At 45.2% G+C, this 120,671-nt stretch overlaps 1 protein-coding gene and 1 pseudogene across 2 annotated transcripts; both read left to right on the top strand.

Annotated features, from left to right (window-relative positions):
* Nucleotides 1-3,466: 3,466 nt before the first annotated feature.
* Nucleotides 3,467-4,284, top strand: LOC112635272 (annotated as a pseudogene).
* Nucleotides 4,285-31,170: 26,886 nt separating this feature from the next.
* ATP2A2 (ATPase sarcoplasmic/endoplasmic reticulum Ca2+ transporting 2) lies at nt 31,171-101,928 on the top strand. 2 transcript variants are annotated; one of them, XM_025400814.1, is made up of 21 exons: nt 31,171-31,846; nt 32,553-32,570; nt 32,653-32,735; nt 42,592-42,696; nt 47,215-47,353; nt 72,769-72,849; nt 76,161-76,246; nt 77,346-77,810; nt 82,139-82,227; nt 82,718-82,820; nt 83,861-83,992; nt 89,178-89,300; nt 89,400-89,618; nt 91,519-91,854; nt 93,103-93,323; nt 94,113-94,315; nt 95,764-95,849; nt 96,123-96,256; nt 96,871-96,988; nt 97,074-97,194; nt 101,138-101,928. In XM_025400814.1, the coding sequence occupies exons 1-21, from the start codon at nt 31,729-31,731 to the stop codon at nt 101,149-101,151; spliced, it is 2,994 nt and encodes a 997-aa protein (XP_025256599.1). In that variant the 5' UTR covers nt 31,171-31,728; the 3' UTR covers nt 101,152-101,928. The 2 variants fall into 2 exon arrangements, with proteins under 2 accessions (XP_025256599.1, XP_025256598.1); XM_025400813.1 differs by having other exon boundaries at nt 97,074-101,928.
* The last annotated feature ends 18,743 nt before the right edge of the window (nt 101,929-120,671 follow it).

Raw genomic sequence — 120,671 nt, forward strand, 5'->3', positions numbered from 1 at the left:
AGAGGAGACTCAGAATCCAGTGCCCCCACTAGGAAGTGGCCCCCAAGTTAGTCCCAGAAGGTGGACCCTCCCTGATTCGGTCTTCATTCTCCCAGAGAAGTGTGTTCGTGATCAACTGTGTCCCCTCCCTCTGTCCTTTGTGCCTCTGTACTAAGTACCAGGAGGCCCTCGTCCTGTCCACACTCAGCCATCGCTCTGCCGGAGATACACATGCAGCTCCTCTAATCTTTCCCCGCAGCTCAGCCACCCCACTCCCCTCACCCCCATTCCATCTCTTGTTCCCCTTGCTCCTTAATCAAATTAAGGGAAAGAAGAGGATTTAGATAGGGTTGCTAAATATATTTCTGTTCAGGGGAGGGAGAAAAAGAGAAGAGTTTGGAGGAGGAGATAGAGTGTGAAATTCCTTAATGGAATGTACTCTGAGAGCCTACTTTCTCCAGAATAAGCCATGCAATCACCTATCTGGATAGAGTTTTCTCTTTGGCAAAGTGCTTTCACATACATTATCTCATTAAGATATGGGCTGGGGTGGCAGAGTGCCCACTCCCCGGAAAGGTCTGCCGAGGCCATTGGGCCTCGTGAGTTGGCCTGACCCTGGTCTATATATTTCACAGGACACCCTGGCCCCAAAGGGGTGACTCGGCTTTCTGTGGAGCTTGACACCAGCAGCCGGGCTGCTCACGTCTGGAGGTCACGGTTTCCCTCTGTGTGTTCTCCTGCCAGCAGATTCTAGATCTTTTTTAAAGTTTTACTTTTGAAAAACCAGAAGAGTGCTTATTTTAGAAATCTTTGAAAATACATTAAAGAATAAAGGACAAGAATCATTCATAATCTACAATTTAACTACTGGTAGTATTTGGGGCAAAACAATCTCTTTGTTTTTGAAATATACCCATATATTCATGCATATGTATGTAGGTTGGAAGATGGGGTTATAGGCACACACATTGTATCTTACTTTTCTATTTAATTCATTATTTTTGTGTTCCAGTTCATAAAAAATTCTTCTGAAATGTTATTTTAAAATAGCATGAATTACAAGGGCCGGGCACAGTAGCTCATCTCCATAATCCCAGCACTTTGGGAGGCCAAGGCGGGCAGATCACCTGAGGTCAGGAGTTCAAGACCAGCCTGGACAACATGGTGAAACCCCGTCTCTACTAAAAATATAAAAATTAGCCAGGCGTGGTGGCATGTGCCTGTAGTTCCACCTACTTGGTAGGCTGAAGCAGGAGAATCGCTTATACCCGAGAGGCAGAGTTGCAGTGAGCCAAGATTGTGGCACTGCACTCCAGCCTGGGCAACAGAATGAGACTCTGTCTCAAAAAAAAAAAAAAAATTACCTGGGCATGGTGGCACACGCCTGTAATTCCACCTACTTGGGATGCTGAGGCACAAGAATCACTTGAACTAGGGAGGTAGAGGTTGTAGTGAGCCGAGATCATGCCACTGCACTCCAGCCTGGGTGACTGAGTGAGACTCTGTCTCAAAAAAAAAAAAAAAAAAGCACGAACTAGAATATTTGTCATTATCAAAAATTATACATGTCCATTGCTTGCTTGCTTGCTTTTTTTTTTTTTTTGAGACGGAGTTTTGCTCTTGTCGCCCAACTGGAGTGCAATGGCGCGATCTCAGCTCACTGCAACCTCCACCTCTCAGGTTCAAGTGATTCTCCTGCCTCAGACTCCCAAGTAGCATTGAGCACCTGGCCCAATGACTTTTTTTTTTGGAAACAATGTCTTGCTCTAATCCTCATTAGAATCATTCCTAGAAGTGAAATTACTGAGTCATTCTTTTTAAAGTATCAGTCCAGGTTATCACGTGACTTTCCAGAGAGCCACACCTGCCACCATGCCCAGCTAATTTTTATATTTTTTAGTAGAGACACGGTTTCATCATGTTGGCCAGACTGGTCTCAAACTCCTGACCTCAGGTGATCCACCTGCCTCGGCCTCCCAAAGTGCTGGGATTACAGGTGCAAGCCACCGTGCCTGGTCACATGTCCATTATTAAATAATCATTGCTCATATTTATCTACTCTTTTTTGTTGTTGTTGTTTTGAGACAGGGTCAAGTGTAGTGGCATGGTCACAGCTCATTGGAGCCTCAACCTCCTGGGTTCAAGTGATTCTCCTGCCTCAGCCTCCCGAGTAGCTGGGACCACAGACATACACCACCACACCCAGATAATTTTTGTATTTTTTTGCAGAGACAGGGTTTTGCCATGTTGCCCAGGCTGGTATTGAACTCCTGGCCTCAAGCAATTTGCCCACCTCAGCCGCCCAAAGTGCTAGGATTACAGGCATGAACCACCATGCCCAGCCTTACCTAGTTGTATAATAAACCAGGAACTCTCTGCTAAGCAGTTTACATAGATTATCACGTGTGATTCTCACAGCAACCCTCCAAGGTAGATCTCCTGGCTTCAAGTGACCTCCCCCCTCAGCCTCTCAAGTGCTGAGATTACAGGCATGAGCCAGCACACCTGGCCCAATTTTTTTTTTTTTTGGAAACAATGTCTTGCTCTGCCCAGGCTAAAGTGCAGTGGTGCAGTCACGGCTCACTGCAGCCTCAAGCTCCTGGGCTCAAACAGTCCTCTCACCCTTAGCCTCCTGAGTGGCTGGGACTACAGATGTGTGCTAACATGCTCGGAAGTCTAATTTTTTGTACAGACAGAGTCCCACCATGTTGCCTAGACTAGTCTCAAACTCGTGGGTTCAAGCAATCCTCCTGCCTTAGCCTCCCAAAATGCTGGGGTTACAGCCCCAATGACCATTTTTAATGACTCCATAGTAGTCTCCAGTATGGACTTAGTGTGATGAACAGTTAAAGTTGTTGGACATTTAAGGTTTTTTCTTTTGCTATGATCATGAAGTAATGAGCATTTTTGCATAAAACATCTTTGTTCTTATCTCTTGTCATTTCTTTCTTTCTTTTTTTTTTTTTTGAGACTGAGTTTCATTCTTGTTGCCCAGGCTGGAGTGCAATGGCATGATCTCAGCTCACCACAACCTCTGCCTCCCGAGTTCAAGCGATTATCCTGCCTCAGCCTCCCGAGTAGCTGGGATTACAGGCATGTGCCACCATGCCGGGCTAATTTTGTATCTTTAGTAGAGACGGGGTTTCTCCATGTTGGTCAGGCTGGTCTCGAACTCCTGACCTCAGGTGATCTGCCCGCCTCAGCCTCCCAAAGTGCTGGGATTACAGGCATGAACCACTGCGCCCGGCTTGTCATTTCATTAGAATCATTCCTATAAGTGAAATTACTGAGTCATTCTTTTTAAAGTATCATTACGGGTTATCAAGTGACTTTCCAGAAAGCCAGCACACAATCCCACCAGCACGTGGAAGAGAAGGCCCTGTTTAAAAACAATTCCGAGAGGAGCGCATGCATAGTATGTGTGGTTGGGGAAGTCACGTGGTCGTCAGAGTGGAAGCAGGAGTGAGAGGGTCCAGCAGAAGAAAACATGGCTGCCAAAGTGTTTGAGTCCATTGGCAAGTTTGGTCTGGCCTTAGCTGTTACAGGAGGCGTGGTGAACTCTGCCTCATATAATGTGGATGCTTGGCACAGAGCTGTCATCTTGGACCGGTTCCATGGAGTACAGGACATTGTGGTAGGGAAAGGGACTCACTTTCTCATCCCATGGATACAGAAACCAATTATCTTTGACTGCTGTTCTCGACCACGTCATGTGCCAGTCATCACTGGTAGCAAAGATTTACAGAATGTCAACTTCACACTGCGCATCCTCTTCCCGCCAGTCACTAGCCAGCTTCCTCGCATCTTCACCAGCATCGGAGAGGACTATGATGAGCGTGTGCTGCCGTCCATCACGACCGAGATCTTCAAGTCAGTGGTGGCTCGCTTTGATGCTGGAGAACTCATCACCCAGAGAGAGCTGGTCTCCAGGCAGGTGAGCGACGATCTTACAGAGTGAGCAGCCACCTTTGGGCTCATCCTGGATGACATGTCCTTGACACATCTTCCTTCAGGAAGGAGTTCACAGAAGCGGTGGAAGCCAAACAGGTGGCTCAGCAGGAAGCAGAGAGGGCCAGATTTGTGGTGGAAAAGGCTGAGCAGCAGAAAAAGGTGGCCATCATCCCTGCTGAGGGCGACTTCAAGGCAGCTGAGCTGATTGCCAACTCACTGGCTATCACAGGGGATGGCCTGATCGAGCTGCACAAGCTGGAAGCCGCGGAGGACATTGCATACCAGCTCTCACGTTCTCGGAACATCACCTACCTGCCGGCGGGGCAGTCCGTGCTCCTCCAGCTGCCCCAGTGAGGGCCCACCCTGCCTGCACCTCCGTGGGTTGACTGGGCCATAGCCCCGATGATTCTTAACACCGCCTTCCTTCTGCCCCCACCCCAGAAATCACTGTGAAATTTCATGATTGGCTTAAAGTGAAGGAAATAACGGTAAAATCACTTCAGAAAAAAAAAAAAATTCCATTTGATAGGTGGGAATCCTATCTCTTTGAGTTGATTTACATTTTCTTGATTACTAGTGGGGTTGAATTTTTTTTTTTTTTTTTTTTTTTTTTTTTTTTTTTTTTGGGGATGTTGTCTCTCTCTCTCGCCCCCGGGTGGAGTGGCCGGATCTCAGCTCACTGCAAGCTCCGCCTCCCGGGTTTACGCCATTCTCCTGCCTCAGCCTCCGAAGTAGCTGGGACTACAGGCGCCCGCCACCTCGCCCGGCTAGCTTTTTGTATTTTTTTTTTTAGTAGAGACAGGGTTTCACCGTGTTAGCCAGGATGGTCTCGATCTCCTGACCTCGTGATCCGCCCGTCTCGGCCTCCCAAAGTGCTGGGATTACAGGCTTGAGCCACCGCGTCCGGCCGGGGTTGAATTTTTATTTCATGCATGTATTAGGCAGTTGTAGATCCATCACAGAGAGCAATGTCATCATTCCTGTTAGCACTTGTGTGTGTGTGTGTGTGTGTGTATGTGTGTGTGTGTGCGTGTGTTGATTTTTAGTTTCTCTGTTTTTATTTTCTTTTGAGATGGAGTCTTGCTCTGTCACCCAAATTGAAATGCAGTGGCATAATCTTGGCTCACTGCAGCCTCCACCTTCCAGGTTCAAGCAATTCTCCTGCCTCAGCCTCCTAAGTAGCTGGGATTACAGGGATACGCCACCACACCCAGCTAATTTTTGTATTTTTAGTAGAGATGGTGTTTTGCCACATTGGCCGGGCTGGTCTTGAACTCCTGACCTCAGGTGGTCCGCCCACCTCGGCCTCCCAAAGTGCTGGGATTACAGGGATGAGTCACCACACCCAGTCCTAAGTTTCAGTCTGGATGAGGCTACTTTAGGGGTGCATCATGGAGGGGAAGAATGTTTTCAGATTCAGCATTTCCCACAGAACCTTAGTCTTAATGAGGACTGTGTCCCTGTGGCACCTCCTTCCTCCCTCTCACCCGCAACCACACTGTGTGGCTCTTGCAGAATTGCCCCACCTCAGAGGAAAGGTCAGAGATTGAGATTTTCCTTAAACGGAAGCTCAAATGTGCACTGTCAGGCTGTCCTGGAGATAGTACAGTTTTATTCAGGAAGTACCAAGCCAAGCCAGCCGGCCCATGCCCTCTGCTTTCTCTTCTCAGGACACTTACATTCCTTTTTTCTCAGGGGAAGTGAGAGTGGGACGGGGGCCAGAAGAAGAAACTCGCTTCCCCATGAGGCCTGTGGCGGAGGCAGCATGGACTTCCCTGCTGAGCTTCTGACTGGGCTCCCCTGACTGAGGAGCCCTGGGGTCCTTGGAGCCAGCGAGGAATGCACTTTCATCTCCAGGAGGTTACACAATCACCTTCGTGTGCCTGGAGCATCGGGAGGGCAGAAGGTGCAGCCCTCGAGCTGAGGAGAAGCAGGTGCTGGCTGGTTAGTCACTGCACCCTCACTGCTGGCCCCAGCTGCCATCCGGATGGACGGTGCCTACTCCTTTGGGGTGGGGCTCCTGCCCCACTGCACTGCAGTTACCCCGTCCTGCCAGCTGCTCCAGGAACACTGAATGCATCCTTCCCAGGCTTCCCATCAGCTTGCACCTCTCCCTGTCACTGAAGAACTTGGTACTCTCCCTTCTAGGGACTCTCTCCCAGGCCAAACTCACTCCCATTTCCCTGCTTCCTCCACTTAAGATCTTTCTTTCTCTTGGATCTTTGGCCCATATACTGGACATTCAGTTCTGTTGCCCAGGATGGAGTACAGTGGTGTGATCTCAGCTCACTGCAGCCTCCATCTCGTGGGTTCAAGCTATTCTCATGCCTCAGCCTCCCAAGTAGCTGGGATGACAGGCATGCACCACACCTGTCTAATTTTTGTATTTTTAGTAGACACAGGGTTTCCCATTGTTTGCGAAGTGGGTCTTGAACTCCTGGCCCCAGGTGATCCACCCACTTCAGCCTTCTAAAGTGCTAGGATTACAGGCGTGAGCCACCGCGCCCGGCCTGGACATTCAGTTCTATCAGATCTTCCCTGAGTGGAAGCGGAGGGCACTTCAAATCCCTGCAGGTTGGGAAAATGGAGAAGGTGGAAGCCGGCCTCAGGAATGGACAGGAGAACATTTCCTCAGCCCTTGGACTCCTGAGTGTCTTACAGCAGGATCGTGTTTTCAACTCTGTCCTCTACTGAGTCCCCTTTCAGAAGGCCCCCTTCTGTTCTTGTGGGGTGTCCCAGCCCAAGATGGGGTGGGGTGGGGTGGGTATTCCACTCCATGAAAAGGTTGGCCATTTGAAGGAACGGGAATGATGAGGTGTGGCAGGAAGCTAAAGGTGGCCCTCCACTTTTGCTGACAGAGCTTCAGTGGCCTCAAAGACAAGCATCAGCCGGGCATGGTGACTCATGCCTGTAATCCCAGCACTTTGGGAGGCCAAGGCGGGTGGATCACCAGGTCAGGAGTTCCAGACCAACCTGATCAACTTGGTGAAACCCTGTCTCTACTAAAAATACAAAAATTAGATGGGCGTGGTGGCACATGCCTGTAATCCTAGCTACTCAGGAGGCTGAGGCAGGAGAATCACTTGAACCTGGGAGGAGGAGGTTGCACTGAGCCGAGATCACGTGACTGCACTGCAGCCTGGGCAACATGAGTGAAATTCCATCTCAAAAAAAAAAAACAAAAAACAAAAATAAACAAGCATCCAAGGACATTTGCCAGGTAGAGAAGCAGCTAGGGTTAGAGAAACAGATGTAAAAGCCCTTTTAGGGTCAGAACGAGATAAAGGTGGCCTGCAGGCCCACGTGAGTGAGCACCCACGCAATTCAGCGGCAGGGCTACAACAGACCCGAGACCCCAGTAAGGCTTCACAGAGACAGCTACTCGAGGTGGGCCTTGAAGGCAAGATGTAAGACATGAACGGTGGCCTCGCAGAAACAGACATTCCCTCAAGGGGGTGAGAAGCAGGCAACACCACAGAGGTGAGAAGGCAGCTGGCGCATTTGGGAATAGCCAGATTGTTCTAGCTGCTATGGAACACATGTATAGGGTATGCACCAAGCAGGGCTTCACCAGAGAAACAGAACCAGTAGGAGATGGAGCTATGTGGCAAGAGATTTACTGCAAAGAATTGGCTTATTCGTGATTGTAGGGGCTGGCTAGGAAAATTCTCAATTCTTGAAGCAGGCCGTTAGGAAGGGCAGACTCAAAACTCAGCCAGGACCTGAAGCTGCCATTTCTTCTTTGGGGATTTCTTCTTTGGGGAAGCCTCAGCCTTGTTCTTAAAGTCATTCAACTAATTGGATCAGGCCCACCCAGGACATCTCAAATCATTAACTTGAAGTCAACTTTTCATTATTATTTTTTTAGACAAAGTCTTGCCCTGTCACCTAGGCTGGAGTGCAGTGGCACAATCATGTCTCACTGCAACCTCAATCTCCTGGCCTCAAATGATCCTTCCACCTCAGCCTCCTGGGTAGCTGGATTACAGGTGCACACCACCACACCTGGCTAATTCTTGTATTTTTTGTAGAAATGGGGTTTCACCATGTTGCTCAGGTTGATCTCCAACTCCTGGGCTCAAGTGATCTTCCTGCCTCGGCCTCCCAAAGTGCTGGGATTACAGGTGTGAGCCACTGTGCTCAGCCTAACATCAACTGATTATGAACATTAATCACATCTACAAAATACCTACACAGCAACAACTAAAGTAGCATTTGATTGAATAACCGGAGACTATAGCCTAGCCAAGTTGACAAAAAACTGACCATCACAAGTACCAATCAGAAAGGACAGAGGAAAGAGAGAATGGGATCAACAGTGTTTTCCAAAACATGAAATCCTGCTTCTAGAGGTCTGTGAGAAGATGGCACACTGGGTGACTGTTGGAGATACAGGAGCTTGGTGTTAAGATAACACTGAGTTGAGAAAGGAAAAGCTAACTCCTGTTTAAACCCTCTCTCAGCCCTTCTGATTAACTGAGAGAATGTCCCAGTTTGGTGCTGGCCTGATTTTTTTAACATCTCTAAACTTGTTGATAACCTCCCTTTTTTAGCAAAATGAGCGGAATCTGGTAGTCACCAGTGTTGGACAGTATTTATTTTATTATTATTATTATTATTATTATTATTATTTGTTTGAGACAGAGTCTCACTCTGTCGCCCAGGCTGAAGTGCAGTGGCGTGATCTCGGCTCACTGCAAGCTCTTCCTCCCAGATTCACTCCATTCTCCTGCCTCAGCCTCCCGAGTAGCTGGGACTACAGGCGTCCGCCACCACACCCGGCTAATTTTTATTGTATTTTTTAGTAGAGACTGGGTTTCACTGTGTTAGCCAGGATGGTCTCAATCTCCTGACCTCATGATCCGCCCACCTCAGCCTCCCAAAGTGCTGGGATTACAGGCGACAGTATTTATTAATAAGAACATTTTCATTGTATTTATGTATTTATTTACTTTCACAATTATTTTCTACATATGGCAAGTAATCTTGGTTTTCTTTTTTTCATAATTAAATATTTCCTTTTAAAATATATTTATGGAGGCCGGGTACGGTGGCTCAAGCCTGTAATCCCAGCACTTTGGGAGGCCGAGACGGGTGGATCGCGAGGTCAGGAAATCAAGACCATCCTGGCTAACACGGTGAAACCCCGTCTCTACTAAAAAATACAAAAAACTAGCCGGGCGTGGTGGCGGCGCCTGTAGTCCCAGCTACTCGGGAGGCTGTGGCAGGAGAACGGCGGGAACCCGGGAGGCAGAGCTTGCAGTGAGCTGAGATCCGGCCACTGCACTCCAGCCTGGGTGACAGAGTGAGACTCCGTCTCAAAAAAAAAAAAAATATATATATATATATATATATATATGCTCATACCTATAGTCCCATTACTTTGGGAGTCCGAGCCTGGTGGATCACCTGAGGTCATAAATTCGAGACCAGCCTGGTCAACATACCGAAACCCCGTCTCTACAAAAATACAAAAATTAGACAGGCATGGTGGTGCTCACCTGTAATCCCAGCTACTCAGAAGGCTGAGGCAGGAGAATTGCTTGAACCTAGGAGGTGGAGTTTGCAGTGAGCCAAGATCATGCCATTGCATTCCAGGCTGGGGACAGAGCAAGACTCTGTTTCAAAAAATATATATAAATAAATAAAATATACTTACTTAGATCAGGGCAAGATGGCTCATGCCTGTAATCCCAGCACTTTGGGAGGCCAAGGCAGGAGGATCACTTGAGGCCAGGAGTTCAAGACCAGCCTGAACAACTTGGCAAGACCCTGTCCCTATGAAAAATTAGCAAAAATTAGCCAGGTGTGGTGGTGCACGTCTGTAGTCCCAGCTACTGGGGAGGCTAAGGTGGGAGGATTGCTTGAGCCTGGGAGGTGGAGGCTACAGTGAGCCGAGATCGCACCACTGCACTCCAGCCTGAGCAACACAGCAAGATTCAGTCTCAAAAAAAAAATATATATATATATATATATAAAATATAGCTGTGTGTATATGTATGTATATATTTATATATATTTAGTTAAATTTAAAATAGGTACTAATGGAAAGAAAACTCCTATGTAAATAACAGAAAGATAACACTTGGATACAGCCAAAATCATGTGGCAAGGACACACAGGGAAACTGAAGCTTAGAGAGCCCACTTACAGCCATAAGGGATGACGTGGGATGACTGCAGAAATGCTCATAACTGCGGATGCCAGATCATAGTAAATCAGGGTTTATTATACTATTTTCTCCACTTTTGTTATGTTTGAGGATTTCTATAATAAAAGCTATTTTAAAAAATTAAGACCAGGCGCGGTGGCTCACGCCTGTAATCCCAGCACTTTGGGAGGCCGAGGCAGGTGGATCACGAGGTCAGGAGATCGAGACCATCCTGGCTAACACGGTGAAATCCCGTCTCTACTAAAATACAAAAAAAAAAAAAAATTAGCCGGGCGTGGTGGCGGGCGCCTGTAGTCCCAGCAACTCAGGAGGCTGAGGCAGGAAACTGGTGTGAACCTGGGAGGCGGAGCTTGCAGTGAGCCGAGAACGCGCCACTGCACTCCAGCCTGGAAGACAGAGCGAGACTCCGTCTCCAAAAAAAATTAAGTTGGCAGGATGTGTACAGGATGGACCAAAATGGGGGAAAATTAAGGGCAAAAAAGACCTAATAAATTTTCATCACGTTCCTGTGGAGTCAGATCCTATTATCTTTCCCTATTCCCAAATTATCCAACTGGGTGTCTTTTTGGTAGAGCCTTAGGCTCCAAAGAGGGAAATTAGGTTCATCATGAACCCCCTTTAGGGATGACACCTCATTTTTCCAAGGCTAATTCAAGATAGGTCAGTTAATTGATACAATTGATATAGGTTCCAGCCTGACCATGTTTCTTTGTTTCTTTTTTTGAAACAGGGTCTCACTCTGTCGCCCAAGGTAGAGTGCATGGCTCACTGCAGCCTTGACCTCCTGGGTTCAAGCCATCTTCTCACCTCAACCTCCCAAGTAGCTGGGACCACAGGTGTCCACTACCACACCTGGCTATGTTCTCATATTTTTTGTATACTTGGGAGGCTGAGGTGGGAGTATTTCTTGAGCCTGGGAGGTGGAGGTTGCAATGAGCGAGATCGTACCACGGCACTCCAGCCTGAGTGACAGAGCGAGGCCCTGTCTCAAAAAAGAAGAAAAGAGAAAAGACTGAAACTTTCTGGTCTTATATGGGGCATAGAGGGAAGATCTGAGCAAGCACCCATCCTTCTGTGACTTGGAAATTGAATGCTGCGTGACTCGGGGTCTTTCCCTTTTAAAGTTCAGTGATATTAAACACTTAGAGCAGGTAACCCTGAGGAGCAGGAGCACTGAGAAGTTTCCAGCAACGGTTTAGATTCCATGCCCTTGGGCCTCTAAGAGCAGGTTTTATCCCCTTCAGTGGCCTCAAGAACAGAATGACAGAATGAGGTCGATAGACTCCTTCTGACAGTTACATCTGCCTCCTTGGAAGAAAGAGGACGAAAATAGCAAGTAACAATGCTTCCCAATTTTAGGAAGTGAAAAATAATGGCCAGGCACAGGTGGCTCACATCTGTAATCCCAGCACTTTGGGAAGCTGAGGCAGGAGGATCGCTTGAGCCCAGGAATTCGAGACCTGCCTGGGTAACATAGTGAGACCCTGCCCCTACACAAAATTTTTAAAAATTAGCTGGGCATGATTGTGCATGCCTTTAGTCCTAGCTACCTGAGAGGCTTCGATAGGAAGATCGCTTGAGACCAGGAGGTCAAGGCAGCAGTGAGCTATAATTGCACCACTGCGCGCCAGCCTGGGCGACAGAGTGAGACTCGGTCTCACAATAAAAAAAAAAAAAAATTACTATTCAGCCTTAAAGAAAGAAATCCTGTCATCTGCTAAAACATGGATAAACCTTAAGGACATTTGGCTAAGTGAAATAAGATAATCACAAAAGGACAAATACAGATACTGAGTGATTCCACTTGTGTAAGGTATGTAAAGTAGACTCTTAGAAACAAAGTAGTATGGTGGTTGCCAGGGACCCGAGGGAGGGGGCAATGGGGAGTTGTTCAATGGATATACAGTTTCAGTTTTGGAAGATGGAAAGCTTCCAGAGATCAGTTGTGCAAGGTGCTTATATAGTTAACACTACTGTACTACTGTACCTTTAAACATGGTTAAGATAGTAAATTTTATGCTATGTTTTTGACCGCAAAAGAAAAAAGGAGGTAAATTGAATTACACATGTGCCAGAGGCTGGCTTGGCAATGAATCTTGGGATGGAAGCCTGTTTGTTGTGCCGGTGTACCCCACATGCATGGCTTGGCAGGCTCCCCTGCCAAACCTCACCAGGCCGCCTGGTCCACCCGGAACAGATTATCTGGAAATCTCGAAGCACCATCTTCACACATATTGGCCATTTTCTATGATACCCCAAACCGATTTTGTTCTTCAGTACTTTTGCAAATCAGTTATGCACTTCAGCTCTCCAATAAGAGTGACAAAATTAATAACTAGCATTTACTGAAAACTTACTCCAAAGGAATTACATCATATATAAGTAAGGTGAAAATTAGCTGTAGTCAAACAACCTTTGAAATTACCTTAAATTGCTAACAAAATACAACATACATGATATAGTGCAAACAGCAGCCCTATACAGTAATTTCCAAGCAAACTTAAAGTTTTAGAATGATTGAGGTAGCTCAGAGCAAAAATCAAAAGGAAAGGTAATGTATAGATAGATGTCTGGGCATTCACACCATTCTATCTTTAAGATAAGGGAAATATTTTAGGCCGGGCGCGGTGGCTCAAGCCTGTAATCCCAGCACTTTGGGAGGCCGAGGCGAGTGGATCACAAGGTCAGGAGATCGAGACTATCCTGGCTAACATGGTGAAACCCCGTCTCTACTAAAAAAATACAAAAACCTAGCCGGGCGCGGTAGCGGGCGCCTGTAGTCCCAGCTACTTGGGAGGCTGAGGCGGGAGAATGGCGTGAACCCGGGGGGCGGAGCTTGCAGTGAGCCGAGATCGCGCCACTGCACTCCAGCCTGGGAGACACAGTGAGACTCCGTCTCAAAAAAAATAAAATAAAATAAGATAAGGGAAATATTTTAAATGGGGAATCTGGGAGGGGGTGACTGAGTGAAAAATTTCTGCTGACCTGCAGGTTTTACTCAATTCTCTTTTAATATTAAAGTTCTATCAAAAGTCTGACAATTGACAGGGCGCAGTGGCTCACGCCTGTAATCCCAGCACTTTGGGAGGCTGAGGTGTGCGAATCACTTGAGGTCAGGAGTTCGAGACCAGCCTAGCCAACATGGTGAAACCTCGTCTCTACTAAAATTACAAAAATTAGGCGAGTGCCTGTAATCCCAGCTACTTGGGAGGCTGAGGCAGGGGAATTGCTTGAACCTAGGAGGTGGAGGTTGCAGTGAGCCAAGATCGCACCACAGCACTCCAGTCTGGTCGTCAGAGTAAGACTCCGTCTCAAAAAAAAAAAAAAAAAAGGAAAGGTGATATGAATGTCTGGACATTCACACCATTCTCTCTTTAAGGTAACGGAAATACTCCAAATGGGGTATCGGGAAGAGGAGTGGCTGAGTGAAAAATTTCTGCTGACCTGCAGGTTTTACTCAATTCTCTTTTAATATTAAAGCTCTATCAAAAGTCTGACAATTGGCCGGGTGCTGTGGCTCATGCCTGTAATCTCAGTGCTTTGGGAAGCGAAGGTGGGCAGATCACCTGAGGTCAGGAGTTCAAGACCAGCCTGGCCAACATGAAACCCCGTCTCTACTAAAAACACAAAAATTAGCCGGATGTGGTGTTGCATGCCTGTAATCCCAGCTATTCGGGAGGCTGAGGCAGGAGACTCGCTTGAACCCAGGAGGTGGAGGTTGCAGTGAGCCAAGATCACGCCACCGCACTCCAGCCTGGGTGACACAGTGAGACTCCATGTCAAAAAAAAAAAAAAGAAAAGTCTGACAGTTGAGGCCAGGCATGATGACTCACACCTGTAATTCCAGCACCTTGAGAGGCCAAGGTGGGAGGATCACTTGAGTGCAAGAGTTCAAGACCAGCCTGGGCAACATAGAGAGACACCTCTCCCCCCAACCCCGCCATTCTACAAAATATTTTAAAAATTTAGCTGGGCATGGTGGTGTGCACCTGTGGTCCCACCTACTCCAGAGGCTGAGGTGAGACAATTGCTTGAGCCCCGGAGGTCGAGGCTGCAGTGAGCCATGATCACGCCACTGCACTCCAGACTGGGCAACAGAGCAAGACATTGTTTGAAAACAAAACAAAAAAACTGACAATTGATAAATGGTCATCAGCCAGTATCCCCACAGTGCCAGACCCCATGGCAATGCCAGCCTTCACTGTCTTCAACACGGGAACAGCCTTCACGGTAGGAAAGAGGGCCTGGGACCTGATTATCACGCAATGATAAATCCTCCACAGTGCAGAGCAGACAGGTACCTATAGGATAAAATTTAACAGCCATAAAAGAAGCCTTATCCATTTTGGAAACAGGAGAAAAACAGAGATGAGTCTTTTGGAGAAGAAAGATAAAGTGAAATTTCATCTTTGATTTTCTCTGGGAAACATTGTAAACTAGTTAAAAGAGAGACTGCAGAGGGAAGGAAACAATGAGAATTTCAGCTTTTTCTCTGTTCTTTTACTTGTTTATTTTAAATATATATGTAACTATAAAGCAAAAAAACGGAAGTCAGTAGAGTTACATGTATCTACACTTGTATTTTTAGCTTTATATGAATAAACCTAAAAAAAAAAAAAAAAAAAAAAAAAAAAAGCCGGCCAGGCGCCATGGCTCATGCCTGTAATCCCAGTAATTTGGGAGGTCGAAGCAGGTGGATCACTTGAGCTCAGGAGTTCGAGACCAGCCTGAGCAACATGAAGAAACCCCATCTCTACAAAAAATACAAAAATTAGCCGGACATGGTGGCACATGCCTGTAATCCCAGCTACTCGGGAGGCTGAGGCAATTGCTTGAGCCTGAGGGGCAGAGGTTGCAGTGAGCAGAGATCATTCATGGGTGATAGAGCAAGACTCCGTCTCAAAAAATAAATAAAATAAATAAATTTTTTTTTTTTTTTTTTTTGAGACGGAGTCTTGCTCTGTTGCCCAGGCTGGAGTGCAGTGGCGCAATCTCGGCTCACTGCAAGCTCCGCCTCCCGGGTTCACGCCATTCTCCTGCGTCAGCCTCCCGAGTAGCTGGGACTACAGGCGCCCGCCGCTGCGCCCAGCTAATTTTTTCTATTTTTAGTAGAGACGGGGTTTCACCATGGTCTCGATCTCCTGACCTTGTGATCCACCCGCCTCGGCCTCCCAAAGTGCTGGGATTACAGGCGTGAGCCACTGCGCCCGGCAATAAATAAAATTTTTTAAAAAACCATAGTAGTGAGTAAAACAAAACAAGATGCCAAATATGTACAAAATTGGTAAGGTTTGTGTAAGCTATGAAAAATACCAAATAATACAGTTTGCAATTTTTGTTTTGTTTTGTTTTTGTTTGTTTTGAGACAGACTCTTGCTCTGTCGCCCAGGCTGGAATGCAGTGGCACCATCTCGGCTCACTGCAACCTCTGCCTCCCAGGTTCAAGCAATTTTCCTGTCTCAGCCTCCCGAGTAGCTGAGATTACATGCACACGCCACCACACCCAGCTAATTTTTTATTTTTTTTGGTAGAGATGGTGTCTCACCATGTTGGCCAGGCTGGTCTCCAACTGCTGACCACATGTGATCCACCCACCTTGGCCTCCCAAAGTGCTGGAATTACAGGTGTGAGTCACCATGCCTAGCCCATTACTATTATATTGTTTATGGATATACATATCTACAGTAAAAATACAAGAATATGCATGAGAATGATAAACCCCAAGTTCAGGATAGAGATTACCACTGGGAAAGAAAGGTTGCGAATGAGTTTTAAGGAACATACAAGGAACTTCAGTTCTACCAATAATGTTTTATTTCTAAATGGTGCATAGATGGGGTATGTTTGTTGTTACAAGATTAAACCAAATGGTTTGTGTTTTAGGAGGGTTGGGCCTTAAGATCAGCTTAAGACAAAGGCGTGTGCAATGTCTCTCTACTAGTGCTGCCAGGCATGTGCGAGGCACATCACATGCACAGTCTCTCATGTACCTCACACGAAAACTACATGAGGTAGATTCAATTATCCACTCTTTATAATTGAGGAAATAGGGACACAGATTAAGTAGCTTACCTAAGAGCATACAGTATTACCTGGTGCCTTCAATTCTCTGAATTTGTCTCTCCATGTTTTCCAAAAGGTGATGTTTTGAAGACTGCGATAATATTGAATCATGTGACTGGAAAAACAGGGGAAATCACAAGTTAAAACACACCCCCTGTCTAACATGTGCAAAGCCCTCTCTGAGGGGTCTCATCAGCCTGGAGCCTGGTTCTAGTGCACTAAGCCCTTTCCTTTCCCTCCCCACTGGACTCCCTTTTAAATTGACATTTAATTGCCTGTAGTCAGATTTCCTCCAATCCCCGTGCCTCTGGGCCCCTGATCTTAGGGGACTCAGGGAGCTAGACCTACATTTTCTTGGATTTCCACTTCTTCCCATTAAATTATTATCCCTGGGTACAGTGAACTCCGTGTGCATGTGTTGCTTTATTTTGCCTTTAAAGCATACAGCTTTAATTGGGCAATCATAATGCCTTTCTCCCATTATCGTCAGCAGGGAAGTAAGTAATCAAGCTCCGCATCTTAAAACTTCGGTAAAATGAGGTCAGCAAGATGTGTGGTATTGACATGGCACCCAGCAAAGGAAAATGACTCTTGGTGGCTCACATTGTTGTGGGGCTTGTTTGCGTTGCTGTGCAGTTGTAATGGAAAATGAATAAAAATAAAAATCCCGGGGCCCTTTTTGGCCAGCACTTGGGAAGTTAATCCCACTGTCCTGGCAGAATTCCAGCTCAGGTCACTGCATTCTGCTGGTGGAAGACTCCTTGTGCAGCTTTCAGTGGAAGGGGAACTCTGCTTTGCCTCTTTTCTCAGCAACATGTGCTGCAAATTAAGCAGCTGTCCCTTCCCCACCCTGGACAGAGATGCATTTCAGTGACTCAGAATGATCCTCTCTCCCCTTGCCATGGCGGGAAGTAGGGACAGATCTGGGATCAGGAAATTAAACTGGTCCAAGAACCAGCTGAGGAGATATTTACTGTAATGAAAATCTTTGTGTGTCTCTGAGTGCTTCTGCGCAGTCAGAGAATCACAGATTCCTAGCATTAAAAGGTTTTTCAGGAGTCATCTAGTTTCTTTCTAAAACCCCATGCATACATTCCCTCCATTTGTTTTATAACATTTTATCGGCCGGGCGCGGTGGCTCAAGCCTGTAATCCCAGCACTTTGGGAGGCCGAGACGGGCGGATCACGAGGTCAGGAGATCGAGACCATCCTGGCTGACACGGTGAAACCCCGTCTCTACTAAAAAATACAAAAAACTAGCCGGGCTCGGTGGCGGGCGCCTGTAGTCCCAGCTACTCGGGAGGCTGAGGCAGGAGAATGGCGTGAACCCGGGAGGCGGAGCTTGCAGTGAGCTGAGATCCGGCCACTGCACTCCAGCCTGGGCGACAGAGGAAGCCCCCGTCTCCAAAAAAAAAAAAAAAAAAAAAAACATTTTATCATGCAAATTTAAAATGTTTCTATACCTGAAGTACTTAGAAGTTTTCTCTCCCCTCCTCAACTATATGGTTTTTTGTTTGTTTGTTTTTGTTTTTGTTTTTTTCCAAAATGGAGTCTTGCTCTGTCACCCAGGCTGGAGTATAGTGCTGCAATCTCAGCTCACTGCAACCCTCACCTCTGGGGTTCAAATGATTCTCCTGCCTCAGCCTCCCGAGTAGCTGGGATTACAGGCATGTGCTACCATGCCCCGCTAATTTTTATATTTTTAGTAGAGACAGGGTTTCGCCAAGTTGGCCAGGCTGGTCTCGAACTCCTGACCTCAAGTGATCCACCCTCTTTGACCTCCACACCTATATACTTTTGTTGCTTCTTTTCATTGTTTTACATACTTTTTAAAAAATGTTTAACACTCTTTCCAATATGAAATGTATTGCATTTCTTTTCTTTACTTTTTTCTTTTCTTTTTTTTTTTTTTGAGACAGAGTTTCACTCTTGTTGCCCAAGCTGTAGTGCAATGGTGCGATCTCAGCTCACTGCAACCTCTGCCTCCCGGGTTCAAGTGATTCTCCTGCCTCTGCAGGCACCTGCCACCATGCCTGCCCGGCTAGTTTTTTGTATTTTTAGTACAGACGGGGTTTCACCATGTTGGCCAGGCTGGTCTCAAATTCCTGACCTCAGGTGATCCACCCACCTTGGCCTCCCAAAGTTCTGGGATTACAGGTGTGAGCCACCGCGCCCGGCCAGATTGCATTTCATTGTGTTAGAAATAGATCCAAGCTAATTCTTCTCCATACAAATAATCTTCTATTCCCAAAGATGTTTATTGAATAGTGATTTCTAATTTGTGTCACTTAACCTCTCTGAGAATCAACTTTCAGTACCTGGAAAAATAGGAATGATAATGATACCCACCAGACAAACACTAAGACAACATGTGAAAAGGTCCCAGCACATTGCATGCACAGCACATGCATGTCTACTAAATGATATCTTCCTTTTTGTCCCTTCCTTCTTTTTCTTTATTTATTTATTTTTATTTTTTGAGACAGTCTTGCTCTGTCACCCAGGCAGTGCAGTGCAGCGATCTCAGCTCATTGCCACCTCCACCTCCTGGGCTCAAGCAATTCTCCTGCCTCAGCCCCCCAAGTAGCTGGGACTACAGGCGAGCGCCACCACGCTGGCTAATTTTTGTATTTTTAGTAGAGACAGGGTTTCACCATGTTGGCCACTCTCATCTCAAAATCTTGACCTCAAGTGATCCGCCCGCCTCAGCCTCCCAAAGTGCTGGGATTACAGGTGTAATTCACCGGATCCTGCCTCCTTCCTTCCTTTTTATCTGCATCAGCCTTTTTTTTTTTCTAGAATCCTTTTATGTACCAATGAAATCAAGCCTTGCTGGAATGGTCCAACGGTCGTCTACCCCTAATTTTATATAGGGAGGTAACTAAGAAGAACGGTGTGGGGAGGAGAGGAGGGTGAAGGCGCTTTCTGGAAAAGACCCATCCTAATGACACATGTACTGTGACTGCAGCCCCCTCTCCCCTCAGGTCAGAGAATCCTCTTAGAGGCTGTTCTGTGGTCTCAAAATGCTCCCCACCCCCAAGCTGGCATGTCAGATGTTTGAGGGAAATCTGATTTCTGAGGACAGAGCTCTAGGTGTGGGTTGTTTTATTTTGGGGATGGGATGGGGGTAGGAGTTGGCCAAGGGTTTGCTGCATTCCAGGAAGAGGGAGGACTGCTCTCCTCCGATGAGTCATGAAAGAGAAACGTCTAATGTTTGCAAACGTCTCCAGCCAAGCCTCTGCTTTCTTGGACTCCACCCATCCCCCATCCATGCAGATTGAGCCCCCCATGAGAAGATTTAAATGTTAAGGTTGAAGGCCAAAGAGGCCATGGCTCTACCGGTTGAGATGGGAAGCAGCTAAGAGAATGGGAACGATTGTCCAGTACCTCTAGACTCCAGCTTGCAAGACACGGAACAGGACCTTACAATGGGTGTATATGTCTCCCAAATCAGGACATACTCTGGGTGGTGCAGGAGGATCAGGTGAAAGAACTGGATTTTCACAGGGGCCCTGCCATCTGCAGAGGGCTTCCAATCAACACGGCATCTGCAGAGGGCTGGGAGATCAGAGAAGCCATAGTTGGAGAAGGAGCAGAGGGGATTGCAGAAAAGAAGGCCAGAGCATAGGGAGTCAGGGGAGGTCTTGCAAATGACAGAAGCTGTGATCTGTTTCTTTCAGGGGAAGATGAAGGATGAGCGGACTTGAGAGGGATGGAGCTGGTGGGGGTGTGCTGGGAGCCCACGGCCGCCTCAGCCTCAGCCTTAGCCAGACTGCTGGAGCCAGATGGGGTTCATGATGCATCTTCCCAGATGGAACGGATCAGGCATGTCAGACAAGCTTCTCTTAGGATACATGGTGTCCTCCTCCCTCCCCCTATTCGAAATCAGGAGAGAATCACAAGGTAACTTGGGAGGGCAGCCAACCTCCTGGGATCTTTCGTGAACTATCAGGTAACTACAGCAGGATCACAATAGGAGACCTAAACATGCCTCCACCACCATCCCCCCCCGCCTTTTTTTTTCTATTGTGGGACATCAAGGGAGCAAGCTGGTCAGCTTGGGAACAAAGATCCTATTCTAGGAATTTGTCCACAGCAACCCTATCTGCTGCGTGCACTGTCCTTGGATTTCTGCCAGACTGAAACTCAACCTGCTTGGGGCTGCTACCACTACTGTGAGAGCAACACCCTGGCACCCGGCAGGGAAGGGAGAATCAGAGAACTCATCCTTTAAAATTAAAATTGCATTTAATCACTCTTCATTTTTCTACCAGGCTCAGGAGGCCAGGCCAACTCTGCATTTCAAGTGTTTCACTGTTCAAAATCTAAGCACCTTGGGGGGTGAGGAAGGAGGGCAGTGGAGGAGAACTTTTGAAATCTTTCCACAAAAATCAAAGAACAAACCAACTAGAGGGAAAAATAGCTGCTATATTTAAACTACATTATCCCATCAGGGAGCTATGGTTTTGAGAACCATTCCACAGTACTTTGTTTGGCAGTGCTATATGGGTTTCTTTTCTTCCTTTTTTTTAAGATGGCAACATTTTTTTTCTTCAGAGTAGTAATTGCAAAGGAAGCAAAGGGCTTCACTAATTAATTTAGTAGATACTCACTAAGCATCTGCTATGTGCCTGGCACTACACTGGTCACTGGGGGCACAAAATAAATAAGGAAGGACTCAAGGTCCTCATTGCAAATAATTATCATGCATTTATTCAAGAAGTTTTGATTGCATGCCTTCTAAGTGCGTAGGATTCTGTTACAGGAAAGGGTCCCGATCCAGACCCCAAAAGAGTGTTCTTGGATCTTGCGCAAGAAAGAATTCAGGTCGAGTCCACAGAGTAAAGTGAAAGCAACTTTATTAGGAAAGTAAAGGAATAAAAGAATGGCTGCTCCATAGACAGAGCAGCCCCGAGGGCTGCTGGTTGCCCATTTTTATGGTTATTTCTTGATGATATGCTAAACAAGGGGTGGATTATTCGTGCCTCCCCTTTTTAGATCATATAGGGTAACTTCCTGATGCTGTCATGGCATTTGTAAACTGTCGTGGCGCTGGTGGGAGTGTAGCAGTGAAGACAACCAGAGGTCACTCTGATTGCCATCCTAGATTTGGTGGGTTTTGGCCACTTCTTTACTGCAACCTGTTTTATCAGCACGGTCTTTATGACCTGTACCTTGTGCCAATCTCCTATCTCATCCTGTGACCTAGAATGTCTTAGCCATCTGGGAATGCAGCCCAGTAGGTCTCAGCCTCATTTTACCCAGCTCCTATTCTAGATGGAATTGCACTGGTTCACACACCTCTGACAATTTCTATTCTCCTGGAGTTTATAATCTGGTGGAAGAGGAGAGACAATAAACAAGGGACTCAGGGTGATTAAGTGCCATGAAGGAAGGAGTATTACTCATATGTGCATTTGCCCATTTGCTATTCCTTCTGCCCAAAATGCTGTTCTTCTTGGCTCTAAATTTGCAAGGGGCTCTGTATTATTCCTGGCTCACTTCTCAGAGGGAAGTGACCACCCTACTGGCCCTCCTCCTGTCACTCTCAAATGTGAGTCCATGACCCAGTCAAGTGGAGATGTCAGATCAGCAGCTGAGCATATGCATCCAGACATACAAATGTGTAGTCAACAATATGTAGGTGGGCCAGGCGCGGTGGCTCATGCTTGTAATCCCAGAACTTTGGGAGGCCGAGGCAGGCGGATCATTTGAGTTCATGCGTTCAAGACCAGACTGGCCAACACATTGAAACCCCGTCTCTACCAAAAAATACAAAAATTAAACAGGCGTAGTGGTGCATGCCTGTAATCCCAGCTACTTGGGAGGCTAAGGCAGGAGAATAGCTTGCACATAGGAGGTGAGGTTGCAGTGAGCCAAGATCGCGCCCCTGCACTCTAGCCTGGGTGACAGAGTGAGACCCTGTCTCAAACAAACAAACCCATTATGTAGGTGAAGTTTAAAGCAGTGGGACTAAGGAAAGATTATAGGTAGGAAGACTGCCATGTCCTAAGCCCTGGGACACTCCAGGTTTAAAGTTGAGTAGAAGAGTCTGGACACAGTGGCTCACATCTATAATCCCAGCACTTTGGGAGGCGGAGGTGGGAAGATTGCTTAAGCCCAAGAGCTCAAGACCAGTCTGGGCAATATGGCAAGACTCCCCATCTCTACAAAAAATAAAAAAATTTGGCAGGGTATGGCGGCACATGCCTGTAGTCCCAGGTACTCAGGAGGCTGAGGTGGGAGGATTGCTTGAGCCCGAATGGTTGAGGTTGCAGTGAGCCATGATGGTGCCACTGTACTCTAGCCTGGGCAACAGAGCGAAACCCCATCTCAAAAGGAAAAATAATAAAGTTAAGTAGAAGAGGAGGCGGCACATGAAAAGGAGGTTGAAAACAACCAACCAGAGAAGGGGAAGGAAAACCCAGGTTACTATACTCAAGTTGAGTGATATAAAATGCTATTTGAGGCCAGGCACAGATAGCTCATGCCTGTAATCCCAGCACTTTGGGAGGCTGAGGTGGGCAAATCACTTGAGGTCAGAAGTTCAAGACCAGCCAGGCCAACATGGTGAAACTCAGTCTCTACTAAAAATACAAAAATTAGCCAGGCATGGTGGTATACGCCCGTAATCCCAGCTACTCAGGAGGCTGAGACAGGAGAATCACTTGAACTTGGGAGGTAGAGGTTGCAGTGAGCTGAGATTGTGCCACTGCACTCCAGCCTGGGCAACAGAGCGAGACCTTGTCTAAAACAAATAAACAAAGTGCTGTTTGAGACTTCTGGGCTACTGATGATGGAAGTGTTGGAGAAGGCCGCTATCATGCAAGACTTCCAAGATGAGGTGGAATCTCAGCCTTCATCTTGAAGGGTGACAGATGTTCACCAGGCAGGTCCAAGCAGAAGGCACAGCCTGAGGAGAGGTCCCAAGGAAGGGATAATGAGTCATTGAGTCAAGAGCTTGGAATTGGAGGAGAGGTCTTGGTGGATGTATAGCAGATGACACTGCAAACTGCAATGGAAGAATGTAGGTCATCTCCAAACAGGGTTTTCAGTGCTGTGCTAGTTACTCCCTTTTTTTTTTTTTTTTTTTTAGGGCAGAGTCCCACTCTCTCGCCCAGGCTGGAGTACAGTGGTGCAATCTCGGCTCACTGCAACCTCTGCCTTCCTGGTTCAAGCGATTCTCCTGACTCAGCCTCCCAAGAAGCTGTGATTATAGGCGCGCACCACCACACTCAACTAATTTTTGTATTTTTAGTAGGGTTGGGATTTTGCCATGTTGACCAAGCTGGTTCTCAGCTCCTGGCCTCAAATGATCCGCCCACCTCAGCCTCCCAAAGTGCTGGGATTATATGAGTGAGCCACCACACCCAGCCCTGTGCTCGTCACCTCTGCTTCCTTCAGACCAGTGAGGTCTTTGACTTTCCTCAGTGAACACTTGTTGTTTGGCAGATCTAACATTTGCAGCCCTTTCTTCTGATAACAGCACCCAGATTTTCCTTTGAGGCTTCGTTTTCCAGCATGTGTGTCCTGAACTAGCAGCATCAACATCACCGGGGAACTCAGAAATGCAAATTCTGGGGTCCACCCCAGACCTACTGAATGAGCATTCTGGAGGCAGGTCCCAGCAAAAGGTGTTTTCAGAAGCCCTCCCGGTGATTCTGAGGCATGCGTGTGAAAACCACCCCTGTAGGGAACTACTTCTTCCCCCGTCTCAGTTCGTGCAATTCATATGGCACTGACCATAGTCTTTGCTTCCAGGGGTGTGCACAAATCCTAAAGAAAATCTTAGGCCTTTCTCTCCAGTTTAGTGCTCCGAAAGCACTAAACCAGAGAATTGGAAAACGGAGATGCTGGAACCATGTCTACCACCACCCGGAGAGAGGCTGCCTGAGAGTAAAAAGCAAAGGAAGAGCTGGGTGCGGTGGCTCATGCCTGTAATCCCAGCACTTTGGGAGGCTGAAATGGGCGGATCACCTGAGGTCAGGAGTTTGAGACCAGCCTGGCCAACATGATGAAACCCTGTCTCTACTAAAAATACAAAAATTAGCCAGGCATGGTGATGCGTGCCTGTAATCCCAGCTGCTCAGGAGGCTGAAGCAGGAAAATCAGATGAACCTGGGAGGTGGAGGTTGCAGTAAGCCGAGATCATGCCACTGCACTCCAACCTGGGCGACAGAGCAAGACTCTGTCTCAAAAAAAAAAAAAAAAAAAAAAAAAAAAAAAGCAGGCTGGGTGCAGTGGCTCATACCTGTAACACCAGCACTTTCGGAGGCCGAGGTGCGTGGATCACTTGAGGTCAGGAGTTCAAGACCAACCTGGCTAACATGGTGAAACCCCATTTCTACTAAAAATAAAAAAAATTAGCTGGGCGTAGGGGCGCACGCCTGTAATCCCAGCTACGTGGGACGCTGAGGCAGGAGAATCACTTGAACCCCGGAGGCGGAGGTTGCAGTGAGTTGAGATTGCGCCATTGCACTCCAGCTTGGGCAACAAGAGGGAAACCCAAATAAATAAATAAATAGGAAAGAGGCAAAGCTAAGAGGTGGAGAGAGATTCTCAGTGACTTTTTTTGAGCACTTGGATCAAGCTGTTCTAAATTTGGAGTCTATTCTCTATAAGTCCCTTTTTTTATAAGCATAAGATAGTGAGTTGGATTTTTAACACTCGGCCGTCTAAATAATGCTTATAATCGTGCACTGTACAGGGAAGGCAGATTCCAGAAACGACATGCTGTTAAGTTTGACAAATTCTCAGATATTGAAGTTATAGTTCATGGGCATGTAGAAAAAGTGGTGGTCACTAGGAGCTGGTGTATGTTCAGTAACATAAGCCACGTCAAAGTGGATGCATTTCTGCACTTCTGTGAAAAGAACACTAGAGTGTGGATTTGGAGCCTGTTATGGACAATGTCTCTGAATCTTCCTCTCTTTTTTTTTTTTTTTTTTGAGACAGAATCTCGCCCCGTCACCCAGGCTGGAGTGTAGTTGTGCAATCTCAGCTCACTACAACCTCTGCCTCCCGGATTCAAGCGATTCTCCTGCCCTAGCCTCCTGAGTAGCTGGGATTACAGGCGTGTGCCACCACGCCTGGCTAACTTTTGTATTTTTAGTAGAGATGGGGTTTCACGTATTGGTCAGGCTGGTCTCGAACTCTTGACCTCATGATCTGCCCACCTTGGCCTCCCAAAGTGCTAGGATTATTGGCGTAAGCCACTGCACCCAGTTTTGTTTGTTTGTTTGTTTGTTTGTTTGTTTTGAGACGGAGTCTTGCTCTGTTGCTCAGGTTGGAGTGCAGTGTCGCAATCTTGGCTCACTGCAACCTCCGCCTCCTGGGTTCAAGCCATTCTCCCTGCCTCAGCTTCTTGAGTAGCTGGGATTACAGGCACCTGCCACCATGCCTGCCTAATTTTTGTATTTTTAGTAAAGATGGGGTTTCACCATGTTGGCCAGGCTGGTTTTTGAACTCCTGACCTCAGGTGATCCACCTGCCTTGGCCTCCCAAAGTGCTGGGATTACAGGCATGAGCCATCACGCCCGGCCAGTCCTCTCATTAACTTATTATGGACAAAGTAGAGAAAGGTGGGTGGTAGACTAATGTCTGCCTAATCATCTTAAGTGACAATTTAAATACTGCAGGCAATTCTCATCATTCTACTCAACAAGTATGTGCCCCATAAGAGATGACAGATGTAACTTGGTTGAACAGCCTTAGTTCTCATCGGTGCCTCAGTGTAAGCATCTGACTGTGTCAGTTCTGATTTTGGTACATAAATGGGTGTTTTCATATAACATGACCCTTAGGTCAAGCTGACTACATCAGGCACTCAACCAAAAGAAAAATTATCTGTTCCAACACTGTGTAATAAAGTATTATAGAAGATAAGGAGACAGGGAGTGCCTTATAAGATTTTCGCTTTACTGATTTTGGACACTGTAGTCAAGTTGATTTTTTATAATAGTTGAACAATTAAACACATTTAATTGGATATTTTCAATCTGGAATGAGTGTCTAGAAGTTCTACTGGATAGAGACATAGAAGACATGCTTATCAAATTTGTATGTAACCCAAAGCTGGGACATAGAGCTAAAGTACTTGAAAATGAAGAACTCAAAAGACCAGAACAGATGCTAAACATGGGTCTAGAGCATGAGAACATTCAAGTACACGCAGAGTTCAGTGCCTGGGTTAAAAACAATCAATAGTGCAAGTGCACAATGAGATTTACCGACTGTAGTTTATATAGAAAGGACTCTGTTTTGAGTTGACTGTCAGCACAAATCTACAGTGTGCAGGGGAAAAGATCCAGTGTAAAGGTGGGCATGACAACTCCTCTGCAAGACCATGCCCAGACTCTTTTTTTTTTTTTTGATACAGAGTCTTGCTCTGTCGCCCAGGCTGGAGTGCAGTTGCTATCACAGGGGCATGCCACCACACCCAACTAATTTCTGTATTTTTAGCAGAGACAGGGCTTCACCATGTTGGCCAGGCTGGCCTCAAACTCCTGACCTCATGTGATCCACCCGCCTTGGCCCCCCAAAGTGTTGGGATTATAGGCGTGAGCCACCTCACCCGGCCCCATGCCCAGACTTTTGTACTCAGTACTGGGTACCTCTAGAACTGGATGACAAAGTTGCTGAGGGATTACAAACTCATGATCTAGGAAGAAGCTGGGAAGAGACTTTATTTTTTTTTTCCCTAGACAGAGTCTTGCTTTGTCACCCAGGCTGGAGTGCAGTGGCACGATCTTGGCTCACTGCAACCTCTGCCTCCCAGGTTCAAGTAATTCTTCCGCCTCAGCCTCCGGAGTAGCTGGGATTACAGGCGCATGCCATCATGCCTGGCTAATTTCTGTATTTTTTTTTTTTTTTTCAGTAGAGATGGGGTTTCACCATGTTGGCCAGGCTGGTCTCGAGCTCCTGACCTTGTGATCCGCCCACCTTGGCCTCCCAAAGTGCTGGGATTATAGGTGTGAGCTACCACGCCCAGCTGGGAAGAGACTTCTTAACACAGTAGATAGCTTTAAATACTCAAAGGGATCTCACACCAAAGAGGGATTAAACTCATTTGGAATGGTTCCAGAGAGCGAAACAAGATCCAATGTATAGATGAAGTTAGCCAATGGGAGGTGGATTCAGCCTAGAATGAGACTGCTTTAATGATTAGAGCTGTCCAAATACAGAACGGACTGCCTTTTGCAATCTCCACTGCTTTACAGCACTGGGAAGCTGGCTGGGGCCTCTTTTACAAGTCACTCATTTCCACTGTCCATTTCTGTCTAACTTGCTTTTTAAACCAGCTTGCCTTTTAGCAGCTAATGTCCTCCTTTATTAATGCCTTTGAAGTTATTTGATCAAATCATCCATCTTTCTGAATCAGTTTCTGTTTTCTCTCCGTCCTCAATTGATTGAATGTGCCTGCAATTCTTGCTGAAAAATAGAGTATTTCTTTTTTTTTTTTTGAGACGGAGTCTCGCTCTGTCACCCAGGCTGGAGTGCAGTGGCCGGATCTCAGCTCACTGCAAGCTCCGCCTCCCGGGTTTACGCCATTCTCCTGCCTCAGCCTCCCGAGTAGCTGGGACTAACAGGCGCCCGCCACCTCGCCCGGCTAGTTTTTTGTATTTCTTAATAGAGACGGGGTTTCACCGTGTTAGCCAGGATGGTCTCGATCTCCTGACCTCGTGATCCGCCCGTCTCGGCCTCCCAAAGTGCTGGGATTACAGGCTTGAGCCACCGCGCCCGGTCCTGAAAAATAGAGTATTTCTAAAACCTATTCTTACTTTTGAAAACCCTTGTTAACAAGAAGCAAGTATAACACGATGCATAAAATAAATTAAGCACAAGTTTATTTCTACATGAAAGAAACTAGATATTTCTGCCTTTGGGAGACTGCGTTTCTGATAAATTTTGGCAACCCATCAACAACAGCTTTCAGAGACACCAGCAGGTTGAGGAACCAAGAGCATAATTGTTATGATGATGTATAAGGGGGCCAATTCTGGGCTTAAAATCACAGTTTCAGCTTAAGGGAGTATTCCAGCCTCCAGTAAATAGAAAGCTTGCGGAGAACAGTCTAGGAGGGCAATGGCAGTGTGGTAACAGTACCAATGTGAACTTGAACCTTCCTCCTTTCTGAGAAACCTGTAATGCTGTTTAGCTGTTTTTGTCTGTTTGTTTTAAACTGACTACACTTCACAGCCATTCTCATGAGGCAAGTAGTTCAGAGAGGCCCTCTAATTTATTTCACAAATTGGAAATCAATGAACTTGAGTTCACTGAAAATTTGCTGAGGCCCTCCTATGGGGGAGGCCCTTTGCAAGTCGCTTATGGGCTAGGGATGGTGGGACTCATTCATTCATTCAAACAGCAGGCATTTAATAAATAAGGAGCATAGACTGTTCTTTGTACTGAGGATGGACAAGATGGACAAGGCCCTGTTCTTATGGAGCTTCTGTCCTAGAGCTCCATGAGACACTAGGAGACAGGCAGTTAACAGCTAAACCAAAATACAACATCACAAGTAAGCACTCTGAAGAAAACTGACTGGGCACGGTGGCTCATGCCTGTAATCCCAGCACTTTGAGAGGCCGAGGCAGGTGGATTACCTGAGGTCGGGAGTTCGAGGCCAGCCTGGCCAACATAGTGAAACCCAGTCTCTACTAAAAATACAAAAATTAGGCAGGCATGGTGGTGTGCACCTGTATTCCCAGCTACTTAGGAGGTGGAGGCAGAAGAACTGCTTGAACCCAGGAGGCCGAGGTTGCAGTGAGCTGGGATTGCGCTGCTGTCCTCCGGCCTGGGTGACAGTCTCTGTCTCAAAGAAGAAAAAAAAGAAGAAAACTGAAGAATGTGATGGAAGGTGAATTGCCGAGAGTAGCCACTTTTTTTAAATTTTTTTTTTTTTTTTTTTTGAGACAGGGTCTCACTCTGTTGTTGCTCAGGCTGGAGTGCGGTGGTGTGATCACAGATCACTGGTCTTGACCTCCTGGGTTCAAGCGATCCTCCCTCTTTAGCCTCCTGAGTAACTGGGACTAAAGGCGCAGGCTACCACGCCCATCTAATTTTTGTTTTATTTTTTATTTTTTTTAGTAGAGATGGAGTCTCCATATATTGCCCAGGCTGGTGTCAAACTCCTGAGCTCAAGGGATTCTCCTGCCTCAGCCTCCCAAAATGCTGGGATTACAGACGTGAGCCACTGTGCCTAGGTAGCCACTTTAGACAGCAAAGACATCTCTGAGGAGGGGACATGTAAGCTGCGATTTGAAAAGAAAGAGAATGACACAAGTGAAGATCTGTGGGAAGAGCATTCCATACAAAGGCTGGGGTCAGGAACTCCTCCAGAAGCTCATAATTGCACCAGAGGTGCTTACAACCCCAAGCAGTGACAGTGGCACAGAATATTCAACATCAAATGCCTAAGCTAATTTCCAGACTGAGTAAGGTAAACCATCCTTCTCTTGCCTGCAGTCTTCTATCGGTCCTGAAAGAGAGAGAGGTAAGGGAGAAGAATTGGTAGGAAATGGTGCAGAGCTGGTCTCAGAGGGCAACAACAACCAGCCCTCCATGACCACACCCCCACCGTGCAGTCATGTGCCCCTCTTGAAGCGGCTTTGATCCTGTGACCTAACCAGTTTCCACCTGGCTTCTCTCAGTGCGTTGCCATACAGGAGAATTTTTGTTTGTTTCATGTAGGGTTTTGTTGCTTCTTTTCCAAGTATCAATCAAAACTACATGCCAACCTCCACTCCTTGGAAATAATTAAATGACATGACGTGCCTCATTTTTTTCAGCTGCTGATGCACTGTAATTTGCACCTGTTGAAGGAATTTATCTTAAGTCCTGAAGCCTAGCCACTTGAGACAAGTGAGGTGATTTTTCTGCTCTGCTTTTGCTCATGTGAATGGTGTATTATTGCTAAACACAAAAGTGGACTAAATGCTTCATTCTGCAACCTACTCCCTGAAGAAAGTTGCTCTTCTTTGTGAAGCGAATATATTAATGTTTTGGTTCATGAATTCCATGCAATTTCCCATCCCCTTGTTAAGTAATGTAGCTAATTTATATTGGCAAAATTCCCTTTATCTCCCTGTGACCTGCGTTTCGTCCTTCCGAGCAGAGCAAATCATCTGTGGCTTAACAGCAGGCTTTGGATTCAAGTCCCCTTTTCTCCTGTCGAGGGAAGTGAGTCTATGAACCGGCCTTCATCTGAAAGCCACAGCGAAAAACCTCCTAGCCCAAGTCTAGCTGCTGTGTGGCAGCTCCAGCGGTGTGACCTGTGACTGCCCTGCAGACACCTATCAAGCGCTGCGTGAGCTATTAATAATAAAATCAACTCTTCTCCCTCCCCCCCCCGCGAGGGGGGTTCCCTCGTCAGGGCCCAGAACCCGCTGGGGTAGAATCGGGGCTGGCGTGCGAAGGAGCTGGCGGCAGGGGGTGTGGGATGCGGTGTTCCCGAGGAGACAGATGAAGGATTTGGGTTGTGTGGGAAGGGAACTGCGGAATTCCTCCCCTTGGTTCCTGAGGGGGGCTCCGAAGGAGACAGATTAGGATGCAGAGCACAGCCCGGGCGACCGAGGGCGAGGAGGCGAGCCAAGGACACCAGCCCGAGCGCGCCTCGAGGACGCCCCGCGTGGACCGCGCTCCAAGCTCCTCGGCCTCGCCTTCCAACCATCCGCCCACCGGCCCCAGAGCAGCGAGCGCACTGTGAGCGCCCCACCCTGCGTCCGCAGGTGGGTGGGCCAGAGAACCGCACGCAGCTAGGAGGGACCCCGGTTTCCCCTCCGCCAACCCCGGGACCGCGGCGCGCGCGGCCTCGATCCGGGTTCCTAGGGGCGGTGCGCGGGAGGGGGCGGGGCCTGCGCGGCAGCGTGGGCGCCAAGCGCGCGGGAGGAGGGAGCCGGGGGGAGGGAGCCGGGGGGAGGGGGCGGGGCCGCGCCGCCCGCGCCGCGCTGGGCGCTCTCGGCCAATGAGCGGCGTCCACATGCCGCGGCGGCGGCGAGAGGGGAGGCAGCGGCCGATAAATGCTATTAGAGCAGCCGCCGCGGAGCCGTCCCCGACGCCACCTCCTTCTCCTTCGCCGCAGTTTCCTCCGCCGCTGTCGTGCGTGCGGAGCTGAGGGACCCGGTCGAGCGCGGCGCGCACCGCCCCGCCGGCTCGCCTCCCTTGCCGCGTTCCGCCCTCGGAGGTCGGCCGGGCGCCCCCTCCTCCGGCCCGGGCGGGGCCTCTGATCGCCTCAAGAGAACGGGGAGGGGGCTCAGGGGCCGCGGCCTGCGCTCCCCGCGGGCGGCTGAGGGCGAGGGAGGCCCTCCCTTCTGCGAGGGGAGGGAGGGTCAGAAGCCCCCCACCCGCCCTGCGGAGCTCGGGGCCGCGCGAGGGGCGGTTGTCTGGGGGAGGGGGCGCGGGGTGATTCAGCGCCCGGCTAGGCGGAAGCGGCCGCAGGAGGAGGAGGGGAGCGCCCGTCCGCGCCTGGGCTCCCGGGGTGGCACGAGCCCGCGGCCGGAGTGCGAGGCGGAGGCGAGGAGGCCGCGGGGACGGGAGGCGAGGCCGGCCGGGCCTCCGAAGCCATGGAGAACGCGCACACAAAGACGGTGGAGGAGGTGCTGGGCCACTTCGGCGTCAACGAGAGTACGGGGCTGAGCCTGGAGCAGGTCAAGAAGCTCAAGGAGAGATGGGGCTCCAACGGTAGGTGCCGGGCGTTCGGCTACAGGGGCCCGGCGCGGCCCGGAGAGCCAGGGAAGATGGCTGACCGGGCTCCACCTCGTGGGCTTCGGCTCCGCGCCCGCCGACGGCTGCGGGCGGAGGGTCGGGCCGGCGCGGCGGCCCCGCAGGGGAGAAAGGGGCTGCGGGTCTCGCCTCGCCTCGCCTCGCCTCCCTTGGACCTCCTCGCGTCTCGGGCCCTGGATCTTCTCGGCGCGCAAGGCTCGGAGGCTTCTCTCCAGCAGCAGCCGGCCCCGGTGGAGGGAGGGACGAGGCTCCTGCAGCTGGGTTGAGCCCGGCAAGACGTTTTCTCGTCCCCTGCCGATTTATGAGGCGTCGAGGTCGTTGGAAAGCCTCTGACCGTTCTTGTCCTACCCAGAGTTACACATCTGGCAGAAGTGATGACATCGCTGAAACCACTCCTCGGTTCAGGAGCCCTAAGTGATTTCACGCTTAGGGCTAGACCTCAGGCCATTGATTACAAAGAGTGCATGCTTTCTTGAGATATCTTTGTAGTATACCTTCTGCTAAAAAAAAATTGGATATTCCTATAGCTAGGTCTGTGTTTTGAAGATACTGATGCTTAGAATTGTAGCAGTTCTTTTTAGAAAGACGGAGTGCTAAAATGTCTCTCTCTTTTTTTTTAACCTCCCTCTTGACACATTGCCTGGCGAATTTCTACATTCTACAGAGTTACCGGCTGAAGAAGGTAATCTTAACATTTTTTTTTCCCTCTCTTGGTGTGCTGATGGTAAGATGACAGCTACAACACATGTGTTTGTTTCTTACAGGAAAAACCTTGCTGGAACTTGTGATTGAGCAGTTTGAAGACTTGCTAGTTAGGATTTTATTACTGGCAGCATGTATATCTTTTGTAAGTATGAAAAAATTTATTTTCTTTCCCCCAGAAAGATGAAAGTATTCCATAGATAAATCAGAAAACAAATGGTGTCCATTGGGTGAAAACATATTGGGAGTTACAAGCTGTGTCTCCATGTTTAAAAACAATCTGGGCATTTTAAAATTACGAACAAAACACTTGAAGCCATTGATATTCAGAAAATAGATGCCTGACATTTATAATGCAATTAGGAGTTGTCCCAGAGTGTGGCATGGTCTTACAAATTCTTGTGGTTTATCAGCTTTTAATATCAAAAAGTTCTTCACTGGGAAGCCTTTAATGTTTTGGGTTCTTCCATTGTTACCGTGTTGTAAGATCATACTAAGATGATGATGGACTCTTTGTAGTCTGTAAATAGAACTTACAAAAGGAATATTCCAGTTGCTTTCCCTTCCTGGTAATGGCAAGGTGACAGTTGTTCCTGACGGTGACAAGAATGATGACGGCTGTGATGGCACCCTTGTTGACCAAATTTGGTCACTGACCTTTAGGGTGGTATATTTATCTAAATTGGACCCCTGTCTTAAGTGATTCTTAGGTTGGAAGAACAAGGTTTAGTACAGTTGGTTTTAGATCTTAAAGGAAAAAAACCAGCATGGTGTTTTTTCTTGTTCTGTGTGTGCTTACCCACTTGAGTGCTATACGGTTGCTAAGAAACTAGTGAAATGCAAAGAACTACAGCAGAAAAAAGGTGTTGGGGTGGCAAGTATATTTCTAGGTTTTTAACTTTTTTTTAAATGTTCGGTATTAATTTTTTGTTGCATTTTTTTTCCTTGGGCAGTAGACTGCTTGGTAGTTTTCCTAAAAATAATCATGAATAGGACACAGATGTTCCTAATCCTAGTAGCATGAGATGCCTTTTATTCTTGAATTACAGTATTACAAAAACCACAATAAGTGAAATTCACCCAGTGTAGTACTTCTTTCTAGTTAAAACAAAATTGACAAAACTTCACGGTTTCGGTTTTGTACATACTTGTATATGCAGGTCCCAGGGATCAGCCTCAGTCTTTGTGACAACCATACCATAGAGGGCTATTTTGAGAACAAAATAAAGCAGTGGGCATTTATCTAGTTCAGATGAGGAAAAGATTAAATTTATACCCATCTTTTAAGTAGATAGTGGCAGCAGGAAATAAATTTTTGGAATAATTTTTATGTAAATCCTGCTGTGAGACTGTATTATGCCATATTAGCCAAGTGGTGTGTAGCCATTAATAATTCAGTCCCCAAGAACCTTTTCTGTGGTTTTCATTGATTAAAATGGGGACTTACATAGCAAACCATTCAGCATTGTGAGTCAATCACAGTGTACCTCTGACATAATCTGTTTCTCCTTGATTAAAAAATGTTCCCCCAGAAAATGGCTGCTGTTTTACCAATTAAGGGAAATGAGTAGAGCTGTTTGATTAACTGTAGTTTATCAATACATTGTCATGGGGCAAAATAAATGATACATTTGGAGGTAGTGTAAGATTTGTATTTAACTGGGTACATAATTCTGAAATAGCGTTGGCAGTTAAATAATGGGATCCGATAAGGTCATTGGGAACTTCTTAGAAGTTAATCAGCTGACATATACGAGCCAGAAGCAAAATACAGTTTTATTGAATTCTGTGTGTTACAAGTTGAAGCAGTATAGGAAACCACGCTACTGGTGTTACTATTGAGGTTGCATTGGGTCTCTCTCTTGAGTGGCCAGTTTGATTTTATATTAGCATTTTAAATTAATGATGTGTGTGGGTTTTGTTTGTTTTTTACTTTGAAGTAATTAGAGGCTTTTAGTTTGTAGGCATTTCAAGCAGGTTTTTAAATAAATGCTTTAATTTTTTTAATAAGGTAGGACCTTGGCTTTTTGGAGCATTATAGAGCTATGTTTTGGAGTTGAAATTTGAGTTCCTTTTTGGTAACTGTGGAGTTACTGCTCAGGAAATGAACTATGTTACATTTTTATTTTATGAGTTGGTAAATAGCAAAAGAATAAGTGTTTCGGGAGTACTTCTATAGAATTAATTTGCTTTGGTTTGTTTGATCAAGGAATTGCAGATATAAGACCTGTTGTGTTGATTTTCTTCATGTGGGGTTGGGTAGTGCCGCTACATTGTCTTTAGTGTTTCATTCCTCCAGTCTATCTTTTAAAAGAAAGAGCCCTGACTCTTTTTTATATCAGTTTGTTTATTCCTATTGATGTAACAGAAAAAACATGGTAGACTATTCAGGTTTTTTTGGAGAAGTGACTAGGGATTCTTATATACATCATGCATCATCAAGTCATGCTCATATTAAAAAGAATATTGGTGATTTATTTCAAATATCTAAGTAGTAAATTGTTAACTATAGTAATATTTTGCTGTGGCATAAAATAGGAAGCTGCATTAATGTTTTATGCTTGTGACCTGTAGGGATCTAGTTTAATTTGTAATATTGGCCAAAGTGTTTTTTTGAAACGGTCACTTGGATTGAAAGAAGTAAGCTTCATCTCCCAGTGCATAGGAACATTAGAAATTGCTTAATTTGACATTCAAGACCCCCCGCCATCATTTACTTTATCTTTTCATTCTCTTCTTGATTACCAACTTTGCTCTAAATGTAACACATCATATGGTTGCTTGACTGGAAAGCCTGCCCTTTTCTCTCTTCCTGCTTTGTTAAGATATTTATTGAGCACCTGTCACAGACACTGGGGGTACAGTAGTGAATAAAACGGAGAGGGAGCCCTAGCTGGAGGATAATACTGTTGAGAAAAATAAAACAAGGGGGTTCGGATTATCAGAGCATGTGAAAGGGGGTACAGTTTTCAAATTGGGTGGTCAGGGAAGTCCTTGAAGGCGACATTAGCGAAAAGACCTGAAGGAGGTAGGCATTAAGGCCATGTTGGTCTCACTCCCATCTGTTTAAATCATAAAGTCTTAATTAATATGGTAATAACTTGCATAGGTTTCTCTACCTTCCACCCTCATTTCCCATGTCAGCTACTTAGATTGACCCTAAAATGCTAATAAAACTTTCTAGGCTATGGCACTTCTCAGCCTTTACGTTACATTTGACCATTTGCATGTGTGTGTCTTTTTTCTTCCTACTAGACCCCCTTGAAAAGTACCTTATTTTTTAGAGTTAGTGCTCTTTTTTTTTTTTTTTTTTTTTTTTTTAAATACGTAGACAGAGTCTCACTCTTGTTGCTCGGGCTGGAGCACAGTGGCGCAATCTCAGCTCACTGCAACCTCCACCTCCTGGGTTGAAGTGAATCTCTTGCCTCAGCCTCCTGAGTAGCTGGGATTACAGGTGTCCACCACCATGCCCAGGTAATTTTTGTATTTTTAGTAGAGACAGGGATTCCCCTTTGTTGGCCAGGCTGGTCTCGAACTCCTGACCTCAGGTGATCTGCCCCCCTCAGCCTTCCAAAGTGCTGGGATGACAGGCATGAGCCACTGCGCCCAGCCTAAGTTAGTGCTTTTGATGTCACAAATATTTGGGTGAGTTTGTTTCAGTAGAATTTTCTGAAAATATATGAGACCTTTTTACTGTGATTTCTCAGAAGAAAATACTCAAAGTATTTGATATTGGATTTGTAGTGATATTAATTTTCTTCTCTCTCTTTTAATTTTTGATTTTAAAAATGGGATAAGAAGGGCAAATTACTGATTGGTTTAACTAGTTTATTTAGAGCTTTTCTTAAATGGTTTGAAAGGTGGATTTAATAGAGTAGTTTTTTAAAAGAAGATTGTTTTCTCATGCCTGCAAACATTGAATGTTTTTACATAGCTTTATATCTGGATCAGAAGAGAATGAGTTCTAATTCATACTTTTTATTTTTTCGCATTTTATTAATGACTGAAAGAATTGTTTCCCCCCCAGAAATTATCGTAACATTTATTGGTAATTCTTTGTATCTTTTTTGAAATGTTTAATTTCCATTTCCTCTTTTTAAAAAAAAAAAAAACTTGATGTAAATTTCTTCATTTATTGAGCAATTGTTTGAGGGCCCAAAGGCACAGTACAAGTTTCTGAGAATACTAGGAGCAAAATGTGCTTATGATTTTTTTAAGCACTTTTTTCTTTCATTTTCTTTTTATGATACTAAGAGCTCTTCCTGTTATCACAGTGTATAGATATCTGAGTCACAACATCATGACTGTCTTCCAGTTTACAGCAGAACGTGCTTTTTACCTTGGATTAAAATTTGCTTTATTTGGCCGGGTGCAGTGGCTCATGCCTGTAATCCCAGCGCTTTGGGAGGCCGAGGTGGGTGGATCATTTGAGGTCAGGAGTTCGAGACCAGCCTGGCCAACATGGTGAAACCCTGCCTGTACTAAAAATACAAAAATTAGCCAGGCATGGTGGCGGGTGCCTGTAGTCCCAGCTACTCAGGAGGCTGAGGCAGGAAAATCACTTGAACCCGGAGGCGGAGGTTGCAGTGAGCCGAGATTGCGCCACTGCACTCCAACCTGAGCAACAAAGTGAGACTCCATCTCAAAAAAAAATTGCTTTATTATAGTTACCAGAAGTATAATGCAGTACAGAGTGTTGTACAGTATTTCAGTGCTGTACAGAGATTAATCTTGTGGATAATAATTGGAGGATACTCTATCCCTACTCTATTTTAAGCAGTTTAAAGTAGTTGAGTGTTCATTAGCAAGTGGTTACCTTGAATAATACTGGCATATTTGAAGCACTGAACTTGTTTGATGTAAGTCCCAGAAGACAGGTATTATTGTATTTAGCACAAAGCAAAGGGAAGAAGGAACACTGTTTATGTCTAAAACTATGGGGCAGTGGTCTTCTGTTTCACTTTTCTTTGCTGCTGTTCATGAAGCTTGTTACCTTTCTGCTGTCTTTTTTTTGAGACGGAGTCCCGCTCTGTCACCCAGACTGGAGTGCAGTGGTGCAATCTCAGCTCACTGCAACCTCTACCTCTCAGGTTCAAGTGATTCTCCTGCCTCAGCCTCCCGAGTAGCTGGGATTACACACATGCGCCACCATGTAGAGACGGAGTTTCTCCATGTTGACCAGGCTGGTCTCCAACTCTTGGCCTTAGATGATCCGCCTGCCTCAGCTTCTCAAAGTGCTGGGATTACAGACATGAGCCACCTCACCCAGCCCAGATAATCCTTTTTACACATTGCTTAAAATTTTCTATTTTCCTGGAAATAGGGTCTTCTGTCACCCAGCGGAGGAATGCAGTGGTGTGATTATAGCTCACTGCAGCCTCAGACACATGGGCTGAAGCCTGATTCTTGAGCCTCCCAAATAGGTGGGACTATAGGTGTAAGCCATCATGCTTTGTTTGTCTCCTTTTTTTTTTTTTTTTTTTTTTTTTTTTGAGACGAAGTCTTACTCTGTCACCTAGGCTGGAATGTAGTAGTGGCACGATCATCGCCCATTATAACTGCAAACTCCTGGTTTCAAGCAATCTTCCTGAGTAGTGAGGACTTACAGGTATGCCCTGCCATGCCCAACTAATTAAAAAATTTTTTTTTTTTTTTTTTTTTTGAGACGGAGTCTCACTGTGTCACCCAGGCTGGAGTGCAGTGGCGCGATCTCGGCTCACTGCAAGCTCCGCCTCCCGGGTTTACGCCATTCTCCTGCCTCGGCCTCCGAGTAGCTGGGACTACAGGCGCCCGCCACCATGCCCGGCTGATTTTTTTGTATTTTTAGTAGAGACAGGGTTTCACGGTGTTAGCCAGGATGGTCTCGATCTCCTGACCTCGTCATCCACCTGCCTCGGCCTCCCAAAGTGCTGGGATTACAGGCTTGAGCCACCGCGCCCGGCCAAAAAAATTTTTTTTTATAGAGATAGGGTCTCGCTATGTTACTCAAGCTAGTCTCCAATTCCTGGCCTCTAAAGATTTTCCCAAAACATTGGGATTATAGGCATGAGGCACCTCACCCAAATGAAACAGATAATTCTTTTTTTTCCCCCTTTGAGATGGAGTTTTGCTCTTGTCAGCCAGGCTGGAGAGAAATGGCGTGATCTCGGCTCTCAGTAACCTCTGCCTCCCGAGTTCAAGCGATTCTCCTGTCTCAGCTTCCCCAGTAGCTGGGATTACAGGCGTCCGCCACAACACCTCGCTAATTTTTTGTATTTTAGTAGAGATGGGGTTTTGCCTTGAACTCCTGACCTCAGGTAATCTATCCACCTCAGCCTCCCAAAGTGCTGTGATTACAGGTGTGAGCCACCGCGCCTGGCTTGAAACAGATAATTCTTTATATTCAACCTATTGTCAAGATTTTTAGAAACATTTTCCCAGTTCCTTGTATAAATATACTTTGTATAACTTCTGGCAAACCATAATTATGAACTCACCTTACTCCAGTGCTATAATACTGCAGTAAGGGATCTTGCATTTCAGTAATGTCACTCTTCCAGTTTTCCTCCCCTTTCTCTTACCCCATCTCCCTCCCAGTCTTGTGGATTCTTTTGTCAGCAGTCCTCTTTCTCCTTATATAAGGCAAGAGGTTTTCTTACCAATAGAACAGAACTGTGAAGGACTGCCCAACATAATCTGATACGCTTGTTCTTCATTTTGGCCTGTAATATTTTAAAGCAGAGATTTGCTCTGACAGTCCCATCACTGCTTGCTATTGTCTTTCCCTTTGCTCTAGCTGACAGGGGATATTGCTTTAAGTTTGTTCCCCAGGCTTTACTGCCAAGAGGGAAATTCATACCCACTTTAACAAGGTGTGAAGCTTATCTTACAGTTGCTAATGCCTCACTGACCTTTTGGAAAGGTCATAGTTACTCTTCAAGTTGAGTGATTTTTCTCCCCCAAGAGCGAATTAAAGTTTCTTATTTCTGATATGCTCTCCTTGACAAATGTTTGAAAGTCTAGTATCAGAGCAGCTGTGATCCTGCATCTATCAAAATTTATAACTTCCTAGAGAAGTTTTCATTCTGGCATTATTCCTGGCCTTAACACTAGAACGCCCTGTTGAGAGCATACAGTAACATTTATCATACTCATTCTGTTTTTCTGCTTGCCCTAGCTTACTGGACGTCGGTGGTGATTGGCATCTGTCAGGACTTGGTTGGTCCTGGTGCCTCCTGTTTTTGTTTTTGTTTTTTTGTCCTGCTCAGATATTTCTTATTCATGGTTACCTTCTTCTAATGAGTCATTTGGATTCATTATTGCCATAAATCATTTGGAGGAGTGCTTTCATGATTTACTGAGTAGATCTTTTTTTTTTTTTTTTTTTTTTTTTGAGACGGAGTCTCGCTCTGTCACCCAGGCTGGAGTGCTGTGGCCGGATCTCAGCTCACTGCAAGCTCCACCTCCCGGGTTCACGCCATTCTCCTGCCTCAGCCTCCCAAGTAGCTGGGACTACAGGCGCCTGCCACCTCGCCCGGCTAGTTTTTTGTATTTTTTAGTAGAGACGGGGTTTCACCGTGTTAGCCAGGATGGTCTTGATCTCCTGACCTTGTGATCCACCCGTCTCGGCCTCCCAAAGTGCTGGGATTACAGGCTTGAGCCACCGCGCCCGGCCAAGTAGATCTTTTAAAGAAGATGTTATTGTGAAATATGCAAACATTTTAAGCAATTTTTTTTAATTAAAAAAAAAATTCGACCTCCAAGATTAAATCATTAGATATGGTTAACATTGTTTCTGGATTGGTAAGTTTCCACAAAAAGAGGTTTTAAAATTTTTAACCACATAGACCACTCTTTACCATATTCTTTATTCTTAGTATTCATTGTGGTGGGTTCTCTCTTTTTACCACGTTTATAGTTGTTGGATTGAGAAGTGCAATGTGACTCTTACTCTGTGGTTTTTAAATCTTAACAAGGTTATAGTTGTGTGAGCTAAAAGTTTAATCGTCTGCCCCTTTTTCTTGGGGCAGTGCTCTGTGACCAGTTACATTTTTGGACTTAAGTTATCTCTGAAGTGCTGTGTTGCTGTATAGATGTCTTATGGAAGATAATCTACAAAATACTGTTCGGATCTCCCAACAGCTTTGTGGTTCTGAAACAGCCTTCAGTAGTACCACTAAAAATAAATAGGGAATTAACTGGTTTTTTGTTTCTTTTATAGAGATGAGGGTCTCATATGTTGCCCAGGCTGGTCTCAAGCTCCTGGCATGAAACGATCCTCCTGCCTTGACTTCCCAAAGTGCTGGGATTACAGACATGAGCCACTGTTCCTGGCCTAGAATTAACAGTTTATATATGCTCTAAAATTTAAGTCAATGATCAAGTTGTTTATACTGTGAATTTATGTCACATGGATATTACTTAATATGAATAATAACCAAATGAACATGACTTAGATGATCACCTTTTGCTTTAATCAAGAATTGAAGTTTTATTTTTTCTAAATAGATACATATAAAATGAATGGAATTTATTCCCTCTCCCCAGATTTTATTTGGATTCTAAAATGGAATTATTACATCAGAAGATAAGGTATTTTTAAGAAATGTAGTTGTTTTTTTGAGACTGAGTCTTGATCTGACACCCAGGCTGGTGTGCAGTGGTGCGATCTCAGCTCATTGCAACCTTTGCCTCCCAGGTTCAAGGGATTCTCCTGCCTCAACTTCCCAACTAGATAGGTCTACAGGTGTGCACCACCACACCTGGCTAATTTTTTGTGTTTCTAGTAGAGGTGGTTTCACCTTGTTGGCCAGGCTGGTCTTGAACTCCTGACCTCAGGTGATCTACTTGCCTCGGCCTCCCAAAGTGTTGGGATTACAGACTTGAGCCACCACGCCCAGCTAAGAAGTATAGTTTTGTTTGTTTGTTTTTTGAGTTTTGCTCTTGTTGCCCAGGCTGGAGTGCAATGGTGCGATCTTGGCTCACCGCAACCTCTGCCTCCTGGATTCAAGTGATTCTCCTGCCTCAGCCTCCTGAGTAACTGGGATTATAGGCATGCACCACCATACCCCGCTAATTTTGTAATTTTAGTATTGATAGGGTTTCTTCATGTTGATCAGGCTGGTCTCCAGCTCCTGACCCCAGGTGGATCCCCCTTTGGCCTCCCAAAGTGCTGGGATTACAGGGGTGAACCACCGCACCCAGCTTTTTTCTGTTGTTTTTTGAGACCGAGTCTTGCTTTGTCGCCCAGGCTGGAGTGCAATGGCACGATCTTGGCTCACTGCCAACTCTGCCTCCTGGGTACAAGTGATTCTCTTGCCTCAGCCTCCCCAGTAGCTGGGATTACTGACACGCACCACCATGCCCAGGTAATTTTTTTGTGTTTTTAGTAGAGAAGGGGTTTTGCCATGTTGGCCAGGCTGGAACTCCTGACCTTAGGTGATTGCCCGCCTCAGCCTCCCAGAGTGTTGGGATTACAGGTGTGAGCCACTGTGTCCAGCTGAAGTATAGTCTTGACTTCCAATAATTGTTATGAACAAGATATAGCCGGTTGTTTATATAATTGCATTTTGCTACCATTTGTTTCTAGAGAAAGAAAATATTTTGTCTATCATAATCCCTTTAGTGCTAGCCACTTTTTTTTTTTTTTTTTTTTTTTTTTTTTTTTGCGTTTTCACTCTTGTTGCCCAGGCTGGAGTGCAATGGCATGACCTTGGCTCACTGCAACCACCGCCTCCCCAGGTTCAAGTGATTCTCTTGCCTCAGCCTCCTCAGTAGGTGGGATTACAGGCACCCACCACCATGCCCGGCTAATTTTTTGTATTTTTAGTAGAGATGGGGTTTCGCCATGTTGGGCAGGTTGGTCTGAAACTCTTGACCTCAGGTGATCTGCCTGCCTCGGCCTCCCAATGTTCTGGGATTACAGGCCTGAGCCACCATGCTCGGCCAGTGCTAGCCACTTTTTAAAAAAGTGACATTAAGCCTAAAAAGACACAAATTCTAATGTGCCATTTCTCTTCTAGGTTTTGGCTTGGTTTGAAGAAGGTGAAGAAACAATTACAGCCTTTGTAGAACCTTTTGTAATTTTACTCATATTAGTAGCCAATGCAATTGTGGGTGTATGGCAGGTAAGCAAAAATTCCTGTACTGCAAAATTTCAATAAGTTATAGAAGTGATTAGGGCTGTATTAATCTTTGTTTTTCCTGATGTATTGAGTAAAAATATGTCTGCGGGAAGTTTACATGTATTTTCCCTTTATTCCATTAATTAATTAATATTTTCTGACACAGTCTCACCCTGTTGCCCAGGCTGGAATGCAGTGGTGTGGTCTCGGCTCACTGCAATCTCTGCTTCCCGGGTTCAAGTGGTTCTTGTGCCTCAGCCTCCCAAGTAGCTGGGACTACAGGCATGCACCACCACGCCCAGCTCATTCTTGTATTTTTTGGTAGAGACAGGGTTTCACCATGTTGGCCAGGCTGGTCTTGAGCTCCTGACCTCAAGTGATCCGCCCTCCTCAGCCTCCCAAAGTGGTGGGATTGCAGGCGTGAGCCACCATGCCCGGCCCATTAATTTAATTAATTGCAAATGTTTGACCTTATGCATATAAACTTTGCAGTTAAGATTGCTCATTCTTCGCCAAGTGTGGTGGCACCGGCCTGTAGTCTCTGCTACTCAGGAGGCTGAGATGGGAGGGTTTGCTTGAACCCAGGAGGTCAAGGCTACAGTGAGCTGTGATCATACCACTGCACTCCAGTCTGGGCAACAGAGCAGCACCGTGTCTCATAAAAAAAATTGTTCATTCTTTTTGGTAGCAAGGAATTAAAGTGGGTGAGAGAAGCTGCTTAAGGAAATGAGAATGTGAGAACCAGTATCTATCTTTATGTCTCCTAGTTGCTTCCTGTGACAAACTTTAAAAGCTCCATGTCATTTTTATTCTCCTTGGGTTTTTTGGTAGGTTTAGCTATAAAAATTGTTTCCCTTTCAGTGCTTACTACAGACTCTGAGACTGAAGATTCATGTTAATTGTTGATCTTTTAGGTATTTGATGGATATAATCACCCCTTTGAGGACTGAAGTAGACACTTTTTTTGTTTTGTTTTGAGACGGAGTCTGTCGCCCAGGCAGGAGTGCAATGGCACGATCTCGGCTCACTGCAACCTCCGCCTCCCAGGCTCAAGCAGTTCTGCCTCAGCCTCCTGAATAGCTGGAATTACAGGCGCCCGACACCACGCCAGCTAATTTTTGTATTTTAAGTAGTTTCACCATGTTGGTTAGGCTAGTCTCGAACTCCTGACCAGATGATCCACCCACCTCGGCCTCCCAAAGTGTTAGGATTACAGGCGTGAGCCACCACGCCCGGCCTTTTTTTTTTTGACCGACTTTCACTCTTGTTGCCCAGGCTGTAGTGCAGTGGTGCAGTCTCACTGCAACCTCCACCTCCCGGATTCAAGTGATCCTCCTGTCTCACCCTCCCGAGTAGCTGGGATTATAGGCGTGTGCCACCATGCCCAGCTAATTTTTGTATTTTTAATAGAGACGGGGTTTCATTGTATTGGTCAGACTGGTCTCAAACTCCTGACCTCAGTTGATTATTCCTCCCGCCTTGGCCTCCCAGAGTGCTGGGATTACATGCGTGAGCCACCATGCCCGACACATCTTATAAACATACTTAGTCCTGTTGAAATTGTAAACTTCTAATCTTTACTAATAAATGTTAACGATCTTTATGTGGTAGACTCATAGAAAGATGGCCTACTTAGAAATTTATAATTGTGCTATATTCTTCTCTCTCTTTTTTTTTGTTTTTTTTGTTTGTTTGTTTTTGAGATGGAGTCTCCCTCTATTGCCCAGGCTGGAGTGCAGTGGTGTGATACTGGCTCACTGCAACCTCCGTCTCCTGGGTTTGAGCAATTCTGCTGCCTCAGCTTCCCGAGTAACTGGGATTATAGGTGCCTGCCACCACGCCTGGCTTTTTTTTTTTTTTTTTTTTTTTTTTGAGACATAGTCTCTCTCTGTCACCCAGGCTGGAGTGCAGTGGTGTGATCTTGGCTCACTGCAAGCTCTACCTCCCGGGTTCACGCCATTCTCCTGCCTCAGCCTCCCAAGTAGCTGGGATTACAGGCACCCGCCACCAGACCCAGCTAATTTTTTGTATTTTTAATAGAGACGGGGTTTCACTGTGTTAGCCAGGATGGTCTGGATCTCCCGACCTCGTGATCCGCCTGCCTCGGCCTCCCAAAGTGCTGAGATTACAGGCGTGAGCCACCACGCCTGCCTTTTTTTTATTTTTAGTAGAGACGGGTTTCACCATGTTAGCCAGGATGGTCTCGATCTCTTGACCTTGTGATCCACCCGCCTCGGCCTCCCAAAGTGCCGGAATTTCAGGTGTGAGTCACCGCGCCCTGCCTTCTCATGTTTTTCTGAAAAAAAATTATATTTGGTCAGGGCCTGGTGGCTCATGCCTGTAGTATCAGCAGTTTGGGAAGCTGAGGGGTGGATCACTTGAGGTCAGGAGGTCGAGACCAGCCTGGCCAACATGGCGAATCCCATCTCTACTAAAAATACAGAAAGTTAGCTGGGTGTGGTAGCATGAGCCCCCAGCTACTTGGGAGGCTGAGGCAGGGCTTGAACCTAGGGGACGGAGTTTGCTGTGAGCCGAGATCGTGCCACTGCACTCCAGCCTGGGCGACAGAGCTAGACTCTGTCTCAGAAAAAAAAGATTTGAGTTTTTAGAAAAAGAACATTCTTAAGTCTTTAATATACTGAATGGTATGAGCAGCAATAGAGGGTTCTGGCCTTCTGAAAGTAAGGAAAATTATGACAGTATAAGGTAGTATGGGGGGCATGTTATTTTTTTTCTGACCAGTGTCATCAAGGAAGGCTTTCTTTCTTTTTTTTTAAGACGGAGTCTCGCTCTGTCATCCAGGCTGGAGTGCAGTGGCACAATCTCAGCTCACTGCAGCTTCCGCCTCCCAGACTAAAGAGATTCTCCCACGTAGCTGGGATTACAGGCGCGTACCACCACGCCTGGTTAATTTTTTGTATTTTTAGTAGAGACAGGGTTTCACCATGTTGGCCAGGCTGGTCTCGCACTTCCAACCTCAGGCGATCCTCCCACCTCAGCCTCCCAAAGTGCTAGGATTATAGGCGTGAGTCACCGTGCCCGGCCTTTTCATTGATTGTAATTGTCATCTTTGTCCTCAGAGTCAGAGATAATTTATCTTTTTTTCCCCCCCAAGACAGCTTCACTCTTGCCAAGGCTGGAGTGCAGTGTCATGATCGCAGCTCACTGAAATCTCTGTCTCAGGCTTAGAGATCCTCCTCCCACCTCAGCCTCCTGAGCAGCTGGGACTACAGGTGCATGGCACCACACCAGGATAATTTTTGCATTTTTCGTAGAGGCACTGTCTCGTTACGTTCAGCCCAGGCTGGTCTGGAACTCTTGGGCTCAAGCGATCCTCTTACCTCTGCCTTTCAAAAGTGCTGGGATTACAGGCATGAGCTACTGTGCTCAGCTCATAATTTAAGCATATGCAAAATACAGTGCTCATGGGATATTTGTTTAACCTTGAGCAGTCCAGTTAAATTCTGCCCAACATGATCTTGAAGAGTAAGAATGTCTGATTTGAGATTGATTGAATTTCCCAAATTTAAGGTTTTTTAATACTTTTTCAGGGGTATATACATCAAAACCGAGGTACACGTGTTACCAGCTTTCATCTTTGTGTCGTTTGATTTTCTTTAGGCTGGTTTGATTCTACAACTTCCATTTTGAAATCGGGAAGAAAATTACGGTGACTACTAATGGTTGATAGTTCATATATGATGTCATGAGAAATATATAACTTGTGACTGGCAGTGCTCTGATGAGAGTTCAGCCATTCATTGGTGTTTACAACTGGAGGGATAGTTCTTAGAATTTGTGAGAGAGATTCATCACTCATAGCATTTACTGTGTGCCCAAACACAATCTAAGCATGTTACATATGACTTCTTATCCTCACAAACCTTGAGGTAGGAGCTGTTAGTGTTGTCATTTTATAGAAAGTAAACTTGTGTGTTGTGTAACCTCTATACAGTAATGTAACTGCTAAGAGCCTGTATTGAACCCAGGCAGCTTATCCCAGAGTTGGGTGGTTTTTTGTTTTTTTGTTTTTTGTTTTTGACAGAGTCTTGCTCTGTTGCCCAGGCTGGAGTGCAGTGGTAGGATCTCGTCTCACTGCAGCCTCTGCCTCTCGGATTCAAGCGATTCTTCTGCCTCAGCCTCCCGAGCCCAGACTGTTAGGCTGTACTGCTTCTCATGAGACAGAATTCATTTTAAATGGCAGGGGGATTTGGCTAAAGGTGAAAGCTGTGTTTTACAGTCTTAGGGACAGCAGAGTCTATAATTGCTTTTCTTCGTTGTTTTATCCCCTTACCTTAATTGAGTGTACTTACGTTTCGTTTTTAATACAAAATAATAAGTGTCCTTGTGTCTGTTGCCGTAGATGTGAATTGTTTAGTGCAAATGTTACTAGTGGGCTTCTTTTTTTTTCACTTTTTTTTTTTTTTTTAAAGATGAGACCTCTAAAATTTTATTCCTTGGGTTAGAAATAATTGCAGTGTCAGGCAGGTCTTTACTACTATTCTGTTTTCTTTTATACAGGAAAGAAATGCTGAAAATGCCATTGAAGCCCTTAAGGAATATGAGCCCGAAATGGGCAAAGTGTATCGACAGGACAGAAAGAGTGTACAGCGGATTAAAGCTAAAGACATAGTTCCTGGTGATATTGTAGAAATTGCTGGTGAGTTGAGTTGGTCATTTTTCTTTTATTCTAGATTGTATTTCCGAATGTAGTCTTTTTCTCAAGGCTCATAATTATATTTAAAATAATTGTTTTCATGTATCAATTAACACATTTTAGTGCCATTCATACAAATCCTGCATTCTCTAAAATTATTTTGAAGTGTTTTAGCACCTCCCTTCCTGTCATTGGTAAGGCTTTTGGTTTTTATTTTTAAACAAGGTATTTTGAATTCTACTTGTTTAAATACATGGTAGAACATAAGTGCTAGAGAGGTAAAACCTAATGTTGATTTGACAATTAATTATAGTGAGCAATTTGTTAGAATACTGGCTAATGACGACACTGTTTTTCCTATTTTGGTTCTTGGCACAAATGTTAAGTCATACCTACAACTATCTAATTGAGTTCATGGTCAAGGGTAATTTCTAGACTCTAAAAGCTATGCTTGGCCCAGCGTGGTAGCTCACGTCTGTAATCCCAGCACTTTGGGTTGCCGAGGCAGGCAGATCACGAGGTCAATAGATTGAGACACCCTGGTCAACGTGAAACCCCGTCTGTACTAAAAATGCAAAAATTAGTCGGGCATGGTGGCGCATGCTTGTAGTCCCAACCACTTGTGAGGCTGCGGCAGGAAGAATCGCTTGAACCCGACAGGCAGAGGTTGCAGTGAGCCGAGATTGCGTCACTGCACTTCAGCTTGATGACAGAGTGAGACTCCATCTCAAAAAAAAAAAAAAGATATGCTTAAAAATACTTATGTGTTACCCTGAACCAGGAGTCTCTGCCTGAATTCCAGAGATCAGCTTCAAAGAGTCCATGAATTCACTGTGAGTCCAGAACTCTCCACAGACCTCTAAGGGGTCAGTATCCTCACTGCTCTAGATTAGTGCTGTTGTTTTTTTATTTTTTTATTTTTTGAGATGGGAGTCTCTCTGTGTTACCCAGGCTGGAGTGCAGTGGCATGATCTCAACTCAACTGCAACCTCTACCTCCCAAGCTCAAGCAATCCTCCCACTTTGCCCCCCAAATAGCTGGGACCACAGGTGCATGCCACCACACTCAGCTAATTTTTATATTTTTTGTAGAGGGGGGGTTTTGCCATGTTGCTCAGGCTAGTCTCAAACTCCTGAGCTCAAGTGATCCTGCCTTGGTGTCCCAAAGTGCTGGGATTACAGGTGTGCCCAGCAGTCATATTTCTGACAGTCCAAAATCACAGCACCCCTGGGACCAACCAGAGTAGTCTAGGTGGGTTGCTCGTTTTGGCTGTTTCACTTAGAGAGTCATTACTTACTATTATTCAGATTATCTGGCTTTTCATACCTTTCTGAGTTAAGTATACTATTTACTTTGTTGCTATTTGTGAATTATCTCATAGTAATGCTTTTATACTGACTTGGGAAGGGTGTGCTTTGTCTTTTATCGTCTTACTCATTTTAATGAAAAGAATTCAAAGAGCTGCATCCCTTAACCCATGCTCTACAACTTTGGCCTCTGAAAGGAAATTGCCTTGTCATATTCTCTCATCCAGAAATTTTTGTTGTTCTTCCAGAATAAAAGGATACTGTTACATATATGCCAGTAAATAGATTATTTGGGACTGTGTAGTATTTGTGTGTAAATGGTGTGTGTAAATGATTTAACACCTTCCTTAAGTATAGTGTTAAGAAAAGTACAACTCAGAATGAAGTGTCTTGGCTATTGGATTTTTTAAAACTTCCTGTTTTGACTGGGCACGGTGGCTCACACCTGTAATCCCAGCACTTTGGGAGGCTGAGGCAGGTGGATCATGAGGTCAGGAGATCAAAACCATCCTGGCCAAAGTGGTGAAACCCCATCTCTACTAAAAATACAGAAATCAGCTGGGCGTGGTGGCTCCCGCCTATAGTCCCAGCTACTCGGGAGGCTGAGGAGGAGAATTGCTTAAACCCAGGAGGCAGAGGTTGCAGTGAGCTGAGATCGCACCATTTCATTTCAACCTGGGCGACAGAGCCAGACTCCATCTCAAAGCACAAAATTTTCTGTTTTGACACAAATGTTAACATTTTATCACAGGTGTATTATTCTTTCACTCTGTGTACACACATTTTCGTATGAACTGTTGGAGGGTATATTGCAGACATGATGCCCCTTTACTCCTAAATAACATTTGTTTTATAACATCAAGGATGTTCTCTTATATAACCTCAGTATGATTATCAGAATTAGGAAGTTGATACAATAGTACGTAAGATCTTGTTCAGAATTTACCAGTTGTCACTTTTTTTTGATGAGGGGAAGACAGGGTCTCACTCTGTCACCCAGGCTGGAGTGCAATGGCACCATCACAGCTCACTGCAGCGTTGACCTCCTCGGCTCAAGTGATTCTCCCACCTCATCCTCCTGAATAACGGATCACAGGCATGAGCCACCACGCACCTGGCTAAGATTTGTATTTTTTTGTAGAGACGGGTCTTGCCATGTTGCCCAGGCTGGTATCTCAAACTCCTGGGCTCAGGCAGTCCTGCCTCAGCCTCCCAAAGTGCTGGGATTACAGGCGTGAGCCCACTGCGCCTGGCCCACATTTTTTTTAATAACAAAAAATATTTGAGTTAGGGAATTCTGATAGTGATGAAGAAAATAGGTCAGAATGGGGAAGGCTGGAGATACAGGGAGGCTATTTTAGTAGTCTAGGCAAGAGATAATGAGGACAGTAACATTAAGAATAATGAAAGATTTTTGAGTTCACGAATAGTGGCTCTTAAGCAGGAGTGCACATCAGAATCATCTGGGGGCACTCTTTTTAAAAAAGTTTTTGTTAGGTCTCAACCTAGAATATTAACTCTGAATCTCCACTGGGTACAGAATTCTGGTCATGAGTAGTTCAAAAAGTAAGCCTCTGACTTAGTTACAAAGCAGCAGATTTTTTTGTTTTGTTTTGAGATGGAGTTTTGCTCTCGTTGCCCAGGCTGGAGTGCAGTGGCACCATCACGGCTCTTTGCAGCATTGACCTCCTGGGCTCAAGTGATTCTCCCACCTCAGTCTCCTGAATAACTGGGATCACAGGCATGAGCCACCACACACCTGGCTAAGTTTTGTATTTTTTTGTAGAGATGGGTCTTGCCATGTTACTCATGCTGGTCTCTCAAACTCCTGGGCTCAGGCAGTCCTGCCTCAGCCTCCCAAGTAGCTGGGATTACAGGCATGCGCCACTATGCCCAGCTAATTTTGTATTTTTAGTAAATACGGGGTTTCTCCATGTTGATCAGGCTAGTCTCTAACTCCTGACCTCAGGTGGTCTGCCCGCCTCAGCCTCCCAAAGTGCTGGGATTACAGGAGTGAGCCACCACGCCCTGCCTAAAGCAGTTCCTTCCTCCCTCCCTCCTTCCCTTCCTTCCCTCCACTTCTTCCCCTCCTTTCCCTCCTCTCCCTCCCCTCCCTCTTTCTGTCCTCCCTGTTTTCTTTCTTTCTGTCTCTCTCTCTCTCTTTTTTTTTTTTTTAACTTGGAAACAGGGGCTTGCTCTCTTGTCCAGGCTAGAGTGGAGTAGTGTGATCACGGCAACCTCAAACTCCTTGGTTTCAGGGGTCCTCCTGCCTCAGCCTCCTGAGTGGCTGGTAATACAGACACATGACACCATGCCCAGCGTTTTTTTTTGAGACGGAGTCTCGCACTATTGCCCAGGCTGGAGTACAGTGGCACCATCTTGGCTCACTGCAAGCTCTGCCTCCCAGATTTATGCCATTCTCCTACCTCAGCCTCTCAAGTAGCTGGAACTACAGGTGCCCACCACCACGCCCAGCTATTTTTTTGTATTTTTAGTAGAGACGGGGTTTCACCGTGTCAGCCAGGATGGTCTCGATCTCCTGACCTTGTGATCCTCCTGTCTCGGCCTCCCAAAGTGCTGGGATTACAGGTGTGAGCCACTGCGCCTGGCCTTTTTTTTTTTTTTTTTTTTTTTTTTAAGTAAAGATGGGGTCTTGCTTTGTTGCCCAGGCTGGGCTTGAACTTCTGGGCTCAAGCAATCCTCCTGCCTTGGCCTTCCAAAGTGTTGTAATTACAGGTGTGAGCCACTGTGCCTGGCTCAAAACAACAAATTTTGGTAACTGAATAGATAGGAGAGTATGTAAATCAAAGATACTGACAAGATTTCTAGTTTACGTGACTGGGTGTGATGGTACTCTACTACCTGTAGAAGGAAACATTGGAAAGGAGATTGTTTTTCCACAAATATATGTGGTGGGGGAGGTTGTAGATGACATCACCTAAATATGTGTATGAGATTCTGTTTGATTTTATGCTTACCATTTCTTCAGCTGCTTCTTGTTTAATTTTTTTTTAAAAATAGAGACAGGGTCTATCTATGATGCTTAGACTGTTCTCAAACTCCTGGCCTCAAGTGATCCTCCTGCCTTGGCCTCCAAGAGTTCTGGGATTTATAGGTGTGAGCCACTACGCTTTGCCTTGTTGGGCTATTTTAGTGTGTTGAGTCTACTTGAAGACTTAGAGAAATTACCCCCAAAGCCATTATCCTCAGTTAGCATCAGTAGATGGCAATGGTAGACAGCTTCAGAGGAAACCATAACCGTGATACCTCAAAGCACCATCCTTTTTGAAGAAACAAACAAAAGCCAACTTCTCTTCAATTGGTGACTTTGATTTCTCTGTATCTCTGAATCCTGGTTCTTGCCAGTCCTTCCCGTCTCTTGTAAGACACTCTAACCTAGTTAACTGAGAAACTTGGAAGTCATCTTGATATTTTTTCCCCCTCTCTTATCCTCTGATTTGTCCGTAAGACCACTGATTCTGTCTCCAGAACACACCCAAGTTCGTGAACTGTTTCCTTAGTCAGCACACTAGTCTAGCCATCATCTCACACCGCAGCTGTCATCATCTCCTAACTAGGCTCTGGCTTCCTTTGTTGTCTTCCTCCAGTCCATTCTCCACACAAGTGCCAGAGTGGTTTCTTAAAGGTTGTGTTATTTATTCATCTGCTGAAAAACCCTTAAGGGACTTTCCCATTGCACTTAAAATACAAAATTCTCTGACCTGATAAACTTTCATTGTGTGTGTGTACCTCCTGCTTTCTTCTATGATTTCATCTTACGTTGCTCCTTCATGCTGCAGACATCCAGGCCTTTTTTGCAGTTTTCAGTACCACCAAAGCCACATTTTTTTTGGAAGGTTAGGCAGATTTTTTAGAATTTATTAATAAATTTGCTATGTGCACAGATCTCATAGTGGTGAAGCTTTGGTTATTACCCTGACCTATCTCGCTTTTCACACTGAAATGTCATTCTGTATATTGTAGTATAGTTTTGTTGTTGCATTTGATAGTTTAGAAAGGTCAAATAATGTTTGATCTGTAGTGTATGTGACTTAAGATTTTCAGTCTAATGGGATTTTTCCTTATTTATATTGTGGTAAAATATACATATTATAAAATTAGCTATTTTAACCATTTTTAAGCATGTAGTTCTGTGGCATTAAGTACATTCACGTTGTTTTGGGACTGTCACCATCCAGAACTTTTATCTTCCCTAACTGAAATGTACCTCTTAAACGCTAACTTCCTGTTCCCCTCTTCCCTGGCCCCTGGCAACCATTCCCTGTATTTGAATATTCAAAAGACAATGAATTTAATATTCAAAAAAACCCTGAGTTTAAATCCCTTAGGTGAATATACTACTACTACCAAGCGGAGTACAAATTTAAATCCATTTTCCTTTCACCTGTTTCTGAATCCTTCAGGGATAGTGCTGATTCTGGTAGTTATTTACCACTTTTTTTGCCCCAGCTCTTCCCCCACAGTATGGTAATTGTTTAAAAGCATATACATTGCTTGGATGTTGGGCTCTTTCTTTAATTTTTATTATTATTATTATTATTATTATTATTATTATTTTTGAGACAGGGTCTCACTCTGCTGTGCAGGCTGGAATGCAGTGGCATGATCTCAGCTCACTGCAACCTCTGCCTCCCTGTTCAAGTGATTCTTGTGCCTCAGCCTCCCAAGTAGCTGGGCTCACAGGTGTGCACCACCACACCCAGCTAATTTTTGTAGTTGTAGTAGAGATGGGATTTTGCTATATTGGCTAGGCTGGTCTCAAACTCATGGCCTCAAGTGACCCACCCATCTCGGCCTCCCAAAGTGCTGGGGTTACAGGCGTGAGCCACCACGCCTGACCTACTATTATTTTAGTTAAGCCCAGCTATGTGAGACATTGGGCTCTTAAGTGCTGCTTGCTTGCTTCTTAAATTGTGACCTTTCTAACAGGAATGCAAAACAGACATCTAGGTTTAGAATACATGTGGACATTTTATTAAATACTGTCATTATACTAGTAGGCAGTGAGCACCTTAAGGACAGAACTGTCATATTAACAGTTGTAATGTTATCGTAAGTTCTCTATGAATGAAATTTGAAATCAGAAGTATATGATAGGTTCACCTAATGGAAACATAGTTGCTGTGCAGAAGAAACAGTTGAAGTGTATGTGTGTGTTCAATACGATTATTATATTATTATTATTGAGACAGAATCTTGTTATGTCACCCAGACTGGAGTGCAGTGGTGTGATCTCGGCTCACTGCAATCTGTGTACCTCCCAGGTTCAAGTGATTCTCCTGACTCTGTCTCCCAAGTAGCTGGGATTACAGGCATGGGCCATTACGCCTGGCTGGCTTGCTTGCTTGTTTTGTTTGTTTGTTTGTTTGTTTGAGACGAGTCTTGCTCTGTCACCAGGCTGGAGTGCAGTGGCATGATCTTGGCTCACTGCAACCTCCGACTCCTGATTCAAGCGATTCTCCTGCCTCAGCCTCCTGAGTAGCTGGGATTACAGGCATGCACCACCTCACCCAGCTAATTTTTGTATTTTTTAGTAGAGACAGGGTTTCAGCATGTTGGGCAGGATGGTCTCAAACTCCTGACCTCGTGATCCATCCTGCTCGGCCTCCCAAAGTGTTGGGATTACAGGCGTGAGCCACCGCTTCCGGCCATGCCTGGCTAATTTTTTTGTAATTTTAGTAGAGGCAGAGTTTCGCCATGTTGACCAGGCAAGTCTTGAATTCCTGGCCTCAAGTGATCCACCTGCCTCAGCCTCCCAAAGTGCTGGCGTGAGCCACTGCACCTGGCCTTCAATGCAATTATTGAATGCCAGATTATTAGTATATTCAAGGTCTGTGTGATCTTCATTATCATCTTAATTCCAGAACATTTTCATCACCCTCAAAAAAACTCATACCCATCAGCAGTTGTTGCCCTGTTTTCCTCCCACCAGTTCCTGACAACCGCAGTTTATTATCTGTTTGGTGGATTACTATCTGTTTTTCTGGATATTGCATATAAATGGAATCAGTCTTTGTGACTGGCTTTCTCTTAGCATAGTGTTATATTTCGTTCATGAATATAGCATGTATTTCATTCCTTATTGCTGAATAATGTTTATTAGTTGATGGAACTAATTTACAAATGCAAGAATTTATTTCTAGACTGTCTGTTCTTACTCCATTGGTCTCTGTCTTTAGGTCGGTACCGTGTGTCTTGATAGCAAGTCTTTGGATCCATGAGCATAGGGATGTCTTTCCTTTTTTTTTTTTTTTTTTTTTTTAAGGTCTGTCATTTCTTTCAACACTAGTTGTCAGTGTACAAGTCTTGTGCTTCTTTTGTTAAGTTTATTAAGTATTGCATTGGTTTTTTGGGGGAAAATATTTGTAATTGGAATAATTTTTTGTAACTTGAAATTGGCCTATTGGTGGTATTTATTTTTAATTAAAATTTTTAGATTCAAGGTACATGTGCAGGTTTGTTACGTGTATATAAAGTGTGATGCTGAGGTTTGGACTTCTGCTGATTCTGTCATCCAGATGATAAATATAGTATTTCACAGATAGTTTTTCAGCCCTTGCCCCTCTTTTCCTCCTACTTTTTGGAGTGCCCGGTGTTTATTGTTACCATCTTAATGACCATGTGTACCCAGTGTTTAGCTCCCACTTACAAGTGAGAACATACAGTATTTGGTTTTCTGTTTCTGGGTTAACTCACTTAAGATAATGGCCTCTGACTGCATCCATTTCACTGGAAAGGACATGATTTCATTCTTTTGCATGACTGTGTAGCATCCCATGGTGTATATATACCACATTTATTTTTGAGATAGGGTCTCACTCTGTCGCCCAGGCTGGAGTGCAGTGGTGCGACCTCGGCTCAGTGCAACCTCCCACCTCAGCCTCCTTGTAGGTGGAACTACAGGTGCCCACCACACCCTACTAATTTTTGTGTTTTTCATAGAGACAAGATCTCACCATGTTGCCCAGGCTGGTCTCGAATTCCTGGGGCTCAAGTGATTTACCCGCCTCGGCCTCCGAAAGTGCTGAAATTATGGGTGTGAGCCACCACACCTGGCCACAATTTCTTTTTCTTGGGATATATACCCAGTAATGGGATTGCTGGGTTGAATGGTCATTCTGTTTTTAGTTTATTGAGAAATCTCCAAACTCCTTTCCACGGGGGCTGAGCTAGTTTACATTCTTGCCAGCAGTGTATAAGTATTCTCCCCCCCTTGTTTTTTCTTCTTTTTTTCTTTTCCTTTGTTTTTTTTTTTTTTTGAGGTAGGGTCTCAGTCTGTTGACCAGGCTGGAATGCAGTGGCATGATTATAGCTCATTGCAGCCATGGCTTTCCAGGCTCTAGTGACCCTCCCACCTGAGCCTTCCAAGTTAACTGGGACTGTAGGCACACACCACTATGATGGGCTAATTTTTAATTTTTTTCGTAGAGATGAGGTCTTACTATGTTGCCCTGGCTAGTCTTGAATTCCTGGGCTCCAGTGATCCTCCCACCTCAGCTTCCCAAAGTGCTGGGATTACAAGCGTGAGCCACCGTGCCTAGCAGTAATAGTCACTCTGACTGGTGTGAGATGCTATCTCATTGTGGTTTTGATTTGCATCTCTCTACTAGTGATGTTGAGCGTTTTTTCGTATGTTTGTTGACTACTCGATTGTTGTCTTTTGAGAAGTGTCTTTTCATACCCTTTGCCCAGTTTTCAACAGTGATATTTGGGTTTTTTTGTGTGGATTTAAGTTCCTTATAGATTCTGGATATTAGTCCTTTGTTGAGTGCATAGTTTGCAATTATTTACTCCCATTCTGTAGATTGTCAGTTTAATCTGTTGATAGATTTCTTCTGCTGTGCAGAAACTCTTTGGTTTAGGTCCCAGTTGTCAAGTTATTTGTTGCATTTGCTTTTGAGGCTTAGTCATAAATTCTTTGCTTAGGGCAGTGTTGAGAAGAGTATTTCCTAAGTTTTCTTCTAGAATATTTACAGTTTGCGGCCTTACATTTAAGTCTTTAATCTTCCTTGAGTTAGGAATTCTTTTTTCAGTTTTTCAATTTCATTTTCAGGTTGTTCTTTGCTAGCATGTAGCAATACAGTTGTTTTTTATGTACTGATCTTGTACTTTGCAATCTTGCTGAACTCATTAGTTTTAATAGTTTTTATGGGTTCCTTAAGATTTTCTGAATACAAGATCATGCATTTGCAAATGAAAATGTTTTTACTTCTTTCCAGTCTGGATGCCCTTTATTTCTTGCCTAATTGCCCTGCTTAGAATCTCCAATACAACGTTGAAGTACCAAGAGCAGACATCCTTGTCTTACTGATCGTAGGGGGAAAGCGTCCAGTCCTTCACCATGAAGTATGACATAGGTGTGGGTCTCATACATGGGTGCCCTTTATCATGTTGAGGAAGCCTTGTTACAGTTGTAATATTTATTTATTTATTTTTTGAGACGGAGGTTCACTCTTGTTGCCCAGGCTGGAGTGCAATGGCACGATCTCGGCTCACCGCAACCTCCGCCTCCCAGGTTCAAGTGATTCTCCTGCCTCAGCCTCCCTAGTAGCTGGGATTATAGGCATGTGCCACCATGCCTGGCCAATTTTGTATTTTTAGTAAAGACAGGGTTTCTCCATATTGGTCAGGCTGGTCTCGAACCCCTGACCTCAGGTGATCCACCCACCTCGGCCTCCGAAAGTGCTAGGATTACAGGTGTGAGTCACTGCGCCCGGCCCAGTTGTAATATTTAGGTTGTCAGTATGCTCTGGTGACCTTTCGTGGTGTTTGTAAACTTATATCCAAGTTAGACATGACAGTTGGCTGGGTTACTAGGACCAGCCAGGTCATTGAATTGGCTAAGATGTAATTCTAAGGCATTTACAACTAGTGTGTGGAACATTTTGGAAAAGCATACTGTGATTATGTAACCTGGGCCAGATAAATAGGTATTTATTTTATGAAGACTATACATGTTGAGCCTTTTAAACTTCTATCTCTTTTAGAATTAGTAATCAAATTGACCATGCAATCTAGCATTTAGCCTGATAATTCAGTTCTGTGAAAACTATAGAGTGAACTTCAATTCTGAATTTTTTCTTGTCAGTCGAAGTATTATTTGCGTAGCCTGAAAGATTAAATGGCATAAATTGTACTTTTAGACCTGGTAACTTTTATATTTTCATTTACATTATGAAATTGGATGTGAAGGGGTCTTTCAGATGTGTTGGAAAACTGGAGAAAGTTGTAAACTAATTTGAAGCTGAAAATAAAAAAGTACTGACTTAACTATTTTTATATTTGCAGAAAGGAACAGACCTTTTTGTAGTCACTGTTTGGAATGTAAGGGTCATCTCCTGACTTTAAAATTTCTTTGTCAGCTTTTGGAAGATATCTGGTAGGATGGTTCTGGCTGAATTTTTCGAAGACTAAGCTGGAATAGATGGTTTTTTGAGGGAGATATGGAAAGAGTTAAGGAAACTAATTTTTTTTTTTTTTTTTTTTTGAGACGGAATCTCACTCTGTCGCCCAGGCAGGAGTGCAAGGGCGTGACCGATTAGCTCACTGCAACCTCCATCTCCTGGGTTCAAGCGATTCTCCTTCCTCAGCCTCCCTAGTAGCTGGGATTGCAAGCACCCACCACCACACCCAGCTAATTTTTATGTATTTAGTAGAGACAGGGTTTCACCACGTTGGCCAGGCTGGTCTCCAACTCCTGGCCTCAAGTGATCCGCCCGCCTCAGCCTCCCAAAGTGCTGGAATTACAGGCATGAGCCACCGTGCCTAACCAGGAAACTAAATTTTAGATGTTGCTATACTAGTTAATCATTCCAAAGAGAAATTGGGTAAGCATACATAGCAAATGCTAACATGAATCTTAAGTATCTAGAACACAAGAGCCAAATGAAATTGATACGGCAAATAAAAACATGGAGAAAATAACCCACACACAGGCTGGGCTCAGTGGCTCACACTTGTAATCTCAGCACTTTGCGGGAGGCCAAGGCATGTAGATCACTTGAGTCCAGGAGTTCGAGACCAGCCTGGGCAACATGGTAAAATCCCATCCCTACAAAAAATACAAAAATTTGCTAGATGTGGTGGTGCGCACTGGTAGTCCCAACTACTCGGGAAGCTGAGGCAGGAGGATCACCTGAGCCCAGGAGGTCGAGGCTGCGGCAGTGAGCTGAAATTAAGCCACTGCACTCCAGCATGGGCAACAGAGTGAGACCCTCACTCCAAAAAAAAAAAAAGAGAGAGAGAATGACCCACATGTTCACGTCTTATGAAGCCACAGTAATTCTGCGTTATCTTAAGGCCAAGAAAATATTTCTCTGGATGGATGGAAACCAAAAGTACATAATCTTGTGAGAAATGCACATCGTTTTTAAGCTTTCTGTATTGTCTCCTGACATTATGAAAGTGAATCAAGCTATATAGCCTAAGTCGTTTCTGTTTTCTTTTTCCTTTTTTTTTTTTTTTTTTTTAAAGTAGAGACGGGATTTTACCATTTTGGCCAGGCTGGTCTCGAACTCCTGACCTCAAGTGATCTGCCTCCCTTGGCCTCCCAAAGTGCTGGGATTACAGGCATAAGCCACTGTGCCCGGCCATGGTTTTATGGGGTGTTTTTTTGAGACAAGGTCTCCCTGTATTACCCAGGCTAGTCTTAAACTCCTGGCCCAAGGGATCCTCTTGCCTCGGCCTCCCAAAGTGCTGGGATTACAGGCATGAGCCACCATTCCTGGCCAGAAGTCTTAGTTTTAGAATTTTGGGGCTTCTAGTATATGCCCCAGGGGTTATTTATTAACTTCTCAAGAACACTGTTTTCAGGGTTGTTTAAAACAAACTTTACGTATCTTGGTAACCCAGAGTTGATGAATAGCACTAGGAAATAATATCCTCAGATGACTTCTGTCTTGTAGTATATACTCTGGAGCGAATCATCTTGTAAGATTATGTAAGTAGTGGAAGTAACACGATCTTAACATAAAATTGCATTTGCTTAGCACTTGTACAGAAATTGATAATTTTATTTCCTAAAATGAAGACTTAATAGCCAACAGTGGTGCCAGCAATTTCAAGATTTACTTGGGAATAAAAATAATAATTCTTAAACTTGACAGCAATTTAAAGGAAGGAAACTTTCACTTCAGACAGTCAACATGTAGTACTGAGATTTAGTAGCAAGTATAAACTGCATTTGAGACAGTTGAGTAAAAGGCAGAGTTGTGAAATAGATGACTGGATTCATATTAGAACCTGGATTATGATCCTAGTTCTGCATGACATTGGACTATGTACATTAACCTCTGCAGAATTAGTTAATTGGAGTAATGTTTTAAGGAGCTTTCTTGCTCTAAAAGTGTGATTTAGATAGTATGTGGACTTTTTTTTCGCTTTTAGAAACCTGTTGGGATTGAAATTGATTGGCTTTAAACATTTAGCAAACATTAAATGCTCTTTAACACAAAATAGAGTATGCTGTAGAGCAGAGGAGTTGGCATACTATCTTTGTGGGTTGGTTGGTTTTTCGTTTGTTTATAGACACGAGATCTCACTGTGTCACTGAGTCTGGTCTTGAACTCCTGGCCTCAAGTGATCCTCCTGCCTTAGCCTGTAATCCCAGGACTTTGGCAGGCCAAGGCCGGTGGATCACGAGGTCAGGAGTTCAAGACCAGCCTGGCCAAGATGGTGAAACTCCCGTCTCTACTAAAAATACAAAAATTAGCCGGGTGCAGTGGCAGGCGCCCGTAATCCTAGCTACTTAGGAGGCTGAGGCAGGAGAATTGCTTGAACCCAGAGGGCGGAGGTTACAGTGAGCCGAGATCACACCACTGCACTCCAACCTGGGCGACAGAGCGAGACTCCATCTCCAAAAAAAAAATGCTGGGATTATAGGTGTGAACTATAGCATCCAGCCAATATTTTGGGTTTTTTGGGCCACAACAATCTCTGTACCAAAGTCTTTTGTAAAATATGAAAATGAGATTTTTTTTTTTAAGGGGGTGTTGGCCGGGTGCAGTGGCTTATCCCTGCAATCCTAGCATTTTGGGAGGCCGTGGCAGGAGGATCACTTGAGCCCAGGAGTTTGAGACCAGCCTGGGCAACATACTGAGACCTTGTCTCTACAAAAAAGTTTTAAAAACTTGCATAGTGAGGGTGGGCGCCATGGCTCGAGCCAGCACTTTGGGAGGCTGAGGCAGGAGGTTCACTTGAGCTCAGGAGTTTGAGACCAGCTTGGGCAACATGGAAAAAAATGAAAATTTGCTGGGCATGGTGGCGCACTCCTGTAGTCCCCTCTTCTCAGAAGGCTGAGGTGAGAGGATCACTTGAGCCTGGGAGGTCAAGGCTGCAGTGAGCTAAGATTGTGCCAGTACACTCCAGCCTGGGTAACAGAATGAGACCCTGTCTCAAAAAAAAAAAAAAAAAAAAATTAGCAAGATGTGGTGGTGTGTACCTGTAGTCTAGCTACTCAGGAGGCTGAGGTAGAGGAAGATGGCTTGACTCCAGGAGGCTGCAGTGAGCCATGATCATCCCACTGCTCTCCAGCCTGGGTGACAGAGTAAAACCCTGTCCCCCAAAAAAAGGGTGGGGGGTGGGGAGCCTTAAGATTTCACACACTGCTTAGATCAGTGTTTCTCTAACTTCATGTGTGTAGGAATTACCTGGGGATTTTGTTAAAATGTATGTTTTGATTGGTTCAATCTGAAATGCGGCCTGATTATTCTGCATTTCTAACACTCTCCCAGGTCAATAATTAGAGTAGCAAAGCTCTAGAGCAGATCTTAATCATTTCTAAATCACAGTCCCTTTGAGAATTAATGAAATTTATGGACTTTCTTCCCCAAAAACATATATTGAAAATCTTATGTGCAACTTCAGGAGGTTCATTTGTCCTCCTCCTTAGAAAGTCCACCTCAGGATTCTAGCTATTTGGTTTTAAAAACTGAAGTACAGGCCGGGCGTGGTCGCTCATGCCTGTAATCCCAGCACTTTAGGAGGCCAAGGCGGGCAGATCACTTGAGCCCAGGAGTTCGAGACCAGCCCGGCCAACATGGTGAAATCCCGTTTTCACTAAAAATACAAAAATTACCCAGGTGTGGTGGTGGGTGCCTGTAATCCCAGCTACTTGGGTGGCTGAGGCACGAGAATCGCTTGAACCCAGGAGATGGAAGCTGCAGTGAGCCAGGATTGCACGACTGCATTCCAGGACAGAGCGAGACTCTGTTTCAAAAGAAAAAAAAAAGAAATTGTTTCGGTTGTTCTGTAGATCCTGGAAGCCATACCTGTGTTTCCAAAGCCAAAGTATAACTTACTAGTCTAGAAAATGGATAAGCAGAAGAGCAAAATAGTCTAAAACAAAAATCAGCATAGATGAATTAGAAGCAGAGAGTTTTTGAGTTTGAGAGCTCCTGAGCACTGTCAGAATAGCTAAGACATTAAGAACTGTGAGAAATGAGAGATCTCCTCAACCATCAGACCATGATAGGCCAGTTGATCTTGAAGCCTGACCTGGTTTTCATGGGGCTGGCATTTCCTTCCTGATTTCCTGTAATCACCTACTCTCCACTCCCCATGATTCAGTGGTAGTCACAGTACCAGGAAGTGCCAACCTTTTCATTCTTGCTACTGAGATGAAGATTTTGGACAAAGGAGAAGAAACCATGTGGTTTGGGAACCACCTTTCCTTTTTTTTTTTTTTTTTTTTTTCCCCGAGACGGAATCGCTTTGTTACCCAGGCTGGAGTGCAGTGGCGTGATCTCGGCTCACTGCAAGTTCCGCCTCCTGGGTTCACGCCATTCTCCTGCCTCAGCCTCCCGAGTAGCTGGGACTACAGGTGCCCGCCACAATGCCCGGCTAATTTTTTGTATATTTTAGTAGAGACGGGGTTTCACCATGTTAGCCAGGATGGTCTCGATCTCCTGACCTCATGATCCGCCTGCCTCCGCCTCCCAGAGTGGTGAGATTACAGGAGTGAGCCACCGTGGCCGGCCATGGGAACCACCTTTCCTAAGCATTAACACTAGATGGCCAGATTTAACTATGACCAACTTTTATATTAAAAGATAATGGAACTTTTTTTTTTTTTTTGAGACAGAGACTCTTGTCACCCAGGCTGGAGTGCAGTGGCACAATCTCAGACCACTGGAACCTCCACCTCCTGGGTTCAAGTGATTCTCCTGCCTCAGCTTTCTCATTAGCTGGGATTATAGGTGTGCACCACCCCACCTGGCTATTTTGTATTTTTTTAAATAGAGATGGGGGTTCACCATGTTGGCCAGGCTGGTCTCAAACTCCTGACCTCAAGTGATCCACCCACCCTCAGCCTCCCAAAGTATTGGGGTTACAGGCATGAAAAACAAAGGGCTTCGTGGCCAGGTGCAGTGGCTTACACCTTGTAACCCCAGCACTTTGGGAGGCCGAGGCGGGCAGATCACCTGAGGTCGGCAGTTGGAGACTGGCCTGGCCAACATGGAGAAACCCTGTCTCTACTAAAAATACAAAACTAACTGGGCGTGGTGGTGCGTGCCTGTAATCCCAACTACTCGGGAGGCTGAGGCAGGAGAATTCGCTTGAACCCAGGAGGCAGAGGTTGTGGTGAGCCGCTATCGTGCCATTGCACTCCAGCCTGGGCAGCAAGAGTGAAACTCTGTCTCAAAAAAAAAAAATGGTAAAACAAAGGGCTTGGCATTACCAGTGCCAGAAAAATACAAGATTGAGAGAATAGGAGGCAGAGGTTGCGGTGAGCCGCTGTCGTGCCATTGCACTCCAGCCTGGGCAGCAAGAATGAAACTCTGTCTCAAAAAAAAAAAAGATAAAACAAAGGGCTTGGCATTACCAGTGCCAGAAAAATACAAGATTGAGAGAATGGGGAAATAGGAGAGACATAAACTTGGTGGGAGTATGTATTTGTATGCAAAAGTAAAAGATATGGGCAAAGATGTTAATCCTGTAACACTGTAAAAGGAAATGTTAGAAATAACTAGATAGCCATAAAAATGGAGGGTGATTCATTTAGTTCATGGTATGGGTGTGAAATACTGTGACCTTGAACAGGTACCTTTTAGTGCCTCATTTTCCTCATCTATAAACAGGGAGGGAGTAAAGATAATAGAGCCTTCCTTAGAGTTGTGAAGATTGAATTAGTAACCTATGAAGCTCTTCCAGCAGTACCTGGTCTAGAAATAGTCTCAAAATTTCACTGCTTATTATTACTATACAGCCACTTTTTAAAATGAGACAGGTGTGTATAAATATAAAGGGTCTGATATTGTTTTAAGGACGTTTTAGTAAATGTTACACATAAAGAGATGTTCAGAAGATATACTGTTAACTATATATATATTTGTTGAAAGAAGGGAAGAGGAATGGTGTTTGACCTTTTAAGTGCACATTTTTCTTTCGTGATAAAAATCTGTTGGTTGGTAGGTAGGCGGGAGTACTCTAACATTGCTTAGTGCATGGTTGCCTCTGCAACATCTAATGAATTGGTTACCTTTCTACCCCTTATAACTCTAGTAACTGGAAACTTGCTTGCTTAATGACCAATGTCATTTTTTTAGTCAGTTCATTATAAAATACTCCTTATGAGCTAAAGTATATTTTGTCTGTTTTATATGTTAGCTTTTTAATTTGGGACCACATAGAAGTCTTATTTATTACCAGTTTAGATCTGGAGGGGAGCTTATGAAACCTTATTTTAGGGGATGAGAAGACTAAAACTCAGAGTTTGTAACTTATCCAGGAGCATGTGGCAGTTTGTGGCAGTCCTAGGACTGTCAAATGTTAGCAGTATGTTGTATCCTAAAATTTTTATTTTTGGCCGGGTGCAGTGGCTCACGCCTGTAATTCCAGCACCTTGGGAGGCCGAGGCAGGCAGATCACTTGAGGTTGGGAGTTTGAGACCAGCCTGGCCAACGTGGTGAGACCCCATCTCTACTAAAAATACAAAAATTAGCCGGCCACATAGGCGCATGCCTGTAGTCCCAGGTACTTGGGAGGGAGGCAGGAGAATTCCTTGAACCCGGGAGGCAGGGGTTGCAGTGAGCCGAGATCTTGCCACTGCATTCCAGCCTGGGCAACAGAGTGAGACTTCATCTCAAACAAACAAAATTAGCTGGGTGTGGGGGGGTGAGCATCTGTAATCCCAGCTACTCGCGAGGCTGAGGCAGGAAAATCACTTGAACCTGGGAGGTGGAGGTTACAGCCAGCCAAGACCATGCCACTGCACTTCAGCCTAGGCAGCAAAGCTAGTCTCCATCTCAAAAAGTAAAATAAAATAAAATGTTTATTTCCAAGTTAGTCTTAGCATTTGTTTCAAACCTTTTATCATCTTGGTAGTTCTCTTTGGTACCCAGATTGAATGCAGTTATGTAAATGGAGTCTGGTTGTCATTCTAGACATTTTTTGTCTTCTGACAGTCTATGGAAACTTCTTTGGCAGCCTTATTTACTCTACCAGCTAAAATCACAGTCTTTCTCGAGTGTTCTTCCCATCCCCCCATTCCTAAATTTCTAGACTTTTCCTGGCATGGATTATTTTGGTTTTAGTCTAACTGTAGAATTTAAACAACTACCATTATTGAACCTCATTTAGCTTAACCAAAGCTGTTATCTCTTTGGACCCTAATTTTTTATTGTTTCTAGCTTTGTGATGTTCTTCAACTTGGTAATTAGAAGTCTTTTGATACATGTATACTAAAGGAAATATGTGTACCAAGTACTTTATTCACTGACAAATATTTTATTCGGCACCCACTGTGTGCCAGGTATAGTGGTAGGGCTAGGAAATCAGTGGTGTCTGAGTGACTCTGCCTTTATGGAGCTTTTGGTTTTAGTGGGGAAGATTCATGAAAACCATGTGAGTGTAAGGAAAGGACAGGATGCTCTGTGGGCACACAGTGAGGGATGCCAGCCTAATCTGGGAATTAGAGGAAAGCCTTACTATTTATGGGAGAAGTAAGGGTATGTGAAGGCCCAGAAACAAGTTAGAGGAACGGAAGAGCATAGTGTGTGATGCTCAGAGGGAGGTGAGAGGGTGAGAGGCAAACAGCACTTGGGTCGTGGAGGCTGTTATAAGCCCGGGTTGGGATGCCAAAGAAGCTGTTGAAAGATTTTAGAACAGGAGGAGATCACATTTGCCATTTTAAAGACAGTACTGTCTAAGAAACAGATTGGAAGCAAACCATAGTAGTATACTATGGTATTGTGTAATGTTCCTTCCCTGTTCACCGTGAGGCCTGGAAGTAGTTTAAAGTAGTCAAGTAGAGCTTCTCAAATGAAGAATTTCATTCAGTCTGCTAAACTACAAAATTTATGACTCAAATTGGAAACACAGTGAAAATGTTTGAGTCACAAATGTTAAAGTAGTTTAGGATAATTCTGTTATGGCTTGCTTTTCCTAGGAGCCATTTAGATTCAAAAACAATAGTGGTATTTAGAAGGTAATTTCTGGTCTTACATAGTGTTTTTCTTATAAAAGATTTTAATAACTCTGGTATTTGCCACAATAAATTAGGTTTTTTTAAATGCATAATACAATTGATTAGTAAAAAGAATTAAAAAAAAAAAAAATGCTGGTTTTTGGTTTGTTTGTGTTTTTTTGAGATGGAGTCTCACAGTGTCACCCAGGCTGGAGTGCAGTGGCGCAATCTCAGCTCACTGCAACCTCAGCCTCCCGAGTAGCTACGATTATAGGCGCCAGCCACCATGCCAGGCTAATTTTTATATTTTTAGTAGAGACAGAGTTTCACCATGTTGGCCAGGCTGGTCTCAAACTTCTGACCTCAAGTGCTTCGTCCCCCTTGGCCTCCCAAAGTACTGGGATTACAGGCATGAGCCACCATGCCCGGCCTGAATAATGCTAGTTTTAACCATCAGTATTTATATTTGACATAAGTGGTACACAAAATGTTTAAGTATCATGGCTTATAAACACTTCTTGTAAGGTTAAAAGAACGCTTGCATTGAGTTCTAAAATGTGGCAAACTGATAATTTAATGAACTCTTACTTGCACTCTTGGTAACCCAACTTCAAGTATACTGTGAGGATTTTGTTCAGATTGGAAATCTTTATTGTAATAGCAAATTAAAGAGCTGTGGATTTTCAAGAGCTGAATTTGAAAGGTGTCAGGTGTTAAATGGAAGGTAATTCAGAGTTTATTCTTTTATTATACCTGCCTCTATCCAAAGAGTCAGAGAAAAACTTTTGAAAGAAAAAATTGCGGAGCATCCCTTTGGCAAGAGTGAGAATTTTCCACTACCACTTGCCCTAAGGGCATTGACATGCCTCACTGGGGAAATGTTACAGGATGTGATCATCGGAACAGCCTTGCCTGCTCTTCATGTACAAAATCCTTTGTCTGAAATTCACAGAAGCCTCTCCAGACAAAGGGAGATTGTTGTGTCTTCACTTTAAAAGTATTCAGTGGACCTTTACTTTCATGGATCTTTTAACTCTAAGAGAACCTATTTTCCTAATAGAGTCAACCCTAAATTGACTCTAATATCAACAAAAGGAATATAACAGTCACACAGCAAGTTAAACAAAGGTTTTCATTAATTGAGCTTCCTTAGAGAAGGCTCCTTTTACTTCCTAGCCTGAGTTCCTGTGCATAAAATGAAGAGGACATTGGTCAAGATGATGTGATGGTCCTTCTAGCTAAGAAAATACTAGAATATGGCAGGTTGGTTGGTTTGTTTTTGAGATGGAGTCCTCCACCCAGGCTGGAGTACAGTGGCGCAACTTCGGCTCACTGCAACTTTCACCTCGGGGCTCAAGCGATTCTCCTGCTTCAGCCTCCCACGTAGCTGGGATTGCAGGCACCCACCACCACGCCTGGCTAATTTTTGTATTTTTACATTTTTAGTAGAGACAGGGTTTCACCATGTTGGCCAAGCTGGTCTCGAACCCCTGACCTCAGGTGATCTGCCTGTTTCAGCTTCCCAAAGTGCTGGGATTACGTTTCTTCAGTATCTTTCTACAAAGATCAGTTTCTAATAGAAGCCAATTAAACATAGAAACTCTAAGGTAGCACATTTCCCAAGTGTTGGGAGGCTTTGAAGCTTTTTAGCTTCGAGTTGGTGTGCCTGGTAGATGAGAAACAGCACAACAGAAAAGTGGTTCATAGGATCCATGACCCTAGTTACTGCATTTTTCTGTTGTAGTAATTTTTCTAGTATATTTGTAGAACTTTTTTTAAAATATGGATTCTTAATTTTAAAATTAGCCTGGTGCAGTGGCACATACCAGTAGTCCTAGCTACTTGGGAGGCTGAGGTGGGAAGATCACTTGAGCCCAGGAGTTCAAGGCTGCAGTTCACCGTGATCACGTCAGTGCACTCCAGCCTGGGTGACAGAGTGAGACCCTGTCTGTAAGAATAAAAAATGAAAAAAAAAATGTGGATTCCTAGACCCCACTCCAAATGCATTTAATCATGCTCTTAAAGAATCTGTAAAAGACCCCCAGAAAACTCTTCTTGTTGTTTCTTTTTTTTTTTTTTTTTTTTTTTTGAGACGGAGTTTCGCTCTGTCACCCAGGCTGGAGTGCAGTGGCCGGATCTTAGCTCACTGCAAGCTCCACCTCCCGGGTTTACGCCATTCTCCTGCCTCAGCCTCCCGAGTAGCTGGGACTACAGGCGCCCGCCACCTCGCCCAGCTAAGTTTTCGTATTTTTTAGTAGAGACGGGGTTTCACCGTGTCAGCCAGGATGGTCTCGATCTCCTGACCTCGTGATCCGCCCGTCTCGGCCTCCCAAAGTGCTGGGATTACAGGCTTGAGCCACCGCGCCCGGCCTCTTCTTGTTGTTTCTAAATACTTAATTGCCACTTAATTAGAATGGAAGTTGTAAGATGGAAACATTCACAACAGCTGTGGTCAGTATTTAAGGGCTTCCCAGGCATTTGACATTTGTTCCTCTGGCATTTGTTCCTCTAGCATTGGCATTTAAGATGTTCCTCAGTATTTGGCCAACAGTTAAATGTGTATCAATACAATTTCTGCACAGCAAAGAAACACCTTTCATATATTTTAGTAGACCCTTAGGGAAAGAGTACATGTTGGTTTCCTTATAATGCCAGTATAAATGTAATTTTTCATATACATAATATATAGTATATATTAATACTGAATATTATTTATTTATTTATTTTGAGATGGAGTCTCACTCTGTCGCCCAGGCTGGAGTACAGTGGCGCGATCTCAGCTCAATGTAAGCTCCGCCTCCCGGGTTCACACCATTCTCCTGCCTCAGCCTCCCAAGTAGCTGGGACTACAGGTGCCTGCCACCACGCCCGGCTAATTTTTTTGTATTTTTAGTGGAGACGTGGTTTCACACTATTAGCCAGGATGGTCTCGATCTCCTGACTTCGTGATCCACCTGCCCCGGCCTCCCAAAGTGCTGGAATTACAGGCTTGAGCCACCGTGTAAGGCCTTACTGTATATAATAAATATATACTACACATACTGTATATTTATACTATACAACCAATAGGTAAGACCTATAGTCCTGTACTTCCTGTTGGTCCTGTAGGTGTAACTATTAGTGTTAGGTAGGACCAATACTAAATATATATATAATAGTATATATGTACTATATTGTTAGATAATGATTGGATATCCCTAATCTGAAAAGCTTAAAGATCAGAAACTTTTTGAGCACCAACATATGATGCTCAAGGGAGATGCTTATTGGAGCATATCAGATTTTGGGCTTTTTGTTTAGAGATGTTCAATAGTAAGAATATAAATCAAACACTCCAAATTTCAATTTTAAAATTCTGGTTGCAAGCATTTTGGGTAAGGGATACTCAACCTGTAATATGTTGGCAGTGTTATCCGGGAAATTTAACCTTGGTATTTCTTGCCTGAAAAATACATTTTCTATTTATTTCAAATCCTCTGAGCTTCCGCTGAAACACAGCAAAATACATGCCAAAACATTGCTTTTGCATCCTCTTGTAGGTTGTACTCAATTTAAATATTAGATTTGTTGGTCTTTTAAAATTTGTCAAGTATATGAGAGTATGAGCTAGGGTTTATATATTGAATTGTTTAAATCTGTGTTTATCAGTTACAGTGCAGAAATAAAATAGTGTTTATAGATTGACGACCACTATCTCACATTGGACAGAAGTCTTCTACTACTCCATAGGATCATGACATTGACATAAATCAGATCCTCAGACACCAAATGAACATTTGGAAATAAATTTTCCATTTAGGGTCATAATATTCATCATTGCACTTGTCCTCTTTTTGAACGTTTGAGGGCATGTAAGATCAGGTTAATCATGACGGGCAGAAATAGTGCAGTATAGGGCGTGTTAGCTGTTAAAGACCACTAAAGTTTAGAATATAGTTACTTTGTCGTCGTAAATTATCTGTTAGATGTACTCTCTTCAGTGTAGTTAGAGCAGAATTATATTAAAATAAAAGGTTCTCATTGATTCAGTCTGAATATTGCTGTTCATTGCATAAGCATTTCCAGCAGGAATTTCACCTTAGCTTATGTGTCCCTGCAGTCAAATGCAAGGGTGATCTTTGCCTCTTGAGATTATATATTGACAAACTCTGTGCCACCTTGTGACCACATTGCTTACTTAGGCTATAGGGTTGTTTCTATGCACTCAGATTTAAAAAATAAATCATATTCTCCCAGAACTTAAGCTCTGAAGTGGAGAAAAATCAGAACTAATTTGAAGGTTTAAGAAGTTCAATGTTGGCCGGGTGTGGTGGCTCACACCTGTAATCTCAGCACTTTGGGGGGCCAAGGCAGGTGGATTGCCTGAGGTCAGGAGTTTGAGACCAGCCTGGCTAACGTAGTAAAACCCTGTCTCTACTGAAAATACAAAAATCAGGCCAGGTGTGGTGGCACACGCCTGTAGTCCCAGCTACTCAGGAGGATGAGGCAAGAGAATTGCTTGAACCCGGGAGGTGGAGGTTGCAGTGAGCCGAGATCATGCCACTGCACTCCAGCCTGGGCGACAGAGCAAGACTGTCTCTGAAAAGGAAATAAAGAATAAGAAGTTCAGTGTTTACTTCTTGGACAGGAGTGTTATTTTGCCATTTTGTATATGACTGGTAACATGCAATTCAGTATGGAGAGTAAGTCTGAAAAATGATTTGACTTAAAAATGCCATCTGCAAGTATGGGAGAATTTGCTTATCTAATTTGTAGCTGCCCTTGCATAAGACTTAGAAAACCACATTAATTATCTTTCAGAAAATCACAGACAGCTGTTTTGTTGTTATTGTTGTTTTGAGACATAGTCTCGCTCTGTCTCCAAAGCTAGAATGCAGTGGTGTGAACTCGGCTCACTGCAACCGTCTGAGTAGCTGAGACTACAGGCACACCACCACTCCTCCCGGCTAACTTTTTATATTTTTAGTAGAGATGGGTTCTTGCCATGTTGGCCAGGCTGGTCTCGAACTCCTGGCCTCAAGTGATCCTCCCGCCTCAGCCTCCCAAAGTGTTGGGATTAGTGGACAGCTGTTTTATGTCCAGCTGCTTCGTGTGATTGTGCACTCATTCAGCAATATTTGAATACCAGCAGAGGGCTGGGCACTATTCTCAAGGTGCATGGCTTTATCTGTTACTTGGGCTATGTTGTGTCATTTCACTTGATACACATCAAGGAAAGGGGCTGAGATTTGGGCCCTTTTAGAGCTATTAAAGGAACTTGTTGGCCTAGGAAAGAAGACTCAGTTGACTTAAAGATCTTCAGGTTATGCAAGAGGTTTATTATTCATTTAATTGATATTTCTTTTTCTTTTTTTTCTTTTTTTTTTTTTTAATGAGACGGAGTCTCGCTCTGTCGCCCAGGCTGGAGTGCAGTGGCGCGATCTCAGCTCACTGCAAGCTCTGCCTCCCGGGTTCACGCCATTCTCCTGCCTCAGCCTCCCATTAATTGATATTTCAAAAGGTATCAAAGGATATATGCCCCAGCTGCCCAGTGTTACTAGTTTGCTACACCTTCCCAGAGGTGTTTCTTTATACCTTTGGAAGTTGTCATTTTAGTATGATTAATTACGTGTTATACGAGCATATCAAAGGGTTTGAAACAGTGAAAGAGCTAAGACTAACTTGGAAATAAACATTTTATTTTATATTGCTTTTTGAGATGGAGAGTAGCTTTGTTGCCCAGGCGATGTGCACCTGTAGTCCTTCTGCTTGGGAAGCTGAAGTGGGAGGTCAAGGGTGCGGTGAGCTGCGATTGCCCCACTGATCTCTACATCCTGGGTGACAGAGCAAGACCCTGTCTTTAAAAAAAAAAAAAAAAAAAAGCGTTAGTGTATAGTTTGATTTTGCATTTGCCATGTGTTTCGTTGAGTATCTTTTTTAAAGGGGGCCATTTGCTTCCTGTTCGCAATAATTTAGCCTTTTTGATGGAATGAATCATGGCATACACAACTTTATTCTCTTTGCTGTGCCTTGTGTATATGTAGTAAACCTAAGAAAATATGTTACTTCTTATTGCTAACTAGGAAAGTATTCTTTTTTTTTTTTTTGAGACGGAGTCTCGCGCTGTGTCACCCAGGCTGGAGTGCAGTGGCGCGATCTCGGCTCACTGCAAGCTCCGCCTCCCAGGTTCACGCCATTCTCCTGCCTCAGCCTCCCAGTAGCTGGGACTACAGGCGCCCGCCACCACGCCCGGCTAGTTTTTTGTATTTTTAGTAGAGACGGGGTTTCACCATGTTAGCCAGGATGGTCTCGATCTCCTGACCTCGTGATCCACCCGCCTCGGCCTCCCAAAGTGCTGGGATTACAGGCTTGAGCCACCGCGCCCGGCCGGAAAGTATTCTTTAAAGTGAAAGCTTAAAGGCCTCTCTGAAGATACAGAGCAAAACTTGTTAGAATAATGTATGTAGTTAGGTTTCCTTAAGCCTCATTCTCTTCCTTCCTAATTCAAATCTTGAATCCATCTAAAGCTTTTTATTACCCCAAGAAAGGTTGATCACATTGCTTACTTTAACAGAATTTTATGTATTTGTATTATATGCAGATCATTTATTATCTTTAAAAATTGATTTGGAGACAAATTCATCTTTAGATAACATAGTTGTAAAAGTTGCTCATTTCAGCTGCCTTTTTTTTTTTCTCCTAATTAGTTGGTGACAAAGTTCCTGCTGATATAAGGTTAACTTCCATCAAATCTACCACACTAAGAGTTGACCAGTCGATTCTCACAGGTAAATATGATGTATTAGGTCATTGAATTTCTGAAGACCTTCTCATGTCCCATGCCAATAGAGTTGGCTCTTGCCTCACTGTCCCTTTATGGTATCCCATCTTAATCCTCTCTAAGATACTTATTTTGTCTCGCTCCGTTGCCCAGGCTGGAGTGCAGTGGCGTGATTGCGGCTCACCGCAACCTCCACCTCTCAGGTTCAGGATGTTCTCCAATCTCAGCCTCCTGAGCAGCTGGAACTACAGGCTCCTGCCACCATGCCCAGCTAATTTTTGTATTTTTAGTAGAGACAGGGTTTCACCTTGTTGGTCAGGCTAGTCTTGAACTCCTGACCTCAGGTGATCCACCTGCCTCAGCCTTCCAAAGTGCTGGGATTTCAGGTGTGAACTACTGCACCTGGCTGCCAATATGGTTTTAAAGGCATGATTTAAAAACAAAATAAAATGGCTGGGCACGGTGGCTCACGCTTGTAATTCCAACACTTTGGGAGACTGAAGCGGGCAGATGTCTTGAGCCCAGGAGTTAAAGACCGGCCTGGGCAGCATGGCAAAAGCCCATATCTACAAAAAATACAAAAATTAGCCAGGCCTGTAATCCCAGCTAGTCAGGAGGCTGGGTGAAAAGATCACTTGTGCCCGGGTCAAGGCTACAGTGAGCCACGCTTATGCCTCTGCACTCCGGCCTGGGCAACAGAGCAAGACTCTGTCTCCAAAAAAAAAAAAAAAAAAAGGTTGTAATTTGTTCATTACCATTGGTAATAATCTTAAGGTTGAATTGTCTGTTTTGTGGAAAGCAAATTACTTATTCGATGTCCTTTTTCCAGGCAAGAAAAATAGACTCCAGTGCTGTAATTTTTTTCATTGGAGGAGTGCTAATGTTGCGTCCGTCTTTACAATATCCAGATACACAGTTAACAAAAGTTAGCCCCATAAGAGATGAAAGTTGTGCTACCTGGAGTTTGCACGATTGTTTGAAACATTTTCCCATTTTTGTGTGATAAAAGTACAGTCTAGGGTGGAGGGTTCATATTAACTGGAAGTAAGTTTATCAGAAGAATTAACTTTAAATACAATGCTAACTTGGATTAAATAGTAAATATAAAGTCTAAAGGCTCTCAAGATTTATCTGATTATCGGTTTTGAAAAACAACTAATGTCGTGGAGACAGTGATGTGAGTAACCTGGGCTCTATTTTTTTTTTGGTATTGTTTCTTTATAAATAGCTTACTTATTAAAACTCTCATTAGCAACAACAAACTGGAGGCCAATTAAGCCATAAAATGTTGGGGAAATGGTTGGGTTATATTTGTGAAATTCTCATAGTGTGCCCTAAAGACATAGTTGCCATTTAAAAACTTTTTTTTTGAGACGGAGTCTCGCTCTGTTGCCCAGGCTGTAGTGTAGTGTCGCGATCTCGGCTCACTGCAATCTCTGCCTCCTGGATTCAAGCTATTCTCCTGCCTCAGCCACCTGAGTGTCTGGGATTACAGGCGTGCGCCACCACGCCTAGCTAATTTTTGTATTTTTAGTAGAGACAGGGTTTCACTGTGTTGGTCAGGCTGGTCTCGAACTCCTGATCTTATGATCCACCCGCCTTGGCCTCCCAAAGTGCTGGGATTACAGGCATTTAAAAACTTTTTAGGCTGGGCACGGTGGCTCATGCTTGTAATTTCAGGACTTTGGGACGCTGAGGCAGTAGGATCACTTGTGGCCAAGCATTTGAGAGAGCAGTTATAGTCTCTATAATGAAAACCTTTTTTTTTTTTTTTTTAATTAAGACAGAGTTGTACTCTGTCGCCCAGTGGCGCGATCTCAGCTCAGTGCAACCTCTGCTTCTGGGGTTCAAGTAATTCTCATGCCTTAGCCTCCCTAGTAGCTGGAATTAGAGGCGCACACCACTGCACCTGGCTAATTGTATTTTTAGTAGAGATAGGGTTTTGCCCTGTTGGCCAGGCTGGTCTTTACCTCCTGACCTGAAGTGATCTGCCCGCCTCAACCTCCCAAAGTGCTGGGATTACAGACATAAGTGATCACACCCAGCCTATAATAAAAAACTTTAAAAGTTAAAAAAAAAAATTTTGAACTTCATAGAGGTTCTCGAATATTTTCTTTTGTTAAGTAATCATAATGTAGTTTTTGGCTAACTTGTGGAATCAATTTTTTTGGTCAAATATTGAGAGTGAAGTTTGCTACCTGTGACTTATTTAGAGACATATTTTACTCAGATTGACCCTAATTGTATATCTGTGACGTGATTTTTAAATTGAAATCAGCCGGGCATGGTAGCGCATGCCTGTAATCCTAGCACTTTGGGAGGCGGATGTGGGTAGATCACCTGAGGTCAGGAGTTTGAGACCAACCTGGCCAACATAGCAAAACCCGTCTCTACTGAAAATACAAAAATTAGCCGGGCATGGTGGCACATGCCTGTAATCCCAGCTACTCAGGAGGCTGAGGCTAGAGAACTGCCCGGGAGGCAGAGGTTTCAGTAAGCCAAGATTGTGCCACTGGACTCCAGCCTGGGCAACAAAGCAAGACTCTATCTCAAAAAAAAAAAAAAAGAAGTAGTTCTTTATTTACCGTGTGATCTTTCCAGTACACTTGCTAATTGCTACTTCAGAGTATAGCCAGATGTGGTGGCCCACACCTGTAATTCCAGCACTTTGGGGAGGCCAAGATGAGCAAATTGTTTGAATCCACGAGTTGGAGACCACCCTGGGCAACAGAGTAAAACCCCGTCTCTCCAAAAAAATACCAAACAATTAATCTGGCATGGTATTGGGTGCCCTTCTATTCAGGAAGCCACGTTGGGAAGATGGCTTGAGCCCGGGAAGTTGAGCCTGTAGTGAGTTGTGATTGTGCCATTGCATTCCAGCCTGAGTGATAGAGCAAGACCCCTGTCTCGGGGGGTAGGGGGAAAGAAGTATCAGTATATATGTTAAAGTATTTATTAAAGTATACAACAAATATGTAAATAATATAGTCACAGTATCAGAGTATAAAATGATTACCGAAAAATGAATTAATTTGAATAGTTACTCCAGAAAATAAAGGTAATCAGTGAGGATTCTACTTGAAAATTCACTTTTTTATTTTGGAATTGTGTTGATTTTTATCCTGACACCCTTTGGTCTGGTATTAATTTCCATTACTAAATTTTCCCAGCTTACCTCCTTTGGATGAATTTGGCCTTTTGCCCCTTTTCTCACACTGACATTATCCCAAGAGTGGTAATGGGTGGGCATGAATGAGAGTCTAGGTTCTTGGTGTGGGTCGCAGAGATCTGTTTTTTTCTGTCTCACAACCCGCTTAGGTGAGTCTGTCTCTGTCATCAAGCACACTGACCCCGTCCCTGACCCACGAGCTGTCAACCAAGATAAAAAGAACATGCTGTTTTCTGTAAGTACTTTATGAAATGTGTTTTTAATTAGAGACATTTCTAAAGCCTCATGGTCCACAAATGTTACGTTTTTCACTGCCAACCATCACTGGCTATCATTCTAAAGGATAATCACACTTTTCATGGTCAGTCTTAGCTGTCAGAATATGGCAGTAACATAATGTGTGAGTTAGATGTCTTTTAGTTGGCAAGTTTTGGGGGACCAAAAAAAAAAAAAAGACCAGCTCAAACATCTTCCAACTCTTACTTGCAAACATAGTTGAAAAGTAGATTTGTTTGGAAAAGCCTTAGCCAATAAAGGGTATTTTCAAAATTATGTAGATGACAGCTGCTATTTGTATGTGGTTCACGATAAGAAGGTGTGTGTTTAGAGAGAGAGAAAGCAAATGTGGCAAACAATACTGGTGAGTCTAAGTGCAAAGTATATGAATGTTCATTTTACTATTTCAGTTTTTCTGTTGATGTGAAAAATTTTTTGAAGAGTGAGGAAATGCATGGATTTTTGGTTTGGAATCTGTAATGATTTTAAGTTGGGGACATTTGTGGGTTTGTATGAGAGCCTGACTACTACCCATAGTAAGTAAATAGAGTTACCCTGAAAATAATGAAGCCATGTCCTTCTCTTATAACACTAGAAATTAAAATGGCGTAGGAGAGACTGCTCGCACTTAATTTCATTGGTTTTTGGATGCTGGCACATGATTAGGGGTTCTCAAGATAGCCCATGGGGCTAGTTGCCTTTCCTATTACAGTGAGAAAAGTAGGGGCCTTGAGTTGTTGGAGCCAGAGGTGGAGAATGCTTAGAGTTGAACTATACGAGTTTGAAAAATTGGGAACACAGAAGGGTTAGAGCACTGCTTGAAAATGGTCTGCAAATAGAAATCTAGGTGGGTCATTACAGAGCTGCCTGGTATAAGTAAGTACCACATGGAGCATTGCCTGTTGTCACAGTTGTATGGCTGGTTGCTTGAACAGTAGCCAGTGGAAGGCCTAGTAGAATGTGTTGAGAATCTGGGTGCCCTAGTCAAAAATCCAGTGTCAGTATTTAAGTTGGGATGTGGTATTCATCTTGTGACAAGTTCTCTACTTCTGTCCTAGGGTACAAACATTGCTGCTGGGAAAGCTATGGGAGTGGTGGTAGCAACTGGAGTTAACACTGAAATTGGCAAGATCCGGGATGAAATGGTGGCAACAGAACAGGAGAGAACACCGCTTCAGCAAAAACTAGATGAATTTGGGGAACAGCTTTCCAAAGTCATCTCCCTTATTTGCATTGCAGTCTGGATCATAAATATCGGTCACTTCAATGACCCAGTTCATGGAGGGTCCTGGATCAGAGGTGCTATTTACTACTTTAAAATTGCAGTGGCCCTGGCTGTAGCAGCCATTCCTGAAGGTCTGCCTGCAGTCATCACCACCTGCCTGGCTCTTGGAACTCGCAGAATGGCAAAGAAAAATGCTATTGTTCGAAGCCTCCCGTCTGTGGAAACCCTTGGTTGTACTTCTGTTATCTGCTCAGACAAGACTGGTACACTTACAACAAACCAGATGTCAGTCTGCAGGGTAAGAGGAGTAGTTTAGAATATTCCCTGTGGTGGTTCTTTGTTCATCCTACCAATATGCCTTCATGCCATCAAAACTTTTGATTTGTAATTTCATACCTTTCTGTGGGCTGTGTGTATAGCCTGAGCTTAATTTCTAATATTTGAGAGGATCTAATCTTTAATTCCTAAAACTGTTTCACGAAATACAGGACATCTGCATGGCTGATGTACTTGTATTAGATGTAAGAGAATTAGAGAAATTATATTTTCCTTTAATTAAAAAAAAAAGACTGGGCGCGGTGGCTCACGCCTGTAATCCCAGCACTTTGAGAGGCCAAGGCAGATGGATCACCTGAGGTCAGGAGTTTGAGACCAACCTGACTAATATGGTGAAACCCCATCTCTACAAAAAAGACAAAAATTAGCTGGGTGTGGTGGCATGCACCTGTAGTCCCAGCTACTCAGGAGGCTGAAGCAGGAGAATTGCTTGAACCTGGGCGGCAGAGGTTGCAGTGAGCCAAGATCATGCCACTGCACTCAATCCTGGGCGACAAGCAAGACTCCATCTCAAAGAAAAGAAAAAAGACACACAGCTGTGACTCACTTGTAGCCTCAACCTCCCAGGCTCAAGTCCTCCCACCCCAGCCTTGCAAGTAGCTGCAACCACAAGTGCATGACACCATGCCCCACTATTTATTTTATTTTATTTTATTTTTGTAGAGATAGGTTCTCACTATGTCACCAGGCTGGTCTTGAATTCCTGGGCTCAAGTGATCCTCCTGCCTTGGCCTCCCAAAGAGCTGGAATTACAAGCATGAGCCACCACACTCAGCCTCCTTTGTTATTTTCCTGATCCTCTGTCTCTAGGTGTATGTTAACAGACAAGTTCTAGAGAAAGCTGCTAGTTAACCTCTCTACCTGAAGTCCTAGTTGGTTTTTCTATCACATGTTGAATGAAGCATGCTTTTTCCTAAAAAGATACAGTCATCTCTCAGTATTCACTGGAGATTGGTTCCAGGACCTCCCTCAGATTCCAAACTCTGCAGATGCTCAAGTCTCTGAAATGAAATGCTTCAGTACTTGCATATAACCTTGTTCATCCTCCTGTATACTTGAAATCATCTCCAGATTACTTACAATACCTAACGTAATATTATAAATGATATGTAAATAGTTAAACTGTGTTGTTTAGGAAATAATGACAAGAAAAAATTGTACATGTCCAGTATAGACGCAGTTATTTTTCTATCTGCTGTTTAGTTGACAGTGGATGTGGAACCCACAGATACAGAGGGCTGACTAAAATTGCTTTTAACTTGCTTTATTGTGTGTATTCATCATATATACATATATATATATAGAGAGAGAGAGAGAGAGAGAGAGTTTTCGTTTTGTTTTGTCTTGAGACAGAGTTTCACTCTTATTGCCCAGGCTGTAGTGTGATGGCCCAATCTCAGCTCACTACAACCTCCGCCTTCTGTGTTCAAACAATTCTCCTGCTTCAGCCTCCTGAGTAGCTGGGATTACAGGCATGTGCCCCCCATGCCTGGCTAAGTTTCTGTATTTTTGTAGAGATAGAGTTTCTCCATGTTGGTCAGGCTGGTCTCAAACTCCCGACCTCAAGTGATCCACCCGGCTCCTCGGCCTCCCAAAGTGCTGGGATTATAGGCGTGAGTCCCCTCGCCTGGCCATCGTATATTTTTTGACCACCCTTGGATAAAATAAATGATTTAAACCTGCTGTTAGAAAAGTAACAACTGAATAAATGCAATAATTATACAGCTGAATTATAGGGAAACCTCATATAATATGAGCATTTAATAGCACAGTGTTATGTTTTCTTAGAATGGGCTTGTTAAATAATGCTTCTGTATGATATTGAAAGGATGTAGTTATCTTGGCCTTATCGTCAGGTTTTAGATAATTATTTTTAACATCGGAAATTGTTTTATAATCAGTGAAGCCCTGTGAATTTTTATCTTGCCAATTTTAAGTTCATGATGATTTTTTAGATACAGGTTCTCCCTCCCCCGCAAGCTCCTTGTGAGTCCAAACCCACAGTTAGAATTGACAGAACTGGGGTATTCCAACTTTCAAAGTGAAAAGCTTCTAGGTTTGTCTTAGGTTTCTCCAGGATATTAAGGTGTTTGACTGAGCTACTTAAGTTCTTACTTTTTGGAACCAAAAGGTTGGATGAATTGGCTAAAAGTCAGGTTTATCATACTGGTTGTTTCAGGAAGAGAAAGGGAATTTTCTTATTTACTATTTTGTGTCTCACTTAGCCTGAAAGCGTTAATTCCTCAGAATAGTCTTTATGTCCATGAAAGTAAGCCATGTATAAAACTGTAATTTTTAAAATGTCAGTTTCCCAGTTCATTATAAAAATTTTTTTGTTCTATTCTCCCTTGAATGACTTGACTTAAAATGTTTTAATAAAGAAAAAGCTTGCCTGTTCTGAGTGAAGCTTTACCTCACAACAGAAAGCTGGTGCTAATTGGTATTCTGCAGGAGGCTTCTTGCAGTGGGTATTGCATAACTGTCCTTGACTTAGGAAGATTTTCATCCTGCATATCCTAAATGGTTGACTTGCTCACAGTCAAAAATGTCTAAGTACATTTAGATTTAGCTCATGTAGATTCAAATTCTGAATGTCTTTTAGAATATTTTGGGCTTTGGTATAGACTCAGAGAATTTCACATTTTTGGCTGGGCGCGGTGGTTCACACCTGTAATTTCAGCACTTTGGGAGGCCGAGGCGGGTGGATCACCTGAGGTCAGGAGTTCGAGACCAGCCTGACCAACAGGGAAACCTTGTTTCCACTAATACTACAAAAATTAGCTAGCTGTGGTCGCAGGTGCCTATAATTTCAGCTATTGGGGGGCTGAGGCAGGAGAATCACTTGAACCTGGGAGGTGGAGGTTGCAGTGAGCCAAGTCATGCCATTGCACTCCATCCAGCCTAGGCGACAGAGCGAAACTCCGCCTCAAAAAAAGAGTTATTTTAAAATAAAGATTAATTTCCTTATTGAATGCAAGATAAATTGCTCTGAAATGATGTTCACAACATAGCTTTGTGGTGGTGGTGGTGGTGGTGGTGGTGGTGGTGGTGTTAAGGAGTTTCACTCTGTCGCCCAGGCTGGAGTGCAGTGGCGCAATCTCAGCTCACTGCACCCTCCGCCTCCCAGGTTCAAGCACCTCTCTGCCTCAACCTCCCGAGTAGCTGGGATTACAGGTGCCCACCACCACGCCCGGCTAATTTGTTGTATTTTTAGTAGAGGGGGTTTCACCATCTTTGCCAGGCTGATCTTGAGCTCCTGACCTTGTGATCCACCCACCTTGGCCTCCCAAAGTGCTGAGATTACAGGCGTGAGCCACCACGCCCGGCTCAACATGGCCTTTTTAACTGGAGTTTTACATTTTTAAAATTCCCCTTAGAGAATGATTTGATCAGATTATTAATTGCTCATATTTCAGAGAAAGCATGAGAAACTATAGTTTTGACATCACTTTCTGTAATTTTTTCTTTTTAGAGGAGGTTTGAAAACTTTTCATTTGCAAAGAAAACACAAGCCTAAATCTTACTTTTCCAAACTGGGCTTCTGAATTATAATTTGTGATTGCAAATCAAGCAGTGGAAAAATTATCTTTAAGAAAATAGCTTATGTCACTTTAAAAAATAAAATTAATCCTTTCCTAAGCATGCTTCCATCTGTATTGTCTAGGGAACATCAGTTCATTCAGCTCTGCGGGCTCCTTACTGTATACATATAGTTATGCAGCTTCATAGAACATGAACTATTGCCACAATAAAAATAAGTGGGAAGGAGCAGGGAAGCAGTTTGTCTTATTTTACTCGGGAAATGTTTATGCAACTCTGAAATGTGAGTTTATTCTTCCCAAGCTTTTGTGCTTAGCTCTAAGGCAGGACTGCCTAATACCACTCTCAAAGCCAGCCATTTGAAATCTGGAGTTCTGAGCAATCTAAAGAGTAACTTGTCTCTGGAACTGACCTTTTTGCTGACCGGTAGTCCTCATAACTTGGGTTTTGTGTGGGTTGTTTTGTCTTTGGTGCCACTGCTGCTCATTCATTCAGCACCTCAGTGATGCTGTTTTTCATACTGTTTGATTGGTCGGGGGTGTGATGGGTGAGGCAGTCTAATATAATTAAGCTAGTTAGAGTAAGGGACAGTACTGCTGATGCTGAGTGAGCCTCAGTGAGTTTTATTAAAGTTGTTTTTGTAAATGAAGAAGGTTGTTTGCCTTTGTCTTAAGCTAACAAAGGTAGTTTATTTGTGTAGTATTTCTTTAAAATCCCTTTTAAATACTGTGATGCCCTCTACCCCTACAGATGTTCATTCTGGACAGAGTGGAAGGTGATACTTGTTCCCTTAATGAATTTACCATAACTGGATCAACTTATGCACCTATTGGAGAAGTGTGAGTAACCCTCCTCCTCATTTAAAGGATCCTGTGTGGCAGTTTAGTATTTGTGTCGATTTGCAGCATGTCTACAAAGTTAAGACAGCTTTCTGAATGTGGCTCAAGACAACACTTATTACTAAAGTAGTAAATGTTTTTAAAACAGAAACTTTGAAAGATGAAACAAAGGTTATAATCCACTCATCTTTTTGCATCTTCTGGGCTCCAAACTTTCAAGAGGGATCTGTGTGTGTTATTCGCTGATGCCAGTGGTGGAAGAATTGAATTGACTAAGAATTTCTGGTGTTTTTACTGATTGATTTCTGATATCAGAGATGCATTCTCTCTTTTGTTTTTGTCTAATATTGGCTCTGGCATCAGATTCTTTGGAATTTTTTCCAGTATATTGTCCCAAAAATTCTGTTTTCATTATTAAACAATTGGGGGGCAGGGGGGAATCAATAGCAGCAACCACACCCTGCTCTAAGAGTGTTTCCTCTTTGGGCAGGCATAAAGATGATAAACCAGTGAAATGTCACCAGTATGATGGGCTGGTAGAATTAGCAACAATTTGTGCTCTTTGTAATGACTCTGCTTTGGATTACAATGAGGTAAGTCTCTTCATAAATTAGAAGAAATGGCTGTTCCTAGTTCAGGGGTGGGGTGGGTGGAATGAAAGTCTAGCCTTCCTTCCTCCCTTTCGAAAGTCACGGGTGCCTGATTTTGTTTCCCCTTTCCATTCAGGACCTTATGGCGGGGCCAGCATGACCTCACCAAAGAAAGCTGAGAGCCTTTCACATATCCTCTGTGACTGAGCATTGCAGTTAGTTAACTAAAAGTTGTAGTATTATGTGATGTTCTTATCTGTTGATAGCATACTTACTATAAATGAATAAAACCCAGGATAGAAAATGCTGTCCTGAAAGCAAAGGGTATGTTTCTGTCTCAAAGGCAAGCCAGTCCCTGTCAGAGACAGAATGTGAACTCTTCAGAATGATAAGCAGTGACATGGAATTACATTATTATGTGAAGGCGCTCTTTGAATTAATAGTGTGATCAGTGGCTTCTTATGTTTGGGTGAAATAATAAATACTGTGATTGATGTCATCTTATGTTTAAGGGAAATGAAAAACCTACTTATTAGAGTAAGATCACCTGCATACCTGTACTTTGAGTATGTTTTTAATTATCCGGGTTACCTGTTCCAGAGAAGGATAAAAATGGCCTTACAATAATGTTGTAATAGGGCCGGGCGCGGTGGCTCACGCCTGTAATCCCAGCACTTTGGGAGGCTGAGATGGGCGGATCACGAGGTCAGGAGATCAAGACCATCCTGGCTAACACGGTGAAACCCCATCTCTACTAAAAATACAAAAAATTAGCCGGGCGTGGTGGCGGGCACCTGTAGTCCCAGCTACTTGGGAGGCTGAGGCTGGAGAATGGCGTGAACCAGGGAGGCGGAGCTTGCAGTGAGCCGAGGTCGCGCCACTGCACTCCAGCCTGGGTGACAGAGCGAGACTCCGTCTCAAAAAAAAAAAAAAAAAAGTTGTAATAGAGGGCAGATTGTGCTTTTGTGGAAAAAAATATTAAAGAGAAATTTATCTATGTACTTCTCCCTTGTTTCTACTTTCTGTGCCTTTAACCAATACAGGCAAAGGGTGTATATGAAAAAGTTGGAGAAGCTACAGAGACTGCTCTCACTTGCCTAGTAGAGAAGATGAATGTATTTGATACCGAATTGAAGGGTCTTTCTAAAATAGAACGTGCAAATGCCTGCAACTCAGTAAGTATTTGAGCCTGGTTTATTGTTCATGCTGCTTATCAGTCGTACTATATACACTTAGTGTCTGCACTGTCCTACTCTCTTAGAAAACTGATTATACCTTATCTCCTCAAACTTACAGTATTTCCTTCCCCATATTCCCTCTCACGTAAGATGCTCTTCCTGGGTATTTGACAAGAAAATAAAAGCAATGAATAGCTAATTTCCGTGAGCGACCATCTGTGCCCACAGGGGCTGCCTTCTCCCATAGTGCTGTGAACAGTGTTCTTGCTCCTAGCAGAAGCCACCTCCTCCCAACATCTTTGCTGCATTATTGATTTCCATCTCTACTAGATGTTCTTCAGCATAGGGGAAATAATAGTGTCTTTCTATTTTAAAACTTTCCTTTGACCTTATTTCCCCTGACAGCTATGACACTACCACACTTTCTTTTCCTGTTCAGTTAAACTTTTTTTTTTTTTTCTCTTTTGAGATGGAGTCTCTCTCTGTTGCCAGGTTGGAGTGCCGTGGCGTGGAGTGCTTGGCTCACTGCAACCTCCGCTGCTCAGGTTCAAGTGATTCTCCTTCCTCAGCCTCCCTAGTAGCTGGGATTACAGGCACACGCCACCACGCCTGGCTAATTTTTTGTATTTTTGGTAGAAATGGGGTTTCACCATGCTAGCCAGGCTGGTCTCGAACTCCTGACCTCAGGTGATCCACCCGCCTCGGCCTCCTAAACTGCTGGGATTACAAGCATGAGCCACCGCGCCTGGGCATCAAACATTTCTTAAATCATTTGATGAGACCAGCATAACCAAATACCAAAGGTCAGTGTGGTGGTGGTGGTGGTGGCAGTGGCAGAGGGCACGGACATTGTGCACTATACACTGAACAAATGAGTGGCCTCTGAGCCTTTTTCTTTCTGCCTGTCAGAGTCTTTGAGCCAGGGCTCATTCAACCAGCATCACTATGACAAGGGCCAGTAGCAAGGATGGGAGTCTCCACAGTGAGTTGGACCTGAGTGTGAGGTTCCTGTCAAAGAGCTGCTACTCCTGCAGTACTGCCCTTAGATTTCTGTGGCCTCACCAGCCTGGGGAGCTTAGACCTCAGTAGAAACACTTTGCAATGGCTGCTGGTGGACACTGGCCATCCATTGAGTCTCTAGCACCTGGATCTCCTTGAAAGACTCGTCCCCCTGCCTGTCACTTGGCTCAGCTTAAGAACTTGAAATGGGCCGAGCGCAGTGGCTCACACCTGTAATCCCAACACTTTGGGAAGCTGAGGCGGGAGAGTCACTTGAGGCCAAGAGTTTAGGTTGCAGCGTCACTGCACTTCAGCGTTACTGCACTTCAGCGTTGGCAGCAGAGCCAGACCCCATCTAAAAAAAACTAAGGCCTGAAGTGGCTCAACTTGAAGGGTAACTCCCTTTATCCTATCCTGGCCAAAGTGGTAGATGATTGCTTGGATGAGAAGCGATATGCGGATAAGATGTTACAATACACAAAGTCTGTGTGGGTCAGTCAGTCATGTGGGTGCCAGGGACAAGTGGGAGAGAAGCAGCAAGCTACAGAAGCAGCTCAAGAATGGGAACTGTGGAAGCTGGATGTATTGGAGGAAGGAGTGTGATGCCCTCAAAGCAGCCAAGGAGGAGCAGAAGGAGCTTAGGGACACAAGTCAGGCTCCTAAAGTCTATGTCTGGTTCTTGACCCCCACATACCACCACTCAGGAAACATCATTCCTGGGCTGTGTGGCGGTAGCAGCTGCTCCTTTTATATGGCAGATGGGCTGATTGCTTGTTGGGCAAGAGCCCTCCTACACTATCTTAAGAGTGAATACCCTCTGTCTGCAGTCCAGGGTCTGCACAGCCACATGGTCCTCTAATAGGTCCACCAGACCATTTGCCTACAAAGAGCCTCATCCTCAGTGCCCACTGTCTCCTAGCTGTGGAGCTTGGATTCCCATGGAATTGGGTTCTGCCGAACATACCTCTTTTTAGCGTCAGACCTACCTGTCTGTCATCACCATGGGGCTGCCAGTCAGTACTTGCGGCCTCTTTATAGGACATTGTTGTAACTTAGGGTTCCCAGGTAGAATAAGGAGCGATGGGAAGGGGAGAGGTCCTGCAGGCCTGAAGGAACAGGTCTGGGGAAGGAGAGGGAAAACTCAGCCTTTTCTAGTTGTCATACAAAGCTGTATAAAGGCAGGCCTCATTTAGCAAAATGATCAGTTGTCACCACGTTTAATGCTTTTTGTATGTCATAAACTATTTCATCCCTTCCTGAGTAATAACGGTAAATGAGGAGGCATTGTGTCATTGGGGGGTAGTACAGCCTGAGTTGGGCGGGGGAGGAGTATACCTGTTTTCTTCATAACCTCAGATGTCAAGCATTTTAGTGACCACACAGAATCTCAGGATGAAAAGTTCTAGAGCTTCCTGTCCAGCCTGCAGGTAGGGACACCGAGCCCTTCCATGACCTGTGTGGCATGGTCTTCCAGTTAGTGTGAGGCAGCGTTTTGTCTCCTTTGTACTGTCCTGAGAAAACAAAACTCACACTGGAATTGACTGTCTCAGCTGAAGTACAGATTTCCTTTTCAGTAAACTGATACACAATTCGCAAATAGCAATCTCAGAGCCATGAAGGCCTTGGACCACTCCTTTGGCTTCTTCCCTCTACCCATGTGTCTTCCATGAACCCGAAGCAGTCCAGGCTCCTTGCCTCCATTTTAGACCATTCACTCTGCCAGTAAGCAAGTAGGTGGATCCTGGCAGAGCCACACTGCCTGTGATCTATTAGTTGGTATAACTAAAAATCTGAGGCAACCTGAAAACTGAGTTCACAGATTGAGGGTTTGAGTCGTTTGATTCTAGACCTCTGACTACTCCTGCCCAGTGATGGGAAACAAGTCATGTCATAGGGCTGAACCAGCACTGGCTCACTAGCCAGTGACCACACAAGTACGGGCAACACTCATCCTCATGTCTCCCTGCTCCAGAGCTCCCTTGTCCCATCTTTTTCACATCCCTTCACCAAGGGATCAGAAACAGCTGTCATGCTGCTCATTCACTAAGGAGTTCCAAACACAAGCTCTTTGCCTCCCTTCCCACTTGAGACAGCAGGAGCCCATGTGTAGTTTAGAAGCAGAGAGAGCAGGTCCAATGTTTTGGCCCCATGGCTTGTTTGACTAGGTCCGTGGTTCTTGGCCAGCATAGTACTGAAAGAAAGTGATTTCCCTCCCCCACTCCCAGCCCAAGACCTCTCACCTGGGTAGGCCCACGCCTTCCTCAGAAGCATTGTGTGTTCTTCTAGTCATCCCAGTGCCATTAGTGCAAATGCTTAATTGAAACTAAACACACATGTGATTGAGATGATACAGAATCCAGCGTAGCACTCATACCCATTCCTTTCTGCCTGAGGCAGTTCAGTGGCTGGCAGTCCAGCAGGATTGCTGCAGGGCCCTGATCCCCGTCTAGTCAGTTCAGCAGGCTTCAGTCCTCTCCTAGCGTCCTAGGTTAGATGCTGATGTTCTTGGGAATTTCTGTGATGATTTTTTAAATGTGTGTCAGTGGGAGTAAATTAATGTAATTAACTCCCTACATTAACCAAATTAAGGTGGAAAAAAATGGTAAGATCACCTCAGTAGGTGCATATGATGAAACTCATCTATCACAGCAAACTGAGACTGTAAAAGCATGTCTTCAACGCTGACAGTGTGTTTATACAGAGACCATGCTAACACAACAGAATTCTCACCATTTCTACTCAGTATTATACTGGCATTCCTGGTCTGTGTAATAGGCAAGAAAAGTATAAAAACTGGAAGAGAAGGGGTATCTTTAGTTGTAGGTAATGGTGTAAAGCCAAAGGTTAATTCTCAGTCCTCATCTTACCTATTTTGTTGGTGCTGTCACTTGCTCCCTCTTTGAAGCACCTCTTCACTTATCTTCCATGATCCCACACTTGCTCTCCCTCTCTGGCCTCTCATTCGAGGTCTTCTTAGCTGGGTCTTTCACATAGCACCAGGAGGTGAAGGCCCCATAGTCCTCAGCCATTTCTGTGTATAGTTACTCCCATGATCTCTTCTGGTCTCATGACTATAATCAGTAGCCACTAGCTATCTAAAACTACTTAGAATACTTTAAAAAAAAAAAAAAACTACTTAGAATACCTAAAAACACTTCCTTAGGTGCCCTAGCCATATTCACTTAAAGTGTTTATCCATCACATGTGACGGCCACATGAACAGTGGCCACAGCACTGCCATCTTTCAGAAGTTCTGGTGGACAGCTCTGCTTGGGGCCATCTCTTCACCTCTGATGTTACCTAGTTCAAGTCAGTGTCATTGTACTGAATGACATTCCTTGTCTCCCTTCAGCCAATTCTTTTGTTTTTTGAGACGGAGTTTGCTCTTTCGTCCAGGGTGGAGTGAAGTGGCGCAATCTCGTCTCGCTAGAATCTCTGCCCCCACTGGCTTTAAGCGATTCTCCTGCCTCAGCCTCCTGAGTAGCTGGGATTATAGGCGCCTGCCACCACACCTGGCTAATTTTTGTAATTTTAGTAGAGACGGTTTCACCGTGTTGGCCAGGCTGGTTTTAAACTGCTGACCTCGGGTGATCCACTGCACCTGACCACCTTCAGCCAATTCTTGACAACTAGAGCTTGAGACCCTCCGTTGTCTTCCTTTTTTACTTGTCATAAAAGCCAAATGCCCCATAATGACTTTTGAGGTATTATGACCTGCTTCTACCGTCTTCTGCCATTACCTGTCTCACCTTTTGCTCATGTAAACTCTGTTCCAGCCACGTTGGCACTCCTTCACCATTCCAGGACTTGCCAGGCTGCACTTCCCGTTCTCTGCCTGGTGGGTTTTCACCACCACCCACCGGGTTCATGCACATCTTTTCAGGCCCCATGGGGCCATCTTTATTCAAATGTCGCTGTCTTCTGACCACTTTAGGTAACAGTATGATCTGTACATACGCAAATTTTCTCCCCCTTCCCTTTTTCTCCATAGCACTTGTGTTACTTTTGCATCTTAGTCTCTCTACCCCAAAATAGGGGACAAGTTTCATGAGGGCAAAAACTTGTCCGTTTTGTTTATTGCTATATCCCTAGCATCTGTCATGTAATAGGTGCTTACTGTTTGTTAGTTTAAAAAGTTCAGAAATTGCCACCCAGTAGTATTCCATATTTGTTCCCTTTGTAGGTCATTAAACAGCTGATGAAAAAGGAATTCACTCTCGAGTTTTCACGTGACAGAAAGTCAATGTCGGTTTATTGTACACCAAATAAACCAAGCAGGACATCAATGAGCAAGATGTTTGTGAAGGCAAGTATGGCAGATTGCAATTGAGATGTTCTTACCAGGGTTAAGATCCTGGTGAACCAGTAAAACAAAATTGTTGATCTAAATCTGTAACATTTCCAGGGTGCTCCTGAAGGTGTCATTGACAGATGCACCCACATTCGAGTTGGAAGTACTAAGGTTCCTATGACCTCTGGAGTCAAACAGAAGATCATGTCTGTCATTCGAGAGTGGGGTAGTGGCAGCGACACCCTGCGATGCCTGGCCCTGGCCACTCACGACAACCCACTAAGAAGAGAAGAAATGCACCTTGAAGATTCTGCCAACTTTATTAAATATGAGGTTAGCTAATGAAAAGTTTCTTTGTCCACACCCGGCACGATTCATTGTGTTTAAACAGTACTCCTTCAAGCAAAAGGTCAAACAGTTCTCACTTTTGCCAAGAAAGAGGTGTGGTTATTTGTTTTTCTCCATGCCAGCTGTGTCACCCTTAAAATTTAGATTGCTGCTTCAAACATACATAGTTAATAATTTCAGGCCGGGCGCGGTGGCTCAAGCCTGTAATCCCAGCACTTTGGGAGGCCGAGACGGGCGGATCACGAGGTCAGGAGATTGAGACCATCCTGGCTAACACGGTGAAACCCCGTCTCTACTAAAAAAATACAAAAAACTAGCCGGGCGAGGTGGCGGGCACCTGTAGTCCCAGCTACTCGGGAGGCTGAGGCAGGAGAATGGCGTGAACCCGGGAGGCAGCGCTTGCAGTGAGCTGAGATCCGGCCACTGCACTCCAGCTCGGGCGACAGAGCGAGACTCTGTCTCAAAAAAAAAAAAAATAATAATAATAATAATTTCATAAAAGTCTGTTATTTTCAAAGTAGAATATTTTCAAAGTAGAATAATCAAGATGAGCTTAAATAAGCTTGTAAACCCCATTTTGCAGCTCATCTAAATCATGATTTTTTTTTAAGTGGGGATATTTCTAGAATATTCATTAGTTACTGAAGGTCAAAAGGTCCAAGTTGGAGATTCCTTCCACTTTTCTGCTTAGAATAGAATTCTTTAAGATCAAGGATGTGGGCCGGGCGCGGTGGCTCAAGCCTGTAATCCCAGCACTTTGGGAGGCCGAGACGGGCGGATCACGAGGTCAGGAGATCGAGACCATCCTGGCTAACACGGTGAAACCCCATCTCTACTAAAAAAATACAAAAAACTAGCCAGGCGAGGTGGCGGGCGCCTGTAGTCCCAGCTACTCGGGAGGCTGAGGCAGGAGAATGGCGTGAACCCGGGAGGCGGAGCTTGCAGTGAGCTGAGATCCGGCCACTGCACTCCAGCCTGGGTGACAGAGCGAGACTCCGTCTCAAAAAAAAAAAAAAAAAGATCAAGGATGTGACATCCTAAAGCTGTGAACAAAATGAAGCAGCTTTGGTATTGTGGGCTCAGAATAGCACAAGAGTTAAAGAATGGTTTGGTAACAGGAGTGTAGTGGTATTTTTTTTTTTCCTCATAAGAAAATGCAGAAACTGGCCGGGCGCGGTGGCTCACGCCTGTAATCCCAGCACTTTGGGAGGCCGAGACGGGTGGATCACGAGGTCAGGAGATCAAGACCATCCTGGCTAACATGGTGAAACTCCGTCTCTACTAAGAAATACAAAAAAAACTAGCCAGGCGAGGTGGCGGATGCCTGTAGTCCCAGCTACTTGGGAGGCTGAGGCCGGAGAATGGCGTGAACCTGGGAGGCGGAGCTTGCAGTGAGCTGAGATCTGGCCACTGCACTCCAGCCTGGGCTACAGAGCGAGACCCTGTCTCAAAAAAAAAAAAAAAAAGAAAATGCAGGAACTGGCCAGGCGCAGTGGCTCACACCTGTAATCTCAGCACTTTGGGAGGCCGAGGCTGGCACATCACCTGAGGTTGGGAGTTCAAGACCAGCCTGACTAACATGGAGAAGCCACGTCCCTACTAAAAATACAAAATTAGCCAGGTGTGGTGGAGCATACCTGTAGTCTCAGCTACACTGGAGGCTGAGGCAGGAGAGTTGCTTAAACCCGGGAGGCGGAGGTTGCCATGAGCTGAGATTGTGCCATAGCACTCCAGCTTGGGCAACAAGAGTGAAACTCCGCCTCAGAAAAAAAAAAAAAAAGAAAAAATGCAGAAGCCTGTCTCAATGTTTAACTGGGCATTTTTCAAACTGGGGGACAAAACCTAGAATTTGCCACTTTTATTTAAAGTGATGCTCTTATTTTAGACCAATCTGACCTTTGTTGGCTGCGTGGGCATGCTGGATCCTCCAAGAATCGAGGTGGCCTCCTCCGTGAAGCTGTGCCGGCAAGCAGGCATCCGGGTCATCATGATCACTGGGGACAACAAGGGCACTGCTGTGGCCATCTGTCGCCGCATTGGCATCTTCGGGCAGGATGAGGATGTGACGTCAAAAGCTTTCACAGGCCGGGAGTTTGATGAACTCAACCCCTCTGCCCAGCGAGATGCCTGCCTGAACGCCCGCTGTTTTGCTCGAGTTGAACCCTCCCACAAGTCTAAAATTGTAGAATTTCTTCAGTCTTTTGATGAGATTACAGCTATGGTGAGCATGTTTGAACATGTACAGGTGACTCGGGCTACACAAGCACACAGTGAACTCTAATTTTGACCACTGGATTTTTTTGTCAGTTTCCTAATTTGGAATTTGTCATGATTTGGGTATTTTCTCTAGAATTCAGTGAATCAGTGATTGGCATGTTGTGTGCTACTTGCAGGGAAGATCCTAGAGTCGTTTAAAACCCCGAAGGGCCTTCCAGATCAGTCCCAGAGGAACAATCTGGTGATCTAGTCTCTTTTTTAAAGGAGACGTGTTTTTATCTTAAGTTTTCCAAAAATTGAGGATGTAATCAGTCTGTCACCCTGTGTTTGGATTGCCCTGCTTTTAAGTTGGATGTTCTTTAAGAGCTGGCTGTTAATGAAGCATTTCCAGTATTCTTCCCTTCACCTGATTTTCATCCAGATATATTATGTTAAATTTACTTTCTTCTCTTTAAAAAAAATACTAGTTTTAAAACATACTGTAAGTGTACTTTCCTCTCCCCCAGAGGTAACTGAAGTTGGAATTCAGCAAAAATATTAAGAACATGGGAGTGCTGTTTTTGTGTCTGTAGACAATATTATTTTTGCATGTTTCTGAAGACATATTTTTTGGCCGAGTACAGTGGCTCACGTCTGTAACCCCAACACTTAGGAGACCAAGGCAGGTGAATCACTTAGGGTCAGGAGTTCAACACCAGCCTGGCCAACATGGTGAAACCCCGTCTCTACTAAAAATACAAAAAATTACTGGGTGTGGTGGTGGGCACCTGTAATCCCAGCTACTTGGGAGACTGAGGCAGGAGAACCACTGGAACCGAGGAGGCGGAAGCTGCAGTGAGCCGAGAGTGCGCCACTGCCCTACAGCCTGGACGACAGAGTAGGACTCCATCTCAGAAACATAAAAATTTGCATATTTTTGCGATCTTCACCTTTCTACTTAAAATTTATCCATGTGGATACAAGTACTTCCTCTTGACTGCCACATAGGTTCTGTTTTTGTTTTTAGTAAGATAATACAGATAAATTTGAAGTCCCCTTTGTCCCACTTCAGTAAACTTATTTGGTAATTTTACATTTCCTAGGTAAAATGTGTTTCGTGACACCAACTTAAGAAACAAAAATTTTATAACTCTTTGTCAAGAGACCTACAGCTCTATTCATTTTCCTCCTGGTTCCCATTCAGTGGGCTTTTGCCCAGGGGTGTGAGTGTGGCATGCCAACTGGCTGACCCAACCATTGCTTTCCCTTTCAGACTGGTGATGGCGTGAACGATGCTCCTGCTCTGAAGAAATCTGAGATTGGCATTGCTATGGGCTCTGGCACTGCGGTGGCTAAAACTGCCTCTGAGATGGTCTTGGCGGATGACAACTTCTCCACCATAGTGGCTGCCGTTGAGGAGGGGCGGGCAATCTACAACAACATGAAACAGTTCATCCGCTACCTCATCTCGTCCAACGTTGGGGAAGTTGTCTGGTAGGTCTCTGTGACAGCATCACTTACTATATGCCTTTATCTAAATGGGTCGTGGAGCCCAGTTCTCCCAGTTTGCTCTCCAGATTGCAGCAGCTTTGGTCTTTGTGCCTGAGTTGGAAGAGGGGAGTGGGCAAGACAGAAATGCCTTATGGAAGCAGTGGTGCTTTGGCCCTCGGGAGGGTTGTCTGCAGCTGCCGCAACATGCAAAGAATCCTCTTTAACATGAAACTGAGCTTAAATTAACCAGATAGTCATGTGAAATTCTTGCCCTCCAAAAGTTGGCTTTATCTCAGTCAGCTTATTTTTTTATTTTTATTTATTTTTTTGAGACAAGTCTCACTGTCACCCAGGCTTCAGGCAGTGGCACGATCTCAGCTCACTGCCCTCTCCACCTCCTGGGTTCAAGCCTTCCAAACAGCTGGGATTACAGGCATGTGCCACCACTCCCGGCCAGTTTTTTGTATTTTAGTAGAAATGAGGTTTCACCATGTTGCCCAGGCTGGTCTCTTAACTACTGAGCTCTGGTAGTCTGCCCATCTTGGCTTCCCATAGTGCTGGGATTATAGGCATAAGCCACCACACCCAGCCTCAGTCATCTGAATTTAAGTAATAAACTAAGTAAAGGTGAACTTTAATTCAAAATTGGGTGTAAGTGTTTTACGGATTACCTGAAGTTATTTAATCGTTGTTGTCATTTATTTTTCTGGAGGAGGAGGGGGTGATGATGCTCTTTAAATAGTGGCCAGAAGTCATTTGGGCTCTCTGTCTTCTTTTCTTGATTGGAAACAGTATTTTCCTGACAGCAGCCCTTGGATTTCCCGAGGCTTTGATTCCTGTTCAGCTGCTCTGGGTCAATCTGGTGACAGATGGCCTGCCTGCCACTGCACTGGGGTTCAACCCTCCTGATCTGGACATCATGAATAAACCTCCCCGGAACCCAAAGGAACCATTGATCAGCGGGTGGCTCTTTTTCCGTTACTTGGCTATTGGCTGTGAGTACAATTTTTTTATATTACTGATGTTTAAACAAAATGTTTGTGATCTGAAATTTTGTAAATTCATCCCTTAAAAGCATATTTTTTCTTCTATCCCTGTATAGGGCAGCAAAAGACAGAGATGCCTTCTTACAGTTCGATGAACTATACACCCAATTTACTAAAGTCCTTTCACAGTTCCAGTTTGAGCATCCTGCCCTTACTTGGGCTTTTGTGAATGAGCAATTAAACATCAGCATTTTCAGATTTAGCCCTGTGTGCAAAGGGATAAGAATGATTCATGCTGGGTTCTGCCTTCTAAGAGTTCATAGGTGGGATTTGAATAGATAATTGTCACCAAGATAAAAAATGTAGTCCCTGTTTCCATAAGTAAGAGAAGGACTGCGCAGTGGCTGTTCCCTTTTATACATAGATCATCTATTTAGCCCTCATATTCCTCACCCCAGGTGCCGTTGGTTCTTCCACATTTCATAGATTGGGAAAGTAAGGTGAAATCACTTCCCTGGGATCCCATAGGAAGGCATTGTGTTTTCATAATATATTCACATGACTTAAAATTCAAAAAGCACACAGTGGCATAGAGTTGAAAGGGTTTGGGCCAGTCACTTCCCTCTGTCGTTGAGGTGCTCATGTACCCTGTGCCCTTCCGGAAAGATTGCAGTATGCTGTGCGCACCTCCATGCTGACCCTTGTCTTGCCTTCTTCCTGCTTGTCAGATTCTTCCATATCTGGACATGCGTAGCGCCTCATCCTTGCAGCCAGCAGCCTTCATGCTCCATTATAATTCACGGGTTAGTGGGTATATGCACTTGTTATTTTTGGTGCTACCACATGGGGATATTCACCTCGTCTGTATTCTGTGTATTCTCTGCTGCACCTTGTTGCTTCTTTGCAGTAAACTTCCTAAACTCAAAGCTAATACTGGGGGAAATCCCAGGAGCTGCTGAGGGCATGCTGCTCAGTGTTCCACCCTAGCTCCTGACGGCATTTCCCTAGAAAGCTGCTGCTGGCCCTCTAATGGAGCAAATAAATCTGTGTACAAGTAGCAGCATTAGTTTGCCCAAAAGTCATGGTGTGATCTAGTCTCCCAACACTGTGCAGCCTTACGTGGAGGACACACTTGCAGCCTTGAAGTACTACCTGCTGAGAGGAGAAGGCATGGCAAGGGGAAAGGTTGGCACAGGATGGAGCAAGTGCTTTTTCTCACACATTCTGGAGGAAAAGTTATCCAGTTCTTACGTACCAGAAATACCCCTATCCTTCAGAAACCAGGGTCTAGTTGCTCTGGCTACCAGGCGTGAGCAGGTGGTGGTATCACCACAGGCTTCGGTTACCGTTACCGTCCCATGTCTTTAATCTTCATCCTTGTGGGGATTGGCCTGCATGGCCTCGGTGGCAGCGAGCCCTGCAGAGGCAAGTGCATCAGCGTCGTTATTTGTTCCCAGGTTACGTTGGCGCTGCTACCGTGGGTGCTGCTGCATGGTGGTTCATTGCTGCTGACGGTGGTCCAAGAGTGACCTTCTACCAGCTGGTACTCAGTCACTTTTCTTTTTGTACCTTACATGAGAAGTGTTGTGAGGCCTTGACCTTTCTGTAGTTTGGGTATCTATCAAATCATCTTAAGACTCAAATGATAAACAGTTACATCTAAGATGATTCTGAAGGACCAGGGCTTCTCTGAGAAATTGGGGTGAACCTTTTGGGTGGCTCTGCACTCAGGCTGGTCTGTGCTAGGCTTGGTATGGGGTTGGTGCCTGGACTTGGAAAATACACTAGGCTGATAGGAATTTGGATTTTCTTGCAGAGTCATTTCCTACAGTGTAAAGAGGACAACCCGGACTTTGAAGGCGTGGATTGTGCAATCTTTGAATCCCCATACCCGATGACAATGGCGCTCTCTGTTCTAGTAACTATAGAAATGTGTAACGCCCTCAACAGGTTAGTGCACCTTCACGGCAGGCTGAGGCGAGCATGCTGCCAGGGCACTGGGGAATTGTGTGTAGTCACGGTTGATTAAGGATCACAGGACAGTTCTTCCCTTCCAAAAAGAAAGGAGAACAGGCAACACCAGTTTTAAAAGCATGAGCTGTCGTCACCTCCAGGAAGTAGTGGGAGTGCTTAGCCCTGTGTTTCTTTGGAGCTCTTCCTTAAAAGAAACCGTGGGGGGCCAAAAATAGGAACTTTGGTACCCCTGTATGCCAGCACCCACAGGGAAGGAACCTCACCCTTTCACACAAATGGTACCATCCAATTAAGCCCGTGACAAAAATGGAAATTTCTAAATAGCCCATGTCTCCAGGGCAATTGGGAACAGCTTTGAACCCACTAAGATGGGGTCTGCTATGCCAGAACATAGACATACAACTCAGTTTGTCTTACATTAGGACATTCTCTTCAGCTTTGCCACTGTAGAAAGTTAGTGGAGTTAGGTCAGCGGATGGTGCCAGATTAATAGCCACCTTACTGAAGTGTAGTCCAACAGGGTCTTACTACCACTGTGACATGTGCCTTGCCTTTGAGGGTACGTTCCCCTACCTCTCCTTGCTCTGCAGCTTGTCCGAAAACCAGTCCTTGCTGAGGATGCCCCCCTGGGAGAACATCTGGCTCGTGGGCTCCATCTGCCTGTCCATGTCACTCCACTTCCTGATCCTCTATGTCGAACCCTTGCCAGTAAGTGGTTGGGTGAGGCTTGGGCTGGGGACCAGCCACCTTCCTGGGGAGACTGGAGGCATGACGCATCTTCTCTGTGTGTCAGCTCATCTTCCAGATCACACCGCTGAACGTGACCCAGTGGCTGATGGTGCTGAAAATCTCCTTGCCCGTGATTCTTATGGACGAGACGCTCAAGTTTGTGGCCCGCAACTACCTGGAACCTGGTAAAGAGTGTGTGCAGCCTGCCACCAAATCCTGCTCGTTCTCGGCATGCACCGATGGGATTTCCTGGCCGTTTGTGCTGCTCATAATGCCCCTGGTGATCTGGGTCTATAGCACAGACACTAACTTTAGTGATATGTTCTGGTCTTGACTGACAGTTTTCCATAAAGAAGATGTTTAACTTAATCAATTAATTTTTTTATTGTTTAAAGCAACTGTCTATTTCTGCTGAATTTTCACATGAACATACTGGCTGGTGATGGAGGTTTCATACTCTAGATTTTGTTTTGCTTTTTCTGACTCCAGTGGGGCAAGATTTTCCTTTTTTATACACATAATTAAAGTGTCCATTGACATGTACAGAGAACTAACACTATTTTATGCAAATATTTTTTTGTAGATGAAAAAGCATGTACAGTGTTCTGTTTAATACTCATCCTTGTATAAAAAAATAGTTGAGCCAGCAGACATTGTCAGCAAATTAATTGGCAGCAGATTTTAGGAAATGAATGTGTGTGGTTTTTTTCCTAAAACTAAATAGCATGTATTGTGTCTTTTGCATGATGATCTGGATTTAATTTGGTATCAGAGTCTAATTTTTATTCATAAGCCAATTTTTCTGCACTGAGCAGAGTCTTGCTACCTCAGTCAGTATTGTTTTGGTTTGCTACTTCCCTCACCCACTTCGGCCCTCCGTTCACCCCATCCCACCCCCCCACCTCTCCCCACCTCTCCCCACCTCACCCCTGCCCTGCTTGGCTGCTTCTTTAGGATTACGATGGTTTGTTCAGTTTACATCAGTTTTAATGAGAGGTATGCCTGTACTCGCTTGTGCAGAAAACATTGTTTCAGATTCAATCGACTGGGTTTATGTCCCTTCACATAGTTTTTAAGGTTATTTATTTAAATGTCTAATGTATTTTATTGTAACAGACATTGTTTTGCCAACATTGCCTATTTCAGTGGCACATCACAATCTAGTTTTAAAAAAATAAAACATTTTAAATGGACAGAGAAAAATAACTGTCTTGTCTTTAACTCTTAAGTGGCTTACCTGGGACTAACAGACATGTCCAACTTTCTCTCCAGTTCTTAGCTCAGAACTTTAGTTGTACTCTGCTTGAGGGGAAGAAGGCTCCTGCTCTGCTGCGTAGGTAGTCATAGGAATTGTATTCTTAATGTACAGGCACTAATTGTCATCTGTGGTGTACATTTTATGCAAGTTTCTGCTGGCCTGGTGTAGAGAACATAAGGGCAAGTGTGCGTGTGTATGTGTGTGTTTTGTAAAATCTGTAAATAGCACATGACCAAATGAACATATTGTATAGAACTATTTTTATTTGAATGTGGCACTAACCACCACCGTTACTACGATCAATGTTTGCGCATGTTCAAGATGAGTCTCACCAACAGTGTGTAAGTCATTAACAGTCCTAACTGTGGTGTTTTCCTCCAATGCCTTCCAACATCCATCAACTAACGTGAGTATTTTCTTCCCTGGGATTTGGATGCTTTAGCCTAAAGGTGACTGCTACCAAGTGAGATAACTGTATGTCACTAACTTATAAGCCACCCCCATGTCAGAGGCTGCTGTGCTCCCTGATGCCCTGTGAGCAGCGGGGTTGCCTGTGGCACCTGCCATGTGACTTGGGTGCGGCATCAGCTGGCTGGAGGTGTGGCTTTCATAGACCTCCACAGGCTGCCTAGGACAGCGGCTCCACAAGATGACCGGGAGGGCCCAAGCCAGGCAAAAGCCAGAGTGGGGAGAGGCATTTCAGCCAGACCAACAGGCTGAAGGAGCTGTGCCGTCTGTAGTGCTAAAATGAGGGTTCACAGCTGCCAGGAATCATCCCAGAACATTGCTACTTGTTCATTAAAAAGCTAAAAACTAGTGAAAGCAAGTAACTGAACCAGTGAACTCTGGGTATCAATGGGTTCATCTTAAATAGGCCACTTCCCCACTCCCCCACCCCCCTTGCTTGGTCTTGTCCTTTGTGGCTAAGACGTATCACTCCAGGGGATGTTAAAGCACAGTTAGTAGGACATGGCTCTGCACAGCCCAAAAACCAGCTTACTCCTTAGCCAGGGTGTGAGGCCTCGACTATATTCTTGAAAATGTACTTAGGCTCTCGTTACTGGGATGACCAGTAAATGTAATGCAGATGGAGTTTGGGGAGGGTTAGGAGACATCAAGCAGGACAAGGTGCTGCTTAGTTCAGAGGGCTACGTTCAAGGGGTGGAGGTGGAACCTGGAGACTGACTCTTAAAAGCACACTCCGTGGCTGGAAATGTGGTGGCTCATGCCTGTAGTTGCAGCCCTTTGGGGGCCACAGCAGAAGGATTGCTTGAGCCCAGGTATTCAAGGCAAATCAGGCTTACTGTGAGGCCTCCAAGGCTGCTTGCAGGCAGCTGTGGCTCTCGGGAAGGGAGGCTGCTTTGCCCAGCAGGGAACATTTGGGGCAGGGGGTAAATTTTGCCAGTTTGAGCATCATGAGGTGTAACAAGAAATGGGTTGAATGGGCCAAATGCAAGGAATGCATCTCTGGGCTGCAAACTGACTTGAGTGCTGCACTATTACTATTCAGTGCAAACAAAACTCAGCTTTTCCTGACTCAGTTCCTTGACCTAGTGGCCTTTACAAAAAGTGTAGTGTGGCCTGCTGTCACACAGCCCCTGGCTAGCTTCATGGTTTCTCAGCTTCAGACCCCTCCCGCCCACAGAGGAGCCCATGGAGGGGCCCACTTCCCTTGGCCCAGACAGCTGGGAGCGGGTTAGGCCCACTGCTGCTTTGATTAGGGCCACTTGGTCCATTTCACTGTAAGGCTTTGCCGGGTGAAAACATTTCAGCATCTCCTCAGGTCAATCCATAAAGACCAGGTCCAGCACCGTGGTCTTAGCGCATCCCTGGCCTCAGGCCCTCACCCAGCAGTGAGGCAACAACTGTCCAGCCCCACAGTGCGCCTACTGTCAGGCGGCTCTTGTTTGAAACTCAGTTCCACATTCTTTCCTGATGGGCAGGTGGCTGAAGGCCCAGCCATCAGTGTCACTTGTTGCCACCCTGTGCCTCCCCTGGCCTCTTTGAGCTTTGCCCAGAACAACAACAATCTCATACATAACCTAACTGGGAAATCATTACTGCAGAATGCAGATGATCCATTCTGGAGGAAGCCGTCCCTTGAGCTCGGTGAGCTCCCAGGCAAGCAGGGCATCTGGCCGACTTCCCTCACAACAGCTGCTCCCACATCCCCCTGGACTGGAGCCTCAGCCTTTATTGAGGCAGGCAGACCTCAGGAGATCTGAGACCACAAGCATTAGCTCAGTGTCTACCAAGCATCTAGCCACTGCCCAGGTCCAGAGCATACCACGTCTGCAGTGCCTGTGAGCAGAGGCAGCAGTTGCGCTATGACTGTAACCACCAAATTGTCCAAACACCCCCTGCAGTTAGCAAGAAGGGTAGGCTTCACCCTCCCTTACTGAGGAGAATGATGTGGAGGAGTTGCCCCTCTAGGGCTAGGCAAGGCAGGCCAGCAGCCAGAGGCCGGGTGCCCACAGGGCAGGGACAGGAAGGCTGTGCTGCTACTGGCTGCTCACTTCATCAACCTCACCCTCTGCACCACTAACCAAGACCTTGTCCTTTTGCCTGTCTCGCTGCTTTCATACCTGCAATGATTGTGTCTGCCTCATGGGATTTTCCTCCAGAACCTTTATTCTGTAGCCAGACGACACGAGGAGTCTGTGTCACTGAGCCAGTGCTTCTAGATGCTACCCTGTGTGGGCGGCGCCTCAGGGACAGTAAATCAGAAATGCTGGTCTTGAAACCTTGAAAAGATCAAGCTGAATGTTCCTTTTCATCTGTCGCTATTGATCTTCATCTATTTAAATAGGTATTCTAACGTTTCCTCCCTGTATTTCATGAAGCTGATTTCCTCTCTCTTTCCTTTTCAGCAATACTGGAGTAACCGCTTCCTAAACCATTTTGCAGAAATGTAAGGGTGTTCGGTTGCGTGCATGTGCGTTTTTAGCAACACATCTACCAACCCTCTGCATGATTGATGTTGGGGGAAAAGAAAAGTAAAAAAGTTCCCAACTCACTGTGTGTTATGTGGAGGAAATGTGTATTACCAATGGGGTTGTTAGCTTTTAAATCAAAATAATGATTACAAATGTACAATTTAGCTTAATCAGAAAGCCTCTCCAGAGAAGTTTGGTTTCTTTGCTGCAAGAGGAATGAGGCTCTGAAACCTTATCTAAGAACTTGGAAGCCGTCAGCCAAGTCGCCACATTTCTCTGCAAAATGTCATAGTTTATATAAATGTACAGTATTCAATTGTAATGCATGCCTTCAGTTGTAAGTAGCCAGATTCCTCTCCAGTGACATTGGAACATGCTACTTTTTAATTGGCCCTGTACAGTTTGCTTATTTATAAATTCATTAAAAACACTACAGGTGTTGAATGGTTAAAGTGTAGGCCTCCAGTTTTCAGTTATTTTCTGAGTGTGTAGACAGCTATTTCGCACTATATTAAATGTAACTTATTTAATGAAATCAGAAGTAGACAGGTGTTGGTGCAATACAAATATTGTGATGCATTTATCTTAATAAAATGCTAAATGTCAATTTATCACAACGCATGTTTGACTTTAGACTGTAAATAGAGATCAGTTTGTTTCTTTCTGTGCTGGTAACAGCGTGGCGCAGACATGGTTTCAGGTAAATAAATCTATTCTATGATAAATTCTCAGTGTGGTGGTGACTGTTCTCCTGTGGGAGGGGGAGTGATGAGCACCAAGGGCCTCCACTCCACACCCGGGCCTGCCCCTCTGTGGGGAAGCAGGGGAGGCTCACGCTGGGCAGGGAGGCCGTGTGACTGGAGGGGACAGGAACCTCTTGGACTTGACTACACAGTAGACAGGCCAACTGGTGGTAGGTCCGCCCATGTGAAGCCCACCCTGGCTCCCTGCCCTTTAAGGATAGGGAAGCTGAGTGTCACCAGTGGGGTCTTAAACACACAAGGCCTCACTCGTCGGTGTGGTGAAGAAAGCCAAGACTCCGCGCTCTACATTGTTAGCAGCCTGAAAAGATTTGGAGACTAGCAACGGAGAGATGCTTCTTAGGCTGTTCAAATCCAAAACTTCCACACTCCCCATTGCTGACAGGTATGGGATGGAGAGGTGAACAGAACTGAATTCATTTACTGGTTACTTTAGTGCTTATTTGGCAGTGATGGGTTTGGGATTGGGCTTCTGGTTTTGCAAATTCCCTAAGATGATTCTTTTATCACTTTTAAAAATACCAGGATACAAGGATAGATGGACGATTATAAATCTAATTTTTAAAACTATCCGTTCTGGGCAGGCGCGGTGGCTCACGCCTGCAATCCCAGCACTTTGGGCGGCTGAGGTGGGCAGATCACAAGGTAGGAGATCGAGACCATCCTGGCTAACACGGTGAAACCCCATCTCTACTAAAAACACAAAAAATTAGCTGGGCGTGATGGCAGGCACCTGTAGTCCCAGCTACTCAGGAGGCTGAGGCAGGAGAATGAATGGCATGAACCCGGGAGGTGGAGCTTGCAGAGAGCCGAGATTGTGCCACTGCACTCCAGCCTGGGTGACACAGCTAGACTCTACTGATCAGTTCTGCTGATGGAGAAAAAAAACATTTGATAAAATTTAACATCCATCTTCTAAAAATTATCCCTATGTACCATTTATTATAACAAGAAACCAAAAGTGTTAACGCTTTAGAGTTGCATTCCAAGTCCACTGTTGCCCACTACCAAACACTGTTCTAGAGGTGCTAGTCAGTACAATCGGGCATGAGAAGGAAAAAATGCCTTGGAATGAACAAAAAACAACCAGGGGTCATACTGGGTCAATGTTCCTAGATAGGAACTATCTTGTTCCTATATAGAAATGTTTAATGATTCAGGGAAAATTGACAGCTGAATGGGAGTGACACGTAATTCATACTGATATATGAGAATACCAGTGGTGGCCTTAGGCCGATCCTAACAAACGTCAGGCAGACAAAAACCAAGGAAGCACACCAAACTCTTAAAGCTATAGTAATTCAATGCATCACTTGAGAAGGGTGGTGTTTCAGTTTAGGAGGTAAAAGTTGGATTATTATGTGGGTGGTCATCTTGAGAAAAAGCTGTATCCCTTATACCCAATAAATTGCAAATGGATCAAAATATTTGGAAAATGCAACTACACCCCCAAAAGAAACATGGTTAAATGGTATAAATGAGAGAAAATGAATAGCTCATGTGAGAAGATGCTCAACTCCACTGGCAAATTAAAATCATGAGGTAACATCTCGAGAAGTGGGTCTTCTGATGTCAAGGATGGAGCAGCTTGCGAGCGTGCATTCTAAAGAATGACCAAAATCACTCAGCCTAGACGTGCTCTCAACACCCTCACCCCCACCCCCACCCTAAGCAGGTCCACTCCTAGATACGCCTAGAGAATCACACATGGGGAAGAGCCACAGCAGAGTTTTTGGAGAAAAATGAAACCAGCAGGAAAATGGGTGAGTACATTCAGGCCTATGATACTCGGCTATGAAATAAGCTAGAACTACAGTATCAACTTAAATAAATCCTGAACAGTGAAGCCAAGTGCAGCAAAATATCAATATGCACAATAATACCACCTCATATCCTCTAAACGTGGCCCACAGGCCAAGCTAGCTAAGGAGAGAAAGCGTGTACACCAGAGTGTACGTCAACGTGGACTGATACCAAACAGATTGGTAACGAGTTTGTGGACATCAGCCAGAGGCTGTGAAAGCCCGAGTCAACAGTGGTTAATTCAGTGAGGGAGACGGGCTGAGACGAGGAAAGGCAGGTAGAGCTTTTACCTATCAGGAAGGTGTAGATGGAGGTGTTCATTAATGCCTGTTTGTGTGTCAGATTTTCATTTTTGGGGAGGGTGGGAGGTGACAGTCTCTCTCCCAGGCTGGGGTGCAATGGTGCCATCATGGCTCGCTGCAGCCTCAACCTGGGCTCAAGCGATCCTCCTGCCTCAGCCTCCTGGGTTGCTAAGTGCGTACTACCACACCTGGCGAATTTTATAATTTTTGCTAGAAATGGGATCTTGCTACTTGCCCAGGCTGGTCTTGAACTCCTGGCCTCTAGTGACCCTCCCATGTCAGCTCCCCTAGTTGCTGGGATTACAAGCATAAGCTACCACACACAGATTTCAGATTTTTAAACATCTGTATCCTTTGGTCAAGCATTTCACTTTCCTGAAATCCTCCCTTATGTTCAAAAAGTATAATCCCTACTGTACGCTTGTAGCAGAAGATTGGAAATAAGCTGATGTTCATCAAGAGGCAAGAACTGAGTAAGTTAAGAGAGCATTCAAACCATGGAACACCATGCAGCCTTTGAAAAAGACAAGGAGGCCGGGCGCGGTGGCTCAAGCCTGTAATCCCAGCACTTTGGGAGGCCGAGACGGGCGGATCACGAGGTCAGGAGATCGAGACCATCCTGGCTAACACAGTGAAACCCCGTCTCTACTAAAAATACAAAAACTTAGCCGGGCGAGGTGGCAGGCGCCTGTAGTCCCAGCTACTCGGGAGGCTGAGGCAGGAGAATGGCGTGAACCCGGGAGGCAGAGCTTGCAGTGAGCTGAGATCCGGCCACTGCACTCCAGCCTGGGTGACAGAGCGAGACTCCGTCTCAAAAAAAAAAAAAAAAAGAAAAAGACAAGGTACACGTGTGTACGAGCAAGGAATGATGTCTGATATACGTTGTCTGCCTAGGGAAATATTCAATTACAGAGTAGTTTGTATTATAATCTACCATTTTAAAAAAACGGAAGTTAACAGTTTCTAGTAATGACAGTTGCTGAGAATAACAAAATGCTGCATATAGATGGCAGATGGTGGAAGCCAGGTTTCTCTCTGTTGGAGTGGGAGGAAACAGGAAGCAAGGGGAGAAGCTAAGATAAGCAAGGGGAGGAGGCTAGAATAATCCATGTGGTAATGAATTAGAGCTGGAGATACAGGATGAAGTCATATTTAGCTTCATATGTATGGATGTTTTCATATAGAAATACTGGTATTGGTGAGGCACAGTGAGTGACTCATGCCTATAATCTCAGCACTTTAGAAGGCTGAGGCAGGAGGATAAGAAGCCCAGCAGTTGAGACCAGCCTGGGCAACACAGTGAGACCCCGTATCTACGAAAAATTTTAAAAATTAGCCAGGCATGGTGGTGCATGCCTGTGGTCCCAGCTACTCTGGAGGCTGAGGCAGGAGGATCACCTGAACCCAGGAGAACAAGGCTGTAGTGAAGCCAAGATCACACCACTGCACTCCAGCCTGATGCAGTGAGAGCCTGTTTCAAGAAAAGGAAAAAAGAAAAACTGCTGACTGATGTGTGTATACACAGGTCACTGCACACATGCATTTCCTTGTACTGTCAGCTCAGACGGCAATGAACACACTGGGCTCCCCGTGTTAGGTTTCTTTTTTTTTTTTTTTTTTTTTTTTTGAGGCGGAGTCTCACTCTGTCGCCCAGGCTGGAGGGCAGTGGCCAGATCTCAGCTCACTGCAAGCTCCGCCTCCCGGGTTTACGCCATTCTCCTGCCTCAGCCTCCTGAGTAGCTGGGACTACAGGCGCCTGCCACCTTGCCCGGCTAGTTTTTGTATTTTTTAGCAGAGATAGGGTTTCACTGTGTTAGCCAGGATGGTCTCAATCTCCTGACCTCGTGATCCGCCCGTCTCGGCCTCCCAAAGTGCTGGGATTACAAGCGTGAGCCACCGTGCCCGGCCCCAGTGTTAGGTTTCTAATGCCATTCTCCAATAAAAAAGGGCTCCTTGGAGAAATGGCTGATTCTAGAGATAGGACAGAAAACGTACAGCACGTGCCTGGAGAATACCGGAGCGCCAGAAATGAAGGGCTCAAAAACAGCAAACAAACATGTGGTTATGTGAAAGGGACACAGGAGCCAACTGAAAAAGCCACAACAGCCAAAGCCGAAGAACGTGAACAACAAAATATAGTATTAGACTAGAATCCAAAGTATAAATATCCACGAGTCCACGCTGACATAAACAAATAAATAAATGGGGGTGACTACAAATCTTCCATGCAGAATTCCAAGTAATTTACATGGACACTGCCTCAGGAGGTGGAGGCTCGCCTCCTCTGTGGGCTGCGCAATGTCCCAAAGAGCACATACAGTGGGGATGGGAAAGTGCCCGTCACTGTGGAGACCTGACATGCTACCTCAGCCAAGAGGTGTCATCTTGAAAGCATGGGCCCTTGATCTCAAGTGATGAAAACGGAATTTTACCTCTGTGGTCTTCCTCCCAAAATACACAACTTCAGTCTAATCATCGAGAAAACACCTGACCAATCCCCAAACGAAAAATCCCTGACTGGTACTCCTCAAAATTGTTGAGGTCATCAAACCAGGAAAGTGAGAAAAGTATAATCATCAGAATGTAAAAATGAATGGGGCCGCGTGCAATGGCTCACGCCTGTAATCACAACACTTTGGGAGGCCAAGGTAGTTGGATCACTTGAGGTCAGGAGTTCAAGACCAGCCTGATCAACATAGTGAAACCCCATCTCTACTAAAAATACAAAAGAATTAGCTGGGCATGATGGCACATGCCTGTAATCCCAGCTACTTGGAAGGCTGAGGCAGGAGAATCGCTTGAACCCAGGAGATGGAGGTTGCAGTGAGCGGAGATCAAGCCACTGCTTTCTGGGCTGGACGAGAGACTCTGTCTCAAAAAAAAAAAAAAAAGGCTGAGCATGGTGGCTCATGCCTATAATCCCAGCACAGGGAGGCCAAGGTGGGCGGATCACGAGGTCAGGAGTTTGAAATCATCCTGGCTAACATGGTGAAACCTCGTTTCTACTAAAAATACAAAAAAAAAAAAAAAAATTAGCTGGGCGTGGTGGTGGGCACCTGTAGTCCCAGCTACTTGGGAGGCTGAGGCAGGAGAATGGCGTGAACCCGGGAGGTGGAGCTTGCAGCGAGCCCAGACTGCACCACTGCATCCCAGCCTGGGCAACAGAGGGAGACTCTGTCTCACCAAAAAAAAAGGTTGGCCAGCCCAATATAGTGAGACCTCGAATCTGCAAAAAATTTAAAAATTGGCCAGGCACAGTGGCTCACGACTGTAATCCTAGCACTTTGGGAAGCTGGGGAGGGTGGATCACAATGTCAGCAGTTCAAGACCAGCCTGGCCAAGATGAGGAAACCCCGTGTTTACTAAAAATACCAAAAAAAAATAGTCGAGTGAAGTGGCAGGCACCTGTGAGCCCAGCTACTTGGGAGACTGAGGCAGGAGAATCATTTGAACCCAGGGGGCGGAGGTTGCAGTGAGCCAAGATCGCACCACAGCACTCCAGCCTGGCTGGGCGATTGAGACTCCATCTCAAAAAATAAAAAAAATTAAAAATTATTCTGGCATAGTAGCACATGCCTGTAGTCCCAGCTACTGAGGGGCCTGAGGCGGGAGGATCATGTGAGCACAGAAATTTGAGGTCACAGTAAGCTGATTGGACCACTGGACTCAAGCCGGAACAGAGCAAGACCCTGCCTGTCTCAAAAAAAAAAAAAACAACTTCATGGTTGTATGTGGCAACAGAATTGACAGAGCAAAATAATGAATGAGGCTGGGTGTGGTGGCTCACGCTTGTAATCTCAGCACTTTGGGAGGCCAAGGCAGGTGGATCACCTGAGGTGGGGTGTTTGAGACCAGCCTGACCAACATGGAGAAACCCTGTCTGTACTAAAAATACAAAATTTGCCCGGCATCGTGGCAGGAGCCTGTAATTCCAGCTACTTGGGAGGCTGAGGCAGGAGAATCACTTGAACCTGGGAGGCAGAGGTTGCAGTGAGCTGAGATCGTGCCATTGCACTCCAGCCTGGGCAACAGTAGTGAAACTCTGTCTCAAAAAAAATAATAATAATAATAATGAAACGGTCAATGAGAATAAATTAACTAGAATGCAGCAGAAGGTGAGGATGGGGGAAAAGTCTAGAAAACATGCAAGAAAGGTAAGATATCTAGAAGACAGACTGAGAAAAATGACAAAGTCAAATATACATTTCATTGTACCATCAAAAGAGGGCCAGGCACAGAGGCTCATGCCTGTAATCTCAGCACTTTGTGAGGCTGAAGTTGGAGGATCACTTGAGCCCAGGAGTATGAGAATAGTCCTGGCTACTTGGGAAGCTGAAGCAGGAAGATCGCTTGAGGCCAGGAGGTGGAAGCTGAAATGGCCATGAGCATATCACTGCACTCCAGCCTGGACCACAGGCACATGCTGTCACATCTGGCTAATTAAAAAACATTTTTTTCGGCCGGGCGCGGTGGCTCACGCCTGTAATCCCAGCACTTTGGGAGGCCGAGACGGGCGGATCACAAGGTCAGGAGATCGAGACCATCCTGGCGAACCCGGTGAAACCCCGTCTCTACTAAAAAAATACAAAAAACTAGCCGGGTGAGGTGGCGGGTGCCTGTAGTCCCAGCTACTCGGGAGGCTGAGGCAGGAGAATGGCGTGAACCCAGGAGGCGGAGCTTGCAGTGAGCTGAGATCCGGCCACTGCACTCCAGCCTGGGTGACAGAGCGAGACCCCGTCTCAAAAAAAAAAAAAAAAAATTTTTTCACTAGGTGTGGTGGCACTTGCCTGTGCAGCTACTCAGTAGGCTGAGGTGGGAGGATCGCTTCAGTCCAGGATACAGGATAAATAAAAAGAAATCCAGGCTGGGTACAGTGGTTCACATATGTAATCTCAGCACTTTGGGAGGCCAAGGTGGGAGGACTGCTTGAGCCTAGTACTTTGAAACCAATCTGGGAAACAGAGCAAAAACCCATCTCTACCAAAAAAAAAAAAAAAATTAGGTGGTCATGGTAGTACATTCCTGTATTCCGTATTCCCAGCTACTTTGGAGGCTGAAGTGGGAAGATGGCTTGAGTCTGGGAGGCGGAGGTTGCAGTGAGCTGAGATTGCACCACTGCACTTCCAGCCTGAGTGACAGAGCCAGATCCTATCTCAAAAAAAAAAAAAAAAAAAAAAAAAGGAGAGAGAGAGAGAAGTCAATCATTCCAGCCCTAGACATAGTATAATAAACTGCAGAAAACCAAAGAAAATCTTAAGAGCAGTGGGGGACGGGATGGGGCAGGGGTAAACATCATCTTCAAAGGAGACTGACGTTAGAGCAGTAACAATGAAAGCCAGAAACCAACGGGATGACAGCTTCATGTGCTGAAGGCGATTAATGGCAACCTGGAGAGAGTATGTAGTATTTAAGCATATAGTATTCAGGGTGAAATAAAGACATTTTCAGACAAAAACAGAGTTCTTCAGGCCGGGCGCAGTGGCTCATGCCTGTAATCCCAGCACTTTCGGAGGCTGAGGTGGGAGGACCATTTGAGGTCAAGAGTTTGAGACCAGCCTGGCTCAACATGGTGAAACTCCATCTCTACTAAAAATATAAAAACTAGCTGGGCAGTAGTTATGCACATCTGTAATCCCAGCTACTCAGGAGCCTGAGGCAGGAGAATCACTTGAGCCTGGGAGATGGAGGTTATGGTGAGCCGAGATCACACCACTCCAGCCTGAGCAACACAGTGAGACCCTGTCAAGAATGGAAAGGAAAGGAAAAGAAAAAGGAAAGGGGAAAGGAAAGGGGAAAGGAAAGGAACAAACAATTCTTCACTGGCAGACCCACACTAAGGGAAACTCCAGGTGGGGATGGAGGTAAACAGAGTCTAAATGATCTGAGAGCTTTTGTCATCCAAGAGGACAGACAGTAAAGACATCAGTTAACTTTAGGTGTGGATACATTAAATAAGTACATTGCAATTCCTAAGATAACCACTAAAGGAACAGAAACACAGGCAAGACTAGCAAGCTGGCTGAAGGAAAAAAGGAATGTAAAATTACAGAATAGAAAGGATAAGATGATAGATTCCAACCTCAAATATAATCAATAACAACATTTTAAGAATATACTAAATATGTGATTCCTGTTCCTCTATTCCAAGAGAATGATTTTAGCATGCCTGAGACGTTCCTATTTTGGAAAGCAATCTGTACTACTTTTTTTTTTTTGAGACAGAGTCTCGCACTGTTGCCCAGGCTGGAGAGCAGTGGCACCATCTCGGCTCACTGCAAGCTCCGCTTCCCTGGTTCACGCTATTCTCCTGCCTCAGCCTCCCAAGTAGTTGGGACTACAGGCACCCGCCACCACGCCCGGCTAATTTTCTTTTTGTATTTTTAGTAGAGACGGGGTTTCACTGTGTCAGCCAGGATGGTCTTGATCTCCTGACCTTGTGATCCGCCCGCCTCAGCCTCCCGAAGTGCTGGGATCACAGGTGTGAGCCACCACGCCCAGCCTAGCAATCTGTACTTCTAACAGGGCTCCCTGCAGGGGGAGGAGAGAAAAACACGTCCAGTAGTGAGCCAGTGAGTGTTGGTAAAGTTTAAATTGGATGTGTTTCCATCAAAATAAGTAGAGACTGGGCGCAGTAGCTAACACCTGTAATCCCAGTAATTTGGGAGGCCGAGGCAGGAGGATCACTTGAGCCCAGGAGTTTGAGACCAGCCTGAGCAACATAGTGAGAACCTTGTCGCTACAAAAAATTAGCCCAGGCCGGATGCAGTAGCTCATGCCTATAATCCCAGCACTTTGGGAGGCTGAGGTGGGCAGATCACGAGGTCAGGGGTTCAAGGTAAACCTGATCAACATGGTGCAACCCCATCTCTACTAAAAATACAAAAGTTAGCCAGGCATGGTGGTGCATAAATAGAAATCATTTAAAAAAATGTTGTAAGTTTGGAAATTACTAGGTGAAAGAGCAAGACTCCGTCTTAAAAAAAAAAAAAAAAATTAGCCGAGTGTGGTGGCGTGTGCCTGTAGTTGCAGCTGTTAGGGAGGCTGAGGCAGGAGGATCACTTGAGCCCGAGAGGTTGATGCTGAAGTGAGCCACGATCATGCCACTACACTCCAGCTTGCACAAGAGTGAGACCTTGTCTCAAGAAAATAAATAACTAGAAATCATAAAAATGTATTTTGTTAAGTTTGGAAATTACTCAAAATGCCTTGATTTGTGACTAAGAATGTACAAACTTTAACATTTATATTTTTTGATATTTATCAATCATAATCTATTAAGAAATAGATTCTATTAAAAACTGAGACTTAACCAGGATTGTGTCTCATGGCACAATCTTGGTTCACTGCAACCTCCATCTCCCAGGTTCATGCAATTCTCCTGCTTCAGGCTCCCGAGTAGCTGGGATTACAGGTTCATATCACCAGATCCAGCTAATTTTTTGCATTTTCAGTAGAGACGGGGCTTCAGTATGTTGGCCAGGCTGGTATCAAACTCCTGACTTCAGGTGATCCACCCACCTCAGCCTTTTTTTTTTTTGAGACAGAGTCTCGCTCTGTCGCCCAGGCTGGAGTGCAGTGGCGCAGTCTCAGCTCACTGCAATCTCCGCCTTCTGGGTTCAAGCAATTCTCCTGCCTCAGCCTCCTGAGTAGCTGGGATTACAGGCACGTGCTACCACATCCAGCTGATTTTTGTACTTTTAGTAGAGACGGGATTTCACCACGTTGATCAGGCTGGTCTTGAACTCCTGACCTTGTGATCTGCCTGTCTCGGCCTCCCAAAGTGCTGGGATTACAGGCATAAGCCACCATGGCCAGTCACAATTTTTTTTTTTTAATTACAAGGTCTCGCTATGTTGCCCAGGCTGTAGTGCAGTGGCTATTCACAGGCACGATCCCACCACTGATCAGCACAGGAGTTCTGACCTGCTCAGTTTCTGACCTGGGCCAGTTCACCCCCCCTTAGGCAACCTGGTGGCTCCCTACTCCCCGGAGGTCGCCATATTGATGCCAAACTTAGCGCGAACACCTGACTGGCATAGTGCACTGCAGCCCAGAAGTCGGGGGCTCAAGCGATCCTCGCACCTCAGCCTCCCAAGTAGCTGGGACTACAGACACATGCCACTGTGCCTGGCAAAAAAATTTATTTTAATTAGCCAGATGTGCAGGCACCTGCCTGTGGTCCCAGCTAAGTGGGAGACTGAGGTGGCAGGATGGTTTGAGCCCAGGAGGTTGAGGCTGCAGTGAGCTATGATCACGCCACTGTACTCCAACCTGGGTGACAGAGTAAGACACTGTCTCAAAAACAAAAAAAGAAAAAAAATATGAGAGTTTTGGCCGGGCGTGGTGGCTCAAGCCTGTAATCCCCCCGGGCGCGGTGGCTCAAGCCTGTAATCCCAGCACTTTGGGAGGCCGAGACGGGTGGATCATGAGGTCAGGAGATCGAGACCATCCTGGCGAACACGGTGAAACCCCGTCTCTACTAAAAAAATACAAAAAATTAGCCGGGCGAGATGGCGGGCGCCTGTAATCCCAGTTACTTGGGAGGCTGAGGCAGGAGAATGGCGTAAACCCCGGAGGCGGAGCTTGCAGTGAGCTGAGATCCGGCCACTGCACTCCAGCCCGGGCGACAGAGCGAGACTCCGTCTCAAAAAAAAAAAAAAAAAAAAAAAGCCTGTAATCCCAGCACTTTGGGAGGCCAAGGCGGGTGGATTATCTGAGGTCAGGAGTTCAAGATCAGCAAGGCTAGCATGGTGAAACCCCCGTCTCTACTGAAACTACAAAAATTAGTCTGGCGTGATGACAGGCGCCTGTAATCTCAGCTACTTGGGAGGCTGAGGCAGGAGAATCACTGGAACCCAGGAGGCAGAGGTTGCAGTGAGCCAAGAGTGCACCACTGCATTCCAGCCTAAGCAACAGAGCGAGACTCCGTCTCAAAAAAAAAAAAAAAAGACTTTACTTTTTGTAAACTCTGCTGATTAACTGTGCAAATATAAAAGGGGGGTGACATATGCATATCCACTTATGTGATTTCAAATTATTTCTGGAAAAATACATGAGAAACTAGTAACTATGGTTGCTTCTAGAGAGGCAACTAGAAGGTAGGCAGGGTGGGGAAATTTCATAATTTCCCTTTTTGAAAACTGCTGTCTAGTCTATTTAGAAAGAAAAAAAGAAAACTGTTCTGACTTCTTATGTGTGAATCTTAAAAGGATATATATAGGCCACGAGTAATGGCTCATGCCTGTAATCCCAGCACTTTGGGAGGCTGAGGTGGGCAGAACACGTGAGGGCAGGAGCTTGAGACCAGCCTGGCCAACATAGCAAAATCCCATCTCTACTAAAAATACAAAAAAATTAGCTGGGTGTGGTGGAGCATGCCTGTAATCCCAGCTACTCGGGAGACTGAGGCAGGAGAAACATCTGAACCTGAGAGGAGGAGATTGCAGTGAGCTGAGATCACGCCACTGCACTCCAGCCTGGGCAACACAGCAATACTCTCTCTCAAAAAATAATAATAAAAACCAATAAAATTGAATCCCTACATCATATTATAGAGAGTACATTTTGACCTTGAGTAAGTAAGGATTTCTTAAGAATTGTAAAACACAGGCCGGGCACGGTGGCTCATGCCTGTAATCCCAGCACTTTGGGAGGCCGAGGTAGGCAGATCACGAGGTCAGGAGATCAAGACTATCCTGGCTAACACGGTGAAAACCCGTCTCTACTAAAAAAAAAAAAACAAAAAAACAAACAAACAAACAAAAAACTTAGCCAGGCGTGGTGGCACACGCCTGTAGTCCCAGCTACTCGGGAGGCTGAGGCGGGAGAACTGCTTGAACCCGGGAGGTGGAGGTTGCAGTGGGCAGAGATCACACCACTGCACTCCAGCCTGGGGGACAGAGACTCCATATCAAAAAAAAAAAAAAGAATTGTGGCTGGGTGCGGTGGCTCACGCCTGTAATCCCAGAACTTTGGGAGGCTGAGGCAGGTGGATCACAAGGTCAGGAGATCGAGACCATCCTGGCTAACACAGTGAAACCCCGTCTCTACTAAAAATATAAAAAGTTAGCCGGGCGAGGTGGCGGGCGCCTGTAGTCCCAGCTACTTGGGAGGCTGAGGCAGGAGAATGGCGTGAACCCAGGAGGTGGAGGTTGCAGTGAGCTGAGATGGTGCCACTGCACTCCAGCCTGGGCGACAGAGCAAGACTCCATCTCAAAAAAAAAAAGAAAAGAAAAAAATAATTGTAAAGCACAACCACAAAGAAAGATTCAACTATATTAAAATTAAAACCCTCTGCTAACCAAAAGATACCATAAAGAGAATGACAAGACAAGCCATAAACTGGAAGAAGATATTGCCAACTCGTGTTCTAAACTGTATCTAGAATATACAAAGAATGACTATGAATGAGAACAAGATAATCCAATAGAAAGGTAGGCAAAACAACAGGAATTTCAGAGAAGAGGAAATCATTCCTCTGCAAAATCATTCTTAAATATATAAAATATTGTTAAATATCATTACAGAACAGGAAAATCTAATTACAGTAACTATGTCATCTCACATACAGTGTGCTGGAGAAAATTATTAGTAAGACCCAAACAAGAGAGGAAACGGAACCAAGTGCCCCAGGTGAGCATGCTGATTTGTACATTACATATTTCTGTAAAAATAAAACACATAGCAGAAGCAGTTTTAAACAAAAAGTTAGAAAAAAAAAGTCCATCAACAGAATAAAATGGATACCTTATATCCACGCAGATTCTTATATCGTAATGAAAAATGAATAAGGCACCCTACAAAACCCTTGACCAGTACTCCTCAAAACTGACAAAGTTAGTAAAAAACAAGTGTGAGAAACTGACAGCCACGAGGCTGACATGAGGAGACATGATGACTAATGTGGAATCTTAGATGAGATTCTGGAACAGAAAAAGGACATTAGGAAAAAAACTGAGTAAATCTGGGCTGGGTGTGGTGGCTCATGCCTGTAATCCCAACACTTTGGGAGGCTGAGGCAGGTGGATCACCTGAGGTCAGGAGTTTGAGACCAGCCTGGCCAACATGGCAAAACCCTGACTCTACTATAAACACAAAACATTAGTTGGGCGAGGCAGGAGAATCGCTTGAACCCAGGAGGTAGAGGTTGCAGTGAGCCGAGATGGCACCACTGCACTCCAGCCTTAGTAACAGAGCGAGACTCCATCTCAAAAAAAAAAAAAAAAAAAAGCAAATCTGAATAAACCATGGACTTCAGTTAATAATAATGTATCAGCCGGGCATGGTGGCTCACGCCTGTAATCCCAACACTTTGGGAGGCAGAGGTGGGCGGATCACAAGGTGAGGAGTTCGACACCAACCTGGCCAACAGGGTGAAACCCCGTCTCTACTAAAAATACCAAATATTAGCTGAGCGTTGTGGTGGGCGCTTATAAGCCCAGCTACTTGGGAGCCAGAAGAACTGTTTGAACCCAGGAGGTGAAACTTGCAGTGAGCCGAGATTGCACCATTGCACTCCAGTCTGGGCAATGGGGCGAGACTCCATCTCAAAAAAAAAAAAAGTATCAATGTTGGTTCATTAATTGTGATAAATCAATGTTCCATGGTACTGTAAGATATTAACAATAGGGGAAACTGTGTGGAGGGAACATGTGGTTACTTTCTGTGCTATGTGCCCAATTTTTCTGCAAATCTAAAACTGTTCTAAAAATAATCTATTAAAAATAGTCTAGGCAGGGTACAGTGGCTCACACCTATAATCCCATTACTTTGGGAGGCCAAGGCAAGCAGATTGGTTGAGCTCACGAGTTTGAGACCAGCCTGGCCAACATGGTGAAAGCCCATTTCTACAAAACATTAGTCCAGGTGTGGTGGCTCATGCCTGTACTGCTAGTACTTTGGGAGGCTAAGATGAAGGACTGCTTGAGGCCAGGAGTTTGAGACCAGCCTGCTCAACATAGTGAGACCCCATCTCTGTTAGATGCTTTTTTTATTTTTTATTTTTTTAATAAAAAGAAAAAAAAATAGGGGCCGGGAGCGGTGGCTCACACCTGCAATCCCAGCACTTTGAGAGGTTGAGGTGGGCAGATCACTTAAGGCCAGAAGTTCGAGACCAGCCTGGCCAGCATGGTGAAACCCCATCTCTACTAACAATATAAAAATTAGCCTGGTGTGGTGGCGTATGCCTATAATCCCAGCTACTTGGGAGGTTGAGGCAGGAGAATCACTTGAACCCGGGAGGTGGCGTTTGCAGTGAGCCAAGATCGCCCTACTGCACTCTAGCCTGGGTGACAAAGCTAGAGTCCATCTCATACATACATACATACATAAAAGATACCATGGAACAACATACAACAAAGTTCAAAACAAGCAAATAATTGCCGGGCACAGTGGCTCATGCCTGTAATCCCAGCACTTTGGGAAGCCGAGGTGGGTGGATCACGAGGTCAGGAGTTTGAGACCAGCCTGGCCAACACTGTAGAACCCTGTCTCTACTAAAAATACAAAAAAAAAAATATTAGCCGGGCATGGTGGTGCACACCTGTAATCCCAGCTACTTGGGAGGCTTAGGTGGGAGGATTGCTTGAACCCAGGAGGCAGAGGTTGCAGTGAGCCGAGATCGTGCCACTGAACACTCCAACTTGGGCGAGAGACTGAGACTCTGCCTAAAAAAAAAAAAAAAAAAAAAAAAAAAAAAACGGGGGAGGGGGGGGGGGGGCCCGTAAACCCCCGCAACTTGGGGGGCTGAGACAGGAGAATTGCTTGAATCTGGGAGGCAGAGGTTGCAGTGAGCCAAGATCACACCACTGTACTCCAACCTGGGTGACAGAGCAAGACTGCCAAAAAAGGGAAAAAAAAAAAAAAAAGCATTGTTTAGGATAAAAATGTGGTAAAAATAAAAATGAAACAAGGGAATAATGGTATTATTTTACAGACAAGAGAAATGAGGTTGTTATTTACTCAAGCTTCAAAAGACTTTCAGGGTCACAAAATGAAGTAATAAAACAAAATTCAGACTCATGGGTACTTCTGGCAGGGGTGGGGCTAGAGGGGTAGGGCCAGCTGGGATCAGCCTGGTGCACAGGCATGTGGGGGTCCTGGAAATGTTCTGTTTTGTTACCTGAGTGGCGGTGTACATTTTTCCTGTGGTTTTGTAAATACTTTTACTATGCTTTCACATGTTTCTGTATGTACGCTGTATTTCACCAATGTCCCATTTTTATTAAAATAATCAAGAAATCCCTGCCAGGCCCCAGGCAGGCTCGTGGCCTGGGCTCACTGGAGGTTCGTTATGCATGGGGACCACTCTCCCAGATCTGCCCAGGGGTCTCCACACAGCCTTGACTCAGAGAGGGCCCCTCCCTGGCCTCCCCTAGGAGGACAGAAGCTGCCCCCAGGTCACTGCGTGGCATGTGTATACGCCCAACATTCTGGAACAAGTTCCAGTAGGGGGATGTACACGGGCTCACCTCTGTCCCTTCCTGTCACACTAGTAGGCTTCACCAAACAGCAGGAGCACAGATTTGGGAGTGGCCTGGGCCTGCAGGGGTCCTGGGGTCAGCTCGTTTGGGCCCCTCACGGCTGGGGCTTCAGTCTGGGAGCCACCTTTTCTGAAGGACAGACCCCTGCTGGCTGTGGTTCCTACTCAATTTCTAGACCAAACCTCTGTTGCCCCGTGGAGACAGACAGGGAAGATGGGCCTGGGGGCCGAGGGGCCAGCTGGTCATGGGTAGAGGATGACCCAAAAATGAAAAAAATAACTTCCCTGGGCCTCTTGCTTATGCAAGACCAGGCCCAGCACTTAGGGGTTCAGGTCAAATCCACTGATCTAGTGCCAAAGGGGTCCTAGCCCACGGGGCAGAAGGCAAGGTCACCATCCTCAGGGATGCTGTTCTGACAAGGACGAAGGTTTAGCCCTCAGAGGCTGCTCCCCACCCAGGGCTTCAAGTGCTGCCACCCCTGCTACAAATCCCCTTTCATGTTATGCCCCCACCTGACAACAGGGTGGGGGACCCAACTCTCTTGAGTCCTGTACCAAAGGAACGCGGAGGCACTGAGAACCTAAGGGAGCTGCCCACGGCCACACAGCCAGTGACAGGCCATGAGGTGGAGGCTTCCCCTGAGGGTGGAGAGAGGCCCTTCCCCAGGCCTCAGCCCTCCTAGTGGGGAGGGTGGGTACCTAGGAGGTGGCACTGAAAGGAGGGGGACTCAGGGATGATACAAGCAGCCAGCTCCTGCCCCCCCACAAAACCTCATCAAGCGCAGTCTCCCTTACCCCTCAACAGGGGAGGAACTGACTTCAGTCCAGGAAACACCCCAACTGCAGAGCCAGGCAAGGGGGAGGGACCCCAAATCCCACAGCCTGGAGAAACCTAAGGGGGAGGCCTGGGAGGACCGCAGAGCGCACAAGCTCCTAGCTCCAGCAAAAGGAAGCATGGTAGACACTCAGAGACTGTAGAGCTCCTGGTTTGCCCCTAACCTGAAGCCCAAGGAGGGGCTCCCTGGGTAGACAGGGAGGCTGCCGGGCCAACCTGGGCGTATGGGTTTGCCACACAGAGAGGACAAGCCAGTCAGGCCCCTTGAAATTTCCAAAGAAGATTATACTGTCACTCCAAAATTCCCCTGCTGAGAATTTACCCAAAGAAGGAGAAAAAATAGCACAAAGGAGGTCACCAGAGGGTTGTTTACAAAGAGAGAGACACTGGAAGATTTAAGGGGCCAGCGAGAGCTGTGTCGTGACACGCTGTCCTTGCCAGACTGTCTGCAGCCTTTAGACACAGCAAGGCTGAGGCCTGCAGCAACAGACGGTGAGGCGGGCTTAGTGCGGCTGTTTTCTCTGGAACAGAATATATTATACAATTGTGGAGAGATCCATTAAGACCATACTAAAGCTCCAGGGCAGGAGGCTCTGGACAGACGAAAACAGCTAATGTGTCCATCTGAGACTCAGTGTGCTCATCTGTGAAAGGGGCCAATTCTACCTCTCCAACTTCAGGGGATATGAGGCTGAGATGTGGTAATGTAGGCAAAGGCCATGTCTCGTGGGCTTGCTCAGAGCAGTACTCACGAAATAGCAGCTAGGGACTGGGTGCCACAGCTCACACCTGTAATCCTAGCACTTTGGGAGGCCAAGGCAGGCAGATCACAAGGTCAGGAGTTCGAGACCATCCTGACCAATATGGTGAAACCTCGTCTCTACTAAAAATACAAAAATTAACCGGGTGTGTGGCACATGCCTGTAATCCCAGCTACTCGGGAGGCTGAGGCAGGAGAACTGCTTGAACCCAGGAGGTGGAGGCTGCAGTGAGCCAAGATAGCACCACTGCACTCCAGCCTGGGCGACAGAGTGAGACTCTGTCTCAAAAAAAAAAGAAAGAAAGAAATAGCAGCTAGGGGCCAAGTGCAGCGGCTCACACCTCTAATCCCAGTATTTTGGGAGGCCAAGGCAGGCGGATCACCTGAGGTCAGGAGTTGGAGACCAGCCCGGCCAACATGGTAAAACCCCATCTCTAGTAAAAATACAAAAACTAGCCAGGCATGGTGGTACAAGCCTGTAGTCCAGCTACTCAGGGGGCTGAGGCTGAAGAATCACTTGAACCCGGGAAGTAGAGGTTGCAGTGAGCCAAGATCACGCCTCTGCACTCCAGCCTGGGTGACAAAGCAAGACTCTTGTCATACACACAAAAAAATAGCAGCTAGTCAGGGCGCGGTGGCTGACACCTGTAATCCCAGCACTTTGGGAGGCCGAGGCAGATAGATCACTTGAGGTCAGGAGTTTGAGACCAGCCTGGCCAACATGACAAAACTTCATCTCTGCTAAAAATACAAAAATTAGATGGGTGTGGTGGCACATTCCTGTAATCTCAGCTACTCAGGAGGCTGAGACAGGAGAATCACTTGAATCTGGGAGGCAGAGGTTGCAGTGAGCCAAGATTGTGCCACTGCACTCCAGCCAGGGTGACAGAGCGAGACTGTCTTAGGAAAAAAAAAAAAAAGGCCAGGTGCAGTGGCTCACGCCTGTAATCCAGCACTTTGGGAGGCCAAGGCAGGCAGATCACCTGAGGTCAGGAGTTCAAGACCAGCCTGACCAACATGGAGAAACCCCATCTCAACTAAAAATACAAAATCAGCCAGGCGTGGTGGCACATGCCTGTAATCATGTGCCAGAGAGAGAGTGAAACTCCGTCTCAAAAAAAAAAAAAAAAAAAAAAGAAAGAAAGAAAGAAAAAAGAATAGTAGCTAAAGCAAATAAAAGCAAGGGAGTACTGATCAAATCTGAGGTTGGAAAAACAATAAAAACCAAACGAAGGCCGGGCGCGGTGGCTCAAGCCTGTAATCCCAGCACTTTGGGAGGCCGAGACGGGTGGATCACGAGGTCAGGAGATCGAGACCATCCTGGCTAACACGGTGAAACCCCGTCTCCACTAAAAAATACAAAAACCTAGCCGGGCGAAGTGGCGGGCGCCTGTAGTCCCAGCTACTCGGGAGGCTGAGGCCGGAGAATGGCGTGAACCTGGGAGGCAGAGCTTGCAGTGAGCTGAGATCCGGCCACGGCACTCCAGCCTGGGCGACAGAGCAAGACTCCGTCTCAAAAAAAAAAAA

The sequence above is a fragment of the Theropithecus gelada genome, chromosome 11, assembly GCF_003255815.1.
Source record: "Theropithecus gelada isolate Dixy chromosome 11, Tgel_1.0, whole genome shotgun sequence".
Classification (NCBI taxonomy): Eukaryota; Metazoa; Chordata; class Mammalia; order Primates; family Cercopithecidae; genus Theropithecus; species Theropithecus gelada.

What these genes read in the sequence shown, in the direction of transcription:
- ATP2A2 (XM_025400813.1), top strand. Translation starts at nt 31,729, where the DNA reads ATGGAGAACGCGCACACAAAGACGGTGGAGGAGGTGCTGGGCCACTTC. An exon ending in CCAACTTTATTAAATATGAG is followed by an intron (nt 89,619 to 91,518) that starts GTTAGCTAATGA and finishes CTCTTATTTTAG; the next exon opens with ACCAATCTGACCTTTGTTGG. An exon ending in TCTATGTCGAACCCTTGCCA is followed by an intron (nt 96,989 to 97,073) that starts GTAAGTGGTTGG and finishes TCTGTGTGTCAG; the next exon opens with CTCATCTTCCAGATCACACC.